The sequence below is a fragment of the Neolamprologus brichardi genome, chromosome 15, assembly GCF_056152115.1.
Source record: "Neolamprologus brichardi isolate AB-2024 chromosome 15, ASM5615211v1, whole genome shotgun sequence".
Taxonomy (NCBI): Eukaryota; Metazoa; Chordata; class Actinopteri; order Cichliformes; family Cichlidae; genus Neolamprologus; species Neolamprologus brichardi.
In genome coordinates this window covers 32,520,205-32,652,337 of record NC_142118.1, presented here as the reverse complement: position 1 = coordinate 32,652,337, position 132,133 = coordinate 32,520,205, and the positions used below count along the sequence as shown (strand labels likewise).

The 132,133-nt window shown below is 40.6% G+C and overlaps 2 protein-coding genes, 1 long non-coding RNA gene and 2 pseudogenes across 3 annotated transcripts; 2 read left to right on the top strand and 3 right to left on the bottom strand.

Annotated features, from left to right (window-relative positions):
* The first annotated feature begins 10,501 nt into the window (after positions 1-10,501).
* Positions 10,502-104,461, top strand: LOC102785379 (E3 ubiquitin-protein ligase rnf213-alpha-like). Its single transcript, XM_087852881.1, has 67 exons — positions 10,502-10,601; positions 10,919-11,019; positions 11,454-11,851; positions 12,132-12,396; positions 13,794-13,963; positions 14,055-14,198; positions 14,424-14,620; positions 15,242-15,507; positions 15,646-15,887; positions 16,195-16,401; positions 16,483-16,675; positions 18,717-18,772; positions 18,900-19,059; positions 19,330-19,464; positions 29,082-29,180; positions 29,259-29,381; positions 31,891-32,074; positions 32,395-32,568; positions 34,776-34,928; positions 55,919-56,529; positions 56,886-57,045; positions 57,121-57,338; positions 57,973-58,110; positions 58,508-58,660; positions 58,758-59,994; positions 64,718-64,902; positions 65,042-65,197; positions 66,434-69,985; positions 70,561-70,691; positions 70,925-71,020; positions 71,128-71,249; positions 74,940-75,053; positions 75,133-75,182; positions 75,405-75,555; positions 75,673-75,808; positions 76,063-76,248; positions 77,475-77,593; positions 77,728-77,888; positions 79,178-79,375; positions 79,485-79,672; positions 82,583-82,703; positions 84,129-84,229; positions 84,442-84,621; positions 86,146-86,291; positions 86,461-86,563; positions 86,758-86,872; positions 88,628-88,832; positions 88,915-89,104; positions 89,762-89,894; positions 90,183-90,293; positions 92,171-92,413; positions 92,557-92,641; positions 93,059-93,093; positions 93,194-93,297; positions 98,398-98,551; positions 98,757-98,931; positions 99,660-99,748; positions 99,860-100,111; positions 100,607-100,736; positions 100,929-101,006; positions 101,405-101,585; positions 101,931-102,135; positions 102,621-102,698; positions 102,994-103,191; positions 103,318-103,407; positions 103,609-103,787; positions 104,308-104,461. Exons 1-67 carry the CDS (start codon positions 10,502-10,504, stop codon positions 104,459-104,461), a joined length of 15,264 nt encoding a protein of 5,087 aa, XP_087709007.1.
* LOC148098625 (uncharacterized) lies at positions 36,985-42,205 on the bottom strand (annotated as a pseudogene).
* LOC148098624 (uncharacterized) lies at positions 45,845-46,793 on the bottom strand (annotated as a pseudogene).
* Positions 93,534-94,938, top strand: LOC148098623 (uncharacterized). Its single transcript, XM_087852716.1, has one exon. It carries the CDS (start codon positions 93,534-93,536, stop codon positions 94,851-94,853), a length of 1,320 nt encoding a protein of 439 aa, XP_087708842.1. The 3' UTR covers positions 94,854-94,938.
* An 18,732-nt stretch (positions 104,462-123,193) lies between the features above and the next one.
* On the bottom strand, positions 123,194-124,587 carry LOC148098622 (uncharacterized). The gene is made up of 3 exons (XR_015720717.1): positions 124,550-124,587; positions 124,387-124,449; positions 123,194-123,548 (listed from the first exon to the last, which is right to left on the bottom strand). It is a non-coding gene; the product is annotated as an uncharacterized LOC148098622 (long non-coding RNA).
* Positions 124,588-132,133: the final 7,546 nt, after the last annotated feature.

The following is a 132,133-nucleotide window of genomic DNA, read 5'->3' as shown; positions in this document are numbered from 1 at the left end:
TTTTTCTGTTTATATTAATTATATCTTAGTTTCATGTTGTTTGTGGTTTTGACAAATTTTCCTTTTAGTATTGTGATAAAACGGTCAGGAATTGACTTGATCAGAGGAGCTGACTTGAGGTCCCTGATATTTGTTACAAACAGTAAATTTGATTTAACTTTAACTCAAATATCTAAAAATGCAGAAAAGCAAATCCTCAAAACTTTTATCAGTGATATTTTCGTTCACTTGTATGTATTTATTTCTGTTATTGAAGGTCACGTTTTTATGCTCAGATGTTTGGCAGAATTCAGTGAGTGAATCTAATCAGCATCATTACAAATATTAATGTCAACTGTACCCTCATACACACAATAATAACATGGACTGAACCACCACTCACAACCACTAGCACTTTATATAGCCTCTGTAGAAATTATCCACATATCTCACTTATCTTAACTGCACTACTGTATAGTTCTGTGTAAATAATCATTCTGTACAATACGATAATTTTTAATCCTACAACTGTTTATAACCTGCATAGTTCCCATTTCTGTATAGCTGTATATCTCATATTTCTGTATAGTTTTTTTTATTTCATATTCTGTATAGTTTTTCATATTTATATCTTGTTCATAGCCTGTACATAGCTTGTACTCACTACAGCCTGTACATACTTATAGGTATAGCATATTCATAACATACCTTCATACCGTGTACATTATAACATACCATTATAGACCCATTTCTGTAATATACTTACATATTTATATTATTGCTAATATATATTGTAATATATCTATATCATGGCTAAAGCACTTCTGGATGGATGCAAACTGCATTTCGTTGCCTTGTACCTGTGACATGTGCAATGACAATAAAGTTGAATTCTATTCTATTCTATTCTAATGTCTGCTATTAAGTATGTCTAACATACTGGATGACTGTAAACTTTATCACAGTACTGTAAACTAACCACTAACCACTATCTTCATGGAGACTTTGGTATACTTTAATTTCTTTTTTTCTAAAGAAAGTTCTTAATTTTTTTTCTTCACAAAAACAACATCAGACAGGAAAATGGCATGTATAGATCCAAAATCAGATTTAAAAAAGTAAAGTGAATGTGAACCTTAGGTTTAATATTTTAATTTCCATTTTATAAAAGTTTCTTCCGAAGCAGTGTGAACATTCTCGAGCATCTGCCACCTCTCTCTCTTACAGTCCCACATTAGTAAAATGTGTGACTAAAAAATTAGTCAAAAACAGCAGCTGTACATTTTGCTTTTAACATTTTGTCACAAACTGCACAGAAGCAGCTTCTGTGCTTGGTGATGTTTGTTAGGCTGTTTATTTACTGCATTTATGCTCACTCCCTTTAAGTAGTTCGCTAAGTACTACAACCACAACTTTACATCTGCACTGTGAACAAATCACAGGGATGAGAAGTGCAAAGGAATGTGGTGAAGTCAGCTATGAGCAGTGTTGGGTAAGTTACTTTAAATTAGTAACTTAGTTACATTACTAGTTACTTCAAGTTACTTGTTACTTTCAAAGTAACTAGTTACTAGGGAAAGTAACTTTGGTTTTACTCAGCATTATCTTGTTAATGTGTTGCTTCCCTAACTGGATACCCAGCAAGATTGCCAGTCTTCTAGCTTACTTACACGTTAGCACTATCTTGCCACAACTGCACTGTGCCACCTACCAACAGAAAGGAAAAAATAATGTGCATATTTCCACAAGAGAAATCCCACGCCTGGACCGTCGTCGACTGCCGCCATGATTCTAGCCTACGTCACAGCATCATGTGCGCTTTTTACATCCAACACGAAAACTGCAGTCGTGGTGCTTTCGATTGTACTCAGAACTCGGAAATTCTGCTTTTCGAGTAGGAAGATGTAGGTAACTCCAGACTGCCGATAAGCTTGTGTCTTTTTTTTCTCATTGTAGCTGAAGTACGGTTCCTTTTCAGCTCAATACGAAATGCGTAATATTTTCTGTGAGACGATTCTGTTTTTTACAGCACAGTTGGCAACTCTAATAACTAACCTTATGAACAAAATAAAGTTCACTATCAGTAACATCATAGCACCCGCCCAGCAGTATATAAACTCCGTCATGCTAGCTAGTACACAGTACAAGTTATTGTAACTGACTGTAAAAAGTCAGCACAACAAAAATAAACTACACCTAAACTTGGTTCATATCTGACCCAGATAGACTGCAGGTCATAACTTCTTACCTGAAGTTCAGTTCACCTGACACTCGGACTGGCGGCCGCCTCGGCTCTCTCCTCCTCCCCACCATCGGCCCACCAAATCCAGCTATGGTGCATATGTGTTAAGTAGTAATTTCATTTTATAGAGGGCTAGCAAAACAACCGTTTTCGAGTGCATTGCCATATTGGAATCCCGACTTCTCTGACGAGGCTAACCAGAATGCCGTTTACTCGAGGGTCCGTGTTCCAATCTCTGAGGTAGGTCAAATGAAACACACGAAGTAACGAATAACGACCCTATCTAAATCCCAGTAACGATTAACGCATTCCTGATTTTGACCTAATAACTAGTTACTGTGCTTGTTACCACAATAATAACGTAGTTACTGTAACGCGTTACTTAATAAAGTAGTTACTGTAACGTGTTAATCCCTACACTGGCTATGAGATGCCATTATTTTCTTGTTATTGAGCAAGTAGAGTTCAGTAATAATGAAAACAACACCAGACTGGAGCATATTATGAAATAAAGCCCAGATCAAAAGTGTAAGACCACTTTTTGCATGGCTGGATCTTAACAAGGTTCCAAGTAGAGCTTCAACATGCAATAAGAAGAACTGTGAGTAAGACAAAACATTTTTTTGAGCATGCAGTTTATTGAAAACAACGCTTAAACTGAAACAGACTGTTTTACATCAAAAGTTTAGGACCACACCCCCAAAAACCCCCATAAATCCCCAAAATAGAAATCAAAGTTCCAAACATGAACTCAGTAATGAGTAGCTCCACCATTATTGTTGATCACTTCAAAAATAGGTTTCCATGAGGTGAGTTTGAACCTCATGGAAACCTGCATGAAGGGCATCTACTGTCTGGACTGTTGTCCATTTTTGTATACTTCCCTTGCCATCCATCCCCAAAGGTTCTCAATTGGATTTAAACAGGGGAACACGCAGGATGGTCCTACAGAGTGATGTTATTCTCCTGGAAGAAGTTCCTTGTCCTGCAGGCATTGTGTACTGCAGCATTGTCCTGTTGAAAAACCCATCGGTACCACAAAGATGAGGCCCCTCTGTCATGAGTGATGCTCTCTGCAACATCTGGATATATCCAGTGGCCGTTTGACGCCCATGCACCTCCTGAAGCTCCTTTGTTCCAATGAAGGAAAAAACACTCCAGACCATTATGGCCCCCGTCCACTGTGCCGCGTAGAAAACATCCCAGGTGGGATCTGCTTGCCATGCCAGTAACATTGGAAACCATCAGGACCATCAAGGAAAAACTTTAACCTTTCTTCCACCTTTCAATGTCCCAAGTTTGGTGCCCTCTTGCAAAGTCCAAACGGTCAGTTCTGTGGGTCAGTTCGTTCAAGGACACGAGGCCTTTGAAGACGTTTTTTGTTTTTGAAGCTCTTCAAAATGCCGTTGGATGGTTATGGAGTTAATGCTTATGCATTTTAATAACCCAACCATGTTCAAGGGAAAGTTGTTTTTTTTTTTGCCTTTGCCATCAGATCAGGTAGACCATCACTACCTGACAGAAGATGACAATGAATTCACATTTTTGCACAGATTTGGCCTTTTAAAGGCATGTGGTACTAAACTTTTTATCAGGACTGTAAATCATTCAGTAGTAATTTGTACAAAACCTACCTATCAGATTTAACAATTTATTAACTGAAGTTACTTGAATGCTGTGCCAGATCTTTCCAGCTGACTTTGACCCCTGTATGTGTAAATATGTATATATATCAGAAGGGAAAGAACCATTGAAAGAGGAACATAACTGCTCTGATCTGTGGGGCATACAGCACTAGGTTATTAAAGTTTATCCTACAGATGCTTAACATTTGTTTGTTTCTTTTATTTTAATTCTAAACATGTACACAGGATAGCTTTTACCTGACCAGCATGTGCATTAGGGATGATCGTGGCTGTGGCAGATGCTTCAGGCCCATCCAAAAAGGTCACAACAGTATAGGGCACTGATAGCTCAGTAGGTAGAGTGGAAGCCCCGTGATCAGAAGATTGGGGGTTCAAATCCACTGATTGGCCACCTTGAAATACCCCAGGCACTAGATTGGTGGCTGCCTACTGCTTCCCTGAGTGAATGGGTTAAACCCAATGAGGAATTTCCCCATAGGGATCAAAAAAGTATACATTATTAAATGTATTTAATCCCCTCAGATTTTTCTGATGTACTTTTACAAATATCAATTCAATTTAAGTCATGTGACTTAATAATTAAAATATTAAATAGCCAAAACAATACTGTAGGAACAGCCAAGCATGTATTAATTATTCAGTTAATAATAGCTTACCGATTATACCAACATGACTGATTTTAGTGCACAGTGGACTTTATTGGGAAGTTAGCTACTGAAAAAGGTCATCATTAGCTTATGAGGCAGACTTAAAAGCATTTCACTTGACATTTGCAAAACAAATTTGCTATAATTATTTCGTACATTTGAATATTCTCTTGGTTTCCCATGGGCCTCTTTATACTTGGAACTTTTGTGTAGGCTGTAAAGATAGCAGCATTGATTTGTCTTGGGTGGGTTGACCTTATCTAAATTTAGTAACCAACATTTGTTAGTAACCCACTGATGTAGGCAGGTAGTTAGCTATAAAACGTAAATAAATAAAAAAGACTTTACACGGGCCTGTGCTGGTTTAAACTTATCATTTTGAAGGAATTAAAGGAATCATCTGAATACTGATGAAGTCCTTACATGTGGATTGCCTTTGAAGCAGTGTAGATCTTGTCCAGACCAAGACCAGGTTATCACAGAAAGACCACAGCAGGCAAACAGGACCAAAGGACACAATTACGATACACAAATATTAGACAGTCTGAGGTGATAATATTCTCTGTACTGATACACACCCAAGATACACACATTAATACTTTCCATTTTCCTTTTCTGTTATTTGTAGATTTGACATCACTTACTTTAAAATATTCTGTAACATATTTTTTATCATCCAATACCTGCTCATTTTTTTTCTTCTTAAATTGGTCAGCATAGCATAACGATAACTAAATTATGCTGTGAGTATATAACAGTATAAGCTAGTATAGTATAGTATATTCTTCAGTTTAATCAGTGCTTAGCTTTTCAACTATTAAACCACACAGGAGAAAATGGAACAAACACAGACTCATTATTTTGTAGTAAAATCAAAGGAACATTAGCCTCTGCATAAACATGATGCTAGGGTTCCTCTTTCAGGTGTTCGCCTACTTCTTTGGAAACTATTGCTCATAAAAGTGTTACTTGTCATTTGCAAAGAATGTCAGGGTGTGTCCTTTATAACAGGAATTATGTCTATACCATAATCAGAGCGACCACAATTGATAACATTTGCCAGTTACTGTTGTTGGGAGACTAAACAAACAAAAGTGTTAAATGATTAGCTTCGCCCTGGGTTTAGGGTGTGCACACTAGCTATTGTTGCTACATAAGATAAACAGCAAGATGCAGTATGTGGCTGCTTTGACTTTTTTCAGTTTTGCATCCATGATCCTGATTCATCCTTGATTTGTGGTATTTTTGTAACATTTTCTAATCCCACTCACCTTTATCTCCTCACATCATTATTTCAGTTCTTCCACTAAAACTAACCGCATAAACTGCCTCCTGGTTTCAAAGTGACGAGTCAGTGACTTCTAGGCTTCCTTCACAGTTATCCTTCCTGTCACAGCAAATAGGAAGTTATTAAGCTAAAGTGACCTTGAGCAAAACAGAAGATTGGAGCTCTACTGACCCCTGATCTTCATCACATCTCAGTCTCATAGATAAAGAACAGATATTCTAACAAGATCACTCAAAACCTTCACAGGTACTGTCACCTCAGCTCAAGGGGAAAACTGTGCCTTGAAAGGAACAGCTTTTCTGAGAGATGAATGGAGCGAGAGAGAGAGAGCGTGGGGAGAGATATTTCCTGGCAGGCTGGGATTAGATGCGCTTCCATAAATATGCTGGGCAGCTTGGTATACTTTGTGCCCACTGGTAAAAATAGGCCTTCTTCCCAAGGGAAGTGATGACGTTTGCAGCCTGCCTGCATCACCAGCCACGAGTCGGCTTCATCTTCATACTGGAACAGCACAGACACATTTGTGGGGGGGGAGGGAGCATCAGTGATCACCATGGCAACACATGCTGAGTGACGCAGGTAAAGGCAATAGAAAGGAAAAGAGGTAGTGATTGGCTAGCAACTGCTGTGGTGTGTTTATGTGTGCATGTGTGGGTGGTAAAGAAGAGGAGGAGGACTCAGTAGCCCAGAATTGAGATTAGCGCACACACACACACACACACACACACACACACACACACACACACACACATACACTCAGTGTCCAAGTCAGTTAGCACGGTCAACAATTCAGCCTAGGAATGAGATGATGTGATTTAGCACGCTGCTTGAGCAGTGACTTCAGAGGCAGAGGAAAATTGTGTTATTTTCCTCCCTCACAAACACCATCCTCGATATTATGCATGCATACATTTAGGAAGAAATATTCCCCACACTCTGATTAAATGCTCTCAAACTATGCAGATGTTCTATTTCAGTCCTCCTAAATTACACATTTTTGACAATATTGTTAGCTTTACAAAGCTTTGTGTCACATTCTTTGCTGTTCTTTCTTGTAGAATAGCTTCATTTTTTGTAATTTTCATTACAGTCTAATATAAATATGCTTTTAATGTTAATGTGTTAGACATATAACTGAATTTACAAATTATCAACACTGTTGCCAAAAAGCTGAACATTGTGACATTTGCAATGGTGTGTCATTTTTGTTTTTATATTCTTATCATTTAATATAACGAAGAAGGTAACGAGTCACTCCAGAATACTCTGCAATAGTTTGGTGCTGCGTTGGGAAAGAGTTTTAGCTTGCAAATAAAAATGAAATGTTAAAATGTTTGAAGATAAGGTAAGTGATCATTTCTGGGGAGGTTTGTTTTGTTTTGGGCTGAAATTGCAGTTCTTGACCAGCTGCAGTTAATATGTATATATATTCAACTATTTGTGAAATGTAACTTTAACTGCTCATGACAGCTGAATATGAACGCTTTTATGTATTACATAGTTGAGGGGGATTTTAGATTGATCCATACTGCCACCTAATGGCCACAGTTGAAAATGTCTGCAGACAGCTGGAGAATTTTTCTCTAAACGCAATTGATGTTAACTTTCCATCTAATCTCAAGTTGAAATGCAGGGGTATTCAAGTCTGGCCTAAGTCTTATGTCTGAAAGAGTGCAGCAGTGCTGCAGTTGGTTTAATGTCCTACTGAAACATTGGTTACATCAAATTGCTTGTCAATCTTAATACAAATTCAGTGCAGCCATGACTGAACACAGTAGAGTCATAGATAACAATAAAACAACCACAATAACGTCACTATATCAGCACAAGAGGTCACTATACACCATACATTTTCTTCCATAGCACATGCCTTACACGTTTTCTCTGCAACAGCAGAGGGAGATATTTCATTTCAATTCAACTAAACTAAAAGCCTAAACCTTTTTAGGATGTAAAGCAATTTACATAAAGTGTAGCACTATTTGATTTGATGCATTTCATTTAAACAAAACCTGAAAACTGATCAAATATTTCAGATTAATCAATATCGTCACCTAGCCACCTAATACACACAACTGAAAATGTCTGCATTTGTTGTTACTTTAATTCTTAATATTGACTGAAATGATCTTTGATTGTTTTTACGGGTGAGAATGAATTAGCAGTTATGTTAATGAAAGATTAATAGTTTTGGAACAAGAACTGAACAATAGCCTGCCTTCCACGTTTTTTTTTTCATTGCAACTGCAGATGTCTGTTGTGAAAAACAGCCGCACCCTTTACTGTAAATGAAAATGAAAGTATTTGACTGAGTAAAGAACAAACACACATCGCAGTTAAAATATTCAATGCCAACTATGTAAGGAAGAAGCGCAAACGAGGTAGGTCATCTACCGATTACCTTTACTGATAATAATATTGCATTATGCTGCTTTTAAGATTCAAGTATGCAGTATTAAATATTAGGTTACATATCCTCAATGTGTTAATCTGTAATAGCATTAAACGTTACAATACTAACTGAAACGCAATGTCTCCCCTTTCATCCTGTCCTATATTCTAGTTGAGAAATAAACAGGAATATGTTAGGTAGGCAAAATTTATATAAATCAGTCATGTTTAATTGTTACAGTGTTTCTATATACAAAATATCGGATGACCTAAATTCATTTGTAAAATATAAAAAAAAAAAATGCAATTGTAAATAAACAAGAGAAAAAGCAAATGAATTTGTTGGAAGAGCAAACACAGTAAACCAAAAAATGGAATTTAAAAATGTTAAATCAGCTACACTATTACAGGAAGTAAAAGCGAAAGTAAAACTTAGCGTAACCACTAAGTTTTGTAATATCAGTCCTCGATATCGGCAGCTGCTTTTTGCAAAGCCTTAGAGCAGGGGCGATTCTAGAATCAGAGCTTTGGGGGTGCTGAGCACCCAGAGAGCTGCCAAGTCAGGCAAGATAAACCTGTCTCTGTCAGTCCCTGCATCCTTAAATGTTGTCCCGAGTTCTCTCTGACTGTCACTTTGGTGCATTTAACCCCCTGTTCCTCCCTGTCCTCATCGTCTGTTGTATTCATCTCCATTATCAGTCATCATAATTTTACCATCTCTGTGTAAGTCTGCAAATTTCTTTATTAAATCATAAGATTCTTAAATTCATCAAGTCTCTCTGTGCCTGGGTCCTCGTCACGATACATGACATCACTGTTTTGTACATTTTAACACAATTTAATCCCCACATTTGTGAAACAAAAGAAAAACACTTTTTTTAAAAGTCTGTAACAAAACCATCAAATCTGATCAAGGTTATTTAAATGCTGCTAAAGAAGAATGGATTGGAATTAAAAAAAAAAAAAATACATATCCTAACCTTAATTGCTGGGGGAGAATAATGAATGATGCTCATAGTGAGTAAAAAGTAAACTGAGTGCATTTTTTGGACAGAGATTCACTTTTAATGTGTATGTATAATATAACACAGATACATAAAAACACTCCCAAAACAGAATAAATTATTACAAATAAATTATTACATAATATTAATAAAAACTATATAAATGGAGGCAACTTTGCCTGTGGTAGAATATGTAAATATGTATTTCATAGTGGTACTTGGGAGAGCTTTTCTCAGGTGGTACACACTGTAAAAAGTTTGAGAAACACTGATAATATGTGTCCTTTTGGAAAACATTTAAAGCTGCAGTACAGAATCTTTGAAACAAGCTTAAAACATTTTTAGAATATAAACAGAGCATCTGCTTCTCTTTACAGCTCCTCACTCCACCAGGGCTGTTTGGCACTTTCTGATAGTGTGCAAATGTGATGTACGTACTGCAGCAGTCACACAGACAACTGGATGGTCCAAAAGTTAGCCTACCTATTACTGGCTGAGGTTTTAGTAGAGTTGTGGCTGAACCACATAAAAATATATCATTATTTTAATCTCCCCAATCAATGATAATGTTATGTTGGAATGTTGTTAAAGAGGGTCAAAAATGTTTCAGTCAACAAAGGAACAGCGTAAGCGTCGATAGCCATTTCAATTATCTTCTTTTCCACCTTTCAAATGAGAAGATTTGGGTGGGCAGAGCAAACAAGTAAATAAAAAAAAAAAAATCAGAGAAAGTTTAGATTCTGTGTGAGAATTGGAAAGCTGAAGCAGACGCTCAAAGTCTTTCCCTCTTTTGTAGCTTTTACAAGAGTCCAGAACAACACCACTTGAAATGATGACCTCAATAATTAAAATGTTACACATTTTAAAAATTGTCACCAAAAAGTGAACATGATGAGCCATCCAAAGATATGTTTATGTGATAGAACTCTCTCTGCTAAAAATGTATCGTATCCAGTTTTTTATGATACAGGAGAGTTCTTTGGCTCTGCACCTTTAACACACACACACACACACACACACACACACACACACACACACACACACACACTTGTGTGACCTTTAAAAACTATAAAATCGGAATTCAAGCTCTGACAGTAAAATCTTGTCACTGTGGATTGTTGATGGATAATAAAATTAAAACAGCTCGAGTGTTTTAAAATCCATGATTACCGCCACCTAGTTAAGCTAGGATGACATGAATTTTTGCATTCATGTTTGACATAGCTGAATTCTACTTTTAATATTTTATAAGGGCATTAAAATGCCCTCTCATTTATGATGTTGTATTTTGAAACAGGCACATCATGGCTTGCCCTCAATGTGGAAATAAACTCGAAGGGTCATTTAACATCTGTCCTAAATGTGGCTTCAAGTTATCTCTCCTGACTGAAAAAAGTGCTCAAGGTAGGTGTCATATCATAACAGTAAAAATTATATTAACGCTAGTCCAAGGAGTTCATTTGTGGTACCACAGGTGAATATTTAACAGGTGAGAAAACTTACTGGACATAAAGCATAAGTGTATCTTTTCCACTATCAATAAAGACTTTTTTTTCCTATTTTCCCTACACAGTATTCTAGTTTGGGTTGCTATAAAAATGTAAACGATTGTCTTGTCTTATCTATATATATTTGCATTGTAAAAAAACCCCAACAACAACTTTTGCCAAATTCACGGTTGTTTGATATATGTAACTAACCAAGCAATAATGGTTAAACAGATGGTGCCACATCAGCACATCCAATTTCAACCACTGCTGAGGAGAAAAATCAAAAGGAAGATCAAGACCATGCTGTTAAAGAAAGCACTACTCAAATACAGGTGACAAGGCTAAGAAATACATGTTATATTTGTGAAATTACATATGTAATAGGTAATTTATCCAGCAATTGTGATTGAGAAATAAAAATAAAAATCCTCTTTTTGAAAGTGAAACCAAGGTTTCATACCAAAGTGATCAACTGCAATAAACAAGCTCTTAAAAACAGAGTAACCAGTTTCTGCAGTCCTTCCACATTCAGCTAACGTAAATATTTCTTGTTCAGACAGTGTGCTAACTTACACATTTCACTAAGGTATGAGACTGCAAAGATGAACTTTATGTTTGACATAAAAAGTGGGACAACTTTTTATGTGTATTAGATTATTTGTATTAAATAAAAAGATGTTTAATTTCTTCCTCCAGAGAAAACTAAGATATACTTATCAATTTGGAAATGGTTTTTGATGAAGTAACAATGTAGCTTTTTTTTCAGGAACAGTTGGCCACTGGTGAATCAGAACCAACCAGAGAGGATGCTACATCATCAGATATCATTACAGGCTCAGCCACAGCAGAAAATGGAATCACATCCTCATCTCTCCATATGACACATTTGGAAAGTGAATTAGCTGCTCCCCCTCAAGTTACAGGTACTTGCAAAAAGAAAAATATGCCAATTGCTGTGGCTGCTGAAAGTAATTCTGAATCATGCAATAAGCCAACAACACCTGAAACCAACTTGTCTATTTCCACAATACTGCCATCCTCTGGAACTGCAGGTGGCAAAATACTAGCACACGAAGCAGAGAATGCATTAAGTAACAAAGACGACAGACCAGATGAACATCAAACTGCTGCTGACAACGTAAGTGGCATTCATTCTGGACTCGTGTCAGAAATAATGGATTGCATTTATATAGCGCTTTTCGGGGCCCTCAAATCGCTTTACAATACCACTATTCATTCACTCTCACATTCACACACTGGTGAAGGGAGCTACAGTTGTAGCCACAGTTGCCCTGGGGCAGACTGACAGAGGCGAGGCTGCCATATCGCGCCATTGGCCCCTCTGGCCAACACCAGTAGGCGGTAGGAGAAGTGTCTTGCCCAAGGACACAATGACCGAGGCTGTCTGAGCCGGGGCTCGAACCGGCAACCTTCCGATTACAAGACGAACTGCCTCTACTGCTACTGAATCAACTAAGAACAACACCCCAGAACAAGTTACAGACAAGAAAACATCTAATGAAATACAAAATCTTTCTGGGAACTCAGATGTTAAAAAGAACCACACAAACACAGAACAAAATAAATTCACAAAACAGACTAGCAGGAAAGAAGACAAAGTGGTCAAAGACAAGAAATGTTATTCAGATGATCAAAATATCCAGAAAAGACAGAAATCTACAAGCCCCAGCCTACCAACAAAGGGTATCGTAAAGTCAAACAGAGTTTTAACCCTCAAACTAAATTTTGCACAGAAACGCAATATCATAATAAGTATATGTTATCATGTTTTTTTTATTATACATAATATAACAATGAATATGTCATTTATCTACCGATGTTTATGAAACTTCCTCTTTCTGAATATGAAAAACTGTTTTGTTCTCTTTTTACACCAAGTTTATCCATTTCAGTCAGGACAGTTTGGGTTGCCATAAAGCTGTAAATACTTTTCCTTTATCATGTACATTTGTATGCTCAAAAAAGTGGTTAAAGATGTAAGCTACCATGACAATAATCAGCACATCAAATTTTAACCACAGCCGGGAAGAAAACCCAGTAAGACGATCAAGACCATGCTTACAAAGATGTTAAAGAAAACCAAGAAAACATTGCCCAACAAAACTAAGGTATTATCAATTCAAATAAATTGTTCTAACTCTTAAACTGAATTTGTACAAAATGCAGAATCACAACATCAGTAAAAACATTTTTTTTTCTTTTATTATAGTGATGTAATGATTTTGCCAGTGTGAAATCAATTTTAACAGTGTAATATTAATTAATGGTCCATTTTGATATACAAATAAAAGTGAGTGAGAGAGAGAAAAGAGGACAGTTAGAGAATCAGGGAGTGCAGAATATTGGTAAGGATTAGTAATGAGAGCTATGATACCTGTCGAGGTATGGAAATGTCTAGAAAACAGGACATTGGACTTTTTGAACAGACTGTTTAACACACTCTTGAAGAGTGGGGGATGCTTGAGGGCTGGACAAGAAGTGTACAAGGAGTTGAGAGATGAATGACAGATGGATTCATAGTGGGAGTGTGATTACATCAGGAATCAGGTGGAAGAGAGCTTGGAGAGGTTGAGATATGCTCTGGAGAAAAGAGGAATTAAAGTCAGTGGAAGCAAGACGGAACACCTGTGCGTCAATGAGAGGGAGACAGGTAACAGTAAAGCTGCAAAGAGTTAGAGGTACTGAAGATATCATAAGGAATTCTAAACCAGGTTTTTATGTTTTGACCTTCTATTTTAAGGACAGTGACTTTACTTAAAGTAAAATGTGCTATATAAATCAAATTGCAGTTTGAGTGGCAAGGCTGAGATCGTGCAGAGGAGAGATAGTGAATATTTTGAACAAAGGATGTTGAAGATGGAGCAGCCAGACAGAAGAAAAAGATGAAGACCACTGAGAAAATTGATGGATGTAGTGAAGGAGGACATGTAGAGTGTTGGTGTGACTATGACTAACCATCTGATTCCTGTATGACTTTTAGAACGTGATTTTCTTTCACTGTATATGTATACATTATGGTATATAAAATAATGAAAAATATATTCTACTTAGTACTTTTTACTTATTAACTTTCGCTTTTTCAAAGGTTGCTGATATTAATTCAGACGAGGAGACAGATTCAGAACTGACAGAGACAAAGGAACCAGGAAATGAAGACGTAGGTATCTACAGGCAAACAACTTCACCCTGCCTTTCTGGACCTCAAGTGGAGGAGAAGATCTTGATGACATCCAGTAAATTTCAGATACCAGAAGAGTAAGTGACAGGACTACAGTATGTATTTGACATTATTTGACATATTAAACTATGAAATTAACATTATTGCCATTTTCCTCCTTTTTTCCAGTTCATCAATCAATGAAGAAATACTGGTGTACTTTCATGCTGTCATTTCTAAAGAATTTCATTTGGAAACAGAGAAAGACATGGTCGTCTTAAAATCTGAAGTGTTGTTTGGAAACTGGGATGGTTTTACTGAAATGTCCCCAAGGTATAGCTTAATAGTAATAATAAAAACAACAGAGAGAGAGAGAGAGAGACAGAAAGAGTTTTACAAATTCTATACTGAGAATCAAAGAGAGTGAATTTAGACTGCAATTATTTTTAATCATATTCCCTTTCCCCCCCCAGGAACAATTATTAGCCTCTGTGGAATTATTAGTTTGTCACTTCTCTGTATGTTCCATCTCTAACAAGAATGGTTTCTGTTTAATAGCCCTCTTGGAGACAACCAATATCTTATTGAAGGACAGTATCGGATTCCCAAGGAAAAAATTCAAGAGAGCATTCCCTACAAATATGCAGTTTACAAAAAGGAGTATGGCTTTATCTATGAGACCATCTACCAGAAAGAGAAAAATGACTCCATCAACAGGTGCCTAACCATCACACCAGAGCTTTTAACAGCAGAAGGTATTTAGAATTTTATTGACGCAAATGTTCACATATTGGTTTACTACATTTGCTAATAAATGCAACAGCACAGTGTGCTATCAATCGAAAAATCTAGTAAATGAAAAAATACCATGTTTGGTATGTTACCCTCTTTCATCCTCATCCCTGCCTTTTTCAGTAGAGAGATGTTTATTCCATTTCTGCTGTCTGTAGAAAATGTTTAACTGGATTCAGTAAATGACACTGGAAATTCACACAGATTGGGTCCAGGGACACGATGATTCTTGAAAAATTAATCAGTGTAGTATTCCTTGATAGTTTGTCATTTACAGGGAAGATGCATTTTTGTTCATCAAATGGACAGTTTGATAAATTTAGAGCAGCAGCAGCAAAAATAAAAAATAAAAATCAATATACCACTCCACTAGCTCAGTATATACACTGGACTGGTCCCGGACAGGGGGATGGGGGACATATTTTGTTAGACCTGTCATCGATTTGGCACTGATTTGTCAGACGTGTTTTTAGCTGAGGTATCATTTTATCTCCAGTAAACATGAACTCTATATACAAGGTGTCCACAATTGAGTTACTGAAATGTTCTTTTGGTTTGTTTTTTTGTTTGGTTTTCTTTTAAAGGTGAGTGGCACCAATATGATGATATGATCCATCCCAAACCGAAGAGTAATTGGCCTTGGAATTCTACAGAAAAAACTGTGATAGAAGGGAGAAACTTTGCTGGCAGGGAAATGTTACAAATAATCTTTGATCTTCTCAAAACTTGGAATGAACAGAAAGTGGGAGAATTCTTTTCCCTACTGGAGCAGTTCTTTTATACATACAGTTCTCATCTGCTTCATGATGGTAGAGAAAGACGATGGGGATTACCATATGATTCAAATCAGGTAAACAGCAAAAATTTTATACTACAACAGGTACCATCCAAAATTCAATAATCCAAAAGTTAAAAGTATTGAGAAGTGTTTTCCATACTCCACTGTGTGTTGGCATTAGTCCTAACATTCATCCTTTGCTTTTTCCAGGTGGAATACCTTCTTAAACATTTTCTGGAGAAACACTTCAGTTTTGATGCCATAAAGAAGACAAGAATACCACCTCTCCATGCAGGGATTATTGGTTTGCTTGTTTACAACAAGTATCTGAAGGACAGCACGACAAATCAACTTTCTAGTTTATGCAATCTTCTTTGCCTGCCTAAAATGCCAAAGCACCATTTTCTTTCTTTTTGGAAATGCTTTGTAAAAGCTTTGTCAGATAAAAACAGGTAACTTAAATATAGTTTTATATTACTTATACAATTAAAGCCATAATTATAATAATGACTGTAATTTTTACATCAAGTTGCAGGTTACCAAAAGATAGATAGATAGATAGATAGATAGATAGATAGATAGAATAGTTACAAAGTAGTATGGTATCATCAATCTTGATTCTCATTGCCCATATCTGATCAATTTAATCTGACAATTGTGTAAAAAAAATGCTGTGGGTATTCAGTGTAGTTTGGCATACTAGCATGTGAATTTGTCACTGACTTGTCTGACCACTGACATATTTTATTCATATAAAAGATTGGTTGCAGATGCAGTTGAGACCCTTTGCCATACCGCTATGAGATGCCGTATTGAGAAGTGGGTGTTGGTCATCCCTTTGGTTCATCTACTGAGAGGAGAAAGCAAACCATATGAGCCAGTCCCACCTGTCTCGAATCCACAGTTTGACTCCTGGACAGGCTTGAAGAGAATCACAAGAACAGATTCATATGATGCTAGTCATATGTATGCACTTATCTTTTATAAATACACCAAAATTCAGTTTAATTCATCTGCCCCCAATAATCAGCTCTCATTTTTAATTAGGAATCTGATCCAGATCATGGAAGAACATGACTACCTGATAGACATTGATCATCTTCTTGTGCACTCTTGGATGTCTCTGATGGGAGTTGATTACCTAACGAACGACAAATTGATTATGCGTGTTGAACTTCGAGACATTCTTCAGTATTTGCAGTTCATTGTCAGTTCTGGCAACCGTAAACACATGTGCATGGTATGTATTCTTAAAGCAGTGGTATTTTAGGACAGAGTGTCAAATAATAAAATGAAAAGTATTTATTTATACGATAATGTTAAATAGATTGAGAGATTGATTGAGATTAATGTTAGTTTTATTTTGGTCCAGTTAATTATCGTTAATCACCTGCTGCACAAATTGACTTTATTTCGTTGTTGTTTTCAGTAACAATCAAGAATAATTTGAACTCATGGGTATGCTTAATGTGAATGGACTGATACTTATATCCCACTTTTCTACTCTCCTGGAGCACTCAAAGTGCTTTACACAACATGCAGATCCACACAAGTACTTTCTTCTATGCTTATAAGTGCTTTCTAACTAACATTCACTCTCTAATTTATGCATCAGCGAACAACTTGGGGTTAGTAACTTGCCCAAGGGTACTTTGCATGCATACAGGGGGAGCTAGGGATTGGATCACGAACCTTCTGATCAGTAGATGACCTGCACTACCTCCTAAGCTACAGACACCCCAAATGTAGGATTAAAACAATAAATCAGTGCTGACTTTTAACTTCACACTGATTATAGATGATTATTATATTACTTCTCAGGTGAAAGTTGTTTTTTTCTTTATGATAATTATCATGATTTGATAATTGTCAATTGTCAATTTTGGAATAAACATTTAACTTTTCTTTTACGCTTTATATTATTCAATTGATCTGCTATGTAAAGACCTGTGATTGACGAAAGTCCCAGTCACAGGTTATATTACCTAAAGCCTGAAAATGTCAAGGTGTGGCAGGCAGAATGTAGGACCCAAAAGCAAAACACTCAATGAAGGGATAAACTTAAAGAGGCTGCTTTATTGCAGTGGCAACTTGCACAAAAACACTTACAAAACTAAACCAAAGCCTAGAAACTGGAACTAATAACAAAACACTGGGAAACTATGGACGGCGACCTCAGGGAGCACAAGAGAAGAGACACGCACAGAACGAGGGGATGACACAACACTGACAAAGAGAAACACAGGGCTAAAATACACTGAGGGATAACGAGGGCATGGGACACAGCTGGGAGGAATCACACTTGACGAGACCAAGGGAGCAAGAGACCGTCAATGTAAAATGGCATGAAAACAGTGGGAGCACAGAGAACACTTACACAAATAACAAAAACCCAGAAAACTCTAAAAAATTATAAACGCAAAACATAAACATGAAGTCATTAGACTCTAGACAGTGACAGAAAACAAAACGAGGAGCAAGTGTTTAGGTCTTTCCTAGACTACGTTGATTTATAATAGGCTGAAAGGTTATTTTAGATTTTATGTTCATGTATTCTAAGTACAATAAATACATGTTGTTGCCTACCCCATCTTTAATGCCTATTAGAGCACTTCGCTCCCACTCTGCAGGCCTACTTGTTGTTCCTAGAGTATTTAAAAGTAGAATGGGAGGGAGAGCCTTCAGTTTTCAGGCCCCTCTTCTGTGGAACCAGCTTCCAGTTTGGATTCGGGAGACAGACACTATCTCTACTTTTAAGATTAGGATTAAAACTTTCCTTTTTGCTAAAGCATATAGTTAGGGCTGGACCAGGTGACCCTGAATCCTCCCTTAGTCATGCTGCAATAGATGTAGGCTGCCGGGGGATTCCCATGATGCATTGAGTTTTTCCTTTCCAGTCACCTTTCTCACTCACTATGTGTTAATAGACCTCTCTGTATTGAATCATATCTGTTATTAATCTCTGTCTCACTTCCACAGCATGTCTTTTATCCTGTCTTCCTTCTCTCACCCCAACCGGTCGCAGCAGATGGCCGCCCCTCCCTGAGCCTGGTTCTGCCGGAGGTTTCTTCCTGTTAAAAGGGAGTTTTTCCTTCCCACTGTTGCCAAAGTGCTTGCTCATAGGGGGTCATATGATTGTTGGGCTTTTCTCTGTATCTATGAAGCGCCTTGAGGCGACATTTGTTGTGATTTGGCGCTATATAAATAAAATTGAATTGAATTGAATTGAATTAATGATTTTGTGTTTTTATATTAAATGTGTTCTGTTATTTTGCTGACAGGTTGTGAGACATTTGACATCTTATCTGATCAAGAAAGAGGGCAATCACAAGAAAAGGTAAAATGAAAAGGAAAACAAAGGTGCCTGAGAATATAATCCAAGATCCCTGAAGAAGAATTTCAGTGTATTATTGCTAGCAGTCTTATGCATATACAACAATAATATTAATATTTTCTTCCCATAGTTTTGATGACAGAGATGGAGAGTGCTGCCTGAAAACTGCAGTAATGCTTCTTGGTTCTGTCTGCTGTATCACAAAAGACACAGAGTTTGGGGATCTTCCTCTTCAGTTCCTTGATCTAGTCTGTGTGATTGCCAAGGCATATGGCCTCACTGATTCCCAGGTGTGACTTACTTGTCCAAGGTCTCACTTTAAGACAGTGATATATACACACACACACACACACACACACACACACACACACACACACACACACAGAATAAGCACTGAACTGTTTTGAAAAAAGTTTTTATATTTCTCCCAAAAGCAAGTTAAACAGCAAAGTTACAAAGAATAGATTAACTAAAATTTTAATGCTCATGTGCAATTTGACATTTATTATGTTGACATGGTGTGAGAATTTTTTTTTCATAATATCTTCATTGATTTACAGACAAGAAAGATAATTCATGAAGAGTCAGTCAAGGACACATTACAAAAAATGAGGGTATGGCAGACAAATACCTTCCGGAACAAACTGCTCGATAAGCAGTCCGTTTTGCAGTTTTCTCTACCCAGTGAAATACAGGTAAGCAGAAATTAATGTTAGTAATATCTTATTATCTTTTATGGTTTAGTGTACATACTGTTCTTCTGACATCAATTAAGTAGCTACTAACCACCACAACTCAAAACTAATGCTTTTCAAGAGCTTGACAAAATACAAAGTAAGACTGAACATTTTACATTCGGTCATGTGTTTACGCATTATCATAATTCATTTCATAATACAATTGAGGACTAAAATGCACCTTTTACAATGATGTACAATATATTGAGCTTGGTAGATGCTTTTTAGTAGGCTGGTTGAACACCAAGAGATAAACACTGGAAGTTAAAATATTCTTTGTACCATATTTTTTTTGAAGGTAAGTAGATTCATAAACTCACTCTTTCTTTGTCTCAACAAGAACACTGCATGAGTTTGCAAAGAACCAAATTGATTCTGGGATACAAACAATTATACCATTAGGTTAGTACTCCCTAAAGTCTGTAACTACATTTAAGGGTATGTCTAATGGCCAACCTTCATTTATCTCAAAAATTCTTGAAAGAGTAGTTGTAATACAGCTAACAGATCATCTACTGAGGAACAGCTTATTTGAAGAGTTTCGGTCAGGTTTCAGAGCTCATCACAGTACAGAAACAGCATCAAAGAAGTTTACACTTATGATCTCTGTTAGTGGACTCCTTTCTGTTCTTGTCCTACTAGACTTCAGTACAGTGTTTGATACTGTTGGCAACAGCATTTTATTAAACCAAATATCATATGACTAAGCATTTTATAGACACACCAGTCCACTGAAGCAAAGCATTCGATGCTTTGCTTCTCCAAAACATGAAATGGACATGCATGCAGAAGTTGCATAACTGCATGCAGAAGTTGTATTACTGCATGCAGAAGTTGTATTACCAGCAGGGGGGATAATATATTTATATACACAGAGTTGGTAGTGATAAAAAAAACAAACATTTGAAGTACATTCCAGGGTCCTTAATTGGTGGAAACAATTCAACTAGGATGGTATAAATATATGTGTGTGTTTGAATTCACTTCAATTGAATTCCATTTTATTTATATATCAATCAATCAATCAATCAATCAATCAATCAATCAATCAAACTTTATTTATAAAGCACTTTTCATACAAAGATGTAGCACAAAGTGCTTTACATGGTTAAAAGCAGCCCACCCCACCCCGCCCTCCAACTCACTCCCCACACTCTCATTAACATAAACGATCATGGTTACACTCCCCCCACATACACACACTTAAAGAGTAAAATTTGGCTGGGCACACATGAGCCAGGTGAGGAAACACTATCACAGGGAGCCGTCTGCACCGGGAGCCGGTCACAGACCGCAGCCACCAGGCTGGGCACACAGCAGGAGGGAGGCAAAGAAGCCCCCCAGCCAGGCTGAGAAAACCCACGGAGCCCCAGCAGGTCGATCACAGCCCCGGTGCAGAGAGCCCCCTCCAAGGAAATTTCATATTGTAAGGTAGACCCTACAATAATAAATACCCAACAATCATATGACCTGCCCCATACCCCCCCCCCCCTCCCCCCCCCTGATGAGCAAGCACTTTGGTGACAGTGGGAAGGAAAAACTCCCTTTTAACAACAGGAAGAAATCACCAGCAGAACCAGGCTCAGGGAGGGGCGGCCATCTGCTGCGACCAGTTCGGTGACAGAAGGAAGACAGTATAGAAGACATGCTGTGGAAGAGAGCCAGAATTAATAACAAGTGTGATTCAATGCAGAGAGGTCATAGTGTGTCAAAAAGGCGACTGAAAAGGAAAAACTCAATGCATCATGGGAGTTCCCCGGCAGCCTATGCCTATTGCAGCATAACTAAGGGATTATTCAGGGTCACCTGGTCCAGCCCTAACTATATGCTTTAGCAAAAGGGAATGTTTTAATCCTAATCTTAAAAGTAGAGATAGTGTCTGTCTCCCATATGTAAATGTGTTAATAATGTCTATTTAAATGTTTTCCCGTGACTATTTTCATGTTAGCTTGAAATAAAATATGTTCCTCTGCTGTTACTGCAACTTCTGCATGCATGCACTTTTCACATTTTGGAAAGGCAAAGCTTGAAATGGACATGGTGGACCAGAGTGTCTATTACACGCTTTGCTGTGATATTGTGGTGGATTTTTGTGTGATATGGATAACTATGTAACTATATACACTATATATCTATCTGCACTGAACATATATACTCTAATTTTCTCTGTAACTTTCATGTAGAGTCTTAAGCACAAGACATTTTGCTTCACCGAGGTTTATTAAGGTGGTACAGTAACAGGGCAGTTAATGCTGTTGAGAGTTCTCCTGAATAATTTACTCTCCAGTAACTAACCTTCCCTAATACACACTCAACGTCTTTCATGCAGCACAACCAAAACAGTAAACACATCACGATAAAATATCATACAATATAATCACACACACACACACACACACACACACACACACACACACACACACACACACACACTTTGAACCTACACTGAAGTGTTTTTATATATGAGAAAGCATGTAACCTATGTAGTTATAAGATTATATGTTATAAGATTGTGCCACTTGCTGTATAAGATTTAATAATTAGGATTAATGTGTGATGATTGACCGTGTCATGACCTATTGTGATAAGCCAGAGCAAGGGGTAGTCAGAGTCCTGACTGGCGTTTGGCCAAGACCTTGGCCGCTACCTGACCCCTGCAGCTGTGTTTGGGCACGTGGGAAAGTTACCCAGCAGCTGTGTTGGGCGCGTGGGAAAGTTACCCAGCAGCAGGGGGCGGGGATACTGGTCCCTATATTAGGGGACCAGAGGACACCCCCAGGGCTTTTTTTTCCTCCTGCTGCTGCTTCCTGTCTGTCTCTGTGTTGCTCTGCTGTCTGTGCTTAAGGCTGTACACCCTGGGGTTTTGCTTTGCTTGCTTACTGCTATGTAATTCTCTTGATAAATGTCTGTATGTATTTTTCCTGCTGTTCATATGATTCAGTGTAGTAAACTCTGTTTCAAGAATTCTACTCTTTTCCAGAGCATCTTTTTGAGTGTCTTGATTTTAATTGGATCTAAAAGGATTGGATCTCCACATCGTTGGTGGGAGAAGGTTATCAGGATGGCTTCAAAATTTGCGACCACAATATCAGGTTGTTTTATTGAAGTGATTAGAGCATGCTCTAGGTATTACAGGTACTGCCCTGCAGTGATGTGGAATAATTTCTATCTAATAGACTCCAATTTGCTCATGTTACTAAAGAGCCCTCATCACACACAAAGGTTAATTATGGAGTTCCACAATTGGCCCTTAATGCAAGGGCCAATTGTGTTTACATTTTACATGCTTCTCCTAGGCAGTATTATTAAGATCAAGGCATACTATACATTTTCACTGCTATGCAGACAATAGCCAACTTTATCTATCCATGAAGCCAAGCAATTACAAAAACTACAGGAATGCCATAAAGACAAAGACCCAGATGACCTCTAATTTACTGATTCTAAATTCAGAAAAAAAACTGAGGCTATTGTACTCGGCCCTGAAAATCTTAATATGGTACCTAACCAGATACTTATGGCATTATCTTGGCCTGTGAGAGTCAGAGTAATGATAGAAAGACACTAGAAAGAGAGAGCATATTTCTTCTATTTTGGCTTTTCTTCATTGGCTGCTTGTTAAATTCAGAATCAAATTTAAAATAATCTCATACAACGTCTTGAATATTTATATTTTAAAGAGCTTATTTAAAGAAATTTGCTCTCCGACTGAGGGGTTCCAAGGATATTTAAAAGAAGAATATGAGGCAGAGCTTTCAGCTTTTAAAACCTTTCTCTGTGGAAACAAGTCACAGTTTGGATTCGGGAGACATACACCTGCTCCGCTTTTAAGATTAGGCTTACCATATTTTTTGGACCATAAGGCGCACCAGATTATAAGGCGCATTAAGCGAAATAAAACAGTCAGATAAGTCAAACTTTACTCAACTCATTCTTCTTGCTTCCTCCACTTCCGTACCATTGTTGAACACCATTGTTGAATTCTTCTCAGCTGCTCTATTCCCGTGTTGTTGCAGTATATTAATGACAAACCTCGTATTGTGTCATATTGTGGATGGATTATCTCAGTTGTTCTCCTGACTGAAGTTTGGTTTGTTTACAGCATCCTGCCATGTGATTCCATTTGTTCCTAACCATCGGGAAGTCTCCCGTTAACTTTTATCAAGTGGAAAAAAGTTAGCATTCATTCTCCAGCTTCACTGTGTTTATGTTATGCTAACATAGGTGTGTCGCTAGCGATCACGTAGCACATCATTATATACCAACTAGTCCAACTTCAGTAACCCTACAAAAATCACTGTTGTTTAGTTTTCTTTCTTCATTTATGTTGGAAGTAATAGCAGAGATCCATCCATCCATCCATCCATTTGCTTTCGCTTATCCTTTTCAGGGTCGCGGGAGGCGCTGGAGCCTATCCCAGCTGTAATAGGGCAAGAGGACAGGACAGGTCGCCAGTCTGTCGCAGGGCTAGCACACAGAGACAGACAATGATTCACACTCACATTCACTCCTGCATTCACACGCACGGGCAATTGAGATTAATCAGTTAACCTATCCCCAAAAACTGATGCCGCAGTGTTCGTTTGGCTTTGGGACCTGAACCGGACAGAGTTTTGGACCCAGATTACTCCACGAGGCTCCTGACTACGGTAGCCGTAATGCTCCGACAATCCATCAAGCAGTGTGGCTTTGTAGTGTTGCGAAATCAGTTTCACCCCGGTTCTTTTTATTCCTCGAAGCATCCAGAGACGGCACCGGAACTCAGTAGTCATTTCACAAAACCTTTATTCATCTTTATTCATCTTCATTTAAGCATGCATCTTCTAGAAGGGGAGATGTGCAAGGCCGGTGTCCCTCTGCAGATCTTCACTCCTTTGTCTGTGAAACACAGTTTTGTAGAAGCGACCCCATCATAAAACCCCCATGGTGTGCTGCAAACTCTGTGTGTCTGTGTGTGTATGCACGAGCATGTGAGTGCCTGTGTGTGCGCGTACCCGTGTGTCTATGTGAGTGCACGTGAGTGACTGTGCATGTAGGTGTGGGTGGGTCATGACAGTCAAAGCACTGTGTGTGTGTCTCTGTGTAAGTAACTTTCTGCCGGTCATAAAAGTAATCTCCTCACCTAAGCTACACCAAATTCCTCTACACAACAGAGAAAACAGAGTTAACATATTACAAACCCTGAGACCCCCACCCAGGTCTCCCCTGGGGAATTTCCACTCAACATTAACTTCTCTTTGTCTTACTTTCACAGTTCTCCTAGAAATCTACTTCTAAATTCATGACACACTCAGGCCTTTATTGCCTCCAGGCCAGCGTCAGTGTCTCTACAATAATTCTACATCCTACCTAACACATTTTTAAACTCTCAAATAAGCTACGCATATCTTCAGTAGCTTACCAAAGTCATAAAACATTTTTTGAACGCCGTGTACCACATAAAATCGGTTTGAGATCAGTAAGCACAACCAGAATTCATACATAGGGATGGGTACCGGTATCCTGTGCCATTATGGCACCGGTTCTGACATTTACGATAGCAACCAGACTGAAAAGCAGCGCACATTTCAGTGCTTTATTTCTGTGCTTTTTTTTCCTTGAGATGTCATACACTTTGGATTCCAGCCAATCATTTTACCTTTCCAAGGATAGTAGGCGGGCCCAGGTACGTACGTTCTTTTAGAGCAGAGCTACAGATTAAAAATGCCCAAGGCGAAGCGGTCAAAAGTCTGGCTGTACTTCACAGCAAAAGATGCAAACTCAGCAGCCTGCAACAAGTGCTTTAAGGTGATACTGTGCAAAGGAGGTAAAACCTAGAATCTGATGAAACACCTGGCGACGCATAGCGTTTTTTTAAAAACTGAGAAATGCACCGTATTTGATAGCTTGCTGCAAGACTGAGCACCACATCTACTGCGGGTGTGGTGCCTGTTATTGGACCCGGAGTTAGCAACATCCCCCAAAAACCCGAAGAATAGAGTCCTGGCCCCTAGCCCTGCCAGTGTAGCAGAAATTATGACCGTTGATGATGGAAACAGCAGCCATTCTTCTCTGGGCTAGTAGCTTAATGTTGTTCGTGTGTAATTTACGTTGAGTAGGCTAACCACGTTATTACATTAATGCATGTAAGGTGAACTAGCAAACACCATCGTAGTTACATGCGGCTGTCTTCTTGTTTGATAGTGATACCATATATGCCCTATAGCTGCAAAAAAGGCTAACATTGTTATCTTTTTACAAAAAAAAAAAAAACCCAGCTAAACATGAGAGGTTTTAGGACAAAGTTTGTATTTTCCATTGTTTAAGCTCCGGTTCCAACCAAAGGAGGTATGTTGTATCAACCGAAAAAGTTAACTTGGTTATCATTTTGCAGAAAAAAAGAGACTTCTAAAAATAAAAACATAAGAGGTTTTTGGACAAAGTTTGTGTTCTCTATCCTTTAAGCACCGGTTCGAGCACCGTTTAAACACCGGCACCATTTCAAAAGTACCGGTTTGGCACCGGTATTGGATAAAACCTAAACGATACCCATCCCTATTCATACATAAGGCACACTGGATTATAAGGTGCATTGTCGAGTTTCAACAAATTTAAGGATTTTAAGTGCGCCTTGTAGCGTGGAAAATACAGTACAACTTTCTGATAAAGCATATAGTTATGGCTAGATCAGGTGACCCTGAATCTTCCCTTAGTTACTCTGCAATACGTCTAGACACCTGGGGGCTTCCCGTGATGCACTGCTTATTTTTCACTCACCTTTTTCCCTCACCACTTTCATCTCTGCCTCTCTACCACATAGTCTCTTTTGTCCACACTCCTCTCACCCTCGCAGCAGATGACTGGCCCTCCCTGAGCCTGGTTCTGCTCGAGGTTTCTTCCTGTTAAAAGGGAGTTTTTACTTCCATTGTCGCCAGGTGATTGCTCATAGGGGTTGTCTGATTGTTGGGGTATTTGTCTGTGATATTGTAGGGTCTTATACCTTACAATATGAAGCACCTCAAGGTGACTGTTGTTGAGATTTGATGTCCCTACCATCCATCCATCCATCCATCCATCCATTTGCTTCCATTTATCCAGGGTCACAGGGGTGGAGAAGCCCAGACCCCCCTCTCCCCAGCCACCTCCTTCAGCTTATCTGGTGGAACACCAAGGCATTCTGAGACCAGTTGAGAGATATAATCTCTCCTGCATCTGCGATCATTGACCTGCGGTGCCCTCGTGGCCTCTATGCTTATGGACACCCTTATGTTCAAACATGGTGTTTTTAATGGACAAGCTGTTGTTTGCACAGAAGTCTACTAACAAACACCACTCAGGATCAGATGTGGTAGAACGAGACCTGGAGGGGCATGAGTGGCTCACTGTCGCTGAGTTCAACATGAGTTAAAGAGCCCACGCTGTGTGTTGAGGTGAGCCCATCTATATCGACCTGGTACCTCTCAACCTCACAAACTAGCTCAGGATCCTTCCCCACCAGAGAAGTGATGTTCCATGTCCCAGTTGCCAGTCTCAGTTGCTGGGGATCACTCTGCCAGGTTCTCCGCCTTTGGCCACCACCCAGCACGCAATGCACCCAACCCCTAGGGCGCCTCCTGCGGGTGGTGGGCCTATGTACCTTTCTCTGGCTGTGCCCAGCCAGGCCCCATGGACTAAGACCCAGCTACCAGGTGCTTGCCCTTGGGCAACCTTGCCTGGCTCTGGGCGGGGCCCTGGTAACCCTGTCCTGGTCAGATTGAACTGTTGCCCAGATCTTTCACTCATAGGGTTTTTTTAAATTGCTCTTTCTCTGGTCCTAGGACCAATTTGCCATGGAAGACCCTACCAGGGGGCAAAAAGACTCCCTATGATATAGGCCCTGGGATCCCTGGTACACCACCAGAATAAGCCCCTCCACCAGAATAAGAGCAAGGCAAGATTTGATGCTTGTGGCTGGGCGTTGTCTGCGGTGCCTTGCAGGGAAGGTGGACAGACCTGCGCGGCATCCGCAATCATGACCCGCCGACTTATATTGTATTGGGTCCTTTGTTTGGTGTTGTTGGTGGTGATGCGTACGGCTGGTGGCGGGAGAGCTGCAGCCCTTTAGTGTACTGTTACAGCAACTGTGTGTGTTAAATAAAGTATGTGGCAAAGCATGTTCATGCCATCGGGTCTTCCGTGGCCCCCCTCCTGGGTCTTGGCACTACTGTGAATGACCACAGTGATTGCGGATGCCATGCAGGTGCGTCCTCCTTCCCTGTACGGCACCGAAGACCACGCCCCGCCACAATACTATATAAATAATAAAATGTAATTAGAATTGAATGTCCATCCATCAATCCATCTTCTTAAGCTTTATCCGGGGCCGGGTCGCGGGGGCAGCAGCCTAAGCAGAGAAGCCCAGACCTCTCTCTCCCCAGCCACCTCCACTAGCTTATCCGGGGGAACACCAAGGCGTTCCCAGGCCAGCCGAGAGATATAATCTCTCCAGCGTGTCCTGGGTCTGCCCTGGTGTTCTGACAAACCATCCTACTTTGGCAAAACGTCCTACCGTAAGTAGTTTATGCACATTTCTGCTGTCACAGAGTAATTCCAGCACCAATTTAAGTAGGTATGACGGTTTGCCACTTAACTTTGCCCATCAGAGTATACTTGTAGCTCATATGCATACAGCCAGGATGGTTTGCCACTTCATTTTACCCGTTAAAGTATTCTTGTAGGTAACATTCACAAAGGTAGCATGGTTTGGCACTTAATTTTACCTGTCAGAGTATGTGTGTAGCTGTTATTAACAAAGGTTGGATGATTTGCCACTGAATTTTAGCTGTTAAAGTATGCTTCTAGCTCATATTCAGTAAGGTAGGATGGTTCGCCACTGAAATGTAGCTGTTAAAGTATGCTTCTAGCTCAGAATAACAAAAGTAGGACGATTTGCCACAAAATTTTAGCAGTTTAAGTTTGCTTGTAGGTGACATTCACAAGGGTAGGATGGTTTGGCAGTTAATTTTACCGGTCAGAGTATTTTTCTAGCTAATATTCACAAAGGTAGGACAATTTGCCACTGAATTTCGTGTTGTGCGCATGCGCAGAAACAACGGGTAGGATGGTTTGCCAGGTAGGATGGATTCCCAGAACACCTCACCCAGGAGGCTCCCAGTGCAGCGTCCGCATCACTAATCCGTCTGTCGATCTCCGGCTCCCTTCTCCCATCACTCGCGAACAAGGCCCCGAGATACTTGAACTCCTCCACTTGGGGCAGGAACTCATCCCCGACCCGGAGTGGGCACTCCACCCAGATTGAATGTTAAAAATAAATATGAGTCGGTGGCCACTGGTGGTGAGAGAAATGGTACGCAAGTAATATGAAATGCCATGACCTCGAATGATTTATTTTCAAGGTAATCTTATATTGGTCATCTTTCTTTTTATACTAGTCTTAAAATACCATTAACAAATGTATTACCTGCAGCAAATTTGGGGAAACTGGAGACATTTTACCATCTTGATTGCTTCAATTTTAATTTCAGATATTTTAAAACTTACGTGACCTGCAGGTCAGACACGGCACTTGTTTATTAAAATCCTCATTTTTCTTTTAGGCATGGAGCAAATTACTCTCAATATCTTTTAATTATGAGGAACACACTTCATTATGGAGAAGCACATTCATGGATGATTTTCAAGACAAACTGAAAGAGGTAAGACTGCATTATGTTTATATTTTCATGGTAATGTGAAACTGGAAAATATAGTGAGGCTCTGTGCTTGTGTGCTAGGAACATCCTGTGGATCAAATTGGAATATACTGTAACAAGATGGGCGAGATGAGCAAGAAAAGTCCATTGTTGTGCAGCATAATGGAGAACTGTGCAATGGAGGCCGCTGCACATATTTGCAAGGTATGATTTCAATCAATGACAAATGGTTAGTAATGTCATGTAATATAACTGTAAGTCCTATGTAAGCAACAATATTTTCACACTCTTGGGGTGCAGAGGACAACTGCCTTGCAGGGGATATTATCCATGTTTCTTTTTTCTTATTCCGTCCATCCATCTATTTTCTTCTGCTTATCCGGGGCCGGGTTAGGTGTCAGCAGCCCAGCAGCCCAGCATCCCTCTTCCCGGCCAACTCCTCCATCTTGTCTGGCTCCTACCTCAACTAGCACCTTTCGATTTGGAGGAGTAGCGACTCTACTCTGAGCCCTTCTCAGATGGCAAAACTCCTCACTCTGTCTCTAAGGGAGAGGCTAGCCACCCTTTGAAGAAAGCCCATTTCCACCGCTTGTATCCACAATCTTGTTCTTTCAGTCATTACCCAATGCTTGTGATTGTAGGTGCGGGTACGGACGTAGATCAACTGGTAAACACGAGCTTTTACACTCAGCTCTCTTTTCATCACGACGGACCAGTACAGCACCCGCATCACTGTAGCAGCAGTACAAAGCCATCTGTTGACCTCCCACTCCCCTAACTTGTGAACAAGACCCTTAAATACGTAAACTCCTCCACCTGGGGTTACATCTCGTCTCTGACCTGGAGTGGGCACCACCCTTTTCTGACTGAAGCCTCAGACTTAGTGATGTTAGTTCTCATTCCTGCTGCTTCACACTCCCCCTGTATATATTAATCGCCATCTGTGGGTAGATAGCAAAGAAAGAAGATTGTACAGAGAAATGCCCTTTCTCTTCTGACACATGACAATAAACACTTTGAATCTTGAATCTTGAACCACTCTGGTGTGAGCTGGAGGCCACCACCTGAAGAAACCAACAGAACCACATTATCTGCAAAAAGCAGAGATGAAATTCTGAGGCTTCATGCACCTTATGTCTAGAAGACCTCACCTAGAAGGCATCCAGGAGGCAGATGCCCAAAACACCATTGGCTCCTGTCAATGTGGAGGAGCAGCGGTTCTACTCTTAGCCCCACTCAAATGGCCAAAATCCGACACCTTTCGCTAAGGGAAAGCACAGACGACCTCAGAGGAACCTGATTTTTGACAGTGTTGCTTTCACACTAAGCTCGCTCTTCTCCAAACCAGACCAGTGCAGCACCCATACCACTGCTGCTGCTGCTTCATCCAGCGCAGACTCACCATTGCTCTCCAGATGGAAAACACTTATCGACTGCTTGTGATTAAACTTGTGATTGATCAGGGTCATAACTGTTGATTTGGTTTCAGTTGAATTTAATTTCACGACATTAAATGAAATAAATATTTGATTTTAAAGCAAACCATGACTTGATGGAGAAACCCTTGGTGGGGAGCACGTTGATAAGACATTTCTTAAAGTTGGTTATCAAGATTCCACTTATCTGAGGAAGCGTATCGGCCAACTCCACTTAAAAGAAACTCTAACGCTTCCTTAACTTAATATGGCTATTGTTAAGCCACTCCTTTGTTGCCCTGGTGGAATGTTTTGGGTAACTATCACACTGGAAGACCCAGCCACAACCCAACTTCCATGGTTTTGGTTAAGGAAAGGAGGTTCTTGTCTAAGGTTTTACAGTACATGGCTCTGTCCATTGGCCCCTCAATGTGGTCAAGTCATCCTTTATATTCAGCAAAAAAATGTTTCCACCTCCATCCTGGACAGTGGAGATAATATTCTTTGGGTCATACTCAGCATTTCTGTTCATCCAAATATTGAAGGTTGAGTTGAAAGTTCTGCAAAATTTCCATCCATTACGATGTAGTATGTGACCAGTTGTGTTTTTGATCACTCTGGTCACAACTGTCTTCACATCTTTAAAATAGTTAAATTTGGAGCTGATCCACCACCTTTCTCATGATGATCCTGACCACATGAGACAAGCTCTTTTGAGCATGGAGCTCCAGATTGAGGGAAACCGATGGTCATTCTATATTTCTTCTCTTTTCAAAAATTAACAGTAACAGTTGTTACCTTCTTGCCAAGCTTCTTGTTGATGGTACCTCATTCCAGCCTTGTGCAGTTCTACAATCGTCTCCTTTGACAACTCTTTGGTCTTGTGCATGGCGGTGAAGAGGAAGAGAACTACCAACATACCTGACGTGGGTCTGTGGGTCTTTTGAAAGTTGTCTACATCTACAAGTATTTTCATTTTTCTCTCTCTTTTTATCAACATGAAAGCTGTGAAGAGTAAAATCATTTCACTTGTTTTCTTACAAATGGAAATTATAACCAACAGCAATAGTTTGCCCTTTTTCCACATTTTTTCCAACTGTTGCTTTTAAATTCATATTGCATTTTTAATTAATATGTATTTATGACAAATGCAAAACACACTTAGTTTGAATTGCAATTACCTATCTTTGTACAGTAAAAATTATCATTACAGGCACACACTTTGCAAGAGTTAATAAATTAATCTTTGAGTTGTTTCTGCTTGTCTTATTTTTATTTTTCCTTTTCTTTCCACTCAGGATACATCGGCTATGTCAAAACTCATGAAAAGATATGATTTCACAAAATTTTTAAAACTAATGTCAGTTGTTGTGATGGAGTCATGGCCCAAAGATGAAAACGGACATGAGATACAAGAAGAAGACTTGGTATTTGACTACCTCATGAGCTGGCCCATGGCCAAAACCATCCTCAATATTGCAGGTAAACTGTGAAATAAAAAAAGAACATAACATGAAATACACCTTGAATACTCTTCAGTAATGTCTAGGGTATGCATAAGCTTTCAATGTTGTATATTACCGTACTTATTTTGAAGGACCATATTCATTGGAAACATGAATGCACTTTTGAGACAAATTCAGAATGTGAGGACTGTTTGCAACTTAACTGGAGGGTGCCTGTTTAAAAATTGAATCAAACGGAGATGAACAGGTTTTTGTAGTTGTTGTTGTTGTTGTTTTTAAATTTAAAATATAAATCTGTAAGATGCTTTATGTTTTGTTTTTTTTTAATCTTTTCAGGGGCTGGAGAAGGATTGACTGACAAACTGTCAGATGAAGCACTTTCCAAGATAGATTTGGGAAGGTCAGCCTTTAAATCTGTTTCAAAGAAGTTCCTCAGTGGAGAGATACAAATTAAAGGCTTACTTCAAATTCTCCAGAGAAAACAAGAATTTCTTGATTTCCTAAAGATAGGTGAATACAACTATCTGTTTCTTTGCTTTCTCTCTTTAAAAAAAATAATCTTAAAACTATACATTTTGCATGTGCACCATTTTTTCTACTTTTTTCATTTATAATTTCAACTTCCCAAAAATATCCCAAACTACAAATTCAATTCCAAGCAAGTTAGCTTGTTGTGTGAACTGTAAAAACAGAATGCAATGACTGGATTAAAAGCCAACAAGACAGTGAAAAAAGACCACAAGTAAACACACTGTCCGTGCTTATTTTCTCTTTTATTGTAGTGACACTCTACTGACAGTTTCTTTCTGGACTTTTGGTTCAGCACCCACGCATGCAGCTTTCTAGATGCACTCCGACACTTCTCTCCCACACTCCACTCTGGCTTCACTAAATCTGTTGCAGCCCTGTTGCAACACTGTTAAAATGTGTTTTGTTTGTTGATGATATCTTTCTGTAATGCTCAGGTAAAAACCTGGAACAGCTTCTGACTACTGTGGAAAAAGAGTTAAATATACTGAAAAATTGATGTGACATAAATAAGTTATCATTAAATATAAACAAAACAAAATTTATTATTTTTGGCACCAGACAAATGGAAAAATGTGGCTAAAATCAGGGCTAATGGATTTGAAATTGAAATAGTGTATGAAAATAAATTTCTTGGAGTGATAATTGATGATACATCAAAAACCATTGCTATTCTCCACAAAACAAAAGATGTCCTGAACAAGAAATCATTATACACACTTTATTGTTCTCTGTGGCTTCCATATATGACTTACTGCCTAGAGATATGGGGCAATACATATAAACCCAATACTCTTCCTATCTTTAAGTTACAAAAAAGAACTATGAGAATTATACATCAATCGAACTATATAGAACAAACTAACATTTTGTTTATTAATTTGAATACCCTGAAATTTTAGGATCTAGTTGAATATAAAATGGCCCTGATAATGTACAAAGCACAAAATAAAATGCTTTGCTGCAGCATTCAGAAGTTGTTTGAAGTCAGAGAGAGTCAATTCGATTTGAGGGGAACAGATTTTTTTTCGGAAACTCTTGGTTGTTTTGCTTGGATGATTGTTGTGAAATTTAAATTAATGTATTTACTTATGTCATGATCTGCGAGTCAAATTGTGTGGGGAAGAGAAGAGTGTGGACCCAAGAGCAGGCACTGATGACTGACTTACTGAGTGAGAGCTTTATTTACAATGGGAGGTGACATACAAACAAAATCAGAGAATGCCCTTGACTTAAACTAAGAAAAACCTAAAGTGGGAAAAACGCAACCAGAGACAAAGAACTAGGAACAACAGCAGAACGAAAGCAGATGAAACACTTGGGATGACAAGCATTATGTTTTGCAACAATAATGTTGCAAGTATCTTGAGAGAGCTCATTGGTTTTACCCATCATAAGATGTTTCTTGTGTGACACCTTGGTAATGAGACACCTTTATGTAGACCATCAGTTAATATTAATTTGCCCTATGTGACAGGATTGCTCTCTAATTACTGATAAATTATAAGTTGGTGTCATGACTTTCCAAGCCTTTTTGCATTTCCCTTTCTTTATGAGTTCAATACTTTTTTCCTGTGTCATTTCTCATTATTACACATAAGCTAATTTATGGAAATCTCTGGTTTGATTTCTTTGCATGTGTAGATTGGATGAGTTGTTACCGACAGCTGGTGAAAATCTGTGTCATTAGCACCCTTAGTAAATATATTTACTCAGAAAATTGGTGACATTATCAATACTTATTTTACCCATTGCATGTCAGTCTTATTCTTTATGATCAACAAATTTGATTTGGCAAAGAAGTATAGAATTATATATGGGGCGATCGTGGCTCAAGAGTTGGGAGTTTGCCTTGTAATCGGAAGGTTGCCGGTTCGAGCCCCGACTTGAACAGTCTCGGTCGTTGTGTCCTTAGGCGAGACACTTCACCCGTTGCCTACTGGTGGTGGTCAGGTGGTCCTCTGTCAGTACGCCCCAGGGTGGCTGTGGCTACAATGTAGCTTGCCATCACCAGTGTGTGAATGGGTGGATGACTGGAATATGTAAAGCGCTTTGGGGTCCTTAGGGACTAGTAAAGTGTTATACAAATACAGGCCATTTATATATACTTGAAATTTTTATTTTTAATTCAGACTTCATAATTTTTTATACTTAGACATTTGTGGCATTTTTTTTTTATATTCCTCCAGATGGCCTGTGTGATGATGGTCGTTGTAAAGATGAGAGTAACATGAAAATACTACTGAGACAAAGAGAAGATGAAACAGAAGCTGTGATTTATGAGAAACAACTGGTCAAAACTCTTCTGCAAATCTGCCAGGAGGTTCCAGAACACGTGAAAGGTAGGTAATGCTAAGATATACATATATAGTACATATATTTTTATTTATATATTTGTTTTGGTATTAGGTTAGACAGGATGGTAGTACAAATATTGTCACTGATCACTCATCTCAAAGCAAGAAAGACTTTGAACGTCCTGTTCGTTAGTGAGTTTTCTGTGTGCAGTTTGCCTGTTCTCCCTATGTCTATTGTTAGGTACATTTTTGAGAAAGGGAAGACAAATATGCTCATTCTGTTTTATTAAGCAGTTGAAGGTTCAAGTCAAAAAACTGCTGCCATGTCTCTTTGCTCCATGGGGAAATCCAAACGAACAAAAAGCAGCACACCCATATAGTAAATGCTTTTTATTATGTGTGATAAACCAGACACTAAGGTGATTGGTCAAAAGATTTCAGGGTGACCTTAGATCTGATGTCGGCTCAGGTTTCTTCTGCAACTTTCTGGCACTTCTTATGTTTAGATGCCACTTCACCCATTATCATGGCAACCACCTCTTACCCTCCTCTGACCTGCATAAAGACAGAGCTAGGGTGCATTCCATAAGGGCAGATTTATGACCGAGGCCCATTAATGTGAAGGATCTTAGTCTGTTAGTATCTGAGTGACAGTCTACTTCCAAAACTTCTCCACAGTACATTGTGTGCAGAAAAAGACAAAACACAAATATGTGATGCTAATTATGAGATGGATCGCTACCTTACAGTGGTGGAGAGCAATGTTCCCTCTAAGCTGCGCACGTGTGCAATTGCGCACTGCTGGCACGGTCTCTGCACACAGAAAATCTGCATTGCGCACAAAAAAAAAAAAAACTACCTGAATTGAAATTAAAATTAATACTTTAACAATTCTGTTTTGCAGTGTTAGTCAGTGAGTGACTGGCAGCTCCTGTATGGGATTAGAACCTTATCCCATATCCCTTATTAGCCACCTTATCCCATAGTCCAGCCAATAATGCGATTCACATTCGTATATACGCAGTTAATCAACATCGTTGACAGGGTATGACAGTGTCCTTATGTGCCAACACCGGTGTTTTAGCTAGCAAAGCGGCGTGGCTGATGTGGAGTGAAGCTATGTTAATGACAACGTGTGCAATCATTGGAGATGTGAGCAGGACAGACGGAACAATTGTGTGGACTTTATACCAGTTTTTAAAATGTATTGATAGGCCACATAAAACGTTGGGTTACTTAACGTAATCCCTGGTTCTTTGATAACAGAGTGAGGTGTTTCACTATGGGAATCGCCTCGGCGTGACAAACTATGGAAGCTCCAATGACACCACGTCTGTCTATGACAGACCCTTGTGAGGGGAGGCCCAGGAAACAAACAGCTGATCCGACTTCCTGAATCCAGCTGTTCTGTCAACATAAGTCCCCAAGGCCCGGATAGGGCACAAAGTGTTCAGCCTCTGCTCCCTCTCTGAAGAGAATGGAGGGTGGTGACAAGCTAGGAGCTCTACTGTAGAGCACCTGTATGACGTTTCCAACACTTTAGGGACAAAGGCTGGGCTAGGCCTCAGGCGTGCTTTAATGAGTCCCGGGGCCAGCTGTAGACAAGAGGGGTGAATAGACAGAGCCTGTAATTCACTAACTCACTTGGCTGTGGTTAGAGCCAACAGCAGAGTGGTTTTAAGAAAGAGAAATTTCAACCCCACTGCCCCAATAGGCTCAAAGGGGTGGTGGGAGAGGGCGTCTAAAACGACTGACAGATCCCATAAAGGGACCAGTGGTCTAGAAACTGTGAGCGTTCGACGCGCCCCTCTCATGAAGCGACATACAAGGGGGTGCTGCCCGGCAGGTTTATCACCAAACCCCACGTGGCAGGCTGAAATAGCTGCTAAATAGACCTTTATGGTGGAAAAAGCTCTCCTTTTGTCCAACAAGTCTTGAAGGAAACACAACTGCTCCACCACTGAACACTGAAAAGGGATAATCTGCTTTTCATGGCACCACTCTTCAAAAACACGCCATTTACTACTGTAAACGGAACGAGTGGAGGAGGCTCTGGCTTTCTGAATGGTTTCAATAACTTTCGGAGGCATGTCTGCTGCCTTCAAATTCCACCTTTCACAGGCCAGGCCCAGAGAGCAACCTGGTCTGGATGGGGATGGTATATCTCACCCCACGCCTGAGACAGAAGGTCCCTGTGGATGGGGAGTGGCCATGGCTCGTCCACCAGAAACTGGATGATTTCTGCTATCCAGTGTTTGGATGGACACCGTGGAGCTATTAAAATCAGTGACAGCCCATGATCCCTCACTCTGATCAGTGTTGGGAGATCAGGCTGAGGGGAGGGAAAGCATACATCTGCGTCTGACAGGGAGAAAAACAGAGGGCACTGTGTGTTTTCTCGCGAGGCGAAGAGATCTACAGCAGCCCGGCCGTATCTCTGCCAAATCTGCTCCACCACCTGTGGGTGAAGCCTCCATTCTCCGAACAGTGGATTTCCTCTGGACAGGAGGTCCGCCCCCCTGTTCAGAATTCCTGGCACGTGAGTTGCCCGAAGGGAGAGGAGCTACTCCACACAATTATTTCCCTGGCTAACCTGTGTAGCTGCCGGGAACGGGTGCCGCCCTGGCGGTTGATATAAGCAACTACAGTGGAGTTGTCTGTTTTCACTAAAATATGTTGTCCCCGGAGATACGGCAGAAAATGCCGTAAGGCTAGGAGCACCGCGCGGAGCTCCAGCACATTTATGTGATTCAGAGCGAGTCTCTGTGACCAAACGCCATTCACTGCTCTGCCCATCATAGTTCCACCCCAACCTGACAGGGATGCATCTGTGGTCAGCGTCACCCTGGATGATACTGCCCCGAGAGGTACCCCCGCAGCGAGAGCTGTCAGGCTCCTCCAAGGCCGGAGAGCCGCGATATACGGCTGCATTATTTTTCCACGACTGAGATGTCGGCGAGGGCACAGCTGCAGAGAAGTGACCCACCGCTGAAAATCTCTCATCATAAGCAGCCCCAAATGTACCACTGATATCACCGAAGCCATGAGGCCGAGGAGGCGGAGACAGAGTCGGAACCGTAGGGCTTTCCCTAGCTGAAAACGGGAAAGACAGTGAGTGAGGGATGCAATCCTCCGCTCTGAAAGTGCGATACGATAAGAGATGGAGTCTATTCTGAGCCCCAGATACTCTGTAACCTGTGCGGGTTGCAAGTGGCTCTTTTCCAGGTTGATTGTGAACCCAAGCTCCGTGAGGGGATTCACGTGGCTGTAGCTCAGGTGGCAGAGCAGGTCAGCCACTAATCAGAAGGTCAGTGGTTCGATCCCAGGCTGCCTCCAGGCTGCATGCCAAATATCCTTGGGCAAGATACTAACTCCATGTTTGCCTACTGGTGGTGGTCAGAGGGCCCGGTGGCGCCAGTGTCCGGCAGCCTCGCCTCTGTCAGTGCGCCCCAAGGCAGCTGTGGCTACAACGTAGCTTGCCATCACCAGTGTGTGAATGTGTGTGTGAATGGGTGAATGACTGAATGTAGTGTGAAGCGCTTTGGGGTCCTTAAGGACTAGCGCTATACAAATGCAGGCCATTTACCATTTACCACTACCACCTCGGAGTCTTTGATCTAATATGCTCACGATCGCCTGCTTGCGCGATCGTGAGCATATTAGATAATCATCTATGTAAGAGAATATTCTGATGCCGCTGTTCCTTAACGGAGACAGCGCTGCCTCCACACATTTGCTGAACACCCTTGGGGCTAAGGATAGTGTCTGGTGACTCTGGGCAGTGCTTGGTGACACAGACAGAGTGCCTAGGAGTGCTTGGTGACACTGCGCCATTTGTCCACAAGTCTGTCCTCCCTGAACTGGAGGAGGAGACTGAGAGTGTGCTCCTGGTGAACTGGAAACTTCCGGAGACCCTGAACCTTGGAGTGATTTGGTTACCCCTTCTAACACCTTCCTTCTCTTTGGGGGAGAAGAGAGGGGTGACACAGAATGTTGCAGGTGTGCTAGGCTGACCGCTTCTTTTTCCCCTCTCCGGGGTGTGACGGCTTGTTCTTTGCAGCAACTGCTGCAAAGGAATGCTTGCCCCAAGGTCTTTGGTTCTCTACCTTGGCCTGGTGGGCACCCTGCTGGCCTCCTGCTCCTCTCTGCATTTTGACCCCACTCTGTCTCCCTCTCACAGCTGCTGCTGTTGCTGCAAAGCCAGCTCTTGGCACCTGCTGGGGCTGAGAGCTAGGTTTTCTGGGTAAGCAGAGGTTGAATGCTTCTCCCTCCTGCTTTCTGCAGGTGCTTGTTTCTCTCATTCTCTCCAGGGCTGGGCCAAGGAGACTCTTGGTTGGGTCGTAGGCTGCATCCATGACCTCAGCCTTCTGAGCATCACCTAGGCCTGACAGGTTTAGCCACAAGGCTCTCTCACCCGAGACTGCAAGGCCCATAACGCGGCCACACCCTTGGACTGCTCCCCTGGAGGAGCAAGAATGAGATCATTAACCACGCAGATTTCATCCCAGAGGGCTGGGTTCGGGGAACCCGAGTCAAGCTGACGGCCCATGTCTTCCAGAATTTCTGCCTGATATGCTGATAGCAGTGTGACTGCATTAAGCGAGCTGACTGTGCAGCATATTTGTACATCCTTTGATAAATAGATGCCCTGAGGCGATCTATCTTGTTGGGAAAAGAAATGCTAGAAGAAGCTGAGATTGCCCTGCGGTTAGGGTGAAGGTGATATGCCACTGAAGGCTCCACTGCTGGGGGTTCGGTCAGCCCCAGTTCACCCATCCCCTGGATCTCAAGCTTAGAGCAGCCCTTGGTCGGAAGCTTGCTTTTAAAAGGGCTTGACCAATAGCGACTCATTTCTTTCATGCAGGCCGGGACTGCTGGCAGAAGCTGCTTCGATGGCAGCAAGGCTGGTGGGAGCCTCTTGCCATCATACACGTCGCGTTCTGCCCCTTCGGCATCCTGGGCGGCTGGCCATGGGCTGCCTAGCTTGGCAGCAGCCCATTTGCAGACCTCGTACAAATTGCTGTCCACCGGGGATGCAACTTCAGCCCCACTCGGTGGCCTGGACTGCTGGGGATGAAAGGTAGAGTCATCCTCCTGTTCCTCATCCATGTCCTCCAGGTCGAGGAGGTCGGAGTCGTCCTCGCCCTCCGCGTCCTCGCCCCCCGCGTCCTCGCCCCCCGCGTCCTCGCCCCCCGCGTCCTCGCCCTCTTGATGCGGGGCACGGGTGGGATGCAGCCTCTTTGGCCTTCGGCTCCGACCTTTTGGTGGGAGTAGGAGCCGTAGACATGGTTAGCGGAAAGGGGTGAGACTAGGCTACACCAGGCTCATCTCGATATGTTAGCCCGTAAGTAGCTAGGACTAGCAGCGGGTGTTAAATCTGAGCTAGTCGCCGCGGGAGTCAGCTCATCGTGACACATTAGCTGCACTCCGCTAGCCAATATCGTTAGCAACTTAATGCTAACCGAACCCTAGGTCGACCAACAAGCTAATGCTAGTGAGACGCTAATGTGATTCGTGGCCTGCTAACAAGTTAATGCTAGCCAGACACTGAACGAACAGCTCGCCGTAACGCGTTAGCCCGAGTCACACAACGTCGGCTACCTCGCTAACTAAAACCAGGAACCGCTGGGACAGCTCGCCTGACGCGGTTGCTGTTCCACAGTGCAACTCTAAGTACACTTATTTCGAAGGACTTACTCAGCACGATCCAAACTGGAAAAACTGCGTTCGGTGACGTACTCCTACATGGGACGCCTGAGAACTGTTAAGCAGCTAATCAAGTTAGCCTGGATGCGCTGAGGGAGCTCAAAGTAGTTTCTCATGGGAAGAAAGCGAGAATGAGTTAGGAGGAGCTGGTCGGCCGTGTTAGAATGAGGGGGCGGAGCCCTGAGCACGGCTTGACAGGCCTGTCATAGACAGATGTGGTGTCATTGGAGCTTTCGTAGTTGGTCACGCCGAGGCCATTCCCACAGTGAAACACCGAGCGAAGTTAGAAAAAGAACCAGAGTTAAATTGCATAAAAATATATGCAATATATGCAATTTTTGGTTTTGGTTTTCTTCCTGAATACTATCTTTGTTTATATTTACTGCGGGAAGAAACGGTAAAAACTGTGTTTTATAAGGAAAGCGCTTGAAAGCACTCTCCGCCTGTGAGCAAAAAAACCCCCCAAAAAACCCCACCCTTTCCTATTGGTTGAAAAATGTACCATGTCGACCAATCAAAAAAAGATATGGCAACATGGCATTTAGTTGTTTAGGAAGGGGGGAAGTTTTAGGAGTGACGGCGATCGTGGCTCAAGAGTTGGCATTTCGCCTTGTGATCGGAAGGTTGCCGGTTCGAGCCCCGGCTCGGACAGTCTCGGTCGTTGTGTCCTTGGGCAAGACACTTCATCTATCGCCTACTGGTGATAGCCAGAGGGGCCGATGGCACGATATGGCAGCCTCGCTTCTGTCAGTCTGCCCCAGGGCAGCTGTGGCTACAACTGTAACTTGCCTCCATCAGTGTGTGAATGCGAGAGTGAATGATTAGTGAAATTGCAAAGCGCTTTGAGGGTCTTGAAAAGCGCTATATAAATGCAATTTATTATTGTTTAGCGCAAATCTTGTGTAGTTAGTGTGTAGTTCCGACAGTAAGTTGGACTCGCTCCTGGTGGGTGATGGGATCCACCAGGGATGCCCTTTGTCACTGATTCTGTTCATAATTTTTATGGACAGAATTTGTAGGTGTAGCCAAGTGGCGGAAGGCTTTCACTTGGGTGGTCTCAGAATCTCATCTCTGCTTTTTGTGGATGATGTGGTTTTGTTGGCTTTGTCGGGTAATGGCCTCAAGCTCGCATTGGAACGGTTCACAGCTGAGTGTGAAGCAGTGGAAATAAGAATCAGCACCTCCAAATCTGAGGCCATGGTCCTCAGCTTGAAAAGGGTGGAGTGCCCACTCTGGGTCAGGGAGTTTAAGTATCTCGGGGTCTTATTCACAAGTGATAGGAGAAGGGAGTGGGAGATTGACAGACACATGGTGCTGCAGCTGCAGTGGTGCAGACGCCGCACTGGTCTGTTGTGGTGAAGAGAGAGCTGAATGTAACAGCAAAGTTCTCAATTTACCGGTTGATCTACATCATTACCTTCACGTATAGTTACAAACTGTGGGTAATGACCGAAAGAACAAGATCTCGGATACAAGCGGCGAAAATGGGCTTCTTCCAAACGGTGGTTGGCCTCTCCCTTAGAGATAGGGTGAGAAGTTTAGTCATCTGGGAGGTGCTCACAGTAGAGCCGCTGCTCCGCCACATCGAAAGAAGCCAGTGGAGGTGGTTCGGGCATCTGACAAGGATGTCTTCAGGGCACATTCTAGGGGAGGTGTTCCGGGCATGTCCCACAGGGAGGAGGCCCCAGGGCATTCCACCGGACAAGCTGGAGGAGGTGGGTGGGAGAGGGAGATCTGGGCTTCTCTGCTTAGGTTGCTGTACCCGTAACCCGGCCCCAGATAAGCAGAAGAAAATGGATGGATGGATGGATGGATGGATAACTATGAGATATTAGCCTTACAGATAAAAATAAATCCCAACACTATGTGGGTTTGGATTGGATTGAAGAAATCTACTTCTATTTGAGATCTAATATTGCTGTAATAACAAGGTTAAAAAAGGTGTGAGTGGTTGTCTGTGTTTATGTGTTAGACTGGCGACCTGTCCAGGGTGTACCCTGCTTCTTGCACTAAGACAGCTGGGGCAGGCTCCACGCCTTTTTCGAGACCTTGGCAAAGTGGTGACACATCCAAATAACTTGTTTTGAATTGATGATCTTGGAGCATTGGTCAGTCCACAGCTGTGCGCTGACAAAGAAATCCTTTATATGATGGCAAAAAGAAATTCTTGGTTACAGTCAGTCATGACTATTAATATAATGCCTTGCCAAGTTAATTAAGACATTGTAGAAACATCCCCAACATTTTTTTTTTGCGCCACGGACCAGTTTATGTCCAACAATATTTTCACGAACCAGCCTTTAAGGTGTTGTGGATAAATACAACAAAATAAAACCAGTACTGGTATTAAAAAAAACAGTACTGAGTTGGGGACCACTGTTGTAGAACCTTTAGCACCGCTTGTGCTCACTCTTAGATTAGATTAGATAAAACTTTATTCATCCCTCGGGTGGGTTCCTCTGGGAAATTTGTTTTCCAAAAAGCACAGCACCGACAGAAGTTACAGAGTTAAGAATATCATATATATATATATATATATATATATATATATACACACACACATATATAAATACAAAGACATATATAGATAAAATATACAAAGGGGATAAATAGAATAAATAGGAATAAAAATAAAAATAAAAATACAAGTGAATTGCACATTTCAAGTATGGAGTCTATTGCACCGCTGATTATTAACAAAAAGTATTGCACAAAGGGTAATTGCACAGTGAAGTGGAGAGGCACTACAGCTTAGTTGTTCCCCCCTCTTTTGTCCTCCTGTTTCCCCTCCCTCTCCCCTCCAGAGAGGAGTTAAACAGTTTGATGGCGTGTGGGACAAAGGAGTTTTTAAGTCTGTTGGTTCTTGTCTTTGGGAGAAGCAACCTGTCACTGAACAGACTCTTCTGGTTGTTTATGGCCGTGTGCAGAGGATGCCCAGCATTGTCCATAATGTCCAGCAGTTTCTTTAGTGTCCTCTTCTCTGCCACTGACACCAGAGTGTCCAGCTTCATGCCGACCACAGAGCCAGCCCTCCTGATCAGTTTTTCCAGCCTGGATGAGTCCTTCTTTGCTGTGCTGCTCCCCCAGCACACCACAGCATAGAACAGTACTCCAGCAACCACCGACTGGTAAAACATCCTCAGGAGCTTCCTGCAGATGTTAAAAGACCTCAGCCTCCTGAGGAAGTACAGTCGGCTTTGGGCTTTTTTGAACAGGTGCTCTGTGTTGCATGACCAGTCCAGTTTATTGTCCACCCACAGCCCGAGGTACTTGTATTTGTTGACCACCTCCACCTCCTCCCCCTCTATCTGAACCGGCAGTGGACCTGCTCTGGACCTCCCAAAGTCCACAACCAGTTCCTTAGTCTTTGAGGTGTTGAGTTGCAGGTGGTTTGTGTGACTCCATGCGACAAAGTTCCTCACCAGACTTCTGTACTCCTCTTCCTGGTCATCCCAGATACACCCCATGATGGCTGTGTCGTCTGCAAACTTCTGAATATGGCATAATTCAGAGTTGTAGCAGAAGTCAGAGGTGTACAGAAGAGGGGACAGCACAGTTCCCTGTGGTGCTCCTGTGCTGCTGACCACAGTGTCAGACGTGATGTCCTTCAGCCTGACGTACTGTGGCCTGTCGGTGAGGTAGTCGGAGATCCAAGCCACCAGGCAGGGGTCCACCTCCATCCTGTTCAGTTTCTCCTGGAGCAGACAGGGCCGGATGGGGATGATGAGGGGTGGCTGTAGCTCAGGTGGTAGAGCAGGTCATCTACTGATCGGAAGGTTGGTGGTTCGATCCCTGGCTTCCCCAGTCTGCATGCCAAATATCCTTGGGCAAGATACTAACCCCAAATTGCTCTCCGATGCATCCATCGGAGTATGAATGTGTGTGTGAATGTTACCTTAGAAAGCAATTAGAAAAATGTGCTTGTGCGAATGGGTGTGAATGGGTGAATGTACAAGTTGTGTACAGCGCTTTGAGTGCTCAGAAAGAGTAGAAAAGCGCTATATAAGAACCAGTCCATTTACCATTTACCATTTATTAAAGGCACTGGAAAAGTCAAGAAACAGGATCCTGACCGTGCCTTTTCCCCCATCGAGGTGTGAGTGGGCTCTATGCAGGAGGTACAGGATGGCATCCTCCACTCCGACACCCGCCTTGTAGGCGAACTGTAGTGGGTCCTGGGCATGTTGTACCTGTGGTCGGAGGAGGTTGAGGAAGAGCCGCTCTAGAGTCTTCATAAGATGTGATGTCAGTGCCACCGGTCGGAAGTCATTCAGCTCATTGGGCCGGTTCCTTTTGGGGACCGGGACGATGCAGGATGTCTTCCATAGGGCGGGCACTCTCCCCAGTCGCAGACTGAGATTGAAGACTCGTTGTAGCGGCTCCCCAAGTTCAGCAGCACACGCCTTTAGCATCCTCGGACACACCTTGTCCGGACCTGCTGCCTTTCTGGGGCGAAGCTTCCTCAGTTGTCTCCTGACCTGATCCACTGTGACACTGGGAGATAATTGGAAGGAGGGGGGGGAAGATGTCCTGCTGCTGAGAGAGGGATTGGAGAAGGGGGGTGTCATCATAGTGTCAGGAAGGGGGGGAAGCAAGGGAGGTAGGAGAGTGGGGAGAGGGCTCTGTAGTAAAGGTGAGGGTGAGGGTGGGGGGGTTGTGGGCTGGTCAAACCTGTTGAAGAAGTTGTTGAGTTCGTTTGCCTTCTCCACAGTCCCCCCCACTGTGCTGTTCTTGGTGTTGTGGCCTGTGATGGTTTTCACACCATTCCAGACCTCCCTCATATTGTTCCTCTCCAACTTCTGCTCCACCTTCCTCCTGTAGGTGTCCTTTGCTTCCCTCAGGCAGCGTTTCACCTCCCGCTGTGCTGCTTTCATCTCCTCCTTCACTTTGCTCCTGAAAGCCTTCTTCTTCATGTTAAGGACAGCTTTGACTTCCTGTGTTACCCACGGTTTGTTATTAGAATAACACCGTACCGTCTTAGCAGGGGCGACCGTGTCCACACAAAAGTTGAGGTAGTCTGTAAGACAGTGTGTCGCCCCCTCTATGTCCTCACCATGTGGGCTCAGAAGCACGTCCCAGTCTGTGATGTCATAACAGTCTCTCAGAGCATCCTCCTTTTCTGGGGTCCATCTCCTGATGGAGCGTGTTGTGACAGGCTGCCTTTGGACGAGGGGTGTGTATTGTGGCTGTAGGTAAACCAGGTTGTGGTCTGACTTCCCTAGTGGGGGGAGGGGGGTGGCTGTGTATGCATCTCTCACATTAGCATACAGTAGGTCAATTGTCCTGTTGCTCCTTGTGGGACAATTCACAAACTGGTGAAAAGCAGCCAGAGTAGAATCCAGTGTGGCATGATTAAAGTCTCCAGATATAATAATGAAAGCCTCGGGGTTTTGTGTCTGAAGTCTTGCTGTGACTGTGTGTATTTTCTCACAGGCAGCTGTTGCGTCGGCCTTCGGAGGGATGTAAACACACACACAGATCACATGACTGAACTCCCGAGGTAGATAATATGGCCGCAGGCTAACAGCTAGCAGCTCCAGGTCCGGACGGCATACCGAAACTTTAACGGAGACGTGTCCGGGGTTGCAGTATCTGTTGTTAACGTAGACAATGAGTCCCCCTCCTCTGCTTTTTCCGCTGGCCTGCGTGTCCCTATCGGCTCTCACGGATGTGAAACCGCATAGGTCTACGTTAGCCTGTGGCGTTAGCTCGGTTAGCCACGTCTCCGTGAAGATAAACAAACTGCACTCACGGTATAGTCGGTGGTTGTTCAGAGCACACAGTTCGTCCATTTTATTCGGTAGCGAGTTCACGTTGCCCATTATCACTGTCGGGATTGATGGTTTGAATCGCCTCCGGTGATCCGCTTTCCTCGCTCCAGCCTTGCAGCCTCTGTAGCTCCTCTTTATCTCAGCTGGGATGTTGTGTCGCATGCCGGTCTGTCCCTTTGTTCTCAGAGCCAGCAGCTCCGCTCTCGAGTAGATGAAGGAGCTGGTTCCAGAAGTTTTAAAAAGTGCATTATCCATCTTGTATCGCTATATCTAAGAGGTAGAAGTACAGTAACTAGAGGAAGGTGAAATAAAGTATGAAAGCCTAGTCTAAAAAAGTTAAAAGTTAAGAAAAAGTGCGGTGTTGCAGAGCTACTTGGAAAGGCTGCCGTCACTCCAGCGCCATCTTGAAACTCTTTGTGCTTACTGTGATCATGAATTCAGGTAATAATCAGTGTTGGGTAAGTTACTTTAAATTAGTAACTTAGTTACATTACTAGTTACTTCTATCAAAAGTAACTCATGTACTTCAAGTTACTCGTTACTTTCAGAGTAACTAGTTACTAGGGAAAGTAACTTTGGTTTTACTCAGAATTCTCTTGTTAATGTGTTGCTTCCGTAACTGGATACCCAGCAAGATTGCCAGTCTTCTAGCTTGCTTACTTGCCACAAGTGCACTGTGCCACCTACCAATAGAAAGGAAAAAATAATGTGCACATTTCCACGAGAGATATCCCACGCCTGATTCTATCGTAGCCTGCTTTTTACATCCAACACAAAAACTGCAGTCGTGGTGCTTTCGATTGTACTCAGAACTCGGAAATTCTGCCTTCTGAATAGGAAGATGTAGGTAACACCAGACTGCAGATGAGCTGCATACATAGCTGGACTGGGACAAAAAAATCGTCCCGGGCATTTTGACTAGAGACCGGCCCACCATTATAGGAAAAATCATAAAGCCTCTGAATGAAAATAAACACTGTTGTGACAGTGATGTACACTGTTCTGATGGTATATATGTATCAATCTATCAATTTTTTGTTGTAAGACTCAGATAATTATTTTTTTAAAAGTGAGACATTTTAAATGAGAATAAGAAAGTATTTCCTTGTGCCCCCCTTTCCCTTTTAATGCCCTACATGGACCCCTGGCAACACTTTGCTAGACCCGCCCCTGCACAGTCACCAGCTGTCAGCTACTTAGAAAAGGATCCTGGTGTTATCTGTCTCTCAGAAACAGTTCATAACTTCCCTTCAACTCATTCATGTTAACTAAAAGGTAAACCTGTTTCTCCATCACAGCTCTGATGATTCAGTAAGGACATCTCCTGGTTTCATCTTCATGTTTCCCTCTCACCACAAAACCAAACGGCGGAACCAAATATCATGACCAGCAGGTTTACAGCTGTGGCTCCAGCAAACATCAGCTGATACTAGAAATTAATATTAAATAAATTCTAACAACAGCTGATCAAGCTTAAAAGTGCTGCTGTTGTTTACCGCGACATCCGCTGGTTTCCTCTTTCTGGCGCAAAGTGGCGATCAATAAACAAGAGAGAAAAGCCAATCAGCTGATCATTGATCAGTTTCATGATTGAAGTAGAAACAGGAGAGGGAGGGGGAGAGGATGAGAGAAGAAGAGGCAGCTGTGCAGTGTAAACACAGAATAACTCCAGCTTTGTGTCTTTTTCATTGTAGCTGAAGTCCGGGACAAACTGTGTTCCTTTTCACCTCAATACGAAACACGTAATATTTTCTCTGAATACGAGACGATTCCGTTTTTTACGGGGCGGTTGGCAACTCTAATAATTAACCTTATGAACAAAATAAAGTTCAACATCAGTAACATAGCACCCACCCAGCTGTATAGAAACTCCGTCATGCTAGCTAGCACGCAGTACGAAAAAGTCAGCATAACGAAAATAAACTCCAACCTAAACTTGGTTCATATCTGACCCAGATGGACTGCAGGTTATAACTTCTTACCTGAAGTTCAGTTCACCTGACACTCTCGGACGAGCGGCCGCTTCGGGTCTCTCCTCTTGCCTCCCTTTTCCTTCATCCACCTGCTGGCCTTCACCACTTGCTAATGTTATTGAATCTGTGGAAGCTCCGCGATAGCCACCACACGAAGTAATGAATAACGAGCCTATCTAAATCCCAGTAACGAGTAACGCGTTCCCGGTTTTGGCATAATAACTAGTTACCGTGCTCGTTACCACAATAATAACGTAGTTACTGTAACGCGTTACTTAATAACGCGTTAGTCCCAACACTGGTAATAATTGATATACTTTTGAAGTCAGAAGATTATTTTCTGCAACATTACTTAGTGTTGCATTTTACTGTCACACATAGGGATGGGTACTGGTATCGCACCGGTTCTGACATAAACGGTAGTAACTAGCCCGAAAAGCAGCGCACATTTCGGTGCTTTATTTCGGTGCTTTTTTTCGGTGCTTTTTTTCCCTGAGTTGTCATACACTTTGGATTCCAGCCAATCATTTTACCTTTGCAAGCGTAGTAGGCGGGCCCAGGTACGTACGTTCTTTTAGAGCAGAGCTACAGATTAAAAATGCCCAAGGCAAAGCGGTCAAAAGTCTGGCTGTACTTCACAGCAAAAGATGCAAACTCAGCAGCCTGCAACAAGTGCTTTAAGGTGATACTGTGATACTGTCAAAGGAGGTAACACCTCAAATCTGATGAAACACCTGGCGACGCATAGCGTTTTTTAAAAGCCGAGAAATGCACCGTATTTGATAGCTTGTTCCAAGACCTCACACCGAGCACATCTACTGCGGGTGTGGTGCCTGTTATCGGTCCCGGAGTTAGCAACATCCCCCAAAAGCCCGAAGAGGAGAGTCCTGGCCCCTAGCCCTGCCAGTGTAGCAGAAATGATGATGGCAGCAGCAGCCGTTCTTCTCTGGGTCAGTAGCTTAATGTTGTTTGTGTGTAATTTACGTTGAGTAGGCTAACCAAATTAATGCATGTAAGGTGAACTAGCAAACACCGTCGTAATTACATGCGGCTGTCTTCTTGTTTGATGGCAGATACTACCTTCATCCTGGCCAAAAAAGCTAAAAAGAAAAAGTGGGAAACAGCTAAACATGAGAGGTTTTTGTACAAAGTTGGTGTTTTTTCCACCCATTGATTAAGCACTGCTTCCAGCCAAGAGTGATACCATAAATCCCCTATAGCTGCAGAAAAGGCTAACATTGTTGTCTTTTTACAAAAAAACAGCTAAATATGAGAGGTTTTTGGACAAAGTTTGTGTTCTTCATTCTTTAAGCACCGGTTCGAGCACCGTTTAAGCACCGTTTAAGCACCGGCACCGTTGGTATCGGATAAAACCTAAACGATACCCATCCCTAGTCACACATTTATGATCTTTATAGATTTCTATGAATTCTTGTTGTCAAGGGTGGCACATCTAGTTATTAGGTTTAAGGAACAATTACTCTTCACATAAGGCCTGGTAGGTTTGTATAACTTTCTTCCTCTGATAAATGAAAGCATCATTTAAAAATACTTTTGGCCACTAGTGCTACCCCTCAGCTTCCTAGCAGATTTGTATGGCATAATTTTGAAAATCCATAGTGAATCTGGTATTCAAACTCATCTGAGATTTTTGGTATATGCACAAATGGTAAGAAATTGAATATCCTCATCCTCATTCATTGTCACCAAGCAGTCTTTTAAATTTAAAACTGAATTTTGTATTCGCTCTGGTTAGTTTTTTGTCTAATATTAAAATTTCTTTGAGCATCTTAAATATGCAAGTTTGAAAATAGGGTGACATTTTTTTACAGCACTGTACCTATTTGTATCTCTGAAAAGATTTGGTTCTGAAGAAAACTTTAGTAGATACTAGAGATGGACTGATCCGATATTACGTATCGGTATCTTATTCTCATTTAAAATGTCTAGCTTTTAATAAATAATTATACATACACCCAAAGTTTTAATCTGATGTAAAATATATAGAAGTCCATTACTGTATATAGTAACTGTTAAGTCTAATATACCCTAGTAAGCTATAGTACTTTTTCCTTTGGGAAGACACCATCTGTGCAGTCTGCAGTTCTGTTGAAGGAAGATGTTGAATCTATTTAATTATTCTTGAAAAATAATTTATTTCTGTGCATTTTTTTCCACACTGCATCAAATTAAAGTTGATTACATCGATTAAGCATCATGAGGTGGAGGTTGGGGGGTGGTTCCCTATTTTTTTTTTTTTTTTTGCTGGGAGTTTGCAACCCTATTAGTTAGGTTGCTTAATATTTCTGCTAAGTGCTCTTTAAAATACCAGAATAGGAAGGATGGAGTAGGTGTAAGTTTATTAGATTGATCAGTATTGCTGAACTATGAAATATTTTGGGTGTATTTTTTACATACAGCTATAACAGAATAGCTTTAGTGTTGTTGTTTATTTAAACTTGAGTATGAACTTATACAAAATGCAGCAAGATATTAAAAAAACAGTTTTATTGATTAAAAACACACTATATCGGATTCATATTGGTATCGGCAGATATCCAAATTTATGATATCGGTATCGGACATAAAAAAGTGGTATCGTGCCATCTCTAGTAGATACATAAAAATTCTGTATAAATTGCCAAAAGTTAGCATTAGAATCATTAGAGTCTACATTGACTCATACTTGTTATTAATTTCTGGGTCTCTTTAATCCTGTCTTCCTTCTCTCACCCCGACCGGTTGCGGCAGATTTCTTCCTGTTAAAAGGGAGTTTTTCCTTCCCACTGTTACCAAAGTGCTTGCTCATAGCACGTTTGCTCATTGCTCACAACACAACCCACAACCCCCACAACAATCATATGATACCAACAAATATTCCAACAGTGGTCTCAAACTTACATGAGCCGCGAGCCACTGCTGGCACTGTCATCCCATTATAGGGCCACTCTATTTTTCAAGTAGTACAAACATAAGTGTACACATTAGTTTTTGACTGCTGGTGAAAATTGTTTTCTTTACAAATAACTCTCTCACTGAACTAACACAGCCATTCCCTCAACATGTTTGTACTTTCTGCTCATAATGCCTTCATATACAATTTTTTGGCTTTTTAAAGAACATATTTAACATTGCACTGTTAAATATCAACATTTCACCGAGTTCTTTTGATTCCTCAGAGGCATCCGATGGAAGACAAAACACTGCTCAGTACCATTTAACACTTTATTTCTCTTTCACAATACTTCTAGAAGGGATATGTGTCCTGCATGAAAATGAAAATGGTGGTGCGTATCTCAGTAACTTTCCACTAGAGATGGTCCCCTCTTATCTATTTTTTCCCAGGCAAGCGTGAGCAAGTCTACAGCTTTCTACTCCCCAGGGACACATAGTCTAATGGCTTTATTTTTCAGGGCTGTGTCCACTTAATACTATATTATATGACTTTATAACACTTACTAATAAAAAAAAAGCATAGCATTATTGAGGCACTGTAAATTATTTAATCCCAACAGCACTCAACAACAAAATGGTAAATGGCCTGTATTTGTATAGCGCTTTTACTTAGTCCCTATGGACCCCAAAGTGCTTTACACTACATTCAGTCATCCACCCATTGACACACTGGTGATGGCAAGCTACATTGTAGCCACAGCTGCCCTGGGGAGCACTGACAGAGGCGAGGCTGCCGGACACTGGTTGCTTAATAGAGGGCACCGGGCCCTCTGACCACCACCAGAAGGCAGCGGGTGAAGTGTCTTGACTGAGAATGTCAGAGCCGGGGCTCGAACCGGCAACCTTCTGCCCCATGGCAGATCAACACTACTAAAAGTCATCAAGCATCATCATGATGTCTGCTTTGGTATCAGATCCCCAACAGCCCTGTTAACCAACCTTACCTATAATCCTTGGATAGAAGGCACACAACAATCATCACAAATAGCTGTAAAAAACGAATAAGGAAACCCTAATGGACCTAATACACCCTTTCCATTGCCCAAGGAGAGACGTCCTGTGGTGTGGTTCTGGAATCCTCTCCAGGTGACTAGCAGGACCACAAACGGCATGACCCTTGATCCCAATTGTTGTCTTGGCAGTCTCTGTGTCTGCTGCGAAGGATCTTCGTATCTCCATCACGTCGTCTGTTGTCTGCTCCTTTCTCTGTACGCGACAGAAAAGCAAAACTGGTGATGGCAAGCTACATTGTAGCCACAGCTGCCCTGCAAGTGGCCCCCGTGCCACGAGTTTGAGACCCCTGTTGTAGGGTCTACCTTACAATATAAAACACCTTGAGATGACTGTTGTTATGATTTAGCGCTGTATTAATAAAATTAAATTGAACTGAATTGAATTGAATTCTTGCACTTTTTAAACTATTAGCCTGCTTGGCCAGTTGTTAGCAAGTATTTACATTATTCAATTATTACTGAATTGAACTGAACTGAATTATATTGTAAACTGTCTGGATGCGCTTGGGAAGAGAGAGATTATTTTATTGCATAATATAGTACTGATCACATCAGCTGATTGCACCACTCAGTGCACTCAGTCACATAAGGAAAAATAATTTTCTCACTCCAGTTTCTCGGTCTGGTGAACCACTGGTCACCTGACTCAAACAGGGGCTCCTCCACACAGTCCTCATTCATATAGTAATCAAATAATGAAGAACCTAGGGTGGCCCTGAGAGGCCAAATGGACTGCAACTTCAGAAAACACTTGCAAAAAGAAAAATGCTGCAAAAAAAAAAATGCTGCAAAAAGAAAAACACCTGCAAAAAGAAAAACACTTGCAAAAAGAAAAATGCTGCAAAAAGAAAAACACCTGAAAAGAAAAACACTTGCAAAAAGAAAAATGCTGCAAAAAGAAAAACGCTGCAAAAGCACACACAACACAACGGAAATGTTTCTGGGGAGACAATAACCGGACGGACCAGTTGCACGAACCAAAACATGTATGTATGGCTGTATCCCAATTCAGGGGCTGTGTCCCAATTCAGGGTCTGCAGCCTTAACGGTCCTCAAGGGCTGCGTACTCAAAGACCGCTGAGGCTGGAAGTGCGAGGCTTGTAGGCTTGTGAAATGGGACGGTCTAGCCTCCGTCGTGCCGCCCAGGTTGCCTAGCAACCATGATACTAACAGCTGGAAACGTTTCATACAGCTTTATTTGACAGAAATTAAGGAGAACATATTTTGTACATTTGTTTCTACAAGAGCTTTGTGTGATTTGATAAGTATCTGAGGCTGAGACCACAGGACTGTAAAACATGATTTTTGGGCTTCATTTCTGTACTGAACAGTCATTTAAGATTAGCTAGTAAATAACAATTAGCTAATGTTGTTCATGAGACTAAAGTCATCTCACTTTGGTAATGTAAATATAATATGGCCAATATTATATTAATCATTATTAGTTATTGCAGTAGTGAACATGAACTCTGTGCCAAACACTGAGCTTCAGTAAAGATTCAAGTTGCATTTATTTATATTTCCTATCACCTTAAATCTTCACTTAAAGACAAGTATCTTTGACAGTGTATCTATAGATGTATTATATATAAGAGACAAATATTGTTCTTTTAATATGTTGGCATTACTAAATTTGGCTCAATGCTTATATATGTGTGGAAAAAGCAAATGTACGAGCTGTGATAACTGTTTTTGATAAAATGAAGAGTAGACTGATATATTAAATATTCCTTTATTGGATGAGAAAATCAGACCATGTCATAACTGCTTTAAGTCATACAGAATAGATATCAGAGCCTTAAACGGGCTGACTTCTGCTAAATGGGTCAAACTGGGCAGAAAGTATACAAACACACAACATCCTTATAGAATATGATGTAACACTATAGATCAACTTACCTCAGAATATATAAAGCATATAAACAATTACAGCGATATGATGCAACAAACACAGCAGTGCTACTAATCCAAAATAATCAAAGCTTCATAGAACTGAAACAAACATTTATTTTTAGGTCCATTCTGCTGCTGATACATACTTTAGGTTTCTGAATATTAAACTTGTTGCTCCCTTTCATATTGTGCAACTTGAAGGCCCTGAGTACTTTCTCCCACACTGAAAACACTGGAATGATAATATTATTTGAAAATTACCTAATAAGACTGATTCAGGACAGACAATTAGTTATAACTTTCCTAGCAGTCCTTCACAAACAGGGAACAGTCTGTCTATTCTCTCCATCTGTCAGCTGCTGCTGGCTCTTCCTCCTCCTCTTCCTCACACAGCTGCTGAGTTTGTCCTGGTGGATCATCAGGGGTGCAAAGCCTCACAGATGATGTGCAGCAGTGAGTCCCTCAGTCTGTCCTCTCTCTGGACACTTGCAGTTGTCACACATGGAAATCAAATGTGTGATAAGCTGCAGGATTCAAACACAAGTGTAACTTATAAATACATGTTCATACTTTTATTCCACAATCAGAGAGAAAGAAAAAGAGAGAGAGTGCAGGACAGACAGACAGGTGACAGTCTCAGGTGTATACACTGCTACAAAACAGCACAAGAGAAGGAGGATTTAGTGTTTGTGTTAGTGCTAAACAAGAAGAGTTCCCAGATGGTACAGTTGACACATGTGTGACTCCTGTGATTAAAGCATCTTTCTTTCAGCTTAACGAGTGAACCGTCAGCTCGTTCAGACACACGTTAAAGTCAGTTTGGCTCGACACCACCGAACAGAGGCAGCAATATAACATAGCTAACATTAACAGTGCAGTGAATCCTGCTTGTGCCGAGATATTCAGGACTGCAAACCGAGCAGCATCACTGACTTTCAGCTTGTTGTGTTTGTGGATATATGACTGACTTTAATTATCCACAAAATCATCAGATTCTCTGTAAGATTAAAGTCAACTATTGAACGGCGTATAAAGTAAAGGCTTTAAAACAAAGTAAATGCTTAAAGTACAAACATTGCTAATGTCACATGACTTTGCTGGCATGTGGCCAACAGTAATGTTTTAATGTTCTTCATTATTAAACATTTGCACATAAATAAGTGACATAATATTCAGAACTTACTTTTGAAAGTTTACTCTTTGGCCGCTCCGCTTCCACTTCTTTGAAGTGTCTCCCAGTCCCAGTGCACTTGTTAGCATGTTTTGGTTCATGCAACTGGTCCGTCCGGTTATTGTCTCCCCAGAAACATTTCCGTTGTGTTGTGTGTGCTTTTGCAGCGTTTTTCTTTTTGCAGCATTTTTCTTTTTGCAGCATTTTTCTTTTTGCAAGTGTTTTCTGAAGTTGCAGTCCGTTTGGTCTCTCAGGGCCACAGTAAGAACCACTTACTGCTAAAGAAGCAGAGAGTGAAAGTGGATCATATATCATGGGTTTTAACATAAAACTCATTGTTGCACCAATGGGCAGCACAAAAGTGATCCTCTTAGACCAGGGCTCTAGAGTACGACCAATTTTGTCGCACTCTAGAGCCAGCAATTTTCCAGCAATTTTGACTTGAAAGACACTGAGGCTGAAAATACTGCAGTTAATGCTAAGAAAATAATTGTTGTTGTTTAATATGTACAAACATTTTTGTAATAACAGCTGTTCCACATTGAATCCACAGTTGACTTGAATGGTTTGGATAAGAAACTTAAGCAAAACTTTGAGACAATGAATCTGAGTGAATTTATGAAGGTTCACACTCTGGATGGCCTGAACTCTAGTGCAACAGCGAATGTCACTTACTTCAACCTGTGTGATGAAACCCACAAGATGGCTTCTAAAATCCATGCCATTAAAGACAGTGGAATCTTCAAAATGTGCTGGACAAACCAAGTGGAGGTACTGACACGAGACCAATCTCAACAAGGTAACAGTGACAGAAATCAAGAAATCTACACTTTTGAGCAGGTTTATAACAAAATATTCCAGACCTGCTACACCGAGTACAAAAGGCTTTATGTTAGTCTTAAGAGTGGGGAGCTTCTACTGGAGGAAACTGACAGCATCTTTAAAGCCTATAAAGGCAAGTATGAAGACTTGGAGAAAGACTTAAACATCATGTGCAGAGTAGACCCATCTGATGACAAATCATGGATCAGTGAAAGGGTTAACCAGATTCAGCAGTACCAGGATGTTCATCTAGCACTGGAAACTTCCAAAATTGTCATGGATATCAAAGATATAATATGTCCACAAGAGGACTTCAGTGTACTGAAGAAACTGCTTCAAATGGTATGTTTACACCCACTGAAGATCATTACAAATAAGTTCATTTGAAGAAATATTAACATCAGACTCACGTTTAACTTTTTGATGGATGTAGAAAAATGTAGTTGTGTTTAGTTGTAGAAGATATATTCTTTATACATATTATATAATTAGGATAAATTATCATTCACTATTAATAACATTTAACTATAGCCACTGGTAAAAATTAGTTTGGTTTTGTTCTCTGGCAAAATGGTGAAATCTAAACAAACTTCAGTGCAATTAAATATGTGTGACGTAAACAATAATCATTTTTCCACTTGTATACTTTTCTTAAAAATCTATTATCATGCGATTTAGTGTATATGTGCCTTTTTCAGAATGAACCCAACTTCAAGAAAAACAATCTAAGCTACATTGATGATGATTTTCTACATGCAAAAGATATTCTGAAAGACATTTCAGATGATCGTAAGGAATGTCTGCAAAAGCTCGTTCAGTGTAAAGACTTTATCCAGTGGACTAAACAAGAACTTAAAGGTACAGAAATTTCATTTTTTGATTATTAAAAATTAAATGCATTTTACAACATCTGAAGGATGCTATTAATTGCAGACATCAATGAGCTGAAAGTGTTTGTTGACCTGGCATCAATATCTGCTGGAGAAAATGATATGGATGTCGATCGAGTGGCCTGTCTTCATGATGCTGTTCTTGGTTACTCATCCATGCTGTATGATCTGAAGCAGGATTCTGATTTTGCGAAGTTCAATGAATCATTAAAAAAATTGTGGAAGGCACTTGATAATGACCAAAATATACCAAAAAAGCTGGTAAGATTCCATCTTTCATGCCATGCTATAACTAACATTAACACTCTATTCAAACCAGAGTTAAAATAACTGAGCAAAAATGCAACCATGGAAAAAAATGGTAGATCAGCATAGAAACAGGTAGAAGTACTGCTATTATAGTAGCTGATAAAGAAACAAGCCCCATGTACAAAATACTTTGCCTGTGATGCAAATAAACAAATATGATCAAATAACCTGCTTGCTGTAATTCGCATAGGTTAATTTTATTTCAAATCAACCAAGTATCCTACTCAATAGTCTCCAGTTTGCATTAAAAAATAAATTCATGGTGCATTGTTTGAGTAAAAGGCCTGACAAAAGAGCAAAAGACACAAAATAGATGTTATTGAATCAGGACATGTGTTTTTTGTGTCTATACCAGTAAAATTCACCAAGAAATAGCAGTTTAAAAAGTGCCCTCCATCTTGGCTATTTCTGCCCAAGATATGAGAACGGTTGACATTTCTTTAATCTCAGAAACTAAAACGGCATTCACATTAATTATAGGCTCTGATGTTTAAAGTGCTGAAATTGCAAAGCCAGAACTTGCTCTGTTCATTTCTTTTGATCCAGCATTTACTGTCTCATTTTTTTGACTGATGTCTCATTTTAGTGGGACACTTCCAAACAGCTGGAATGGTTAAAGTCTGTTAGAGAAAGTCATGGATCTGTTGAATTCTCATCTCTGTCTCTGGCTACATCTGTCAATAACAGAGGGATATATATCATTAAGGCACAAGACCAGCAACAGGTACATAGATGATTGCATGACAATAATCCTTAATTTTGAAAGAATTTCCACAACTGTAATATCACATGTGTTGCTGTATTTTGTTTTCTTAACTTTTTTTTTGTTACTTTTCATATGGTTATTTCTTGTAATTTTCTGAATTTAAAAAAAATCTGAGAAATTAATCTTGTGGGCTGAGATTAATTTTCCTTTGAGCTGAGATGAATTTTTAACAGTATTAAATAGTATTATCATTTTGATATTTCCCTTTATAGATAGATTATACACTGCAGGGAACCCAATTTTTAGGTGTTGGGAAGCTAAGATTTATTGCAAAACTCAGAGTGACCCATGTATCATTATGGAAATCAAGTTTTGAACTGGAATAGTATTATCATTTTGATATTTCCCTTTATAGGTTGATGTCGAGAATTCCCTGACACTGCAAATAGATGAAAGTCATAAAAACATGACATATACCTATGAGGACCTCAAAGAGCTGCAAAATAAGCTCATGCTGATGTCTGGAAAAAAACAACAGAACCAGAGTGAAGTTGAACGCTTCACTGAGGTTTGACTTTGTTGTAAATTGTAGATAGATAGATAGATAGATTATAATAGCTATATAATTATAATAATTATATAATCCCATTTCCTTTTATTTTCAGGTGTTTGACAACATCCAAAGATTTGCCAAAGCATTTGTAGACATTTACACTGCAGGGAACCCAATTTTTAGGTGTTGGGAAGCTAAGAGTTATTGCAAAACTCAGAGTGACCCATGTATCGTTATGGAAATCAAGTTTTGCAAAACCCTGTATTGCTTCAAAGTAACTGGAAGTTTAGCTGAACAGCTTGTAGCTCTGTCCAAGAAGATGGAAATGTTTCTTGGTGCCTGGCAAAAATTCATGGACAAACAGAGAACAGATCAATACTACTTGAACTATTTCACAGCAGAACAAATATTCTACTTGTGCAGCGTTTTGACTCCAACAAATATAAATACAGAAATAGAAGACAGAGCACTGATGATGCTTTCTTTTATCAAACCAAACTGCACAACATTAGATGTCCGGAGTATTTGGAGACATAACCAATATGAACTTCGCAAAAGGGATAATGAACACAGGGATTCATCTTCATACAGTGTTATTCATTTTGCACATGAAAGTGATGCAGCAGATGAGGCAGACCAGACTCTTGTTTTGAAAGAATTGGAGGAGTTGTGGAATGGCTACATGAAGAACGAGGAAATATTTTTTCATGACCTACTAGACATTAGGAGTTTAGGACGTCTCTTACAATTGATGACAGACAATCCAAATCACAATGAGTGGGAAGCGGAACCAGAACTCTCAGAGACGAGAGACTGTTCACTCAGAAGGGAGTTTCCAAAAGGCCTAAACTCAAAACAACCTAATCTCATAATCTGCCCACATGATGAGGTCCTGACTTCAAGTATCTGCTTGTACATGAACGACTACTACGGGTCACTGCCAACTTATGATGAAGTGCTCTTGTGTTCCCCTTCAACATCTTATGAACAAGTAGAGCTTTTTCTGAGAAGATGTCTCACACCAGGTGACATTGGCAGAAAGATTTACTCAATGCTCTGGGCAGACCAGCTTTCCTATGATGTTAGCTGTGCAATGGAGAAATGTTTTCAGAAATTGTGCTCCCCTAAAAATGATTACAGACTAGTGATCTTTTGCAGCTCTGACAGGGAGCATACTTACATTCCTACTGCATTCAGTCAGTACAAAACAGACTTCGTGCCACAGGAGCCACTGGAAAAGATCCAACAGTATTTGTCCAGGCATTACACAGTTACTTCAGATTACAAGAATGCTGTGTTCAAAGGTGGACATTCTTTGGGTATTGTTGCTTCCAGTCGGGCAGGAGTAGGTGAGTATTAAGAATGGGAATTTTTCATGATTAGTTTATGCAATTGTCTATAATGTCATCAAAATTTTCAGCAAATCTTCTTTTAGCTGTACCAGTGATTGTAAATAAAGTGTCACGATGGACTGAACGGACTTAAGCACAGACAGGGAGAAAGGTGTAAAGGATGTATTTACAACACACTGGGTGACTATGTACAAGTAATGAGGGGAGGTAAAAGGGGGTGGGGGTGGTCCAGTGCTAGACAGGGAATGTTAAAGGTAATACACACTCCTCTTCTGCCACGCCACACAACACACTCTTCTTTACTGCTTGCCCCGCTTGTAACTCACACTCATGCTCGGGTAATCAAGGAATGGGAAACACGGACAGAACCAAGGAATCTAGGTATGAAGACAGATGAGAGAATTAACACTAGGAAAGCCGCGAAGGAAACACTGGAGACAATTTTACAGACGGGCAACTCTAACGATAGTCGTTTAATGCTCCACCGACGAGAAACACTGAGGCACCCTCTTAAATGGTGGCTGGGAGAGGCAGGAATCATGAGGTGAGCAATCACTTGCAGGTGTGTTGGCCAAGAGTGGAGCCCACAGTGAGCTCCGCCCAGACGAGAGAGAGAGAGCGAAAGAGAAAAACAACAACAAATACCTGTAGCCCGTTCGAGCCATCCAGGGAGACACAGGAACCATGACATAAAGTGGTTTATCCTTCAATAAAAACGACTGTCTTTTCAGGAATCAATTATTTATTTACAATGATCCCGAGTAAACATCACTAGACTGGTTTAGATCTCTAGAATTGTATATTTCTAAATTCCTTTGGAAAGACTAACCCCCCGTGTATTAGCTTAAAAATGTTACGAAAGACCACGGATAAACAAGGACTAGATCTGCCTTTCAACATTACTTCCTAGCCAACAGGCTACAATTCATCTCAGGATGGTTAAAACACACCATCTTAGATGAGCCCCAGCTAGAAGTAGAACAGGCACTATGCAATAATATCAAGATTCGGACCTACCATTTATTAGCTCAAACATCAAACGACACGTTTGATGTTTGAGCTAATAAATGGTAGGCTCATCTAAGATGGTATGCTTTAAAAGCAGCAACATCAGCTCCTCTCTGATTGGAGTTTCTAAAAATGACTGAGTCTTCATTAATACCATGCAAACGTACTCCCGTTTGGAACAAGCCTAACATAACTTCCTAGATTGGAGTTGTAAAGCAATTACATACTTATATTTAATTCCTTCGAACATATATTTATTCCATTTGACATATTGGTTATACCGTATGGGATTAAGAAGAAAAGACTTTTAGAATACCAATAAATTAAATCTATAGTAAAAAAGAAAACCTTATCAAGTCAAATTAAGTGTGGTACAATTCCTTAATCTCAGAACCCCCAAATTACTGTCTAAAATGTACAAGACACTCTGAAAAATAGATGAGTCAAAATCCCTTCCTATTGCAAAAATGGGAAGGGGATCCATCAGTCAGCTTAGACCAAAACTTCTGGTCTCAAATTTGCTTAAAAACCTTTCAATTGATTAGAAATCCCAGTCTACAATTAATACAATACAAAATACTACTGTGTACTGCTCACACTGTCAAGACAATGCACCTGACAATTACAGCCACACTGAATGTGAAACATTCCAGCCTTCGTTCAGTTTTTTGTTGGGCAACGTAGATGATGTCACTACAGAGATGAATACTGAATACAGTCCACATGGTTCTCACTGCCCTATGCATTGCCAAGAAGACTGTCCTCATGAACTATCGTATTTGTATTATATCTGTCTAATACACTCCAATTTGTGCATGTAAATGGAGAGTCCTCTTCACACACTAAGGTCAATTATGGTGTTCCACAGGGTTCAGTGCTAGGACCAATTCTGATTACATTATGCATCAGCGGTCCCCAACCCCCAGGCCGGTCCGTGAGTCATTTGGTACCGGGCTGCAAGAGTTGAGACTCGGGTATGAAATGTATGGTTTTCAGGGTTTTTATCAGGTTTTAGCGTTATTTTGTTATCGTTTTTTTCATTAACTCGGTTTTCCTAGGTCTTTTCACGTGTGTTATGAATAAATCTTCTTTTTTTCGGTAGCGGTACAAGTTTTATTTGGTTGTATTTATCCGCGACACCTTAAAGGCCAGTCCGTGAAAATATTGTCGGGCACAAACCGGTCCGTAGCGCAAAAAAGGTTGGGGACCGCTGTTATACATACTTCGCCGAGGCAGTATCATTAGAAGACATAGTATACGTGGGGTAATCGTGGCTCAAGAGTTGGGAGTTCGCCTTGTAATCGGAAGGTTGCCGGTTGCCGGTTCGAGCCCCGGCTCGGACAGTCTCGATCGTTGTGTCCTTGGGCAAGACACTTCACCTACCGCCTACTGGTGTTGGCCAGAAGGGCTGATGGTGCGATATGGCAGCCTCGCTTCTGTCAGTCTGCCCCAGGGCTGTGGCTACAACTGTAGCTTGCCTCCACCAGTGTGTGAATGTGTGTTTGAATGGGTGGATGACTGGGTGTGTAAAGCGCTTTGGGGTCCCTAGGGGGGACTAGTAAAAGCGCTATACAAATACAGGCCATTTACCATATACATTTTTACTGCTATGCAGATGACACCCAACTGTATCTGTCCATGAAGCCAGATAAAACACGACTATTAGTTAAACTGCAAGAATGTCTTAAAGACATAAAGAGCTGGATGCCCGCTAACTTTCTGCTTTTAAATTAAGATAAAACTGAGGTTATTTTACTCGATTCTGCTGGAGGTTTCTTCCTGTTAAAAGGGAGTTTTTCCTTCCCACTGTCGCCAAAGTGCTTGCTCATAGGGGGTCATATGATTGTTGGTTTTCTCTGAATATATTATTGTACAATCTAAGGTACAATATAAAGCACCTTGAGGCAACTGTTGTTGTGATTTGGCGCTATATAAATAAAATTGAATTGAATTGAATTGAAAAAAAACCCCTTAATTCTAACCAATATAGAAACCGTCTGATAGATCACATTAGTCTTGATACAGCCTCTACCGCCACATAAAATCAATCTCTCTGGGCTCCATCACCTAGTGCGGGGGGGGGGGGGGGGGGGGGGGGGGGGGGGGTCGTGGTTTCATCCTGTCTTCGTTATTGTAGTTGAAGCAGGTGTAGGTACGGGCTTGGGGTGTCTGGGGGTTACCTAGGGACAAGTTTCTTGGGGGCTTACCCAAGGCCTGTGGTCATAACCTGGATGGGACTCTGGTGGCACTTGGGTAGTGTTTTTCTGGCAGCTGCGTGCAGCAGGGCTGGGAGAGGGTCTGTGCCGGTGGATGTAGGTTACTGGCCTGGTAGCCGGGCTGGTCCGGGTTGGGTCCAGGGCAGATTTGGAGTTCTGGGGATGCTCCGCCTCCAGGCTGGGGTTCTGGCTGGGCCTTGGGGGGTTGGGTCCTGGTTGGTGTGTCATCAGGGTTGTGGGTGGGTGAATGCACAGGGGCCCAGCAGGAGGTCCCCCCAGGTATGGGGGCCTATCTCCCCACACCATACTCCCTGCCATTGGTTCTCTGTGTCCAGGACTGGGTGCTCTGGTTTGTTCTGGCTCACTACCAGTGGCTGCTTGCTGGGGATTGGTCCCCCTGGCTAGGTCGGGCCACTTCTGGAGTGAGGAGAGCCCTCAGATCTCAAGTCTCTGGGCCCGGGGCTTGGTCTGTGCTGGTGTAGCCAGCTGCCAGAGGAGCCTGCGGGCTTGTTGCCGTGTCCCCATGTGTGGGGCCTGGATCTCCACCATGTCTGCTTCATGTCCTGAGAGGCAAGGCTATGGTTCCCCACACCTATTATTAGACAGTTACATGGAGAAACCTTATGAATACAAGCACACTTACACACACGGGTGTTCAGACAGGTGTACAAACAGGCAGTGTTGTGGAGTAACCTCATGGGCAGTGTAGCCTAGTATTAAGTAAGCTATTAAAAATCTAGCTGGTATTGGTATGGCCACTATCCTTTAGTAATAGTAATAAATCACACAGCAATAGCACATTCATGTGGTTGTAAAAAGCTTGATAATATATTAAGTAATCCAAAGTATTCGGAATACATTACTCTCATTGAGTAACGTAATGGAATACGTCACAAAATACAATGTTGGGGCATGTATTCTGTAATCTGTATTGGAATACATTTTAAAAGTTCTTCTTCTCAACACTGCAAACAGGTATGCTGCACAGTAACATTCAATATTTATTATTTACTGTATGTTGGTTGTTGCTGTGGTTTGCCTACTATGTTGTTTTCTTTTTGCTTGTTTTTTTGTTTCAGCAGGTGATCAAACAGATTTTCAGTGTCTTTTTTCTCTCCCTTCTCCTCTATGTTTCTTTCACTCTCCTTCTGTTAACTCTCTCCCCATTTTCCTCTCTCTCTTTCCCATCCCCCAGTCCTGTCCATTTTGACAGCTTAAAAGTACAATAAATAAACAAATAAATAATAAAGATCGAATAAACTATGACAATCAAGTTGAACAATATAGCAAAAGCACCAATTGTCCACTTTGGGAAATAAAATAAGTTTTACATTACAGTGTCTATATAGAAAACAGGATACAGAATTAGATCTGGTTTTGTGTCTTGTGATAACACAGTTATTGCTTCCTAGAAATAAAATAATTTGTCATTCATATTCAGTTATTATTAATGCTATGACTTCTGTCAACCAGTTATTGTTTTTCTTCTATTTTAGGCAAGTCGCTGTATGTCCAAAGGTTGTACGAAAAACTTGAGAGAAGTGTTGACGAAGGAAAAGCCTTTAAGAAGTGCATCAGGCTAACTGAACTTGAAGTTGACGACCACAAGATTCTACAGTTTTTATATGACACACCAAAACAAAAAGATATTAAGGTGTTTCACTTTGATGTCACGTCCTCGGTAAGCAATTTAATGTAACTGTAGTGAAATATAAGTTTATTTATTTAAATGTATATTGTGGTTCTGATCAAATCCCTTAGCTGGTCATAATTTGCTTTATTTAGTAACACAGACTTATTTTCTAACACCTCATTTCCAGGTGCAAAAGGGCCTGAATGAATTCATATTCAAGCTTTTCTTTTTGCGGTACCTGATGGATTCAAATGGACAGATGTGGCAATGCAGCCAGAACCACTTATATGTTATTGAGTTACTGGAGTCCACAAATGATCAGAACAGATGTGATACCAGATTGGTAAGTGGAGGTATTACTTTTAGTGAAGTATTCTTCTTATGAAATCATCCAACGCTATATTATAGTTGTGTTACAGTTTTTTGATATTTCATCAAAATCCTTCCTTGTTCAATGAAATAAGATTCTTAATAGATAGAAATAAATAGATAGGTAAATAGGTAGAAAAAAATTATGCTATAGTCTTAGCATTTAGGTTTTTTTTTTTTTTGAAGGAACAGTTATACCTATATCTTGTCTTAAGTGCAGGAGTAGTAGGTTAGGACTAGTTCTTTTAGGTTTAGCAGCCAACAAGATGGCGTATCGGTCAGAATACAGGAAGGACAGGAAGACTTTGCTTAACTGTTGAAGTCAGCTGGTTTATTGTAACCTGTAGATAAGTTAGCATTAGGCCAAGTATATTACAGCAACAGTGGTTCAGCTAATATAAACTTAAAGATATCTAATCATATAAACCTAAACATCCATCTCACAAATCACATTGCTGCCAGTCTGGAGCAACTATGCCATAAGTGAGTGGCAATTCTGAACACAATAACACTGATAACACAACAATCAAACTAATTTGTAAACTGGTCCGTTACAATGTAATAACTCAAGTTATGTAAATATTACATCACTAGGTTCAAACACACAGAGAACTCAACTTCAACACAATCGTAGTGCCATACTATAAGTACAGACATTTCCTGGCTCAAACTATCACAAAAAGTACTTTGGCGCAGTTGTGTGGCCAAATAAAACTGCCACCGTACGGCAGCAGCTGGCGGCACATGTCTTCACTCACAATGTGAAAATGTGCCGCTACAACCCAATGCAAAGAAATTCAAGACTCAGCAAATCCAGGTTGGAAAAACTGATTTAATGTAACTGACCTTCATTAACTAAAACACTCAGAGCATCACCGTTAAGGATTGCAAACAGGAGTGTAGTTTACAGGATGAGGTGATAACAAGCTGACCCAGAAGTACTATCTCTCCCAGCATAGCACATCAAACTTATGCCAGCGTCATTTCCCATAACCTCATTTGAAACAATATTGCAGGAAAACGGAAAATGTCTGAGCCTTTTATACATGCAGCAATTGCCTATATTTCATATTTCTATGATCCATGGATACTATGGGGCGCCGTTTGTACTGACCTAGGATACTGACCTTTTTATTCAGTTCTTTTTATTTATTTTTAATGAGGATAGATTTGATTGTTTTAAACATTTTTTTATTTTGTATACTTTTAGGGTCGAAACAAAAATTTTGCATTCTCAGATGTTTTCCCAAAGCTGTTTTGCCACCCACCAAAAAAGGTTATGGCTTTGGAAATGCAAAAAGAAGAAAATCCAGACATGGACTGTGGTGGCCCCCTGATGGATGATGAATGTTTCAGAAGTGAAGCTTATCAAAGGCCATACCAGTACCTCACACGTTTTCACAATAAGGACAATCTTGACAACTTCACGTTCCAGGGTACTGAAGGGACTCATGCAAAGTGTCTTCAGATACTCTTAATCTATTGTGGTATAATCGATCCATCATGGGCAGAGCTATGTAACTTTGTTTGGTTCCTTAATCTTCAGTTGAAAGACTGTGAGAATTCGGATTTCTGCAAATTTGAGTTGGTTGGAGACACTCTTTGTGGGTTCAAAAACTTTGTGGTTGAGTTCATGATCTTGATGTCCAAAGACTTTGCAACACCATCACTATGCATCACTGACCAGAGCCCAGGGAGGCAACAAGTTGACATCAGTGGACTAAAAGAAAAAGATTTAGCCCCATTCCTCATTAGAAAAAGATGGGAATCAGAGCCACATCCATACATCTTTTTTAATGATGACCACATGTCCATGACATTCATTGGATTTCACCTTAGGCCCAATGGCCAGAAAGGGGTTGATGCAGTAAATCCTTTGACAGAAGAAGTGATAAAGAAGAATATCATGAGTCAAAGGCTGTACAATGGCTTAAAACATCAGAGAGTTCCTTTCAATGCAGACTTTGATCAGCTTCCTAGAGCTGACAAGATTGAGCATCTGTGCAGTGTGCTTGGCGTCAAGTGGCCAACAGATCCCGATGTAACATATGAACTGACCACTGACAATATCCTCAAAATGATGGCAATTCATATGAGATTCAGGTGTGGCATTCCTGTCATCATAATGGGGGAGACAGGATGTGGCAAAACAAGGCTCATAAAATTTATGTGTGAACTAAGAAGATGTGGAGCACCAGCAGAAAACATGAAACTGGTCAAAGTTCATGGAGGAACTACATCAGAAATGATTTATGAGAAAGTGAAGGAAGCTGAAACTCTTGCAAGGACCAATAAAGAGAATCATGATCTTGACTCAATTCTTTTCTTTGATGAGGCAAACACCACAGAAGCCGTTAATAGCATCAAGGAGATCCTCTGTGACAACTCAGTGCAGGGAGAAGAACTTGGCTCTAATACAGGCCTACAGATAATTGCAGCCTGCAACCCTTACAGAAAACATACAGACCAGATGATCAAGCGGCTGGAAGCATCAGGACTGGGTTACCGGGTTCGGGCTGAGGAGACTGAAGACAGACTTGGCTCCATCCCTCTCCGCCAGCTTGTGTATCGTGTTCATGTGTTACCACCGAGCATGATACCTCTTATTTGGGATTTTGGACAACTCAATGACTCAACAGAGCAAATCTACATTGAACAAATAGTCCAAAGACAGGCGAAGGCCAGCTTCACTGAAAAGGATTGTATTCCAACAATAATTAAAGTTTTATCATCATCACAAAAGTTCATGAGAGAGAGGAAAGATGAATGTAGCTTTGTCAGTTTGAGAGATGTTGAACGTTGCATGCAAGGATTTCTGTGGTTTTACAACAATCACCCAATGTTTGCTGAAGATCTAAAAGCCTTGTTTCAGCAGCAACAAAAAAACAACGCACCATTTTCACCTGCCAGTGACAGAGTACTCTGGTCACTCTTGATGGCTACTGGAATGTGCTATAAGTCCTGTTTAGAAAACAAAGAGCAGTATCAGAAAACTATCAGCCAAATTTTTCCCGATGAGTATACACCCCAACGAGTACTGCAGGAAATGGAACTCATGCAGGACCTCCTGCTCAATGGTGTACCCATGGGTGAGACGATTGCCAGAAATGAAGCTTTGAAAGAGAACTTTTTTATGATGGTGGTCTGCATTGAACTGAGAATTCCCCTGTTTATTGTTGGGAAACCAGGAAGCTCCAAATCACTATCTAAAACCCTAGTTGCAGATGCAATGCAAGGTCCCACATCACATTCTGACCTCTACAAGAAGCTGAAGCAAATACATCTGGTGTCTTTCCAGTGTAGCCCCCATTCAACTCCAGAAGGAATCATTAACACATTTAAGCAATGTGCCCGCTTTCAAGAAAGCAAAAACCTGGACGAATATATTTCAGTAGTTGTTCTTGATGAGATTGGATTGGCTGAGGATTCACCAAAAATGCCACTGAAAGCACTCCACCCATTACTGGAAGAGGGTTGTGTTGATGATGAGCCAAAACCTCATAAAAGGGTTGGGTTCATTGGAATTTCCAACTGGGCACTGGATCCTGCCAAGATGAATCGTGGAATTTTTGTGTCCCGTGGAGATTTAAATGAGCAAGAGCTCATCAAAAGTGCCAGAGGAATCTGTTCCTCTGACCAACATGTTCTTAGAAATATCAGTCACTTGTTCCAACCTTTTGCAAAAGCATATATGACAGTATGCGATGAAAGCAACGGATTTTTTGGTCTGCGGGATTTCTACAGTCTGATAAAAATGTTATTTTCAATTACCAAAACATCTAATGAACCTCCTACTGCAGATCAAATCACCAGAGCAGTCCTGCGAAACTTCAGCGGAAAAAATGATGATGATGTAATTGACACATTCCACAATGAACTCAGAGATGACTTTGCCAATGTCAGAATCCCAACTATTGATTTGGTTAAGCAAAGCATTTGTCCAGCTTCCCAAATGGAGGAAAGCCGGTATCTTTTGCTACTCACAAAAAACTATGCAGCTCTTCAGATTCTTCAACAGATATTCTGCTCTCATCAAATCTGTCCAGAGATAATCTTTGGGTCAAGTTTCCCGAAAGATCAGGAGTACACACAAATTTGTAGAAACATAAATCGTGTCAAGGTGTGCATGGAGACAGGACAGACAGTTGTGCTTCTCAACCTTCAAAATCTGTATGAAAGTCTGTATGATGCTCTAAATCAGTACTATGTGACGCTCGGAGGTCAAAAATATGTTGATCTTGGATTAGGAACACATCGTGTGAAATGCAGAGTTCACGAAAACTTCAAGCTCATCGTCATTGAAGAAAAGGAAGTGGTTTATGAGCAGTTTCCAATACCACTCATTAACAGGTTGGAGAAACACTACCTTGACATCAAAACTGTCCTCACAGAGGAACAGAAGGTTATTGCCAGAGAACTGGAGAAATGGGTCAATAAATTTGTCTCCTCAGAAAAGAAGTATGATCCAAGTGATGTGTTCATCGGCTATCACTCAGACACTTGTTCCTCTGTGGTCATGCAAGTAACAGAGTGTGAGAGTACTGAGACTGATGCTCAGGTCACTCTGAACAAAGCCAAAGACATTCTGCTCAACTGTGCCACTCCGGACTCAGTTGTTCGTTTAGACAAATCCAAACTGCCTACTGCAGAACGAGAGCATTTAATGCAAGAATACGTTAAAGGGGCAAGGCACAGTTCGCTGGGAGACTACATTGTGTATCACATCCAGCAGCCCCAGCAGTCACACGTCTTATTCACTGAGGTAATTTTTCTTTGTTTGCTTTTTAAAAGAATATATTAAAAAATAGGTAGAATACTGTGATATTATTAAAATAAAGAAGTGAAAACATGCTTCTAATTTATGGGCGTAATGACTGTGCTGTAAAAAGATGCATTAACTTCCATTGTATAATAATAATCATGCAATCAATTCATGTTACAACTAGTTTTTACTAGATACAGTCTTAATTGCTCATACTATTTCTACTAAGACTTTTGTAAAGTTTGCATTGGTTATTTTTATTCTTCAATATTCAATATTTCAATATTCTAACAAAAATTATATATACATCAAATAATATATTTATTTGATATTATTAAAATATAGTTAAAATTTCACTAGGGCTCAGTGAATGAAAACCTGAAATTCAGAAAGAGAATTTGCTTAATGAGAGAGTATCAAAATTCCAAGCAGCTTATGGTATGCATTATACATTTTACAGGATTACATGTAAAAGATACATAAAACACATACACACACTATGAGGCTTTTTCTGTTTTACTCTTGGGAAATAAAAATTTGAGTGTAATATTTTGTAATCCTTTGGCATTTTCAAGGTTACAACCTTTTCCAGGTTACTCACTGCCGTGGATACTCAACACCTGCAGAGCCTATTAAACCTTGATGCTGTTCAGCTGCTATCACTGCAGCAGTTTGACACTCAGTACTCATTCCTCAAAAAAATAAGGTATGCATATAAAGAAAATATATATGATCTGTAGGTGTTCATTTTAATCGAACTGAGTAACTGCCTTTTTCCACACTCTTGTGGTTTAATATCTATTGATCCTTCTTATTAGAAGTGTTTACAATGAATACTTGTGCAATAGATGTACGGATCAACATGCTCTTTAGTTATGATTCTGTTTTTTTCAAACATACTAATTACAATATAACAAGATATTTATGTCTCAACACTAGGGATTTTCTGGGCTCAACACACACAGACAAAGTCCTCATTATCCAAGCAGAGTATGATGAAGGATTTCACAAAAAGAATATTATTTCCTCAGCCAAGTGAGTGAGAAGATCATCACACCATCCCTTACCTTTGTATAACTTGCTGACATTAATGCAACATCTCTCATTCTTTTTTTCTTTTACTTATTGTTCGGATTCCTCAGGTATGCATGCTTTAGCGAAGTAAACAAGTGTCAAACTACTGATGCCATAAAGACATTTGTGTACTTTGTCATCAAACTACCGCGCATGGAGGGTGGAACTTCCTATGTTGGGTTTCAAGGAGGTTAGTCTTTTGTCACACACACACACACACACACACACACACACACATTTCTCGACTCTGCTTATGCGGCAACAGAATCTTGATTAAGGACACATACTAGAACTGCTTGTGTTGCCTCAGGCTGGAACATGCCCAACTTGCAATTGAAGCCTGCGGTTCATGTCCGTACTGTGCCCGGTTCAACAAAAAGTGTCTCCAATGATGGCTAGCGCACCATCCTAGCCTGTCGGGAAGAGACCCCTTCTTGCCCATAGGTGAAACTGCCGCCGATAGTGCCGAAAAGGAAGGACTTGTGGAAGCCGAATCTCAGGCTGGCACCAGCTGGGGCTCACAGCTGGACCTAGCCGGAGCCCCACACTCCCATCGAAGGCAGACCACTTTCAGTACAACATGACTAAATGTGTCCTCCATGCTAGCTGCTTACCAGGAAGAGCTATGTGAGGCGGCTAGTGCCCAGAATGTGTGAGAAGAGATTACTGTAATCATGTACATTCCCTCCTCATGCAGTGCTGCACAGTCCAAGACACAGGGAAATCTATGGGGATGATGGTGTTGCAGAAGCAAATCACATGACTCAACCTCACAAATCTGTCAGAGAGGGAGGAGATGGACATTTTGGACATGCCAATTGTGCCTAACAGAATTTTAGAGACTGCACTTCCATGCAGCAGAAATCTGAGGCGAGATTCAGTTTGGGGATTCTCAGTTCAGAATCCCCAAACGGATGAAGCACCAGCCACCTCCACACCCCTACTCAGGCAGGAGACAAGGGCAGGCTGGCCACGCTCTCAAGGCAGCTGATTTAAAGCATTTGTCTTTGAAAACAGCTTTACTGCTAGCTTTAGACTCCGCTAAATGTGTCAGTGACATTCACACACTTACAACACACCCATCATGCACTCAGTATCCTTGGGCAGACCAGGGTGTCACTGAAGCCCAACACAGCCTATGTGCTTAAGGTGGTGGGGCATGTGTGCCTGTTGTCCTGTCAGCATTCTCCCACCCCAAGTCTGCATATGCTCTGTACTGTTCGAATTTTGCATGTATATTTGGACAAGACTAAGGCTTTTTATTACATGGGCAGGTACCTATAAGGAAAGGCGTATCACTAAGCAAGGGCCTCATGTCTGGGGCCACAAGCTGTGCTGGCAGTGCTGGGCACTGGGTCCTCACTTGGATCCCACATAGCAGACAGGTCTGGCCCAGATCTGGTGTCAAGCCAGCACTGCTGGCTGACTTCTGGCATGGTAAGTGGTATGTCATCCAGATGCCTGGCAAAGATGGCACTATTTATGTGATGGCATGCCACATGTGGCCCGATTGTGGTTTGGTTTATGTGGCCCAGGCTCATAGAAAACAGGTCTTCCCTGGATCCGGCATCAAGCTGGCACTTCTGTATGACTAGTGTCATAGCAGATGTGGGCCAGGTCTGGCAGTGATTGCACTATTTATGTTCCTATTTTCCTATTTTAGTTAGAAGACCCAAATGCCATGTTGCAATACTATACTGTTATGGTAGCCAACGTTTTAAAGGCAGGTTTGACAGGTTTGTGAGTGTGCACTTCATCCAAAACCTAGTGAAGGTTTACTCATGCTTACCACTGGGTGGCTGTAGCTCAGGAGGTAGACCTACTGATTAGAATGGTAGTGGTCCGATCCCTGGCTCCTCCAGTGTGCATGTTAAGAGTGTGAATGTGTATGAATGTAGTTAGGAAGTACTCAATTTAGAGAAAGTCTGTGATTGGGTGAATGTGGCATGTTGTATAGAGCACTTTGAGTAATCCAGGAGAGTAGAAAAGCACTATATAAGAATCAATCCGTTCACTGTCTGAACAGAGTTTGTCATGTTACTTTTGCACTATTATGTTCCAGCACATGTTGTTATTACATGGCTTGATGAAGGTACACATTAGGCTGACATCTGGGCCATCACAGGGCCAGCAGTGCATCTGCAACTGGCCTTGTGCTGGCCCATGTGTAGGCCACCTCTGGCAAACCAGATCTGGGCCACTAAAGGGTCATCATTCTTTGCGGTATGTGGGCCATGTGTAAGCACATTGTGTGGGCCAGATCCGGGCCATACCAATTTTGCTATCCGGGATAGGTGAGCTTCTGGCTATTTCTGTGATTGCTTGAGATAAGCTTGTCTGGCAATACGGAGGTCTACATTTCCTGTAGGGAGACATCAAAACAAATGCTAGGAATGACAACTTTAGGTTACTGGTAATTCCACTAGGCACAGCCAAAATGGTAATAAAGGCACTAATTAAGTTTCTTTCTACCTTCGGGCTCCCAAAGACTATTCAAACTGACCAAGGAACCAACTTTACATCAAAGGTGTTTGCGCAGGTTGTTGATAAGTTGCAGCAGTCCATAGTGCCCGGAGAGCAGAGATGGGCAGTAACGCGTTACTGTAATCCGATTGCTTTTTTCAAGTAACGAGTAAAGTAAGGGATTAGTATTGCAAAAACGGTAATTAGATTACCGTTACTTTCCCGTAGGAACGCTGCGTTACTAAAACCGTGATTTTTTGCAAGAATGTCTCATGACAGTGGCGTAAGCGAGTGCGACGTTCGTGACAACAGCTGTGTGCAGATCAACAATGGATAATATATCGAGTGCGGGAGAGAGTATGAGCGTGCAGCGTTTAAAGCGTGGAAGTACTGACCTTACTTTGAGTTTGATTCCATAAAAAGTGACAAATACATTAGTGTCCGTTGTGCATGGGAAGAAAACTTCTTTCTACAGCGAAAAAAACCCCTAAACTTCCAAGCAAGCACCGAGTGCGCTACGACGCAATGGGAAATTCACAGAGAAACTCGCGGATTCTTCCACTGACCGCTGCTGCACACCTGCACCAGGGTAAACCTCCTCCTACCCTACTCCTGCTTTACAGGTGAAAATAGAGCAAAAGGACCACTGGTCTTTGACTTTATTTATTTTCTGCTGTGTTTCACTTGCATCTTTTTGAAAGAGTGAGTGTTAACACACAAAAAAAAATATTTTATGTGCTGGAATGTGCAGAAAATAGGTTTAAATATTAAACAAATTTCTTCCAGTCAGAGAATGTTGCATATAATAAAATTTTTGCTTGATGCATAAAGTTAAAAGATTAAAACTAATAAAACAAGTTTTAAAAAGAGACTTTTCCATTTGATTACATTTTGTATGGATTATGTAGAAAAAGTAGAATTGGGCTGAAAGATCTATCGCGTTATCATCTATTCAGGTTGTAAATCGTGTTTTTAAAAAGTAACTAAGTAATTAATTACTTTTGAAAATAAGTAATCAGTAAAGTAACGGGATTACTTTTTTGGGGAAGTAATCAGTAATTGTTACACAATAAGTTACTGATTACTTTTTTCAAGTAACTTGACCAACACTGCCGGAGAGTCAGGGAAAGATTTCATCAAACCCTCAAAACTATGCTGCACAAGTTCTGCTTGGAGTCCGGTAGGGAGTGGGGTGAGGGTTTACCGTTCATCTGCAAACATAACAACATGTTTTAATAGCACAAAAACACTAATAGTCATGAGATTAATTGATATATATATATATATATATATATATATATATATATAAAAAACACCGCATGTTGTTATGTAACACCAGAAGTGAAACATCAAAGAAGAGAATGTACTTTAAATATCAGCTGAAACTCACATGTCTTTCTTAATGTGACTTTTTCAGGTCCTTGGAGGTCTGTTCACATTGATGATATCAGAAGATCAAAAGAGTTTCTTTCAGATGCTCTTTCCTTGAAAAATAAACGTATAAGTGATCTTTTTAAAGATCCATCTGAGGGTAATTAATCAAATCCTTTTTCTACATTATATTTTGTATATTATGGAAAAAAACATGCAAAATTCTCTCTCTTTCAAAGCCGTAGAGAAAGAAGACTCCACTGGTGTGCAACAGAAATATGACTCCACTGTAAGTGTTATTTATCACATTATTTACAGTGCCATTTAAGTGTTATTTACCTTAAAGAATAGTGTCCATATTTCCACCAAAGTGCAATCCAATTACCTGCTGAATGAATACTTTTAACATTTGTCCACAGTTTCTTTCTTTTACCTTTGTTGTCTGCAGTGGTTTTAGTGTTGTGAATGACTAGTGTGTATGTGTGCTGGTGCTATTAATTATTATTTTCAGGCATTGGAATGTTTGTTTGATACTACAAATTTGGTGAGAAGTTGTGTTCAGAGTGCAGTGAGCATGCTCAGAGATGAAGCAAACAGTGGTGAATTCAGCACTAAGAGAGTTGAGAATCTGCTCACTCTTCTGGATGGAAACAATACTCAAGGTTAGAAAATAAGTCAGGAAAGATTATCTTTTAACATCAGTCCTGTGCTGGGCACCACTATACTGAAACTGCATTCAAAATACAACAATGTGATGTGAAATTAATTTTGTTTCCAAGGATTGTTTGCAAAAATTGTGAGGAAGCGACTTCACTCACTGTTAAAGGACAATGAGGTCAACATGCCCATTCTAAAAAGCTGGGTCCTAAATGAGGCATCTAATGACAGTGCTCTTCAAGAAGGAGGGACGTTCCTGTAAGTTCCTCTAATATTTGCTGTACACTCTGATGGTCTGCATTTGACTTTTTTGGTACATTTAAATGCAGTTTTTTCTGATATTTATTTACAATTTATTGATAGTTTTGTAGCGTCAAACATAAAATACATAATGCCAAACAGAAACTGATACAAATAGTTTCATTTGACAGACCTGCCTCAGCTGTAACTTTAGGTAAATATCAGGAAATGTATGTTTAATTTTAAAAATGTTGTATGATTATTTCTTATAGGCACACACTGTGGAGGAAAATTCAAGCAGTTGTCACTCCACTTCTAGCCTACTTGGTCTCAGTCATTGACCGAGATCGCAATATGGACCTTCTCCTGGAAGATGAAGAACAAATTGTGAACTTGTGGCTTGAGATTTTTGGAAACAAAGAGATGCTCAGTTTGCCTTACGTCAGGGTGGAAAAGAAGTAGGTATCTATTGGTTAGAGAATGTAGGCATCTACAGTTACTGGCCAACTCGTGGGTGCATTTTGCTCATTCTCGACCAGTACCTCTGTTGCTTTTAAGACTGTCTTAATTCTTCATGGCAAAGATTCAATAAGGTGTTAGAAACATCAATTAGATTTTGGTCCGCATCGACATGATAGCATTGCACAGTTGCTGTTTGATTGCTTGTTCATGATGCAAATCTCCCATTCCACAACATCCCAAAGGTGCTCTAGTGGTTTGAGATCTGGTGACTGTGGAGGCCATTTGAAGACAGTGTCATGAAGAACACTGTCATGTTCAAGAAACCAGTTAAAGATCTGAGCTTTGTGGCTTGGCACTTCATTCCTAGAGAAGCACACTTTACCCATAAGATGTGCCCATGGGATGGATATAGTCATGACCGTCACTATGTCTGTGGCTGTTTAAACCATTCTTAATTTGTGCGAAGGGGCCCAAATTATACCAAAAATATAATATTTTTATTTATATATTTATAATATTATATACTCCTCACACTGCCACCAGCAGCTGGAACAATTAATACAAGGCAAGATGGCTCCATACTTTCATTTTGATTATGCCAAATTGTGAGCTACCATCTGAAAGCAGCAGAAATCAAGAACCATTAGACCAGGCACGGTTTTTCCAGTTTTTTTTATTTTTCCAGTTTTTCAATATACTTCAGGGTTTGATGTGTTGTGGCTTTAGAGGTGCAACAATAGAGATGGTTCTGTGGAATAATCTCAGTAGATCAGCGGTTTCTGAATTAGGGTGCCAGTATGCTTTCCACATAGGTCGCTTTGCGTGGTGCGGCATAATAATCACGCAGTTACTTCTATTTAGCCTGTTTTCCATTAGTACCAACTTGGATCAACTCACCACGATTCCACTCAGATCGGCTGGTTTTCCATTACAATCAAGTACTACCTAATACATGGTGGTCGTTTACTGAGTTGCTGCCGTTGGCTGATTAGAAATTTTAGTTAATGAGCAGTTGAAAAGCCAAAGAAGTGGCCGATGTATTCAGTGCATATTGTTTTATTTACGTCTAATTTGTATCCTTGAAAGACAAGACACTCTTATTTTTTTAATGATCTGGCACAAGAAAATTGTATTTACACTAAGGTAAATCACAGTAGCTGTTTCAAAAAACATCCCTAATGGTTTTCGTTTGCTTGTTTTTCTGGCTCTTTCACTTCTCCAGAGTATTAATGGTACAAAGCCATGTCACAGGTGGCCATACCATGTTCTGCCGCCTGCCCTTCAGTTGGTGGATCAAAGAGTTCCTAGATGGGCTCATGATGCAAACATCCAGACATCAAAGTAAATATACATTTTACAAGTAACATATGTAGATATTCACTTTCTAAGAGTTGCACTTTAATTTTAATTTAAAAAGAATGTTTTAGATTAAAATCTAAAAAATTACTGACTCTCCCAACTTTGTATTTTTTCAGCTCATTCAGTTGGTCATTTCTATGATTTGTTCTTGGAAACTCCACTTGGCACTTACATCTCAGAAAAAGCTAATGAAAAAATGAAGAGAGAATTTTTCAAAAGGTATCTGCAAGATTTTGTTTCCATGACCATGAAAGTGGCATCAGATGAAGAGTTAAAGGTGAGAGCGATGCGAAGAATTGTGAATAATAATGATCTCTATTAGTGCAATATGACAGTTTATTTTCTTAAGTATAGATATGTTGCACCGTGGCTGGAAAATGCTTGTTTATCTGTGTTTGATTAATGTTACGTTCAGTCTGCTGTAAATCCCACTACTGTCACTGAACTTGAACTCCAGCAAAACAAAAACATTTAACTGTACACAGTTTTTTCTACTCTCCCAACAGTCAAGTTCACTACAATCAAACAACATGTCCATGTAGATCAGCTAAACCCATTTTTATACTTAAAAAATAAAATTTTATTAAAAACGAATCACCATACACTATAAAGTAAGTAGGTTGGACTGATTGTGGAAATATTATAATTTATGTCAACAAACTGGAGTGAAAAATCAATAACTCAGTATTATAGAGATTAAAGCATTACTCCATTAATTATATTTTTATTTTGACACTATACACAGCTAGCAGTACTAGCTACTTATCTGGAACTCTATAAACTTTACTGAAAAGTTGTGTTAATTTCAATTCAATTTCAATTTTTACCATTATATTACCTGTAATGCTAATTTAAGTTACAGTGTTGGGAAGGTTACTATTAAAATTTATTCCACTACAGATTACAGAATACATGCCCCAAAATGTATTTTGTAACGTATTCCGTTACGTTACTCAATGAGAGTAACGTAGTCTGAGTACTTTGGATTACTTAATATATTATCAAGCTTATTACAACTATATGAATGTACTATTTCTGTGTGTTTTATTACTGTTACTGAAGGATAGTCGCCATACCAATACCAACTAGATTTTTAATAGCTTACTTACAACTGGGCTACACTGCCCATGAGGCTACATTCTTTAGGGCTATGCCTGTAACACTATTGCCTTTATATTAAATAATTTTTTGAACAATAATTTTAAAAAATATTTCGTCACGTCATTATGCGGGCCGCAAGGTGACATGGGTCATGAGATTGAGACCCAGGAATTAGAGCCTCTTGATGCATGTTTTGTTTGGGTTTCCACCGGCATGGGATTACCAAAAACAGAGAGGGGACAGCCTAACATATGAAACAGGAAAAGGCCGCTGTGTAATCCATTTATTTCAACAAAGTAACTGTATTCTGAATACCACCTTTTTAAACAGTAACTGCAACGGAATATAGTTACTCATATTTTGTATTTTAAATACATAACACCGTTACATGTATTCCGTTACTTATATATTATTATAACAAATAGATCAATATATTATTAATCTATTTGGTCCTTTACTCCTCAGCTCCTCTGTCAGGCAATGACCAGCTGTGCTGAAGTACGGAAACGAAAACAAGATGATGAGCTTTCTCTTCCACTCATCCACATTGCCTATCATTTTTACCAAAACCGTCTTCAGAACCTCTCACGGATGATTTCTCTTCATCCTGAAGTTATTTCCCATTTGCAAAAAAATCCAGAGATTAGCGGTTATCCGGCGATGGTGAGCACATTTCTTAATTCCTGGTGTTCACATTCTTGTGACAAGAAGGACACAGCATGTTACAAATATTGCAAAACTATCACTTACAGACTACTTTACTTTCCTGTAGGTTTTGGATGTCTATGCAGCCAAGGCATGTGTTGAAAGCCTGGAACCTTCTGACTTAGAGAATGATACTGTCTGCCAGCACTGGCTGAGGAAGGTGAAGAAGGTGCAGGCTTCTTTGGAGTTGATTTGTTCCCAAAGCAGTAGCAAAAAATATGGTGAGCACTGCCGGAAAGTACTCCATGATTTCAGGTAAGATACTGATGCAGTGAATTGAAATTCTGATGCCCAGTTCTCTCTAGTGTTAAAATGGCCTGTATTTGTATAGCGCTTTACTTAGTGTTACTGAAAGAACCTCTCATTGTAGTCGCCCATTGTTGTGACTCATATTGTGGTGATTGCTGTAATGCAGAATATTCTTGTTTAATCAAAGACATTGTAGCTCACTTATTTCAAAATCAGGTGTATGACATTAAACTGTCAACTTAGGTTTACCGCCTTTTCTTTCTTTTTTTTCTTCTTTTTTTTGCCTGTCCCGTTTGGTTCTTTTGCCATCAGAATTATTGTCTAAAGGCAAAGAAAGATGCCCAATGGATTTACTTTACCAAATGGACCATCCCGGCCTTGCAGTGTTGGTCTATTTGATTCACCTTTGCTTTTATTGTTTATTTTATTTTATTTTCACTTGATAAACACGGGACAGACTTGACTGGGGAAAAGAAATGGGAGAAAGAAAGAGGGAAAGAAAAACAGCGGGGAAGAGGAACGGGGATAAAGGGCAAAAAACAAAAACCAACGAAACAAACAGACAAAAAAATACATATATCAATCACCTGGATCACCTGTTGAGAAAGAAAAAAGAGAAAACAAGCAAAAAAAAGAGAGCAATATAATAAACAACATCATCACGGTGATCTATGTGGATATAACAGTAAATACTAAATATTGAATATTATTGTGCAGCACGTAGGATCGACAGGGCACAGTGTGCTTTGAGGTAGGAGCCAAAAAAGGTGTAGTTTGTGTCTGTGAGCGCCAGACAAAAATGACAAAAATTTAGAATCACAAAACATCTGAATTAATATTCAAAGTTTATATTCTTTTAATCACAAAATCACTGAAATGTGGGAGATTCCATTACAGACAGGTAAATGCTTTAATCATCCAGTCAGATAAGATTATTCTAAAAGTCATCAACTGACTCCAAATGCCCAGATCTGAACCACCTGTCTGCTGAAGAGAAATCCACCAATCGAACGGAAGCCTGAATTTCATGGGCCAATCAGAATTCTCAATCCAGTTGGCCATGACTAACTACTGACATACAAGCAGTTTTTTTAACAGGTGCATCAAGCTGGATTTGACAGGGTTTTGCCCCTGAGTAGTAGTCCTTTCAATCCTTTCATTTCACAGAGCTAAAATTGGACAAATTGAGCTGCAATGATTGGACAAATTAAATAACTGAAAATAAAATGTTAATTCCTAAAATTTGGTTGAAAATCCTTTGCTGGCAATGACAGCCTGAAGTCTCAAACTCATGGACATCACTTGATGCTGGGTTTCCTCTTTTTTAATGCTCTGTCAGGCCTTTATGGCAGTGGCTTTCAGTTGCTGTTTGCTTGCAACTGAACATTTAACAGTGTTTCCTGAAAATATTCTCTTGTCTGATCATTTCCTGATAACATTTAAATTTACAGTAAGTGAACACAGCAGTGGGGAGTAGACTTCATCACAGTAGATGTCTTTCTAAAAGTGTTGTAACTAAGTTTAAGAATATAATCCACTCACTGTTATCATTTGCAATGCTCTGTACCAACACAGAGCAGAGCAGCTACCTGAACACTACTCTAACAGAGGATGACTTGTTAATTTTGCCTCCTCACTACATATGACTCTGGATACTGTAGCTCCTGTGAAAAATAGAGCCCCAAATCAGAAGTATTTCAATCCCTGGTTTAATTCTCAAACAAGTAGCTTAAAGCAGATAACTCATAAGCTGGAGAAGAACTAGCATATCACAAATTTAGAAGATCATCATTTAGCCTGGGGAAATAGTTTGCTGCTTTATAAAAAAAAAAAAAAAAAAATTCCTCCGTAAAGCTTCATCACTGATTAAAGAAAATAACAACAACCCTTGGTTTCTCTTCAGCACTGTAGCCAGGCTGACTGTGCAGCCCAAGCTGTGTTGAGCCAACCATTCCATGAATTTCTTCACAAAATCAAATTTTAACCATTGGATAAAAAAAATACTCAATAATCATCTTATGTAACATTATCTACAGCTCCCAAAAGGTTGATTCTGTTCATCTGGATGTAATGTTTTCAGTGCGAGAAACGTTTCGTCACTCATCCAAGTGACTTCTTCAGTCTCAGCTGACTGGTTGGGTTTCTCCAACCTTATAAACAGTACATTTGCATAATGACTGAAGGTAGCACCAACAGGTGTCCATTATTTCACTATAATTGGAACATATTTTAATAAAACAGTTAAAGAACAAAACTTGTGTCAGTGTCCAAATATACATGGACCTAACTGTAATTTGAAATGGGAATTTATTGCTACAGGGTGCCCGCAGCAGCATTATAGCGTAATAGTAGTGACACAGTATATACAATAACACAGCATAGGTCAAATGTAAGCACATAAGTAACGTAGGTAGTGATTTTCCTTTTAAGTCAAGGAATAACAACAAATTAACTGAGAGTTAATCTTGTAACTCTGAGCTCCACTGTACTTTCACCTATCAATCAATGGATGTCTCTTGCATTAAGCTTTTTAACCAGATGCTGCTTTTCCACTGTGTCACTGCATTAGTAATTTCCCTCCAATGTTTGCTCTTCCTGTCCTATAGAATGGAAGTAGCAAGTGTAGCTATCAGTGTTTGGTTGAGTCATTTGTTTACATTTGGGTTGCACATCACCAGCTACTGCTATCTGCTATCACAAAGTTTTTTGTGTTTTTCTGGTGGTTGTTAAAGCTAATTTTATTTTACAAAATTTGCAATGGAGGCTGACATGCATCTCTGCGTCATTCCTTGGGCTTGTCTTGTCATTGCACAGACTAGGCTGAGGATATAGTGTTGCTTTAACAATGATATTGAAGTAATTTTATTTTTTTTATTATTATTACTAACTGTGATTGTGTATGTAATATTTTTGCAGTAATGGCTGGAAGCGCATCCACATCCTTTCTTTTTTTGTTGAACACATGCTACTGGGTTTCCAAAATGAAGACCGTCAGCTCAGGACACATGTCCTAAACACCATTAAAACTCTTAGCAATGTAAGTGGGTTTTTTGTTTTATTGTATGTTGTTTTGCTTTGCTTTAAAACAAGCAGTTAAACTGTTGTATCTAATGAAATGGCTGGTGAGTTTATTCAGGTCAAATCTGGTTTGCTTTAGGTTTAATTTAAAAATTAAAGCTGACCAAGCTCAACATAATCAATGTGGTCTACAAAGATGGAGGCCGTCTTTTTTCTGTCACCTGTCCATGCTGTGCAGAATTTTGTTCTGACAAAATCTGTCAAAATTACAGTGGGATGCAAACGTTTATTTTCCTGTATTCATTGGTTGTTACAATAAAAAATGTAAATCCAATAAATGAAGTTTATTGGATTTACAGAAAGTGTGCAATAATTGTGTAAACAAAATCAGGCAGGTGCATAAATTTGGGCACCACAAAAAAAAGAAATCAATATTTAGTAGATCCACCTTTTGCAGAAATTACAGCCTCTAAACGCTTCCTGTAGGTTCCAATGAGAGTCCAGATTGTGGTTGAAGGTATTTTGGGCCATTCCTCTTTACAAAACATCTCTAGTTCATTCAGGTTTGTTGGCTTCCGAGCATGGACAGCTCTCTTTAACTCACACCACAGATTTTCAATAATATTCAGGTCTGGGGACTGAGATGTGTCCCTCAACTTTGACAAGATTCCCAGTCCCTGCACTGGCCACACAGCCCCACAGCATGATGGAACCACCACCATATTTTACTGTAGGTAGTCGGTGTTTTTCTTGGAATGCTGTGTTCTTTTTCCTCCATGCATAACGCCCCTTGTTATGCCCAAATAACACGATTTTAGTTTCATCAGTCCACAGCATCTTATTCCAGAATGAAGCTGGCTTGTCCAAATGTGCTGGGTGACAGTGACTCCATCTGGTGCAAGATGATGTTGTAGGTCTTTGGTGCTGGTCTGTGGGTTGACTCTGACTGTTCTCACCATTCGTCGCTTCTGTTTCTCTTCAGAGAAAATTAAAAGAGGAGGGAAACTTGCAATTGACCCCCTTAAATACTGTTTCTCATTATTGGATTCACCTGTGTATGTAGGTCAGGGGTCACTGAGCTTACCAAGCCAATTTGAGTTCCAATAATTAGTTCTAAAGGTTTTGGAATCAATAAAATGACAACAGTGCCCAAATTTACACACCTGCCTGATTTTGTTTAAACAATTATTTCACACTTTCTGTAAATCCAATAAACTTCATTTCTCTTCTCAAATATCACTGTGTGTGTCTCCTATATGATATATTTAACTTACATTTTATTGTAACAACCAACGATTTATAGAGGAAAATAATGACTATTAACAAGGTTGCCAAAACTTTTGCATCCCACTGTATCTTGTTTTAAATGATGTTCTGCTAACAAAAAAATTTGTAACAACATAATGTTCATCATTAGTATTGTGTATCATTTTGTCCTTCTAAGGTTCTGCAGGAAAACTCGGATGTAAAATCTACAAAAGGTTTTGAAGCTGTAGTTAAAGTCCTGAAGTCCTGCAAACAGGAGGCAACTAATCAGCTTTTCAGGTAATGCTGTCTGACTATTAGCAGAGTTTATTATGATATTATATGAAATATTGAAGGATGTTCTTTAGCAAAGCCATTGGAAAGACCTTAAAGTTGGGTGTACTAAACTTTACAACAGGGGTGCTGCAGTACCCCCAGAACCTCCACTTCCTGCAGCCTTTTTCTTTATTTGCACTTAAGCTAATGTGATTGTTGGTTGCATTTTCCTGAAGGTTTGGCCTTGAGTGTGGGGTGTGCATGAGAGAGCCTCAGGAAACAGTGGGACTGCCATGCAATCACATCTATTGCTTAACATGTATTAAGAACAGCCTTGATGCAGGACGGACATCCTGTCCAAAGTGCCGCCAACAATTACCAGATGATTTCCAACCACATGTTTCTGAAGACATAAGGTAAGATTTGTTTAACTGTTTAGCTGATAAAATATTTAACAGTGCAACTGTAAACATTTACATGGAAAACATGGTCTTCTCATGATCTCAGAATAGAGTAGTATGGCTTGTGGGATTCAGCTGTTCCCATTCAAAAGTGAATGGCTGCTTCATATTATCAGTATTTATTACAGCTTTCCTGGAGTTAAGTTTAAAAAGTAACACAACCTTATGGTTTTAGTAATGACTGAGTGCCATTTGGTCAGTGATCAAACCTGCAATGATCAACTCTAGGTTTATCTCATTAGTGATAAAGTGCAGAAATTGCATGCTAATTTGCAAAACAAAAAACAACTTAATTACCTAGATGTTTACTACAATGCATACCACCACACATGTGAAACCTACTTCTGTGTACACGTGTCAGTGCAACAAGATTGGCTCATTTTTCCCATTGCCCCCTGGTTTGAATGTTGATTTGCTTTTTGGGGGGAGAGGGGGACAACCAACATCTTAACCTTAACAGAAAACTACTGTTATAGATTACACATGTTACACATGTTACACATGTTACACACGTTACACAGGTAGGCGGAACTTGCTGCTGCAAATGGTCAAAATATGCTCAAGGTTAGGGCTTGGAAAACTGCAGAGATATGCTGTATCAATAGTGGGACTGGGCAGGGTGTTGCAATGTTGGTTTAATCAAAAAACAGTTTAGGCATTTAGTCCCTTCCACCTTGTCAAGAGTCATTCTACGATTTGGCTTTCACCCTATAAAGCCTCCATTTATCTATATCCTCCATTGACTATATGATAGTGATTGATATAACTCAGAGACACTATACCCTTTCCTATACTTTCTTGAAGCTGCAGACCATATTTTTAGAGCTTCTTTCCACCATAAACCAGTTCTCCAGATGTTTGTCCAGCAAACAACTATTGTTTTAGCATTCCCACCTCTGATGAATCCCTCAACTCTAGGGTTGGGGTTAGGCATTCATTTCTGACGGTTAGGGTTAGAGTAATGGGCTAGCATTGTGAAAGCATTATGCCAGTTCAATGTCCTCACTAAGATATGAAAGACTATGTGTGTGTGTGCATGAGCATGAACACATGCTAGGAAATTATACTACAGTCTCGGTCGTTGTGTCTTTGGGCAAGACACTTCACCTACTGCCTACTGGTGATGGCCACAGGGGCCGATGGTGCGATATGGCAGCCTCGCCTCTGTCAGCCTGCCCCAGGGCAGCTGTGGCTACAACTGTAGCTGCCTCCACCAGTGTGTGAATGTGAGAGTGAATGAATAGTGGAATTGTACAGCACTTTGAGGGACCCAAAAAGCGCTATATAAATGCAATCCATTATTATTATTATTATTATTATTATAAAAGACAGTATTAGAAAAATGTCATGGTATATTGACCATTGATCATTTTTGGGGAATCGGTTTGCAAAGTTTAACATTTGGGAATCATCTAATAAGAACAAATTAACGCTGCTTTTAAACGTATTAACATTGCCTTACTTTTTGTATCCCTGCAGCGCATCTGTGAAGAAAAATGCAGAATTCAGGCAATGCTGCAATGGTTTCTTTGTTGATCTGCTCTCTGCTGTGTGCTTCAAGGATAATACACCTCCAGCCGAAGGTGTCATCACCCACCTGTTGTCCTATCTAATGATTGAGACAGGTACTACTTACTGTAGCCTACACTATTAAGAAGATTCTGTTTCACCTTCTTTTCTAAAGAAGCTGAAGTCTTGACCTAAAGTTTCAAAACAAAAACAAAAATCGAATGTGTTGGAATAAATTATTATTATTGTTTTACATGTTTACTTTAAATATTTTTTTCCAAACAGAACATAAACAGATTCACACCAAAGTTTTATCACCATTTGAAGAGTCCCCAGATAAAAACCCAGTTGTGCGATCAGTAATCCTCAAACTGCTACTGAAGTTCAGGTAGGTAACCTACTATAAATATGTCAATCATCAAAGATGATTGAGACTAACATGACAGGTATCTCACTGATTTAAAGTGTATCTTTTATATCAGTTGACGAGCATTGCTACTTTAATAAAACTTGTGATAAAATCTGTGAATAGATTTAAGTTTCTTTACCTTACACTATATGATTGACCTAACTCTGTTTCAGCTTTGATGAGGTTCAGAAATATTTGCAGCAACATTTTTCATCTGTTGAAGAAAGCAGATTTGTGGATGATGGAGACAAAGCCGAGCTCTATGCTTTATACATCAACTGCTTGGAGGTAAAACTAGAAAAATGTTGTCTTAATTGTATTTAACTGTTAAAATGTACTTTAAAAAGGTGAACAGAAAAGGTTTCAAAAAGAAAATTACTTACTTTGACAGTATACAGTACTCCACAAACAAAAAGTATTTCTCTAGAAGGACATGCTATGATGAATTGTGAAGTACAGAGATGCCTCTCAGAAAACAGAAACCTAACCTTTATTTCAGCAAAAGGAAAGATTAAAGTCCACAGTGTCCATCCATTCATTCTTTCCCATTCAGGGTCTGGAGGGGAGCTGGCGCCTATCCCAGCTACCATAGGTTAAGGGAAGGCTTGGACAGGCCACCAGCCTATCACTGGGCTAACAGATAGAGACAGACAATCATTCATACTTAGGGGCAATAACCAATTAACTTAACCCCAATAACTGCATGCCTTTGGACTGTGGGAAGAAGTCAGAGTACCCATAGAGAGCCCACACAGACACATGGTGGATTTAAACTCAGGATCTTCTTGCTCTGAAGCAGCAGTGCTAACCATTCCCCAAATGTTCTGCCCAGCCATGCTGTACAATGTAAATAACAAAATCTAATGTGATCTACTGAACGGGAGGTTGGTGGTTCGATCCCTGGCTGCTCCAGTCTGCATGCCAAATATCCTTGGGCAAGATACTGACCCCAAGTTGCTCGCCGATGCATCCACCAGAGTATGAATGCGTGTGATTGGTAGATAGAAAAGACCTAAGCATAAAAGAAAATGGATGTGAATGGGTAAAAGAGGGATGATGTACAGTGGCTTGCAAAACTATTCGGCCCCCTTGAACTTTCCCACATTTTGTCACATTACAGCCACAAACATGAATCAATTTTATTGGAATTCCACATGAAAGACCAACACAAAGTGGTGTACACGTGAGAACATGAATCAATAAAATTGATTCATGTTTGTGGCTGTAATGTGACAAAATGTGGAAAAGTTCAAGGGGGCCGAATACTTTTGCAAGCCACTGTATAAAGCACTTTGAGTCCTCTGGGAGAGTAGAAAAGGACTAAGAATAAGAATTTACTGCTGGAATTTACTGAATTTACCACCAGAGCAAGACAAACAGAATCTAACATACAACACACGTGGGTGGAAGAACGTGAGATAGGATAAGAATTACACACTATTTATTTGTATTTATACACAAGAGGGCAACTGGGAGGAATGAACGCAGCTAACAACACACAAAGACAACGAGAAAGGAGGGAAGGTCAAAATAAATGCAAGACAGTAGAGACAAATAACTACCAAAACAAAACAGGAAGTTAGAAGTGATAACTAAATGGGTAAACAGAGACACATAAATGAACTTAATGCAGGGAAACTGATACAGGAGGGTAATATAAGAAACATTTAGGATGAAACTAAAGTCTAATCCAAACAGGAAACTATGATCTCTAAGGAATGCCAAAAAATTACACGAAAAAGCAAATATAAACACCAAGCAAAGTAAAAGTCAAACAGAAAACAAAACCTTTGTCTAAACAAAAATTCAAAGTTCATAAACTCAAAAACACTGGGTCCAAGACCTACAAGCATTAACACATCTGAAATGCTGTTTGCTACTCTTTTGTTGTTTTGTTTGTTTTGTTTATTTGATTGATTGAATGATTGATTGATTGTTATTTGTCAAATAGACAACTTCTGAATGGGGTATGGTCTAAATGACAGCCTTACCTCAAATTGATAGAGGTCAGATGAAGTGACAATTAACTGGTGATATTTGCAGGACTCCATCTGGGAGAAAATGCCACTGGAGGGCAACAAAGCTGCAGAGTTACAATGGTTTACTAATGAAACACAGTTCCTGCGCTTGTTTTTGAAAGAAGACACTTCTGCTCCAGCAACAGTCTGTATTCAACACCTGCAACATATTGCCCGATTGCGTGTGACGCTCACCATGGCTGCACAGCTCATCAGTGACAGACTGTCTGGTAAGCTATACGTTTACTATTGTATTGCACTACTACAGTTTGCAGTGGTTTGCAGCTAAAACAATGTTTGTCATTGTTGCAGGCAACAATGTCCCAGACGGAGCAGAAGATTTTCTGAACATGGTGATAAAGCTCTGTGAGGACAGTGGAAATGACTGGTATCGTGTTTACCTCATCCGCAAGCTCAGCGAATCACAGGGTGTGGAGTACGTCCAGACAATGATGAAAAAACCTGAGTTCTTCTGGATTTTCCCTGAAGAGATACATCAGCAGGTAAAGCTACTGCCAAAAACTGGAGTATAGTTAAATTAATTCAGACAGTTTTATCTATAACGTGTGAGATAATATCAATAGTTAGGCACTGTATTGGGTAAGGAGACTCTACAATGTAACTCTACAATGACAGAAAGCCCAGACTAGTTGATGAACAAGAACAAGTAGGGAGGAATGACTCCCTTTTAATAGAAAAAACGCCCCCTCCACTCAGGCCAGCCATTTCATTGGAAGAAGTTGGGAAATGAGGGAAAAGAAGACAAAAAAGAAGAGCCTGAGCTATAACGAACTAAGATAAACAGGGAAGATCACAGCCTCCTGGGGAGTGAAGACACAGAGTGATGGCTGCAAAATCGTAGCTTATAAAGTCAGATTTTACTGTGTTATAGTCTGTCTAGAGGTGGCCAGACCACAACATGAAGGCTTCCTGTTCAACTGAAATTTTTTTTGTTTTAAGAAGTGTGAGCAAGGATTTTAGTGCAGTGCGTGAGGGTGTCAGTGGTGTGGCTTTGCAATCGTGTGTGTCAAAGATAAAATTTCAGTAATGTGTGTGTAAGAGGCTTTCAGTAATAATGTCCCGAAAGGCCCGTCATACCAGAACATCTCGGGTGTAATATATGTACTTAAACATGCTTCCTTTTCTGGTTGCAATTTTGGTGTCAAAAGAATGAAGATGGAGGCCTGATGGACCAGTATCTCGTGTATGGAAAGGAGTACAAGTCCGTGCGAGAAGCAGTTGCCAAGGCAGTAGTGGACGGTGATGTCGAGCAGATAGAAGACGCCTGTGAGGTATAAATATGCGCCAAACATTCTCTTTCATGTGTTTCACTTACCTGTTACTATTATATTCTTTTGATGAAACCACAATCTGTGTGCTAAGTTCCTTTAATAATAATAATAATAATTTAAACATTTAAACATTTCTCATTACTTGTACAGCACTGCTAGTTACATTGTAAGACCTGAGATACTTTGTAGTACTTTTGTAGTACTCACAATCGTACTAGTACTTTACTCTATATGCTCATTTTTATTTTACACTTATACTTGTCATTATTATTATTTTTTATACATTAGAGATGCACAGCATCACCAAAGAATCGGACAGTGTTTCTCCTGCTGGCTCTTTTCCGAGAGGTTACAACTCTGTACAGATCTGAAAACAGGGGTCTTCATCCTACTCCTGAGGTATGAACAATGAGAAAATTACCATCTGTAGCAAATGGATAAAGCATCAAGACTCTAGAAGAATTATTGGATTTTATTCAGAAAAACATGGATTTGGGGATTTTATTCTCAGCTGTAAGTGTGACGCTGAGTCTCAAAGTTTTAGAAATATAAATGAAGGATGATGATTTACAAACTCAGGGACAAAAACAACCATTTCCATATTTTCTAAAACGGTGTGTGCTGCTCTAGCAATAATGTTGATATGGGTGTAAACCAGGGAGCAGTTTGCCTGTGGAGATTGGGGAATGGAGGGAACTTCACCCCCCTTCTACTCGTCTCTGTCTCTGCTAAATTATTTTTTATTCCCAGTGGGGAATCATCACCCCATCTGATTTTTAGTACTGCATCTTGAAACAGTCTACAGTGAAAATGTGACAGGATGAACAGGATCCTCTTTTGTTCCAGCTTTTCATAAAGCCACCAAGCACTGCTGTTTCTGAGTGAAAACTACAATTAGCTATATAAAAATCAGAACATCAGAAGACTCACACAAAATCCTCAGATTATTCCTACTGAGTATAAACCATAACTTATCATCTATATCACAATTCTGAAAATTGTGAGTTGTGTAGCTTCTACTTCTTTTAACTTGGTACAGGTTACCCACAGGCTGCTGTTTGCAGCATCCTGGAGTTAGACATTCTTCTTATGAAGTCTGTCTCTGAAAAAAGTGGGAGTTTTTTTGGCTTTGCCTGTTATGGTGCAGCTGCTGTGATGTGCAGATAAACGAGAGAAGCCACACTCATGAGTTAAAAGAACAACCCTAACCTGACTGTCATTCACATATTTCAACTTGGGGTCCAAAATGTTGTAGAACATGTTACAAACCGAGTCATTTATTGACTCTCAAACTCCAAATGTTAGTTGCTTATCTCAGTAAATGGAGTAGGATCACTTCCTTCGCTGTCTGGAGATTGACAGATGGGATAAAAGAGGATGACACACTGAAGAAGATGATCCTCAGGAAAGCAGGAAAAGAGCATCATCAATGCAGAATGTGTTTTTATTAACCGCTGGATTTATTTACCGCTGCTACCAGCAGCACTACTACTATTATTAATAATAAATAAATCCAGTAGTTCATAGGAAAATATCTTGTAGTAGTACCACATTAATTTTGTTTTTTCATTAGTCTCCATAATGTGTGTGAGGCTGAGCAACGACAGCCTCTCCCTGCAGCTCCACACTGCTGAGCTGTTGACCTCAGAGCAATGTTGCAGTGGGGCGAGGAAGCTAAAGTCATCACCGTGGATCGTCCTTATGATGAAGTTGGAAGATACACGGGAACTCTCTTAAGCAAGCTTTCTTGTAATGTCTTTAATTAGTCTTAAGGAATAGTTCTCCAGGTTTCTTGAAAGGTATTCAAAGCTGTTCTTTGGATGTTGGCTGCCTTTTGTTGTGCCATGATGATCCCACGCTGCTACAATAATCTTGTGGTCCGGGCTCCCAGGAGACCAGTCCAAACTTCCATTGTTTGTTTGTTTATTCCAGTGTGTTTGAGATCACTGCCATACTGAAAGGTGAAGTTATTGTCAGATGGTATTGCATGAAGGACCTAAAATTTGACGAGAACAATAGGACTGGCCGAAATGCCAACCTAAACTGTAGCAGAGCCTCCTCCTGACCTCCCTGTACATAAACCAAAAATTGAAAATTCACGTTCATCACATCATATGACCAGACACTCATTTCTACTTTCTAGTATATCTCCTAATATAAAATCAAATATGACACTCTGTTTAACAAATTAGTGCAATTATTCCGTCAATTATTCTTCCTGTTTTTGAGGGTGAAATTGTATTGCTTTTCTTACATGTTTTCTATATTCCCTAAAGCAATGTCTTGAATTTGATGACCTCATCGAGGGCTCAACGTATCTCCATCAAGCAGAAGTAAGACAATTTGCCTCAGCCTTGGTTTACAACAGGTTGGGAGCGCTCACTGTTCAGCCTGGTAGTGCTATCATGGAGAACACCATCACTGAGCTGATCATTCATCTGGCAGCTGTGCTGCTCACTGGGAATCATCACCTGCTGATGCCACTCAAGCATCTTGGTCTGTCTCCTGAAAATATGCAGGTAAACATCAGGACATCATGTGTAAAAAGTGGATGTAGTCATAAAGATGTCACCCACTGCTCAGTGGACTTGTTAACTTAACAACATTACATTTATGTTACCTTTGTGTAGTTTCTTAGATTGTCATTTCATTTAACCTACAGAGAGCTTTTATACCCACAATGCCTGATGACATTTTAGCTGTTGCCCAGGCAGCCATGAATTATGAGGGCCAGCTCACTTGGTATGGTAAGTATTACTTCTTTTATATATGCAACTAAAAAATTATAAATGATCCTTTGTTGTAATTTAGGTTTTCACACAAACAGCCCTAAATTGAAATCCTTTGAAGAATTCTGCAACAACAAATACAAAGATATTTATAGGGGATGTAAAGCTTTTTTAATTTTATTTTGGGGCAAAGTCACCAGACTTATTTATTGGATTTAGCTCATGGTTTTATGCATGCAGATTCTATGTCCAGGTGACCATTAACTTAAGTTAATAATGGTAATGGTTCAAAATAAGAGTGTACAGATGTGTAACCAAGATGGCAGAAGGATGTGGCAAGACTTGGTTCTAGGAGCACTTTGCATAAACTTGCCTATAACTTCACAGAGTGCTGCATATTATGTTTTAATAACTCAAGTGATTTTTTTCCCATAGTCTGTCCCAATAATCATCCATGCTGCGTTGATATGGTAAGCCATTTTTATTCCGTTCCAGTTAATATATTAATGACAGTGAATACAAATATGATGTTGTTAATAATTGTACTATTTATGCCATCTTTCGCTGTAGTGCGGCATGCCCATTGAGAGAGGCCGATGTCTGGAGTGTGGTGAAGAAGTTGGAGGAGAACATTACGCAGTCGTGCCTGGATTCACAAAAGTTCAGTTGCATGAGTGAGTGTCATTAAATTTCAAGAAATTTAATGTACTAAATACCTTTCTTTAATGTCTTGATGCATTCTCAATCATCCAGGAAAATAAATTCCAAAAGTTGATTCTGTTCATCTGGACGCTACGTCCAGATGAACAGAATCAACTTTTGGAGACCTTTCTTTAATGTTACAGTGAAACTCAGGTCTTAAAAGCTTGGTTCCTAGTTAATTTATAATATCAAAATATTGATAATCAAAATGGCGGATGTAGCAGGTGGTGTTGCAGACGTAGCTCCGACTTTCAAACGGTCACGATTAAAACCAGAGATATATAAAACAACTGATGGAAGGGTAATTGTAGAGGATGAACTACTTAATTTCCTTGCTGTAAAAATCAAAACTTTAAGTCAGGATGAAATTGTGTTGTTGGCCACGAACACATTTGAATCCGAGGGGATTGAAGCCTCCAAGAAAGTTTTGTTTGAGCTCTGCCCCACTACCTCACAGCGGTGCGTCGGATATAAAGGACAGCATAAAGACGCCAACAATATTAAACTCTGTCTTAAAGTGCTGAATGAGTGTGGGGAGAATATCCCAAGATTTGTATCTCATCACCTGGATGATTTGCCGCCTGTTACATACTCCAGCATGGATGTGTGTTGTCTACTACGGCGAATGGACCAGCTGTGTGCTGAGGTGGGTGCTTTAAAACATGTAGTTAAACTACAGGCGGATGTCTGCGAGCAAGTCATGACCAATGCTGTGGAGGTCGACCACCGTGTGACTGCTCTTGAGTGTCGGCCCGAGGTACCGGCTGAGCCTGTTACGCTGAATGCTCAGGGGTCGGGGACCGCTTCCCACTTTCCCCTGGGGAAACACGCAGAGGAGCGGTGGGGGAGCCGAAGTAAAGGCGGCCCGCACGGAACGCAGGAAGCCGGAGCTTTGGCTGCTTCAAGGACTGGGACAAGCACAGTGTCAGCGTTTTGTCCGGAGATGTTGCTACGTGGTCAAGATCGGGCTCCAACGACAGCCTCAGGTCGTAATATGGAAACTACTGCAACGACGGAGGATCCCGTTGAGACAGTGCTTTCTACATGCTCCCCACAATGGAGTAAAGTTGTGAAAAATGGCAAGCCTCGTCACAAGCTGGAGAAGGTTAATGCGGGTTCAGGAATGCATGCTGTTACCACTGGACACAATAAGAGGCCTGGACCTGTATCGATTATTGGCACTGGAGCTGTGAGTACAATCAGAACTGTGAAAACTAAATTGGTGAGCGTGTTTGCCACTAAATTTGCCCTGGATGTAGATGCAGAAACTCTTGCTCTGTATTTGAGAGAGAAACTCAAAAGAGATGTGACCTGTCAAAAAATTGCTGGTAAACGTAGCAGGTTCGGCTCTTTCAAGGTTACTGCTGAATGTAATGATGTGGGTGAAATGTACAATCCTGAACTCTGGCCTGAAGGGGCTCTGGTCCGGCGTTTTTATGAACCTCGTAAGACCGGTACGGTGGTGCCAAGCTCAGGGGATCCAGCAGGGGAGATAACTGCGCCTTTTGGTACCAATGTATCAACATGAAGATGTCTATTAGGATATTATCTTACAACTGTCGTGGTCTACGTTTGGGACAGAGTGCAGGGGACAAAGCTCGACGGATTGTTGTGGACAGTCTGCTTGCAGAATGTGACATTTTATGCTTGCAGGAGACATGGTTGTCCAAACAGGACCTGGGAAAACTTAACTGTCTAAATGCAAGTTTTTTGGGAGTGGGGGAATCAACAACTGATCTCAGCACAGCTATAGTCAGAGGCAGAATACCTGGAGGGGTTGCTGTGCTCTGGGATAAAAAAATAGACCCTGTGATAAAGCCCATTAGACTGGATGTAGACTGGTGTATTGGTATACAATATACACAGAACAATAGTAGTTTTATCATTCTTAATATTTATACTCCCTATGAATCTTGTCAAAATGAGCAAGAATACCTCAGTAGGCTGGCTTTTATTAATGCATTTATTCAAGACAACGATACTTACAGCATATATGTTTTGGGTGATTTTAATGCTGATCTCACAGACAGCAGTTCTCGGTTTGCTAACCACTTAACTCACTTTTGTCAAGTTAATAATCTTATCTTGTCTACCAAAGTGTTACTGCCTGCAGATAGCTATACATACATAAGTGAAGCCTGGCATAGTACATCATGGCTGGACCACTGTATCTGTACAGCTGATGGGCATGCAGCTTTAGCAAACATGACTATTAGGTATGAGGTAACTGTGTCCGATCATATACCTTTTGGTTTTACTGTGAATGTGGAACAAATGCCAGCAACAACTGGGAATAATATTACTAATATTGCTACCAGTGTAAAATTAGACTGGTCAGCATGTAGTGAAGATGATTTCTTAGCTTATCATAGTAATACCGATATACATCTGAACAACATTTCTTTGCCCAAAGAAGCTCTTTTGTGCAAGGATGTCAACTGTAAGAATGCTGTGCATAAACATTTACTCTGCTCCATGTATGATGATATAGTGACTGCTCTGTATGAAAGTGGTACACTGCTTGATAAACAATATAAGCATAAGAAACCTAACATCAGACCTGGCTGGAAAGAACATGTATCCATGTATCATGATGAAGCTCGCATAGCTTATAAATGTTGGGCCATGGCTGGAAGACCTAAACAAGGCCCAGAATTAGAACAGAAAAAATGTGCGAATGCCAGATATAAGTACGCTGTTCGCTTTATAACTAAAAATGAGCAAATGCTGAGAGCAGATTCTTTGGCCAGGAAAATGCTGTGTAATAATATGGCAGATTTTTGGAAAGAGGTGAAAGCTCTTAATAACTGTAAACCATCTCTACCATCAACTGTTGAAGGTGTTTCTGGGGCAGATAACATTGCAGCATTATGGAGACAGCATTACAGTGCGTTGTTTAACTGTATAAAAAGTGATCCATATGAGGACAATCTTGACATGAGTAATGACACAATAAGTGTAAGGACACATGAAGTATATGAAGCCATTCATAGGTTGTCTGATAATAAAGCTTCTGGTTTGGATCACATCACTGCAGAACATTTAAAACATGCTAGTTTAAGGCTAGCTCCTCTTTTAGCACTCTGTTTCACTGGGTTTATGATTCATGGCATATTACCAGACTCAATGCTGTGTATTTTACTGGTACCAGTTATGAAGGACAAAGCTGCAAAAGTGAGCTGTTTGGATAATTACAGGCCAATTGCACTAGCCAGTATTTTATCTAAGGTGTTAGAAAGAATCTTGTTTGACAGAGTTAGTGTGTTCATCTCTTCTCTGGATAATCAGTTTGGCTTCAAACCAAAGCACGGCACTGACATGTGCATATTTGCACTCAAGGAAATAGTCAGTTTGTATAGGGCTAAAAATTCATCTGTCCTCATGTGTTTCATTGATGCCTCTAAGGCTTTTGATCGAGTGAACCACAGAAAACTTTTTGATAAATTGAAGACACTGGGGGTTCCTCAATACATCGTGAGGATTCTCTCTTACTGGTACGCTCATCAGAACATGCAGGTTAAATGGGGAAGCAGTATTTCTGCCCCCTTTGGTGTCAGCAATGGTGTCAGACAGGGTGGGATTTTGTCTCCAATTTTATTTAATTTATATGTTGATGATTTGTCCATACAGCTGAGAGCCTGTAACACTGGGTGTATATTAGGTAAAACATTGATAAATCATCTTATGTATGCAGATGACCTGGTTGTTTTTAGTCCAAGCAGTGCTGGATTACAGGATCTTCTTAATGTCTGTACTGAATATGGTGTGCAATATGACATTGAGTACAATGCTGCTAAAAGTGCTGTTTTGATATGTAGAACCAAGCAGGATAAACAGCTAAATTTTCCTTTGTTTAAACTGGCACAAAAAACTCTTGAAGTTCATAAAAAGGTGAAATACCTTGGTCACTTTATTACTGAGCAAATGAATGATGATGATGACATGTACAGACAACGATGCAAGCTCTATGTGCAGGCAAATACGATTGCACGCAAATTCAGCTTTTGTTCACTTCCAGTTAAAGTGGCTTTGTTTAAAGCGTATTGCACACCGCTATATACTGCCCCCTTGTGGTCATCCTACAAACAATGTAGCATGCTGAAGCTGCATGTTGCATATAATGATGCAATGAGAATCCTTTGCAGGATACCTAGAAGTGGTAGTGCCAGCCAGATGTTTGTAGCTGTGGGTGTTTGGACTTTTAAAGCACTTTTAAGAAAGTTAATGTTCAATTTTAGAGAACGACTGGATGGTTCGAGAAACAGTATAATTTTAGCACTTACAGATCCGACAGTGAGTGGTTCCCGTTACTCATCCAGTCTGAGAAAGCACTGGTTAAAGTGTTTGTGTATTTATTGATTTATTTTAATTAATTATGTTTTATGTATATTATGGTTTTATATTTTTACAAATGCTTTATATACTTATTTATATACTTATATATATTTAATGGTCTATACCTTGTGTTGGGGGGGGGGGGGGGGGGGGTTGTGTTTCTGTCTTGTTTTTATGGACATAAAGTCTGCCAATAAAGATTGAATTGAATTGAATTTATATCCATAGATAGATAGATAGATATCTAGCTAGCTAGCTAGCCATAAATTGTGTGTCACAGACTGTAATTCACATTTGCATGACTTATTTAAATACTCCAAATACAGAAATACATGAGACCAGCCACAAAAACACTCCTGTTCACAACTTTTAGGCACAGACTGACACTGTGCCTCTTTATTAAATCCTCAAAGAAAATGATCAGAAGAAGAAATTGGAAGCACAAGATAATCAGGCACTGCTCATTTGTCTTTAGATGATAACAAAGACTTTGATATAACTGAATTGCTCTGTAAAGTAGCTTCAGCTGATTTATAAAAAAAATCTACTGCAGACATTTTCAGTATATTTATCCAGTGATATCAAACCTTCCACTTGGAAAAGTAACACATATTTGGACTTGGAAAAGACTTAGAGAAAGAAAAATGTGCATGTGTGAATGTGTTTTCTACCATTAAAGCTGTGGCACTGGGAGTATACCAGCTCTTCTTCTTACTGATTCAAATCTGTTGTTTTAGGGATCAAACACGTCCCGGTCACATTCTGGGAAACCCTGAACGCAGAAACAACCCAGATGCTTTAGACACCAAACACATGTCTCTGACTCCCTTCACTCTGGTCAGGTTGGTTACACATTTGGCCATGATGCTGGGAGCCTCAGAGAAACCTGAGGTGAGCAGATCATAATTACTCTATTTTTGTGGATCCTAATCATTTTTAAATGAAGTATCTGAAGTGAGAGTTACTTTGTACAGTAGTGGCAATATCTAAGCAGCTTAAGTCATAAGCTGTTCATGAATAATCCACAAAACTCAATGAATGATGTTGCTTGTTTTATTACATCTAACAATGATGCTGTCACTCACTCTTTGTTCAGGTTGTCCAACAGATAATCCAGCAACCTGTGGAGGATGTCAGTTCGTTTCTCAGGTTGCACATAACAAAGGATCTTGAGCATCTGTCCCAGGCACTGGGAAAAGGAGCTGACGACAACGTAACATCTGTTCACTTGGTGCTTAAATCACTGCAGGAGCTACCACGGGCCAGTTCCAGTAAGTATCCAAACATGAACATGTGTCAAATGTCACGGAAAAGACGGACCCAGGCGCGGTTCTTTTTCACAGAAACACAGTGCGTTTATTTACAGTGAAACAGACAGGCAAGTCCAACAATTCACTCAAAAGTGCAATTTCCCAATCGTGCTCGTCCCTTGCTCCCAGTGCGTTCCGTGTTGTAACTCCCTTAGTGTGTGTGCTCCCCAACTCGCTTCTCCGCTCGCCCCTCCTGGAGGAAGAAGGAAAATCCACTGTTAGCCACACGCTCGCCGAATAACAAACTCACGTTGCTCGCACGGACTATATCAGTTCAGAGTAATAATCCCACGTCGACTGTCGCCGCAAGTCCAGGTTAAATACCTCTTTCTAGCCGGGAGGAATGATTACCAACAGCTGGTCAGGTAATCAGCTGCAGGTGGCCGGCAACAGCGAAGAGGGACTCCCAATGACGACAGTCGCCAGGACACGCCTCTCCCACGGCGCGCACTTCCGTAAACAGCCCGAGGACTGGGGAGGGAGAGAGGGAGAAGCAAACACACACACAGAAAACATACACACAAGCAGAGTCGTCCGGAAGGACCGTCCGACTGTGACATCAAATATGGTCACATATAGAATGACAGGAAGAAATAATGGAAGTCAGTACTTCATAAGAACTTGATTAAAATTGTGATCCCATTTAAGCTTAGAAAGAGTCTGCCATTCATTTTTGACTTTTCTTCTAGCTACTATCGACCCTCACCTTACTACCAAAGAATCCAGAAACACCTGGGAGACTACTGTGGCTACAGATATTATGACACCAAAGCTGATGGTAATTTGTTAGCTCAGTATTTACCCTTTTTGTCATGAACCCCTTTTCAGTCTTAGCTATATAATATCACCTTTACCTCTTATATCACCTTTACCAATATTTTGTGTCCAGGATCTTGACCAACTCCTACAAGAGGCAAAGGGAACCATCAGAAATGACTCACGTGTATCTTCCAACTTCATGATAAGGACGATCCACGGTGATGACTGTAGCTTCCTCGCCTCACTGCAACAGGGCTCTGAGGTTGACAGCTCAGCAGTGTGGAGCTGCAGGGAGAGGCTGTCGTTGCTCAGCCTCACACACATTATGGAGACTAATGATCAAAAGGAGGAGCTCCCCCTGCTCTGGAGGTTCCTGCAGAAGGTGTGTGTCTCACAGATGTAAAGCTTTGATTGATCAGAATTCACCCATTCAGTCAAAAATTTACTCGATTGCATGCGTGAATTACTGACCAGACTGAGTTTTTTTTTATTTGTTTGTTTTGTTTTTTGTCTTTGAGGTAACAGTGTGCACTATGGATAATTGCAAAGTTTTCTTTTTTAAAAACCTTTAGACCAATTGTCAAATTTGCCCTCATATATTATGAGATGGATGGGTACAATGCTCTTTGTCACACATTTCTAGAATAGAAATTGAATAGAATCGAATAGTCTATCTTTTCCCACAACCTTCATTTTTATCAGTGCACCACCATGCTATAACTAATTATCTTTATATTTTAAACGTAAAAGCAATTTTAAAAAGTTTCAATAAGCTTGTTATTATTCTCACTGGTAGAATTGAAAATAACCAAAGATACACAGCCTGTGCTGTTGAAGCATTGTTATCAGCCGATTGGTTTATGTTTTTCTTTTTCAGGAGAGAGAATTTCGGCTTATCAAATTCCTCCCAGAAATCCTAAACTTGCAGAAACGTTTGGTGAGAAAGTACCAAAATGCAACTGAAGATATCGTGGGCTCCATCGGAGTATTCATTGCTCAGCAAACAGGTGCAGATTATATGGACCTAAACTCTCTCCAAATGTGAACAATGACGTGATTAATCTACAGTACTATTTCTGAATAAATGTGAAAATCACAGTCAAAATCCTTTAAAGTTGGCTTTTGCTACACAGACAAAGCAACTGAAATATTTTTATTCTGTTTCATGTTATGTCATACAAATGTTTTTGTTGTTTCAGAAATGAGGCAGTGGTATCAAAAACGCATTGAGACCTTCCTGAAAACATGGAATCAGCTAAGAGTTTCTGTCACCAGCAGTAAGTAAAGCACTTATTCTACCCTTTGTCTGAACAACAAAATAATTTGTTGGTGCAGTTAAATCTTTTATTTTGTATTTTTTTTTCAGGACATTTTTATCAACTATACAAAAAAAATAGCTTGATTTGACTTTGCCATACTGGGTTTAAAATGGGAACAGTGGAATTCTTGATTGATTTTAGTTGCCTTCGAGAGCAAACATAATTCTAATTCTAAATGACTTTGTATACAATAGAGGTCAAAATAATAGAAAAAGATCTACTACTGACCAGTTACTGAAAACATATTATTATTATTTTTTGTTCTTGTGATTAAATGGAACAGTTAATAAACACATATGTAGATTTTTGTTATATTTGAAATAAGGAATTATTTATCTGTCCTTTCAAAACTATAGATGAAATGAAAATTCCAGAAGAATTTTGCAGCAGGGATTTGGACCTGAACAGTGACTTGCAGTACCTCCTGCCCCGTCGGCAGGGTCCAGGCCTGTGTGCCACAGGGCTGGTCAGCTATCTGGTGACTCTCCACAATGAGTTGGTGAATGCAGTGGACCGTCACACACGAGAGGACAGCAGGTACTTTTTTAAAGCAGGTTATGTAGCTTTTTTAATCAAGCTGTATCAGGTATCCTCCTACCTGAACTTCAAACAAAGGGACAGATGAGTCAAATGAGCATCATTCAGGGGTGTTAGTATTAAAAATCCTTTCTTTCACCTGGGAGCTTGACATAGATACCCAGAGCGACATAACCAATTACTGAGTCGATGCTATTGATACATTAAATATTGTAAATATAATACAGTTCAGTTTTGCTCTCAACAAAAATTTTCTTCATCAAAATAGTTTCTTGCATTCTAGACCAACATGAGCAAAGACATGTGGGGAGATTAAAGTTTATATCTACATTGTGATGTCTGCAGTGACTACACAGTGAGTCTGTTGGAGCTAATGGAGCAGCATGTGATCAGCTATGATGTGGAGAAGGATCTGCTTCCGCTGGTTTTGTCTAACTGCCAGTACAGCTTGGAACGTGGCCACGAGACAATATCTGAGTATGACCTGCCCAGGATCCAACAGCAGATCCTCACCCGCTTTCTGCAGGGAAAACCTCTCATTACCCGTGCAGTGAGTCCACACAGCCTGGTTTGGTTAAAACATGTGTCCCACATTTAAAATTACACAAACTTTGTTTTAAACTCTTGATTTCTCTCCACTGCAAAGAAGTTCATTTTCTGTTGAAGTTCTATCGTAATAGACGGCAGGGGGGCTCAAGAAGCAAATACCTTACAAACACAAATAGGACTAAGCTATTACTGTTTGTTCCACATATTTATGACAGCACACTGCTACAACATGTGGGTTTTACATCATAAGTCCTTCCCAACACAACCTCCAAGGGATTCTTTTTCCAGAATAAAGCCAGGAATCTTTTGTTAGGCAAAGTTGTAAACCACTGCACTATGGAGTTTGTTTTTATGGTGTTGGTTAACTACAGTGGGACATTTTCATCATTTGACTCAAGTCTTGTATCTGTTCTATGTGATCTTACTTAGTTTAAAATCATATTTACATATTTCCCTGCTTCACTTAACCTCCTGTGTTTTATTAAGGGAATTCCCACGCTGGTCAATATGCAAGAGAGAGACTATGAGACCATTTTCAAAACTGTTCATGGAAAAGTGCCACAGGTAAAGTAATATGACCCATACTGAGTTTACAGTAAAAGTGCTAATATTTGTTTGGGAGATATTCTTGATAAATGGACTTACTATCTATAATCTGTAAATGGTTATTACAGGTATAGCAGATTGATGTTTTGTTTATCACCAAATCGCATAAATATTTCGGGCCAAATAGTCGTAGCAAATAAGAAAAATTGTCCTAACATTCATCTATAAAAGATCTACTCACACATTACACAGTTATATTGGGATGATTTACTTTTCAGTGCTTTATGACTTCACTGCTTTGTTTCTCTATCAGACGGCTCTGTCCCGTTTGATCTGGAACTCCGTGTCGAGACAGCTGGACTCCTACAGCGAGGTGTGTGAAGCACTGAAGATTGTGGAGCTGCTTCTGGGTTTCCTCTCAATGACTGGTGGTGATCCCAAAATGAAACTGGTCTCTTACCTTCAGGAAATACTAAAGATGGACCAAAACATTAATCAGCACATACTGAAGGTCATTACATGTACACTCTCTCACTCTGAGCCTCCCATATCAAAAATCAGTATTAATAACAAAGCAAAGACCAGAGAGAACAAACTATCTATAAGTTGATCTTTAAGTTGATCACTTTTTTTGCAGGCTTTTGGCAAATGTCACCTCAGACACTGTGTTTGTCTGTGGCAAGTCCTGTCCTCTCTCAGATCTGAAAAAATGCTGCAACTGAAAAGGGTAAGTTTTGCAGTATGTTTTGTTTTCAGATACAAATAAAATTTCAAGTTTATACGCCACATGTGGTTTTTCACTGAGGATACATAAATTGTAAGTTTTGATCCTAACCTCCTGTGTTAGCACTTTGGTCATTATGACCAGATATGTCAGTCCATCTACCGTATACATACAATATGCATGCTTGCATGTCTTGTTAAAAAGGAGCCCTTTTCGGGGTATCCAGCCGAGTACCAGGTGCCACTGACTGAGGAAAACAAGACTGAGCTGAAACGATTCATGTCCAGAGGAAACATGGACCAGTGGCTGCTTGAGATGCACGAGTTCCTCTTGTTGCGCCTGGGCCGCCTACGGGCAACTGAGGACTACAATCCATCATGGAGGTAAACCTGTTGTATGGTATCAGATTATTTGTTTGGTAATGCCATTTTCTGTTTGGCCCTGACTTAGCAGGTGTGAAGAGAGATTTACATCTTAAGCCTCAAAGTCACTGCAGATGATCCTGTGTAGCCAAAATATGGATATATAAGAGTGATCTCACAGATGCAAAGATATGCATATAAAGTTATAGATTAGTCGGAATGAAGCAAAATATTTTCATCTAAGTATTAAAAACAATATTTATATTTAAAACTATGTTAGTTTGTCCAATTAATTTTCAATTAATCAATCAATCTCAAAAATGTCCAAGTACTTTGTGCATATTTTACTGTCTTCAGATAAGCTTTGTTTATTCATTTTCATATCTGTATAGTGCCCCATCGTTTGGCCTTTCTGTCTATACCAAAAGTGTGAATGTTTTTATTTGTTAGAATATTTTTTTGTTTTCCTGCTAAGTAAAAAATTATTTGCTCAAATGCAAAAGTAATGTATTAAAATTTATATTTTCTTTCTTTCTGACAGTCTGAAGGAGGCGGTCAGTGTCTACATGGATCGTAAAGAAGTAGAAGTCCCACCTTGTGTGGAGGGAAACTTCTCTGAAAATGTGCAGCTATCTCAGATAATTGAGACCTGGAAATACACCATCACAGCCAAACAGGAGTTGATGAATGAGTGATCAACTGAATGAGTGATATTAGTTATCTAAAGAAGTAAACAAAGGTATTTTTTCTGCATTTATTGGTGTAATAATCATAGGGTGTGTTGTGCTGCTAATTTGTTTTTTGGAATTATTTTAGAAATTCAATTCAGCAACAAAAAACTATATTTACATGTTAATATTTAATTTTTCATTATATTTTACTTCTCTTGCGAATGGGTTGAATTTAAAAAACAAAGTAATATTATCATGTTGCAAGGAGTGAATAACATTTCTCCATCCAATAAAATTAAACCAATAGGTGATTGATACACAGGAAAAAAGCAAAATCTTGTAATCCAATGTAAATGAATGTGCACGGTTCAATCATAAATATGCAAGGGAATGGTATACTGAGCATTTTACACTTTTTCATACATATTTTATTTTTCTTATATTTTAAAATGCTTTAAGTTTTTATTTACATTTATGTAAAAGTTGAGATTTACTACATTTTATGTGTTTTTTATAGCTTGATTTTTCAGATTTCCATGATATGTATTAAACCTGGTTGCGTTCAGCAGATAATTGAGAGATGAATTGGATGGGTTTAGAGAGATTTTAGTTTATCAGTTAACTTTAACTGCTTCTTCTTTTCTACTACTTCTTTTAACTCTTTTTTTTTGTTTATGGTCTTGTTGATGTTTTTCTTGATTCCTTTATGAGAAAGATTAGAAATTCCATTTAAGCTCAGTGAAAACAATGAAACAGCAAAGCAGAATAAACTCAAGCACATCATGAGTGAGCTGCTCATGTATTCACTGTGAGAGTTTATACAGGATGACTGCTTTGATATATTTTATATATCATTCTTGCATGAATATGTGTTTTGTTTTAAAGTAAAATCTTTTAGGGTGAAGTAACAACAGGATGGATTGATAAACTAGTGCAAAAACTGCACATTTTCCATTTTTTTCATACATGTTAAAAAACTATAAATGTTCATTTATATAAAAGTGACTTGAATATGTTCATTTAAACAAAAAAAATGACTTGCAGTCTGAGATTATTTCCATTTGTCTGTGCTGGAAAGTTTGATTTATCAGATTTTTGTGTGTCAAGTGACTTCATCAAACATGAAGTATATTTGAGATAAACTTGAGGAGTTTTAATTTTCTATTTTTGTTTTATCATTTTAATTTTTCATTCCTTTACTGAGAAAGTTGTTCACTTTGATGATGATTTACTGTTTTGTTTTATTTCATGATATGTTTTAGCATTATTCTTGCATTTATTTTACTGCTAAAGAACAAAAAAGACATGATACTCAGTAAAGAAATGAATGACTGATAGTTTTCTTTTTACATTTTACTAACAGTGTCAAATATTTTTTGCTTACATCAATATGAAAGTCAATCGTTTACATTTTATCTGTTTTCTCTAATACTTGGATTTTAAAAAAAAATTAAAAATAACACAACAAAAACAATGATACACAGCAAGGCAGATAAAACGAGTGCATTATTTCTTCAATATTAGCCACCTGCTCATTTGTTGCATTTTGTCAGTCTAAAAAAAATGACTAAGAGTTATTTTGAAAATTCAGAAATGCATTATTGAATTTGACAATCATATAGTGTGAAACTGTTGATTTACTCTTTATGCCAAAGGATTATGTACACTTTTCTCTCTTTTTTTACTTTATTTTTTTTATTAAGTATATTTTACTATTGACCAGCATTCAGACACAAAATTGTATTACTCTTTCTTACATATATCAAGTATCCTGTGTTGATAATTTGTTGTTTATCTGCAAAAAAAAGAGATTAAAGTACATTGGAAAATGTTTCATCTGCAATAGTAAATAAAGCAGTTGTTACACACATGTGACCTGCAATTTATCATTCCTGCCGTAGTTACACATTTTTAGTCACTTATTGAAAACAAAACAAAAAAAAATTTGTTCAGCGTTTGGAGACGGTCTTAGATTATCTGGGTTTTTTTTATGATTCATTATAAGTAAATCAAAAGTGTTTTTTTGTTTTTGATTTAATACAATAACATTTTTTCTTGTGTTTTATAGTTTTTTACAGTGCGTTGAAATACTACCCCTTGAACTTTTAAACACTGTGTCACCTTACAGCCACAAACTTAAATGTTTTTGATTGATTCTCAGTGATCTGATTGCAATAAAATGGTTTGACAAGAAATGTGTCAACCTTCTAAACAATGTCTGTGGGTTCATGCCTCTTTAATCGGTCAAATGGTGGAGCAAACAGTCCAATGCAAAGATCACCAATTCCATGCCCATCACTCTTTCTGATATATTACACCCGTATAAGACAAGTTATAAGTTACTAGTTATGGAGATGGCATATTCCACTGTTTGGATACATCCTTGACTTGAATACCTGGTCTACAAGAGGGACTGTGCCCTACTGGACCAGAAACCGATGGCTCTAAAAAGGTTTCCAACTGGCTGTGTCTGAATTAAGTTAACAAGCCAGCATCTAAAGTTGGTCTCTCCAAGACCACAGAATCAATGCTACACCCTAAAACCCCAACGACCAAAACCACCAGCAGATGTGCTTGATTTGCACTGTTTTTATTTATTTATTTATTTAGTTATTTTTAACAAAAATGATTTTGCACAGTAGCATTCAATCAGTAGTGGCCTGGATGTGAGTATTTTTTTACATTTGCAGATTAAAAAACTATGTATTTTGTTGTTTGATATAATAATTTCCTTTGATGGAAAACAGCAATGTTCACTGGCATTCTACTAGAAATAAACTGTATCCAATGCCCCGGATAGCTGTTGTTATTAATTTAATTATAATTTGGCCCTTTGTTTTATTTTTTTCAACTGTATTATCTAATGTACTTGTATTTGCATGAAATTTCATACTTTTACCATTAAGTGACATCTCAACCGTTTGGTAGAGATCAATATTTTAAAAACTACAGGGTCTATTGAAAAAAAAATTATTGATTGTGGTTATTACTCACCCAAATCAATAAGAAATGCAAACAAAAAAAAATTCCATTCCAAGCTTTGAACATCTGAAGGAGCACTGTTCAATCCATCATCCAAAAATGGAAAAAGTATGCTACAACGGCAAACATACCAAGACATGGCCATCCAACTAAACTAAATGACCGAGCAAGGAGAGCACTGGTGAGAGAAGTTTCTAAGAGGCCAAAAGGAGCTGTAGAAATCCACAGCTCAGGTGGGAGAATCTGTCTGCAACTGTAAGTCGTGTACTCCACAAATCTAGCCTGTAAAGAAGAGTGACAAGAAGAAAACCATTGCTGACAGAAAGACATAAAAAGTCCCATTTGCAGTTTGCCAGGAGACATGAAGGGGACACAGCAAACATGTGGAAGAAGGTGCTCTGGTCAGATAAGACCAAAGTTGGGCCTAAATGCAAAGCGGAAAAGTGACACTGTTCATCACCCTGAGCACTCCATTCCCACTGTGAAACGTGGTGGTAGCATCATGATGTAGGGATGCTTTTCTTCCTCAGGGACAGGGAAACTGGTCAGAGTTGATGGGAAGGTGGATGGAGCTAGATACAATCCTGGAAGAAAACCTGTTGGAGGCTGCAAATGACTTGAGACTGGGAAGGGGTATGTGAAAGTTAAAAACATAGTACATGGTGAGATTTACCTTCCAGCAAGAAAATGACCCTAAACATAGAGCAAGAGCTACAATGTAATGGCCAACAGGCTATGACAGGGTGGGCAATCTCAGTCCACGAGGGCCGGTGTCCCTGCAGGTTTTAGATGTGTCCTCGAACCAACACAGCTGATTTCAATGGCTAAATTAGCTCCTCAACATGTCCTGAAGTTCTCCAGAGGCCTGGTAACAAACTAATCGTGTGATTCAAGTGTGTTGACCCAAGGTGAGATCTAAAACCTGCAGGGACACCGGCCCTCGTGGACTGAGATTGCCCACCCCTGGGCTATGAGGTCATTTTCATGATCATTAACACGCAAATTATAATGACCACTGATCAATGGCCATTAATACAATTTTAAGATGGTGAAAGATGTACCCCTCCTCTTTCCCTTTTCATGTAAATAGCCTCCTTGACTCCAAACGCTCAAACCAGTGTTCCTCCCTGTCCAGGATGTGTACATCCTCATCATTAAAAGAGTGTCCACTGGCCTATAGGTGTAAATAGACTGTGGAGTCCTGGCCTGACGAGTTGGCTCTTCTGTGTTGTGGCATCTACTTAGCCAGAGGTTGTTTGGTCTCACCGATGTATAAATCATGGCAATTCTCCTGGCACTTAATAGCGTACACTATATTACTCTGTTTGTGTCAGTGGACCGGATCTTTGGGTGGACCAATTTTTGGTGCAGTGTGTTTTGGGGTTTTAAAGTCACGCAGACGTGGTGTTTAGAATAAATGTATCACAGCTGTTCTAAAACTCCTGACTCAACACCTGTGTCTGTGTGGATGGTGTTCATTTCAGGCTGTGTTGAAGGATAAAGGTGATCATACCAAATACTGACTTTTAAGCTTTTTAGCATTTTACAGACTCAGTATTTACTTTATACAGGTAAAACTCAAAAAACTAGAATACCATGCACACGTTCATTTATTTCACTAATTCAACTTAAAAGGTCAAACTAATATATGCCAGAGACTAATTACATGTAAAGCAAGATATTTCCTTTATTCCTTTCCTTTATTTTTGATAATTTTGTTGATCATTACAGCTTATGAAAACCCCAATTTCAAAATCTCAGAAAATTATAATATTAGATGAAAAATCAATAAAACAAGGATTTTAAAGAGGGAAATGTAAGATCTAAAAAGTATAATCATACATATGTACTCGTAAATTACTGCCTCGCTGCAGCATGGCATGCATGCTATCAGCCTGTGGCACTGCTAGAGGAAGAGCGAAGGTAAGCGGAAGTGACGGTCAAGGTAAGCGATTCATGTTGTAACTGACGTCAGACGCCGGAGATTTTGGCGGAAAATTAAAGCAAATGGTAGTTTAGATTTGAACAAATTTCTTTAAGCTTCAGTATTACCAAATACACTTATCAATTGTCTCATAACTAACAATATTTGTCTAAATAATCTCCAACACCCTGGAGAACAACGGGGAGAGTTTAGAGGCTCTCCAAGATTATATTGATCAGTGCTTTCAGGATCTCGTGATGAAGAAGGCCCAGAGTGCAGCTTCCCCGGCCAAATCTGAGACGCCGTCGTCGAAAAGACAACGCCCGGCAGATTCCCCCGGCACAACATCGCCAGCTGGCAAAGATATTGCCGACATACTGGAGTCAATCGACAAGCGATTGTCCAGTTTCGACGCAAGGCTGTCCCTGGTGGAGATTCTTCACCGGGAATTTAAATGCTTGCGAGAATCCCTGGAGTTCAGCCAGCAGCAAGTGGAAACGCTCGCTGCTGAAAATGCCACGCTAAGGGAGTCGGTGAAATCTCTCACAGAAAATGTTACCCAGCTCAATAGAGAAAATAAAAAAATAAAAGAAACGGTTATTGATCTACAAGCTCGTAGCATGCGTGATAATCTAGTATTTTCTGGTATTCCAGAAGCCGCTGGAGAGGACGCGGAGACCACGGTAAAAAGCTTCATCCAAACCCACCTGAAGCTGCCGGAGGACACGGTGAAGAACATCGTCTTCGATAGGGTGCATCGCCTTTCGGCCACTTCAAACAAAAGCAACATGTGAAAAGCCGCGGCAGGGAATTAAAAGGAACGGACTTCAGCGTGAACGATCAGTTCCCCAAAGAGATCCTGGAACGACGCAGGGTCCTCTTCCCAATTCGACGCGGCTTCATCCAGAAAGGCTCCCGCGCTGTCATCGCTGTGGACCGGCTGTACGTGGACGGACAGCTCCACCGCGACCCCAACATCACTCCGTGGCTGTATTAACTTCAGACCAGATAAGAATCCGCTACACCCTTTCCCTATCCACTCACACTAACTTGCATTAACATCTGTTTAACTTACCGGTATCAAATCGCATCTTAAGTGTGATTTCATAGCAGTATTAACACCGTCACTCTCCGTCAGTGATTTAATTGGAATGTTTACGTTTTCTTTTCTCTCTTCTCGTTTTTTTTTTTTTTTTTTTTCTCCTTCTCTCTTTTCCCCCTCTTGTTTTTATGCTGCTCACCCTCGTCCTTGGTTTCTTTCTTTATTTCTTTCACTGCTTCGATCACCTGCTTCCACACTCATCCACAAACAACATCATTTATTTCGACACTTACTCACTGCACGATCACGCACAGTCATGCGCTCAACGGCAGCACATTTACATCAGTCAGACAGCGCACACAGACCTACAGGATACACACACTTAAGCCAAGCATACTCATATTAGTAAATATGCAAACACATAGTCAGACTCAGGGAGCATCTCGCCACACATTTTTTCTCTCTCTCCCTCTCCTTATTTATGAACAAGTGATGTATTCTCTCCACCTGTCTAAGCGACACACACAGAGTACACCCCTAGTTATGTACAGACATCTATGGGTGCACTAAGATTCGTTACATGGAATGTAAATGGAGCTGGCTCCAGAGAAAAGAGGTTAAAAATATTTAACCAACTCAAAAAACTACAGGCAGATGTTGTCCTTTTACAAGAGACCCACAGACCTCTTAGAGGTTCGAATGAACTTAAAACACCTGAGTTTCCTAATGTGTTCTCAGCTTGTTATAATTCTAGACAAAGGGGAGTAGCAATTTTAATCCATAAAAAAATTAATTTCACAGTACTCGATACAGTTATAGATCCAGAGGGCAGATTCTTAATCATTAAACTATCTATACTTGATAAAAAGCTATGTATTGTAAGTGTATATGGTCCAAATGTTGATGATCCCTCATTCTTTCACGGTTTTTTCAGTGCACTCTCTGAACACTTAGATGGCACACTTGTGCTTGGAGGCGACCTCAACCTTGGACTGAATGAAGAAATGGATAGGCTCAATACAGCAGGAACTCAGCGTAATTGGCAGTCCACAAATATAATCAAACAGTATATGAGCGACTTTGGTCTTTGCGATGCATGGCGCTCCCTTCACCCCACCAGTAAGGAATATACTTTTTTTTCACATGTTTATCACTCCTACTCTCGTCTAGATTATTTTTTGGTCAGCAGCTCACTGCTGAGTGACGTTTCAGACACTGAGATTCACCCTATAGCTGTCAGCGATCATGCTCCTGTATCTTTAACACTAATGCACAAGAATAATACTATGCCAAGTAAAAACTGGAGATTTAATACATCACTGCTTAAAGATGAAGACTTTATTAAATATTTAAAAAAAGAGTGGACTTCATATTTAGACTTTAATGACACTCCCGGAACATCAGCTTCTGTTTTATGGGAAGCAGGGAAAGCTGTGATGAGAGGTAAAATAATTTCTTTCTCATCACATAAAAAGAAAAAAGAAAACAAAAATATTCAGGAATTAGAAAAAAACATCAAATCACTAGAAGAAGCCTACGCGTCCCACCAAGATCAGGAAACATTGAACAAAATACGCAAAACAAAACTAGAATTAAATGAGATAATTGATAGAAAAACAAAATTCTTAGTACAAAGACTACGCTTACAAAATTATGAACATAGTAATAAATCCGGTCAATTTCTAGCAAACCAGCTAAAAATAAATAAAGAAAAAACAACTATATGTGCTGTTCAAGATTCATCTGGGAACACAATATATGAACCGAAACAAATAAACAACATTTTCAGGGATTTCTATAAAACGTTGTATTCACCACAAATAAACCCATCTAAAAAGGAAATTGATCAATTTTTAGACAACATAACTCTCCCAAAATTATTAGAAGCTCAAGCAATGGCACTGGATTCGCCACTGACATCAGGTGAACTCCAGGAAGCCCTGATAAGTATGTCCAATAATAAGGCTCCAGGTCCAGACGGCTTTCCTGCAGAATTCTACAAAGAATTCTGGACGATTCTAGCACCAGTTTTTTACAGAACGTTGTTAGAAATCAAAGAAAAGGGCAGACTTCCATCAAATATGAATTCTGCAAACATTAATCTCCTGCTAAAACCAGGCAAAGACCCTGTATATCCCTCAAGCTATCGTCCAATATCCCTTATTAATGTAGACCTCAAAATAATCTGCAAAGCTCTCTCGAAGAGACTAGAGAAAATAACCCCCCTCTTAATTCATCCTGACCAAACTGGTTTCATAAAAGGTAGGCACTCATCAACAAATACACGTAGATTACTTAATTTGATAGACTACTCATACAGTAAAAACCTTGAAACTACAATATTTTCCTTAGATGCAGAAAAAGCGTTTGACAGAGTTAACTGGAAATTTCTATTTGCAACTTTACACAAATTTGGTTTTGGATCTTCTTTCATCAACTGGTTAAAAATATTATATAATTCCCCAACAGCTTGTGTCAGAACAAATGACCAGACATCCTCCAGCTTATGTCTCCTGAGGGGCACCAGGCAGGGATGCCCACTCTCCCCTTCACTGTTTGCAATTTTTATCGAACCACTAGCAGCAGCAATTAGACAGAATTCAGCAATTAAGGGCATAAAATGCAAGAACGTGGAACATAAAATCAGCCTTTATGCTGATGATGTGTTACTCTTTCTCCAAAATTCACAAACCAATATCTCTGGGGTGATTGAATTGATAAACTCTTTTGCAAGAATATCAGATTACTCAATTAACTGGTCAAAATCTACAGTCCTTCCTATTAATTGCTGCTTCCATAATTCCTCTTCTACTCCACTGCAATCGGGAAATATAAAATATTTAGGTATTAATATTTCTCCCAAGCTTGCAGATCTAACTAAATTAAACCATACCCCACTTTTAAAGAAAGTAGAAGGTGATCTGGCTAGATGGAAATGTCTACCCATATCACTCATGGGAAGGGTTGCTGCTATAAAAATGATGGTATTACCAAAAATAAATTATTTATTCTCAATGATCCCAACTAAACCGCCGCAAGATTGGTTCAGATCTCTAGATTCATATATGTCCAAATTCCTTTGGAAAAATAAGCCCCCACGTATAAGCTTAAAAACACTACAAAAGACCAAGGATAAAGGAGGATTAGAACTACCTAACTTTCAGCACTACTTCTTAGCCAACAGGCTTCAGTTTATCTCAGGATGGCTAAAACATACCCTTTTAGATGAACCTTGGCTAGATGTAGAACAAGCACTTTGCAATAATCGAGAGATTTCAGATCTACCATTTATCAGCTCAAACATTCAACGACATGAATGCTTCAAAAGCATCAACATCAGCTCTTCTCTGACAGCATGGTGGGAGTTTCTGAAGTTGACAGAGTCTTCATTAATCCCATGCAAACGTACACCTATCTGGAACAACCCTGACATATTACAAAACAATAATATGATAAACTTTTCAGATTGGAATGGTAAAGGAATCAAATATGTAGAACATATACTAGAAGGAACAGAATTTATTTCATTTGACAGACTAGTTACACAATATGGGATCAACAAGAAAAGATTTTCAGAATATCAGCAAATTAAATCCATAATAAAAAAGAAATTTAAACCGGGTCAAGTTGAACTACAAACACCACCAAGTGTGGTTCAATTTTTTACTCTTAAAACCCCCAAATTACTATCCAAAATATACAGAATGCTTTCTAAAACAGATGAATCAATATCACTTCCTATTGCAAAATGGGAAGCGGATTTATCAGTTAACTTAGACCAAAACTTCTGGTCTCAGATTTGCTTAAAAACCTTTCATCTAATCAAAAATCCCAGTCTTCAATTAATTCAATACAAAATACTACATAGAGTGCACTATACAGGTCATCGGATGTTCAAGATGGGCTTTGCATCTACCAACAACTGCTCACACTGCCAAACCAATTCACCGGACAATTATATCCATGCTCTTTGGTTCTGTCCACCAGTTCAGAAGTTTTGGCGCGAGATATGTGAAGACTTATCAAAGTGTCTGAAATGTAACATTCCAACTTCCCCCTTAGTGTGTTTGTTGGGCAGCTTAGATAATGTCACTTCAGAAAAGAATATAGCCCATATGGTTTTCACTGCCCTATGCATAGCCAAGAAAACAGTCCTCATGAACTGGAAAAATAAAAACAATCTTAATTCTAACCAATATAGAAATTATCTATTAGATTACATTAGTCTTGATACAGCCTCTGCCACCACATCAGATCAATCGCTCTGGGCTCCTCTGATCAGCTCCATCACCTAGTGGGGGTGGGGGGTCATATTTTGGTCTCGCCTTCACTGTTGTGATTGGTGTGGGGGTAGGGTCAGGCTTAGGGCGTCGGGGGGTTCCCCGGGAGCATCTTCCTTGGGGGGCTCAACCCGGGGTAGCGGTCATGGCCAATTAGGGGCTCTGTTGGCTCTTAGGTGACGGTTTCCTCGTGGCTACGTGCAGCGGGGCTAGGGGAGGGTCTGTGCTGACGGACGGGGGTTACTGACCTGGTAGCCTGGCTGCCCCTGGGTGGGTCCGGGACGGGCGTGAGGTTCTGGGGGCGCTCCGGCTCTGGCCTGGGGCCCTGGCCGGGCCTCGGGGGCCTGGGTCCTGGTTGGTGTGTTGCCGGGGTTGTGGGCCGGTGGGTATATGGGGGCCCACCACTGGCGCGGGGTGCCGCCGGTGCGCTGAGCCACCTGGGGGGCTCTTCAACTGGTGGGGGGGGGGGGGGGGGGTTGTCACATCTTGCAGGAGCTTTCCTCTCTCAGGAACTCTCTCTGCAAGGGGGGGAGATACAGGAGAGGTGGAGGAAGATCTCAGCCTGGGCGTCTATTGTCTTATGTAGTCTGGAAGATGAGTGGATGATGGGGTGGGTGCAGTTTTCTCTGTGGTGGGGTTGGGTGGACTGCCCCGGGCTCTGTGGGGCCGGGCGGCGCCGCTGCACTGGGCCCCGGTTCGGATGGGCCTGGGCCCCCCTTCCCTGGCGGGTCGCGGAGTATGGGGGTGCCTACTGGGGTCAGCGGGGGAGCTGGCCCCAGGGAGGGGTCACTTGCCCCTCCCTTCCTTCCCTCCCCATCTCCAGCTGCCTCCCTCTTCCCGCTCCACCACAACCACCCACACATGCAGGGCCTTGGAGTAGGGGTGTGTCACCAGGGTGCAGAGGAGGTAACCCCCCCCCCCCTCTGTCCCCTTCTGGCTGCCTCTGCCTCAATTTTATCCCGCAACTTAGACATTCACATTACTCACACTCTCATTACACATACATATAGGATCTTGGGGGTGGGCACGCTACACGGAATCCCAATTACCATCAGGGTGTACACCTCACCCCTGGCGTCGTTGCCCACCTCTCAATTTTAAATACACGTAGACATTGAGGGCTAGCAGGAGGGACTATGCGCTTACCTGCTTCTCTCTGGCAGGTAGCTCCATGCCCTCCTGGGTTTTAAATGCACCTTAGAACACACATACATCAACACTACAATGAGCGGGTGGAGGGAGGTTAGGAGTCTTCTCTCACCCTCGTTCTCTGCGGTCTGCTGGAGCAGGGGGGCTAGGAGGAGGAGTTGGCCGTCCGACTGGGGTCCGGAATGTGGGGCCTCCCTGCTGCTGCGGAGTCGGGGCGGTCTGCTTCTCCCCACCGCAGGGAAAAAGGGTAACACAACCTGGGTCTGGGTGCGGTTCCCCCCTCCAGGGGCAAGGGTACCTAGACCCGGTTCGTAGAGTACGCTTGGGGAGTGTGATTGTGTGTACAGCGTCTCTTTATGTCTGTCTCCACGTTGGTTAAGTGTGGAGTAAGTGCATATGAGAGCATGAGGGTGGGAATGGATGTTTGTATCTGTGTGTGCCTGTATGTCTGTGTCCATATGTCAGGTTGGGTATCAGACGCCACCTCTCTGAGGACAGCTCAGGCCCTCCAAGGTTTGGAGGCCTATCTCCCCCCACCACTTCCCCTGCCGGGGGCGGACTCCCTCAGACATCGGTGCGTTGGTGGTTCTTTGTGTCCGGGGGTGGGCGTCCGGGTACACACCGGCTCACTCCTTGGCGGCTGCTTATCGGGGCCTGGAGCCTGGGGCTCGCTTGGGCCACTTCGGAGGTGGGGTGCCCCCGGCCTCTCGGCCTGGGGCTCGGTCACTCAGGCACAGCTGGCTGCCGGCGGAGCTCACGGGCACGTCGCTGCAACCCCCCCTGGCTTCTGCTCCGTGGCTGCTGGGTGACCCCTCATCTGGGACTCTCCTCGGCTCTTTCTGGGACAGTGGCACGGCTGCCCCTCTGTTGGTCTTCCTTGGTCTCTTGTGTTCTGGGGGCCTCTGGATGTCTGGAGTTTTGATCTCCTCCATACCTGCTTCATGCCCTGGAGGACGGGGCAGTGGCCCCCCACACCCTCTAGCAGATCATTACATGAAGGAACCTTTTAAGAAAACAAGTGCGTCCATGCTCACAGGTGTACACACGGGTGATCACACACACAAACTACACCCTTTTTGGCTCCTACCTCAATGCACACTGTGCTGTCGATCTTACGTGCTGCACAATAATGTTTAATATTTAGTATTTACTGTCATATTCCCATATATCATTGTGATGTTGTTTATTGTATTACTCTCGTTTTCTTCTGCTTGTTTTCTTTTTTCTTTCTCAACAGGTGATCCAGGTGATCGATATATGTATTTTTTTTTTTTTTTTTTTTTTGCTTATTCTGTTGGTTTTTGTTTTTTGCCCTTCTCCCCCGTCCCTCTTCTCAACTGTTTTTCTTTCCCTCTTTCTTTCTCCCTTTTCTTTCCCCCAGTCAAGTCTGTCCCGTATTCAGCAAGTGAAAATAAAATAAAGAATAAAAGGTGAATCAAATGGACCATTACGGCAAAGCTGGGATGGTCAATTTGGTAAAGAAAATCCATTGGGCATCTTTCTTCGCCTTTAGACAATAATTCTGATGGCAAAAGAGCCAAACGGGACAGGCAAAAAAAAAAAAAAAAAAAAAAGAAAAAAAAAAAAGCCTGTGGCACTGCTGAGGTGTTATGGAAGACCAGGATGCTTCAATAGCCGCCTTCAGCTCTTCTGCATTGTTCAGTCTCATGTCTCTCATCTTTCTCTTGCCCCATAGATTATCTATGGGGTTCAGGTCAGGTGAGTTTGCTGGCCAATCAAGCACAGCAATCCCATGGTCATTGAACCAGGTTTTGGTATCTTTGGCAGTGTGGGCAGGTGCCAAGTCCTGCTGGAAAATGAAGTCAGCTTCTCCATAAAGCTCGTCTATAAAGCTCCATTGTCAATGGAAAATTGTACTTAGTAGTCAGTATAAGCTTTTAGTGATATAAGTTTGCATATGGTAGAATACTGCATGTTAAACTTTTGATGACTTAGGCTGTTGTTCAGTACAAGACTTTGTGTGCATTCCAGAGTGCTCTGGCATTCACACCCATATCCTGGGAGCATGGGAGAGGTTGTACCTTCTCTTATTGTTTTGTGGTAGGATAAACGTGTCCATGTCTGTTTTAGGCTAAATGCCTTTTGTTTAGATGAACTGATGGACTTCCAGACCAGCAGGTTTAGGGAAGTCTTTATGAGGTCACACTCTGACCCCACACATGCGCACACACACATATAAACATCCACATTACAACTATACACATCCACATTCCAATGTAAGGAACAAACACCCACTGATGTCTATAAATAAAGACCAGGGCAGTGGCAGAGCGCAAGTCCCTGAGCTCTCACTCTCGTGCGGGTGCCCTGTGGCTGCCCTTGCAGCAAGTAAAAACTGTGTGTTTCTCCTCTCTGATTCTCAGCTGAAGAAGTGTTTTAGAATACATCTCTTGATATTATTTTGGTCCTTCGTAGCCGGATCAGAAACATCAGAACTGTTATCTGTGACTCCGTTCCAGGATCTGGCAGGACTGATTCCTGACGCCGTGGGAAGCCAGCACCGAAGTCGGTGCACAGCCCTCTTAGACGAGGACGAAAGCCCCGGGACGTGATTTCGAAAGGTTTAAAGTAACAAACAAAATAGAAAAATAAAATAGGTTAGGATTCGCCGAAAGGAACCGAATTAGACTTAGGTTTTAGAGGTAGCCGTAATTACTTCGTAACATATTGTAAAAGCACGCAAATGTCTATGTGTGTATGTGTCTGGAAGTAAGTTGATTTTACAGCACAATACGCTGCTGAACTACTTCCATTTTGTTTTCTTTGCTTGAGGCTCACGTAATGGTGACAAAGGAGAACGGTTGAGTTTCATCTCATAAAACTGATACCGCTTCACTTTTAGGGTGAAGTCGAAGGCCGTATCAGTAAACCACTCTGAAGTCAAGCATGCCAGTGACGGCCCAGCAGAATCTCTGAAAATGGGGAATGAGCAAGCAAAATTAACACCTGATGAGAAATGGTTAGAGAAGCAGCAAGCCGGAGCAGTTCAGACTAGGAAGAACATAATAATCCCTCACCAAGTGAAAATTAGAAGATCAAAGTAGTTTAAAAAGTTTAAAAAGGGCTTGAAACAGACCCGACTGAATACATATAAATACAAAAGAAAAACAAATCTTTAATGTATTCAAACTAATAATAGCAAGGATAACAACCTGTAAACTGGTATTAACAATGAAACATAGTTGGGATGAAGATCATGCCCAGAATGAAAGACAATACATGATTCACACAAACACATATTAAATGAAATAGAGAGACGCATAAGGTATATTAAGGTTGTGTCATTGTTCAGCCAAGGAAAGTGTGTGAAAAGGAAAATGTCTCCAGCTTGGGAAAGGGTGAAACTGCAGATCACCCGCAGCCCTTGGTGGATACAAAATAAAATATAAATAAAATATTGTAATATACTATTGCTGTTATATATATATAAAAATAATAGCATTAATAATGAAATAATATTAATATGAAGAGGCACCTCAGTCAGTTATGATGTGAGATGCATAATTGTTAAAAAAATAGTCTGCATCAAGCTTAAGGTTTGCTCAAATTCAGTACAACGACATATGAGATGAAGAAAATAAAGAAAATATCTAAACTAATTAAGTGCATAGAGGCACTTGACCTGCTCGAAAACCTGTCATCCTAGATGAGACATTGTTGAGATATAGAGCACACATATACTTACAACTAATAAGCTAAACCCTGTATATAACAGCTAAAGCTCATTAAAGCTCAAACATGCAGCTGTGTGTGAGCTCAGTTTTTTTCCCCTCATACTTCTGATTTGTTTTTGGCAGTAGCCTTTTTTGTGTCCTGACTCATGTGTGTAAAGTGTTCATGCCATCAGCAACTTGTTTTTGTTTTGTTGGTTTGAAAAATAAGTAAATTTGTGATCACACTCGTGGATCACAGTGACACATAATGATTGGGCATTTGATTTACTAATGCAGATGTAATAAGCTTATTCTAAAGTTCAAGGAAAACAAAGAAGAACAGCATTTTCAGTTGTGTCTTGACTGTTGTTCTCTGTGTAGTGTGCTGAGTTTTTGTTATTTTTTTTGTTTGTTTTATTTTTTGATGTGTTGCTTGAGTGAGGAGCACTGTGACTTCTGAAGTGGCTGTCACCATGCGACCTTGATGATGATAAGTTCAGAGCCAGCTGAGACCTGGGTTGTCGGCTTTGTTTTAGGTGATACAGCAGAAAAGTTAAAACTTAGTTTCTTGTCTTGAAAAAAAAAGAAAAAAAAGGAGGTTTTGTGCTTCTCAGTCAAGAACAACTACAATTCCATTTTCTGTTTTTGAGAAAGGAGAAGTGATGTTTTATTTAAGTGGTGAAGAAAAATACCGACTTGTGCATGATCTGCAAGCAATAAATGAAATCACTGAAATGATGCCACCAGTAGTAGCAAATCCCCACTCTCTATGCTGAAGCTTTAAAGAAATCAATGATGTCCTGCTTCCTGCCAGCAGCAGAGACAGTTTCTACTCTACGTAGATGACATTTTAGTGACTGGCCACACAGAGGAAGGGTGTAAGCAAAACACTACTAGAAAGCTACTAAACAAGAGAAAAGAAGCCATACAAAATGCCACAGCCACAAACTAAGCATTCACATTCTTTTTAACTCTCAGTGAGCCCGAGTTGTGACCTTGGCTCCCTGTTCTTCTGCTTCCAACAAAGGTGGGAGTGAAGCTCCCGTGGAATGTGGTACCTTCTTCTTACTATCAGAAAAGCAAGGCCCGCTGCACACAATATTCTCTTCATAACTCAGCAGTATGAAATGTCATGAAATAGTCTAACTCACTCACAGTAAATCAGCAGTATAGGATAATACAAACCTATCTAATAAATCTAATAATTTTCACATTCTTTTAACTCAGAAATATGATGTGGCCTAAGCAGTATCACGATTCACTCATTTTGATTACAGGTATAGTGTAACATATAACAGCATAATAATCTCACAACTGCTACAAACACATTTGCCTTTCTTAACACCTGCGACAGAAAGGCAACTGTAAAGAAAATGCCCTTTTGGGTGAGACAGGCCCACAGGCCCTGCATGCAAGTGTACTAACACACATACATGCAATGAAGAATAGCTTACACTATAGCACACACTATACATGCGCCTATATCTTTCATTGGTGTTAAAGCAGGGGAAAACTTAACAGAGTTTTGTTATCAAATGCTGAATTTATCCACTGCTGACATTTTAACTCTCCAGCTTGCAGGACAATAGGTGAAACGTTTGTGAAAACAGAGAAGAAAAAATAAAGACAGAGAGAGTCTGGTATGACCAAGCAGAAATCAGACAATAAATTTAGTTGGTAATACAATAAATTGTTAGATGCTTTCTGTTTGATTGATGCAGCATAAGTAATTTACTGTATGGAGAAAATTCTCTTTTGTGATAATATTTTGAACGTGCATTCCTGTTGACCTGTCAACTCAGCGCATTATAAGCTGATATGCAAATTAGTTAATTGGTACTAGATTTGGAAAAATGACTGGATTATAAAATAAGTGAATAAGATGTAATAAGGGTTGAAATTAGTTTGTTATTTCTAGTGTGTGGAGGAAGATTTTATCATGGCACACATATGTTTACATGGGAGAAAATTCCTTATGTGAAATGACATTTAGCAATTTGCAAATGTGCAGCACATCAGAATGATGACTCTGAAATTACAAAGGGAAATAATTTTGCTGATAAAGCTACAAAAGCAGCAGCCATAGCAACCACAGTCTTATTAACAACTCATGAAAATCACACCATTCCACTATCTGTACTGCAGGACAAACAAAAAGCAGCACCACCAAAAGAACAAAAGCAATGGCTAAAACACGGAGCAGTACTAGACACTGATGACATAATGAAAATAGCAGGAAAACCCACTCTTCCCAAATCATTACACAAAACAGCCGCTCTAGTGAGCCATGGTATAAGCCATGTCTCATCAGGAGGGATAATCTTTATAATAAACCAACAATTCTACACTATAAATTTTGAAACTTCAGCAAAAGAATATGTGAGAACATGTATGACCTGCCACAAACACAATACCCAAGGTAACTTAAGACCAAAAAGGGGACATTTTCCTACACCATCTCACCCATTTCATACAATTCACATGGACTTAATTAAATTGAATGAGTGTCAGGGCTCAAAATACGCTCTAGTAATTATAGATGTTTTCTCAAAATGGCCAGAAATCCACCCAGTGAAAAAAGCAGACGCAATCTCAGTTGCAAAGTGTCTATGCAACCATTTCATTCCAACATATGGAATTCCTACTCTGATAAGATCAGATAATGGAACCCATTTTGTATATGATGTGATCAGCGAAGTATCTGAAGCACTAGGTTTCAGTTTGAAACACCATTGTGCCTACCATCCAGAGAGTGCAGGATTAATGGAGAGAACAAATGGCACTATAAAGCAAAGGCTCAGGAAAACGATGGAAGAAACTGGCAGACCATGGCCAGAATGTGTAGGCCTAGTCAAAATGTGGATGAGAATAACACAAGGAAGTAACAAACTGTTCCCATTTGAAATTATACATGGGCGACCTTTTCCACTACCAGTTACTAGCGAGCCACTAGATAAATCAATCCGTGAAACCACTCTGGCGGATTGGATGACTCGATTGTTGATAAAAAGAGAAGTTGTTTTGAACAATAAACTGCCGCAAGACTCTTTTTCACCTATTTCTTGCAGGTTAAAGCCAGGTGATTGGATCCTTGTCCGAGTACTCCAAAGGAAAAATTGGAGCTTGCCACGGTGGAAGGGTCCATACCAGGTGCTTCTGACCACTCCAACTGCCTGCAAAATAGCGGAGAGACCCTCCTGGATACATCAGAGCCACTGCAAAAAGGTTGAGGTCCCAGAGGATTCATACATACATAGCCGTCACAAATGATGATGATTACTCCGACCTGTTGGAACATGAAGACTTTGTGTGATTAATGACGATGTGACAGAAAATGTACAAGATGTTACATACTGATCTCTCACTTAAAAGTTATTACGTGATGTTGTGGAAGTTTTCCATTAAATAAAGCCTGCAGACGAGCGGTGAGCGGTAGCTAACATTCTTTAATCCAAACATACAAAGAACAGAAAACCAAGTGTAGCACTTACGTAGAGTTATATAAAGTACCAATGGATAATTACCAAGGTGATAAGTAATTTGGGCTAGTATCAGAAGACTGAGAACGACTCTTAGAGCTCTGGTACACGAATGGCAGAGAAACCAGACAAACACAGTTGTGTGGCTTTAAAAGTACTTTAGTGACGTTAAGCCTTGTAAAATAAATTTGTAAACAACACAGTATTTCAATAGGTTTTAACAGAATGTCAAGTATAAAAGAAAATTCCCCCAAAGTAGCAAAAGAATAGAATAAAATAAAATTGTGCACAAATAAAAGAATTAGTCTTTTTTTTTTTTAAGTCCAAATGATACCGGTGGGGCCCATGACAAACGGGTGTATGGCAATAGAATTTGTCCGACAAGGAGTGTGTGTGATTGTCTGTCCTACCGTACTACTTGTACAGTAGAGGATTGTAGTCCATGTGCGTGTGAGTGTGCGTGTATATGTATATCGTCTCCTAGGATCTTGGGTTGGCTCGCCATTCAATGAACACTGGAACACTCTGGGTTCTGGAATCGCTGACCTGGTCTTTGGATTCGTCCCATATAAAAACCTGACCTATAAACAATGGCCAAATATATGTCACGTCCCCTTTAAGGATAACTCTCACAAATTAAACTAAAGTAGTGTCACAGTGCAGTAACAACTATTCAGATCAGCTATCATCAATTCAATCATCAATCAATTCAATTCAGTCATGTTGTACAACATTAAAATATCAAGTTTCAAAGTTCAAAGTATCAATATCCAAAATTTCACAGTATCAAGGTTCAATTATTTGTAACCTGCAGTAACATTAAAGATTATCTACAAGGTTTTAAACATTCAGGAATTATAGTCACCATATAATTCATTTTCATTGTAAACATTAATTACATCCATCAAAATACTCACTGTACATATATATATATATATATATATATATATATATATATATATATATAAAATCACAAATAAATAAGTATATTACCCCTTTTAAGAAATGGAATAATATGCAAATGCTTATCAGAAATTGAACAAAGTGCAAATAATCAATCTCAATAACCTGTAAACACAAGGACTCAAATAGGAGTATTAAATAGACGTGCTTAATCCTGCTTGTACCATAGGCCTACTAGTACAAGCGGAAATACACTAAAAATTACCTCCAAGTATTCAATACTGAGTATAGTAAAACAACTGATTGACATCAAAATTAAACAGGAAGCAGGATAAAGTCTGCTTACAATTATCTCTCATAAAGTTATTTTTAGCTGCTTTAACCATTTACAGCTTTTCACATGTTAATAACTTAGATTATTAACTAACTAGCATAACAACAGTGCGTTTCAGAGACATCCAACAACTGTAGCCACACTCCGCACATCACGTGTCTGATTAGCCACATTTAGCTTACCGCCGTCGAGTGGATGCTCAGCGTTACGTGAAGCCACAGCTCAGTAAACCTTCCGGTTTCGCTCTGCCCTTGACGACAACAAGTGCAAAACCATAATTTGTGAAAAAATATCAGTTTAGATGGTATTTTTTTAACTCGTTAGATGTTAATTTCTCCAGCTTACCGATAACAAAGTTTTAGTTCGTCTGCTCTGTTTGGCTGTAGAAGAAAGAGACTGAAAACTTGGGAGCTGGTACTAAGGAGGGACAAGAGCTGCCCAGAGCTTCACCGATTGGCTGACATGCGAGGAGTGGAGTAAAACAATAGGCTCTCATCAGAGCTCATCAACCCTCTGAGAAAACTTAACCCTTGTTTGACCAGAGCATATCATATATAATCTGCGTCCTTTCTATGTTTAAATAAATATTTTGATCTTGTTTCTCTTTCATTAACAGGGACAGTAAGAACAGAACAATGAACATTAAATGTTTTAATTTTTCTTCTCTTTTGTTTGAGATGATTTTAGGAACTGGGTTACACAAGCTTGTGGAGAGCCTGCATGACCGCGGGGCAGGTCAGAAGTGTCTCCCTGAGCCTAGCATGGCTCTCAATTAAATACCTTCTCCAGGAACAAAAGGCAGTACACAGCTGTTTCACACTTTAAGGTTCACACTCCCTTGCTACCTCCCAGAGTCCTCAAAGAGACAAAAGACTCTTCTTGTGGCATGGTCTGCTTCCCCCAACTTCCTTACTACACCCCCACCATTTATCTTACAGTATGGGTGTCAGACATGTTAAAATCCAGTGGCACCAAGGCATCATATAATAAAATAATGTGATTAATACATAAGTAAAAGAAATTCCTATACAATCCCACCCTTTGATTCTTAAATAAAGAATCACATTAACACCAGAATTTCTTTCCTGACATTCTGTATATCACATCAATATTATTGTACACTTAAACCCCTTGTTCCCTTTCAGTCGATTCACGTGGTACAACCATTGACTGTAGAAAACATGGACGACGCGATCCCGCCTCCTACCATTGTGCATAAATGAAGCCAAAATATCCCGCTTGTGGAGGCTGCCATCTTGCAAATTTGGAGCCAGAGTCTGCGCAGTAGTGACTTGAGGTGGAGCGACTATGTAACGCTCCCGCCCACACACCCGCTGGACGTGACCGCAAACACGCCCCCCTACACTTTTTACGTAGCCTGGCTCCTCGAGTTTTTTTGCTGGTTTACCGCGACTGACGACTCGTTTAATTGAGGTAAATACAACCATGTCACTGTTATAAAAAAGACACACAGCTTATCATCTTATAGTTCTAAAATCACTCTGTTGTTAATTCGTTAGTTAGATTAGCCGTTAGCATACGCACTGTGTTGGAGGCTTGTTACTAGCTAGTTAGCGATGCTACACATCTACTACTCTTAATAGTCTTCAACACTTGTTTTTTTTTTTTATCTATTTTTAGACAGCGATGAGATCAGCTGCACACTCTACAGAGGCCCAGAGTTACTGTTAATATCAAAAATATAATCTGTCCTTTGAGATTGTAACATAAGACTGAGTGTAATGGATCTAAAACTGTTTAAATCTTCAGAGCCCTCTACAGCCTGGTAACATGGAGACTTTAAAAACAGCAGCAGAAGGTTTCAGTAGTGTAGTCTAATTTTTTCTTTTCATTTAATAATAGAGTCCATATTATATCAACAGCTACATTCACCCTGGAGAGAAACTAGTGAGGGAGACCATCAGGACGAAGCTGGGTTTCTGGGTCCAGAGGTTTGGAGAAACTTCTTCCCTTTCTTCATCACAGCTGTCCTGTGCCATAAGTTCTGTTGACCCGCTGTAAGAGGCATCATTTAAGAAACACCAGGAAGACTGAAGCTCATTGCATTGATCAAGCAGGACTCATGATCTTCACCAGCAGCTCCCTCACAGGGAAATCTTCAGCACTCCTCCGTAGGCCCGCCCCAGGAGATGGATAAACCCAGCATTTCATAAACACTGTGATGAGACCTTTGCTTTGTGTAATGTTATAAATACTCAGATACTCCCCAGAGGCTCCGGACTTTTACATAAAGATATTATATTCAGTCCTGTAGAAAGTTATATATTTAAAAATATGTGATCCTCTCTGGTTACTCTGGTATGAATAACTCTGAATCACTTTATGGTAAATAACACACTATGTGTAAAAAAACTGAAAAAATTCCAGATGACAAGTTTGAAGTTCAACATACAAGTGACGACCTTTGACCTTCATCAGGTTTTTATTTAATTGTGTTAGAGAAAATCTCATATGCTCTTCATGCAGCTGAGTACATCAAGTGTTTAAAACGGAAGCTGTGCAGGTCTGAGATCAGCAGCTTTGTGAAACACCAAACTGAGGTCCTGTTAATGTTGATATATAGTGACACAGTTACATGAGTGATTAATCCTTTTGTTTTTTTGTCTTTAACTTTATCAATAAAACAGCTGCAGCTTTCACTACAGCACGTGTGGTACTTTAACCTTTGTACCGTTTTCATCAGTTCATTTTGCAGTTAACATGTGAACATGTTGGATGATCTGTCTGCTGTCACTGGGTGGTGCTGAGGTCTGAATCTGAGGGCAGCTCCTGTAATCACAAAGACAACAGAACCATCAAACTCAGATATAAATTTTATCCCTCAATATTGAAATAAAGCTGATTCTTCTGTCGTCACACACTCAGGATCTGAAGCTCTTCTCTTACATTTTTTTCAGTATTACAGTACACTACAGTACTTTAATCCATAGTTCCTGATTAATGAGGAGTTACTGAAGTACAAGCTTTTAAAAAAATTGTTACTGTCTTTACAGATGTGGCAAGAGACTGAAAACATGCTGTTGTTTGCACATATTTAATATTCAGCTTTGCACAGGAGCTGCAGCAGGGTGCAGCCTGTTGCTTTTACAGTATAATACTTGTAATAAAAGTACAGTAACAGTAATTAGTGACTGAGCAGCCCAGGGCGTTTCTCTTGATTTCTTTAGTAAATTCATTCACCTGCACGGCTAAACAAACCCTGACAGCCGACTGCTCATTTTAGCTAGCTAGGTCTCAGGAGCTAGCTAAGGACGGTAGTTACGGATTAGCTTACAAACACGTTTAACTTACTGAAAAAGTGCAGCAGGGCCTCGGGTCCTTCTGTCAGGTAGTCCAGTTTACTGAAGAACACCTCAGGCTGTCAGGTTAAAACACTCGGTCGTGTTTTCGTAGCGTAAACGCTGGGCGTCCTCTCAGAGCCTACGCTCTATCTGCTGTTCGCGAACAGAGATACGCAAGTTTCTCCTTGACTGCAGCTGTCAGTCAAAGCCGCTATGATGACGTTTCACCCCAATTTAACATCACCGCGGTAGGAATTAGAATCAAACTTATGGGAAAGGAGACCCCTTGGACATCAATCAGCGTGATGAGAACTATTGATAACACAAGAAAGAATCTTTGGAAAAAAAATATCTAAGGAGAATTAATTTATTTTAGTCTGACCCCAGTCCCATCCACTAACATGGAGGAGGCGGGGTTTATGACCTATACTGCAGCCAGACACCAGGGGGCGATAGAGACGTTTTGGCTTCATTTTTGGGGAGCTGTCGCATCGTCCATGTTTTCTACAGTCAATGGGTACAACACATAAGTATTAGTGATGGGTCGTTTGCGAACGAAATGGCTCTTAGAGCCGACTCTTTGACGTGAACGACGCGAGCCGGCTCCTTATCGCGAGCCGTCACGTGGGGTTTTTTTTTTCTTTCTCTCAGCCTTTCTCTCGCACTTTTTTTCCGCTTCACTCTGCATGCGAGCCTTGTCCTTTACGCTGGGCAGAGGGGGGAGGGGCGGTAATTACACTCAGTAGCACAGGAACAGAGCCGGAGGGAGAGAGAGAGAAAGAGAGCCAGGGACAACAACGTCGCATTAGAAAGGTATAGTAGTCATCCACAACTATTTTCGGTTGCAGATGATAAAGGATTCAGAAAGTTTATTCATGCGGGCCCATATGACAGAGAATATGCATCTTTTTTTTGTTTTCATATTTTAATTTATATTTAATTGTGTTGTGGTTTGCAGTGTTTTGTGTTGTTTCACTTTAAATTTGTAAAAGGAAAAAGCTGAAAATTTAAATAGTTAAAATTTGAAATGTGAATAGTTGATTTTTGTATTATATGATTTATTTATTACATTTTATGTGGAGTGAATAAATAAAAGTATAGTTACGGTGTCACCTAGAGACAAAGCACATACAAACTTCAAATCACGTACAAACTCAAAAACACGTACAAACTCCGAAGCACGTACAAACTCCGAAGCACGTAAAAACTCCGAAGCACGTACAAACTCCGAAGCACGTAAAAACTCCGAAGCACGTAAAAACTCCGAAGCACGTACAAACTCCGAAGCAGATAAAAACTCAAAACACATACAAAAGACAACAGAAGTGCTCCAGGATGCTAGGAGCAGTGTTGAGCTTTTGTTACCTAGTGGCTACACAAGCCAGCAAGTACCAACGACCAGATTTGGTGTGTGGTAGTAACAGGTAAATGAACTTATTTTTAAATTATTTGAATATATATGAGTGCCTGTGTATAAATACACAAACAATACACACATGCTTTCAATTGTGTAATTTAAGTGATCTAGTAGCTCTGCTTTGGAAGTTCAGTTCATGTTAGAAATGTGTTTTGGAGTTTGTACGTGTTTTGTCTCTAGGGGCCACCGCATATATTTATATATAAACATATATAAATAAAACCACTTTTTTTTTTACGTTAATAATTCCTTTTGTGCATAATTTTATATTATTGTTAATAATAAATTAATTAAAGCAACAAAACAACCTGAAGAGCCGGTTCGGAGCCGAAAGAGCCGGCTCTTTTTAGTGAGCCGAACTGAAAGAGCCGGATCTCTAAAAAGAGCCGGAAATCCCATCACTAATAAGTATGGGATATCACGCCCTCGCGTGTCCTGGCTGAAGAAACCTTTATTCACGCCTTTAAGGCAGATGACGTGTGATGACACGCGCACGGCCACGCCTGCACATATAGCCGCTGTCATCACAGTCATCCCTCTGTTCTTACGCTCTTCACCTCGCTGAGAACACCTCTGCTGAGTTGGGCTAGCTAGCTGCTGCTAGTTAGCTCCGTTGTCTGCCAACTTGAACTTAGCTTAACTGCCCCTGTTGGTGTTAGCCTCCAAAGCGCAGTTGGTGTGTAGGCTGCCCGCGGAGTGCTAATTTCGAGTTTTAACTGTGCAGCGTTTCGCTTTGCGTTTTGGAATGGACTCCAAACCGAAGCGAGCAAAGCAGAAATCTTCTGTTCGCCCCTGTTCTCAGGGATGCGGTTTCTCTTTGCACGACAGCAACCTGCACGATGCCTGCCCTGTCTGCCTGGGGATCGTCCACGCTAGGAGAGCGTTGACGGAGCCCGAAGCCTGTGCGTTTTGCCGCCAGCTCCGGCGCTCGACCCTGGAAAGACGGGTGACGTTTGTGGAAAAAGTGCTGGGACGCTCAGCTGTCGCACGGCATGACCCTCTCCTTTCCGAGTCTGGAGCCCTGGCTTCATCCGAGTCCGAAGACGAGGATTTTCCGGTCAATGTCCCCGCAATTAGCTGGGCTGACCACATGGAATATGTTGACGGGCTAGCCGATGACGAGCCGGAACCATGCAGGAGTGCTGACGGGCTTCAGCCTGGCTTGAAGCCCGCCAGCGCTCCCCAGGAAGACGATGACGTGCTGGACATCGGCCTGGACATCCATGGTTTGTCGGAGGATGAGCAGGAGAGCCCATTGTCGGCCCAATGTGCCGCCACTGCTGCGCCGGTCGGCCACGATGACACCTCTCTTTTCTCCCTGTTTTGCCGTGCTGCTGAGAAGCTGCAGGTGGACTGGTCCTCTCCACCGCCAGCTCAGAAGCCGTCGCGGTTGGCGGGGTTTTTCCTCCCACCGGAGCCCGCAGCGGCCAAAAACTACCTTCCCATGTTCCCAGACTTTCTGTGCGAGCTAACAGCATCATGGGAAAAACCTCTGTCTACCCACATCACTGTGCCCGGCTATGGATAGTACATGGAATTGGACAGCGCCGAGGAAGCTGGCTTAGCTAACCCACCAGCTATGGAGCCGTCTCTGGCTGCTTATCTGGCCCCGTCCCATAAAAGGTGTCGGCGGCCCCGCAACTCTGCCGTCCAAGCACTGCAGATTCTCTGCTTCGCAGCTGGAGAAGATTTATCGGGCTCAGGCCGGCACTGCTCGCGACATGAGCTCCGTCCCCATGCTCCAGACGTACCAGGCAATGTGCCTGGCGGAGCTCAGATCGCTGGTTCCTGATGACAGCCCGCTGGCACCTCTTCTTAACGAGGTCAGAGTTGCCACAGATCACATCCTCCGTGCGTCTCGCTGTGCAGCGCTCTCCCTGGGCAGAGGGATGGCTTCGACAGTACTGGCGCAGAGGCACCTGTGGCTGACCCTCTCTGACGTCCCGGATAGGGACAGAGCTGTATATCTGGACGCACCTGTGTCTGCGGCTGGGTCATTCGGACATTCACTTGAAGCCATTCAGGCTAGATTCAATCTGAGGAAGAAGCAGACGGAAGCTCTGCGCGACATCATCCCCAGACGTCAGCCCAAGCCCAAGCCCGCAGCTAGCTCTCACAGACCCGCCGCTCCTCTGCCGACTGGCAAGAGACCGGCGCCCACTGCTGAAGTGGGTGTGCCGCCAGCGAGAGCACATCCTCCGGCCCGAGCTCCACGCCAGTCGGCCTGGAGCAAAGGCCCACCCTCGGGCCCCCGGCGGGACCCGACGCCCAGGAGGAAGAAGCCTCAGCCCTCCTAGCTGTGGTTTCAAGTGGAGAAGGGGTCCAGCAGCAGGGAGACGCTGCTTTTACCCCTCTGTTGCCGCCCAAGAGGTACTGCTTAAGTTCTGTTCAGGTTGTCAGCCCCAGAAGGCGCTGCACTTTCCTAACACTGTCTCCCAAGCACAAAACCCCTGCACACAAAATGCCTCAGGTAACTCCCTGTTCAGGTGTGTTAAATGTTCAGGTGACCACATCAAGTGTTCCCGCTGTTTTTCATTGTTGTGCCCCAGAAAAGGTACCTCCAACAAAATGTATGAATGTACATGTTTCAATGTTACAATCAATAAAGAGTGTTGTTTATTCTCAAACAATCACAAATGCTCAGCCTGCAGGCAGAATGAGCCAGGTCAGGCAAGTGATGCATTCCCCTGCAGACACACTGGGGGGCAACAACGCCCCGCCGACGGTGCTGCAGGTCAGCCGGCTGACTGCTCACTTCCCTTGCGCCCCCTCTCTGTGGGTGCTGTGAACCGTTGCCATGGGTTACCGGTTGCAGTTCCGGGTCAAGCCACCTCGTTTCCAAAGAGTCGTAAACACCACTGTCAACACGACCATGATACTCAGAGAGGAAATAAAGGCGCTATTGCAGAAAAGAGGGAGACAGAAAAAGGTTGGTACAGCCGTTATTTTGTTGTTCCGAAAAAAAAGGGGGAGGGCTTCGTCCCATCCTCGACCTGCGAGTCTTGAACACGTATCTACGAACGTACAGGTTCAAGATGCTAATGTGACAGGTTGAAGGACTCCTGCATATAAAACTGTTCAGTTAATACTAATTCATATCAGTTGATATAAGGACAAAAATGATTTAAATATGGTAAGAAAATGGTTAAGAGTTTATTATTTTTTATGTTATATTAATGGCTTTCATGTTATTTAAGAGAACTGCAATCT

Bases quoted from the DNA above. Each gene is read 5' to 3' on its own strand.
- LOC102785379 (XM_087852881.1), top strand. From the start codon at position 10,502: ATGGCTTGCCCTCAATGTGGAAATAAACTCGAAGGGTCATTTAACATC. The intron at 15,508-15,645 runs GTAAACAGCAAA...TGCTTTTTCCAG, and splicing joins TACCATATGATTCAAATCAG to GTGGAATACCTTCTTAAACA. The intron at 86,564-86,757 runs GTAGGTAACCTA...ACTCTGTTTCAG, and splicing joins AAACTGCTACTGAAGTTCAG to CTTTGATGAGGTTCAGAAAT.
- LOC148098623 (XM_087852716.1), top strand. From the start codon at position 93,534: ATGGCGGATGTAGCAGGTGGTGTTGCAGACGTAGCTCCGACTTTCAAA.